Source organism: Phaenicophaeus curvirostris, chromosome 18 (assembly GCF_032191515.1).
Source record: "Phaenicophaeus curvirostris isolate KB17595 chromosome 18, BPBGC_Pcur_1.0, whole genome shotgun sequence".
Lineage (NCBI taxonomy): Eukaryota > Metazoa > Chordata > Aves > Cuculiformes > Cuculidae > Phaenicophaeus > Phaenicophaeus curvirostris.
In genome coordinates this window covers 4,156,712-4,300,398 of record NC_091409.1, presented here as the reverse complement: position 1 = coordinate 4,300,398, position 143,687 = coordinate 4,156,712, and the positions used below count along the sequence as shown (strand labels likewise).

The window sequence follows — 143,687 nt, the reverse complement described above, 5'->3', positions numbered from 1 at the left end:
GGTGGTTTTGTGTGATTTTAAGCCTTTGAATACAGGTTAGACCAGTGCTACAAACAGAAAATCCTCCAAGGGGGTTTAATAGTTCTCTGTTGCCTGTTCTACCTTTCAAACGGAGGTACCTGACCAGAAATTAACCCATGAGGCCCCTGTGCTGGTTCCTTTGCCATGCAGCCTCTCACAGCTCGTCCCTCCCATCCCTCTCAAACGCATTCTGGCACGCAGAGTTTGTTCTGGCTGGGAATTCGGTTTACAAAGATTAAAGAGATGTTGTGTGGTGGGCAGCAAGCCTCAGCCAGCGAGGAGATAAAGGCAGCATTGGAGACAGTATGGGCACGGTTTGGACCTGAGGTGCTGGGGGAATGGGCCAGCTGGGGACACAGGAGGTCATTACACATCCTGAATACACATGAATTAATGATAAACGCACCAACCTTCACTCTTTGAACAAGATGTACTGGCCTGCTTGAAGCCCCCATCCCTTATATTTCAGTGTCTGGCTCTCTCTAGGCTCTGATGTGATACAGTGCAACCGTTATGCTCTGCAAAACTACTTGTCAACTGCCCAACGGCTACACAAACAAGGCAGGAAAACACCCCTTGAATATTTAAAATCATCAACAGGCTCCTTTAAACTGGCTAATGCCTCTGGCTAACATTTAATACTTTGTATTAAGGAAGAAATAGTTAACTGAAACACCACCTCATTTTTACAGTCGGGCAATATCTTGCACTTATTGTCGTGGTTGAAAATTATGTTAGCTTAAACTATGCTACTGCAGCACAGAACACACAAAAAAAGGAAAGGATTTACTGCTGCGTGCTAAGTCATACTTTATTTTGCTATTTAAGGAGCTAATAGTGTAATGTAATACAGAGAACACAGACCCAAATAGAACTTCATAAGCTGCTGCCAACTCCAAGGTTTAGTTTTGTGACTCAAGCAGCACAATTGTGAAATTGGTTTAGAACTCATTACATTGTTTTATTTTTATCTGTTTGTGTGTTTAAATGCATGCTTGAGGTTCATTGCATTTGCCATAAGACCCGAAGGTTCATCTCAGCCACATATTGAAGATTTTCAGTGTAACCGTATGGATTGTGAGGCTATTTTTTTGCTGCTGAGAGCAGATTATTTGAAAGATATGGATTGTAAGTAAAATATTGAATGCACCAAAGCCAATAAAATGAAGAGGACATGGGAACCTTTAACACTGACACTGTCTCTGCCCCATCTAGCCACCCACCTACCCTGTTCACCAACAGTTTGCAGAACATAGAGGGTGAAAGGGATGTGCAAAATATCTTAAATGCATTTCCTGAAATGACACTTAGAATGGATTTGGCTCAATTTGTCTCCGAACCAGAGACAAAATTTACTAAATTTTAAAATATTAATTACAATGGAAAGAACAATAGTTTTGTATCGTGTTGGGGTGCTTTTCGTGAGACAGTCCCTGAGGCTGCGTGTGGGTGATGAGTGTTTTCAAAAGTAAATCTGATCGCAGGCTGCAGCCCATGTGGTAGATAAACAAGCCGTATTTTTAAACGCAGTGTGAAATGTGGGGGCTGACGTGACCATTATCAGAGCCTCATGCATGAGTTATGAGACACCATAAAATATTTTCATATTGCAACAATGAAAACTGAAGCTGCTCTGTGGTAGGCTTGTTTGATCTGATAGCTCACCCAGATCCTTTACTGGGCCTAGCAGGGGGGAGAAAGGTTTCTCAAGAGCCATTCTTCTGAATATTAAGCTATTTTCTCAGAAATGTTTTACAAAGAAAAAAAACTTTTTATGGAATGACTGATGAATAATTGACTATTAAGATAATGCAGGTGACATGAAGCAGCTGAACTAGTTACCTCAGTCAGGCTAAAACAGAGTTGTGACATGAGTGTAAAGAATTAGGTCATGTCTTTTAATCAAATAGTTAATAAATTTATTTTATTCTGAAAATGAGCATTCCTAGGGGTTCTTCAGCCTAGTGGTACATAGCTGGACGGATATAACAAATAAAGTCACTTCATGTCCTTCCAAATAAGCTATCTCCAACTGACTTCAAGACTGATCCCATGAATTCTTAATGCCACAAATTTCCTTTTCCTTTGACAGTCTCTTTCATCTTAATTTATTCTATTACATTCCTTATGTAAGTGATTACTCTTAGTCTCATTTGCATAAGGAGGCTCTATTTTACAGAATATCTGCCAGCTGAGTTTCTATATAGTAGTTGTAAAGTCTGGGTGTATAGATCTTTAAGTGTCAGGTTTCATTCCTCCCAGCGATACTGATTTTGTGAGTGATCTTGAACTAATCTACTGATTTTGCTCTGCTTTACTGCTTCTGTGGCAGTTATTCTGCAAATACAGGAGATGCACATGTCTCTGAATTTAGTGAAAATCCTTCTGCGAAAATCCTAGTCCAGGTAATTCCTCCTACCAGATGTAAATGCTTCTTTTCATAAAGCGAAAAAGGGAGTAAGTGGGGAAGGAAAGCCCAGTGGTGCCATTGGTGCTGAAATGCCTTAACCAACAAAGCAGAGGCAGGGGAGAATGTCTGTACAAGTGTCTCGGGGGCATTTTGCACTCAGACTAGCAGCAACCAGGCCTTGGCTTGCGGATTTGGCTCGCATCCGACTGACTTGGAGCTGTGGCAGCGTGTGGCCGGGTCTGGAAGGGCCGTCGGTGCAGATGTGCCCTTCCAAGCAGTGAGTCCAGCTCTGTGGTTTCTGGCACTGCAGACACGACTTCAATGGCATGAACCCACGGGAAGAGCTGGACCTTGGAGGATATTGCCAACAGTCTAATTTGTCTTCCTGTCATGGGTTTGAAGTTCAATTCCTTTCCCTCCCCCCACTCTATTTATTGAAGATTATGATAAAAATGCCTGTAAGCAGTTAAATATTGTGAACTGTTTTGGCTTGGTGGAATATCCTTCTCTTGTCTTCACAAGATTTTACTTTGGGGGCACACAGGCACACTAAATTAATGTCTGTGGTGCTTTTGCATGGAGCTGATTCCAGTCAGCCTAATCACAAAGCTGGGTGAAGGAAAAACTGAATTTTCAAACTGATGACACATTTATACCAGAATTGTAACTTTATAATATTAATGTATCATTTAACTTACATGTATACTTTGGAATGTTTATAACTACTGTAAATCATAGGCGAGAGCGGCCAAGAGAGTGCCACGCAACATTCCTAGTACAACTCGTAAAATAAATACAACAATCACAGGAGAACAACATTCCCTGTTTCGAAAGGAAAAATGTAGCCTTGCAGCCACAGATGGGAAACGTGTTCAGTTCAATCGTCACAAAGCCCAGGCACATGCAGAGGCAGTGGCAAGGTGTTTTCTCTGCACTGGTCCAGATCATACTTCTGTGATATTCAGTGGGGATTTTAGAGGACAAAAATGCCATCAAGCCAGCCCTGATGAAATATTGTGTCACTGGGAAATGACACCAGACTGTTGCTGGTGATGCTGCGTGGCATCGTTGTTCCCTTCAGCGAGGCAGCCCAGATTTTGTGATGGGATCTTCGCTGTGCCTGTGAGGCGATCACTAAACAACTGTCCCCATGCAGTGCACGCCTCTCTGACCTCTGTCCACCTTGTCTTGCAGGTACCTTGGAAAGAATAAACCCTGCTGTTTCCTGACTCATAAAATTCTGTGGTTGATTTCTGACCTATTAACCTTCAGTTTTTCTTTTAAGGTTTACAGTACTTTCATGACTTGACCAGCGGACTGTAAAATACACATTTAAATGCATTCAACTCTGATAACGATCTCATCATTAAAACGGCCTAGCTTCTTTGTTTTAAGTTAATCACTCTCAAATTCTTCTGGGTTCATCAGCACACTCACCAATACCCACTTTTTCTCCCTGAAGTTGCCAACCTAACGTGACACTAAGGCCTTCAGTTCTTAAAAGATACTAAAAATGAGTGCAAATCTTATTGAAAATTCCCCTCAACGTTAGAGCCAAATCTGCAGAAAAATCAAATCTCAGTTTGAATTCAAGACATCTTCAAACATAAAAAAATGAATCAGCTTCTAAGATCCAGGTGGAAGGATCACTGTTTTTCTAGTTTTATGCTAAAAATACAGTTGAGCAGCAAGCACAATGTGGTAACATTGCACAGGCAGCAAAATACCAAAATAACACCAAGGACAGGAGACTGTTTTAATGTACTTTCTGGTAAGTTATTTAACATGTTTTTGTTGGCAGGGCAGATGGTTTTAGGCTTTGGATCAGGCCTGGATTACTTAGAGCAAAGAGTAGGCAGTGCCTCTCACGTAATGGTTGTTCCCAAATACAGCTGAAAGCCAGTGTAATGGGACACTCAGTTCTGTTTCTCTTCTCTAACACTGACACCATGAGTATCCCAGCATGTCCTTGAGTTTGGAAGAAAAAAAACCCCACCATTTCACTGCAGTTGCAGATGCTGGACTGAGGACCAAGCCTGTGTCCTCAGCTTACCAGGAGGTCCCAACTGATCCTGTCACCGGCAGGAAGGACAGGACCCAGAGCTCTGTCCTGGGTTGCAGAAGCCAAATGAATTGTGTGGAGAGCAAAGCTGATGTCACTAATGGGTTGGCAAAGTCCAGGGCAGGCAGGGTTTTGGCACTGCTGTCTGCCAAGGGCAGGTGGAGAAGAAGGGCCACGTACAGTAGAATCAGCCCCTCTGTCTGCTTGACGTTGCTGCTCAGTAACTTCACCCTGGAAACTTTCTGCCAGGTTAATGAACCCAAAAATGTGTTTCCTTCTCTCCCCAGCTGGATTTTTTTTTTGTTGTGGCTAATAACTGAAGGTTTATTTTAATACTTTGCCTAATTTATAACGGGCTCTGTCCATCATACACTGAAATGCTCATTTTTTGTGTCAAATATAACTGTGCCTGTGCTCTTACACTTTCCCTGTGCAATCCTTGGCTTCTGCGTTTAAGAAACGTGACCCTAGGAGATGTTTATAGAAGGCTAAATATAGGTTTATCTGTACGAGTCTTTCCATGAAAGATCTCTTTCCTTCAACACATGGAGTTTAAATACACGGAGAAATATTAGTTAACACTTAAGTTATGGCACGCTGCGAAAATCGCCAGGAAATTCCGTTTTGAAGTTGATGTTCCAGGCCTAACTCCTGTTGACTTTATATTTCTTTTCTCTCAAAGGCATGAACTGAGGATAGGGTGTTGCTTGAAGCTGAGTGACACTGCTTCAGACAGGCATTTGGAGAGACACCTCACATTAATCTCTTTAGGTGCGCTTTGTGGGTTTGTTCAAGCCATGGAGGAAAGCAAGAGCAAAATTCCCACTGTTCTCGGCAGCCCAGAACAGACTGAGAGCAGTATCTGAGAGTCCAATGTATTAACTCTGAGTTAAACAAAAGAAAATGAACCAAACTTGGGGGAATTTACATCAGAGCAGCTGTTTGCATGCATCTTCTGCTGGTCTTAACTCTCACACTTTGGGCTTTCCTGTTAGCATTTACAATAACATCATTGCATCATGGTCCTAGTGTTTAATATTCCCTCTTTCAAAATATGGAGTTGCAGCTGACTCCCTGTATCCTTCTGGGATAAACGCTGAAAAAGCTTTACTTAATGGCTGCTATATATTATTATTATTGCCTATTACATCATATCTTATTACAGCTCTATTACAAGTTTCCCTTAAAATCTAATCACATTCTGAAATTGTTTACAGCAAAACTAGAAATGGGCTCAAGACATAAAGTTCACATCCCAGCATGGGTCTGAACTTTCTTGCAGTTCAGATTTATTCAGACGCAGCATTTAACTCTCTTGCTCCTGAAAGATCAGATCAGCTGCAAAGCTGGGATATGCATCATGGTACTTGGCTATGAATATATACTGGGGGCACCTGAGATGTGCCTGTTCAGAGGGGACTGGAATGGGTGGCAGCAGAGGCAGGAGTTTACCTTCTGGTTTGTGCTCTAAGACTGAAAAGCAGAGAGATAAGCAGTGAAATTCTGGTCCCATATAAGCCCACAGCAAAATTTCCATTGAATTCAGCATTGCTAGAATTTCACTCAAGCTGAAGAGATGGACAACAGATATTCAGGCAGGGAAGCACCCACACAGCTTCTCTTACAGGAGCAACCGCTGCTACTGTGTGCAGATCGTCACAGGACGGGTCCCTTAGTAGAAGTGCAAGCTCATAAAGGTGGAATAAAAACAATCCAGGTCACTAGCCTTGTCCACACACTAACATTTCTATAGGTCTTTGCTTTACAGCTATGATATTAAGTAGTTTGGCCAACTTTTTAGAAATGTTACTATTTTCTCGACAAAATGTCAAGTAAGTTTTCAGGGGGGAATACTTCATAACTGAAGTATGTTTTCCTAAGGGCAATAAACCACTAAGAAATGTACTTTTTTCCCACCCAGCCTTTGAGCCAAAACTTTCACATATTTTTCAAAGAAATAAAATTATAGGTGTTTTTCTGTAGTAGGGTGAAGTACCACCTGGGTGGCAGTGGTAGAAAGCTGGGCAAACTTTATAAATCTAGAAGGGGGACATTGTTTTGGCATGACTTAGGGTTAGAGCCTGAGTTTCCTATACATAATTTTAAAAGGAATTGCTCAAAGCATCAGGAAACTCTTGCTGGTACACTATAGCCAGTGTACAGATCTTACCTCTCTAGACTCATGGAAGATTGCCATGGTTGAAGAGAGGACTTTTTCGGTGCAGCAAAGTCAAAAGGTAGGTTTTTAATTATTAACTATGGAGTTGAGAGGCAGGCTTTTAATTATTTCTGTATCTGACAAACCCACACTACATGCACATGCTGGTTCAAGAGACCAGAAGAACGTAGAGCCAATTGAAAATAATGAATTGGTCAACATGATATAATTTGGTTCCTATTCTGAGGTTGAGGTGGGTTTCCATCATCTGCGGGGCCATGGGGAGGGTAGCACAGAACCAGTGTCTGGGGCACCTCCAGTCTAATCTTAGCCCTGCAAAACAGTGGGACAGTGTGGGGGATTTTTATAAATACTGGTAAATAGATGAACAGCTGGAAATGCACTTTTACTTTTGTAATTTTTTCCTCTAGCATCACAGTGCTCAGAATTTGAGCAAATACATTTTCTGATTGAAATAATAGAGAAAATGAATATAGGTTCACCCGTGATCGCTTTACATCAGAAGCGGAAGGTGAGCAAAGCTGAAGGACAAAGAAACTTTTGCTAAAATATCTAACTGGTGCAAGACCAGTAAGAGTTAAGAAGTGCCTTGCTGGGCTGCCTGGCACCCTGACTGAGCAAGCCAGGCCCAGGGTATTTTTTTAAATATTAAAAAACAGGCAACATAAAATCTCTTTCCTGGAAATCAAACAGAAGGAAAACTAAAGTAAAGCTACAAAGGAAATCTCGTTCTCTGGCCTGCTCTGCACGCTGGCTTCCTACGTGCTGGGCTGAGGAAACTCTGAATCCTGTGGAAGAAATCCATGGAGAGGAAGCAACAGCCATCGCACAGTTTAAAAGATGGGCCTGGTTTTAATCAGGGCTGACTCTTCAGAAATAACAAATGGGAAAGAGAGGTTAAAACGGGGCATGAGGCTAAGCCAATAAAGCCTTTTTTGAGACAAAATAAGAAGGGCGTATTTCAATATGCCACTGTGGAGGATTGAAGGAACTAACGTGTCTAGGATGCACAAACACTGTCTGACTACAGGCGTGTGAGCTTATTTTGCCTGCCCAGCTCCTGGAGAGCAGAAAGCTCCTAATTTAGGAGCTCTGAGTAGCCCTCGTCGGAAGGCAAAACTCTCATTATGTAACCAGGCCAGATCTTAATTGAATTAGACATTTAAAATTAGGCAGTGTGAACATCCACACCCTCCTATCCTCTCAATATGCACATGCATCATTCGCCTAGGAGCATCCTAGCATTTTCTCAGACTTCATTGTGGAAAAATATGATTTTTGGAATGTCAAATTAGTGAAAAATGTGTGAACAAGAGCAGCGTTTCGCTCTGCCTGCATCTGGAATGAAGAGAGATTTCCTCCAGTGGATCCAGTGCACAGTTTCGAACAGTTCTCCTGCAGCCAGCATCTAACACTACCCCTTAAATTGTCATGCTCCTTTTCCTGAAAATCTGGTGTATTCAGAGACAAGATAACTGTGCTGGCAATGAGGGAGTGCTGGCGACAGAAGGCAAAATTTCAGAAAGAGGACTTGATCTGATGACCATGGGGTGGTTGGCACTAAATAATCTAGCGCTGCAGCACTAAGGCTAAAAAATCATTCCAGTAAGCTGTGTAAATGCATTGGGTATCAGCAGATGTCAGGGTCAAGGGAAAAACAGCTTTTTGGATTCCTCTAACAGATATTGGCAACACCTAGAGCAGCATCTTCCAAGACCACAATAAAATATTCTGTGCTTACTGGATTTTTTTTCAGCATAAAGCTGTGGTCTGTGAGGTTGCTCCTTGGTGTCTTTCAAGTAACTAGCCTGCTGCTATGCAAACATTTGGGGTATGCAGTGGCCTGCGCGGATGCTGTCTTGATTTATAGTAAATCCTGGGAAGGACTCCTGTAGCACCTGAAAGCAATCTTTCAGCAACTCACGGAAGCAGAGTTGACTTTTAATTCCCCAGTGTTCAGTAAGAAAGCAGGAAACCATTATATATATATATATATTTATATATGAGATATAGTAGAGCAATGGAGTTATGAAACCAGAGATATGTAAAATGCAAGCTATTAAAATGCACCTATTACTTACTACTAAAGGGCAGGTGAGATCTTTTCTGGGCATTGTGGCATATTGTTGGAAATTTATTCCACATTTTGTGACACTGGCTGCTCCATTAACTGATCTCACCAGGAAAAAATCATCTCATAAAATAAATATGACCCCATGGTGCGTGCTAGCCTTTCAAAGACTGAAATCAGTTCCTAGAGATCAAAGGGTTTTCATGAGCATGGAACTCTAAGGTATGTAGAGGGTGAATCTCAATGTCAATAATCTTAAACTGGGGTCAAAGTTAGCACAAAATTTAAAAAGATGATAAAAAGAAATCCACATTTGCTTGATAAATTATCTGAAAGTAGTTGAATTCCCCCGGTGTGCAGCGATTTTAATAAAGTGGATGATAGCATTTCCCTGGAAGGAATTATATGCCACACTAAAGCATAGGTGGTTTAACAACAGGAAATTCATAAAGCCAAGCAGAAAGTTAGTGACTGTGCAACTTTATATGATCAGTTTAGTGACTTACTTCTGCGTTGGACCCAATATACTATTGAACATACTTTTCCCAGAGTGACTGAGAATAAAGGGATCCATTTCTCATAAAGCAATTGCCCTTTGCTGAAACTGATTTGGAACAGATCTTCCTAAGTATAAATCTTCTGTTAAAAAAAGAAATCATTTAAAAATGATCAAATACGAGCCAGAACTCTTGCAGTGAAACAGTGTTGCCTGTATTTTCCAGGACACCAGCGATCACCCTGGTCTCCTTCTCCTCAGTGACTCCTCAGTTTGCCAGAGCTCAAAGGATTGACTCAGAGTGCAACAGATGAGGGATGCAAAGTATTCATGCAGAAAAATCACTGGTGTAAGATCGTTTCCTTCAAAGAAAATAACTTTTCCAAGTGTGGCTTTCATGGTTCTTCATTCCTGACGCAAACCTAGTTGGTCTGGAATATAATTTTCATTCCTATGAGTGAAGGATGGACTTGGCCAAAAGAAAAAAGACTAAATCTGTTCTGAAGGTAGGAGGAAAGTGTGTAAGTGACAAAAGCCAGTGCCTCACCTGCTCTCCAACACAGCTGTGCATGTGTTGCTGAGAGAGAAATCACAGATATGCTGTGAACCCACCATGTGGAAGGTGTGTTCCTAGAGCCCTCGAGGACACATCTGAACCTGTGTTTTAGTGCAGCTGGAGCAAGCCGTGTCCTCAGTCTGAGCAACTGCACTGCATTCATTCCTATCATCAATCTTTTTCTGCATCTCATGTCTTAAGTGGTTTCTGAGGAGGTCTGGATTGGGGGCTTTTTTTCTCCCAGAGAATACAGCTTTGCACAGCACTAAGGAAAACATTCATCCAGTAACACCAGTAATTGCAACAGAGGCTCATACAACTCCAACTCTTCCAGCCTCTACCTGCTGCTACACAGAGGGAAGCAATACTTCCTTGGAGGCAGTGGCCCTCCACAGAGTTACAGGTGCTTCTCTTCACCCTGGCTGGGAAATTTGCTGAATGGTTACTGAGACCCAGGCTTTAAATTAAGTTTTTGGGGTTTTGTAAGCCTTGGTGTCCAGCTCACATTTGAGTCCATATCCTGTACTTGAAGTGCTGACTGGGGTTTGGAAGAGGGAGAGCGAGGAAATGCAGAGGCAGAGGAGAGAATTCATGGTTTGAAATACTCCTTTGCTCACCCGGGGACCAAGCGATGCTCCTCACAGATCTGAGGACACACTGTGGTACAAGCAGTGGTTTGGTTAAAGTGTTGTTGAAGGAGGGAGTATATTTACTTTTATACTTTGGGTATTTCTACTAGGACAATTCATTCAAAAAAACATGGAAAATCAGCTAATCTCTACAGCCTGAATAACAAAATCCCTCACATTGCTTCTTCCCTCTATGAAACATGGCATGTGTCCTGGTTATTTGGTTCTTCGGTCAAAACCCCTAACCTCACATTCTATATTCTTAGGTGTGCTTACATTTAAGTAAAAGGAAAATATCAAACATAAATGTAACCCTCTTAGATATGCTGTATCCAGTTCCACCTTAGGCCTGTTCTTGACTTCTCCATGAACAATTTCCTCCAGGATTCCACCCCAAAACTGAGACCCAGTGTGATGCAACACCACTTTCGGCACAGGAGATAGAGCAATGCTGGCTTGACAAGTTAAATTAATTATTGCATTCCATTAATTTTGAGTCATGCGCCCAGCCCATGGAAGCTAGGAGAACCTTGTGAAAAACAAACTCACTACATTGTACTGTAATATTATTCTTGGCCAGAGTTTCAGGAGCCTGCTGGGGTCCTCCTGAGCGGCTGAGATCCACAGTGGTTTCTCCATCAGCATTGGTAGAGCAGCTGCTGTCTTCAGAGAGAGAGAAAGAGGCTCAGTCTTCATCTGGGACTATAATAAGGACAGCAAGGGTCTCCTTGGGATCTTTATAAGCAAGCTTGACTTGGGAGGGTGGTGATATTGGCTCCTGACACTTTTGAGTGCTGAGCTTCGATTACATATTTACTTGAAATTGCTAAGTGACTGCTTTGAGCATTTCCCATGCAAAACTTAAATCCTGGAATCTGCCATAGGAATGGCTGTGGCAGTGAAGGGACTTTGATGCTCCTGAGGACAGAGACACCTCCATAAAAGCCCTGTGACAACCCCGTGAAATCTTCTGCACCGCGGCATTCAGCTGAAACCCCGTGGCAGCATCTTTCCAGTTGTAAAGCGGAATGGCTTAGTGTGACTCAGAGCAAAAACACTGCCCATCCCAAATGTTGTATGAAAATTTTGAGCGTGAGTCAGCCCAGTTCCCTCTGGGGAATACATTTACTGTCAGCAAGTGTCTGCTAAGCAAGGCCTTGCTCAGGGGTCACGTCCATGGCTTCCTCCCATGGGAAGCTGTGCTGGAGAACCTGGGTATGGTGCTGGTCTAGCACCACATCAGTTAGGCCATGACTCATGGCAAAGGCTGTCTTGCAATACTGACTTCATTAAAGAGGGCACTGATGAGGATCTACGAGACTTCTGGGGGCTGGGATGAAGCAGAGCTGCCTGGGCTCACGGGCAGGCTGACCTCATGATGGTTGGATTCCTTCTCCTTCAGTAATGACAATGGCTAAGCGTTGAGGAGACAGAACAAATAAACCTTTTGCACCATCACACCATGTGCATAGCCTGTGGGTCAGGGCAACAGTCCCCATTTCAGTCCTTGCTCTTTTCTCCTCTGCCTTTTTCCTGGCAGACTGAGCTGGGCTTGGCCTTTACATTAACTGACTTCATTTACTCTGGTAAACAAAAAGAAATCTTTCGTCCCAGCTGTACAGCGGCTCACACTTAGCAGTCCTCTGGGTCCTTTCCTTCCACACCTCTGGACTGAGGAGACACAAGCCTTGCCCCTCTCGGAGAGCCAGGACCTGCAACAAGTGGCTGCCCCAAGGCCACCCTGGAGCCTCCTCGCTCACCTCTCCACCACCAATGTCAACACAGTGCTTCCCACCCCACCTCTTTCCCTTATCACCCATTTTCCATCTCTCTCTGACAGATAATGAAGTATATAAGTGCTGTCTTGTCTCAGGTATCTGTCTGGGGCATCAAAAAAAATCTTCCCTGGAGTGAACGGAGGTGCTTTGACACAGTTCAGGCGGTGACTGTTTGCCTGCTCCGGGCTGCTGGCACGCACTGCTCCTGGCTCTCCTCCTGATTAGCTTTCTGCTGTCAGGCTGCTCGTTTTGTGTGGGAAGAGAAATGAGGAGACCGGTGACGGAGATAAAATTAACTGCATAGGCAATCTGAAAAGCCTTTCACTGAGCGCAAGGACAAAGCGAGGAGGATTTATCAGTGGGAAGGCAGCAGCTGCGATGGACGGACGGCAGAGTGATAAAGCACCTCCAGTTGCCCCCGAGCAGCCTCCTTGCGCGTGCCCCTCCTCTGACCTTCCAGGATGAGCAGAGGGGACAAGGAGCAGCTCCATCTCCCCAGCACAGCCTCGAGTGCTTGGCACCCTCAAGGCAGGAAGAAAAGAGGCTCTGACCTGGGGACATGGGAGGCTTGGAAGGGATGTCATCAACATTAATTTTCAGTGGAGAGATTTGCAGTTAGTGGTACTATTTTAAGGAGAAGAAGTCTCTTCTCATCTGAGTCCTACCTTTCTGAGAACTGAAAAGGCTTTAGTCCTGTTTCTTCATTTTCTGAGTATCTTCCACGGAAATCATCAGTGGCTTATGTGCCTGTAGCTGCTTTTATCGATTTGTCCTTTGAAGAAGAGGAAACAGAAGGATGAATTCCAGAAAGACAACTTCCCTTCTGGTGAGCGCAGGAGCATCTTTTTGCTTTCAGTGTCTCAAAACAGGCTCTGCACTTCTGAGGACTGTGGAAGGTGCTACTTTTCCATGCTGGGTCAGACCCTGCTCTTCAGGAGAAGCAAACGTACCACAATAAAGACAGTTCAGTGCACACAGGTGTCAACAACATGCTGGTAGAATGCACAGACAAATGGACACTCACTGAAGTCCGTAGGAATTTAGCATGCAGAGGTCTTATAAGGTCAAGGCTAATGTGGATTTTGATCCATCCTGGTCCCACTTTTTGGGATGGAGAGAACCAGCATCCACATACAGGCACTAATTCACTGAATGGACAGTTTAACATACATGTATGAGGCAGCACCTTACCTCTAAGAGTTCATAGAGGTGCCCACAGTGATATGCTGCTGACTTTTTGTGGGATAAAATCATATTAAACTGTTGTGCAGTTGTAACTGATGGCAGTAAAACAAAGTATTGGGAGGGCAAACAATCTTGCAACAGCCTTTAAGAAACAAATTTTAGAATGATACAAAATTTACCGAACTCTCGGTTCTTGATAAGTCTTGCAGAAGGAAAACAATGGCTATAAAGGCTCTGAAACTGATGGAACGTACTATTTCATTTTAAAAAGAGAGATGATCATAAACTGTACCTTAAAACTTATCAGTTCAACAGCATCTTCAGTGCAAAATGCCGTGTTGTATTCATTAACAGGTGGTTTCCTGGGATCACTTATCCAGGGACTGGGCATTAGGTGCAAATCTTTGAGTGTAACAGACTGTCTCTTAGACATCTTCCTCTTGTATATCAAGCTTGAAAACAGCTAATAAAGGCCAGATGGCTACAGGCTCCTTCTCACACCCATAATGTTGATGGAAACATTCTGGAGGGAGTGGATTCTACCCGAGTCTTTGCCTTGTGCATGACATGATGATAACCACAGTTCAGCCTTTGCACCATTTGGTCCTAACTCAATTCAAATGTTTCCTGGATTTCTAGCAAATGAATGAAGTGCAGCTCAAAAGAAAATATATCCAGCCCTTATTAGAAAAGGTTGCACTCATCACAAATCACCTAAATATCTCATTTCTGACAACAGGGAAATCCTTTTATTACTGAGTTTGTTTGGAAAGATTTTGGATAATTCATTATAAAATTGCATTAATTTCTGCCAGTACATATAGAAACCGGCCAAAGGCCAAAATCTGGCCCCACTCAAGCCTATGGGATTTGGCATCAAATGGCAGAATTACTGGGCAGAATGCTTTGATCTGGAGTACAGTTGTATATCTCATCTGCTAATGTAACCCAGTGAAGTGTGCTCTTCAACATTGCAAAGGCCTTGCAGTTAGGTTCTGTCTGATTAGATTAATTAAGAAGACTAATTAATGCCAAAATATAATTCTCTGGAATGTTGCAGATAATCACAGATATTGCACGATTGCACAGGATATTGCACAGGATTAGATACTGTCTCTGCTAGTAAATTCCTTGTGGTTAGTAATTTCATCTTTTCTATTCAGTTTTTAATAAGGAGCTGCCTTCATTCTGAAGCCAGCTCTGTTTAAAGCTGCAAGGAAAAAGTAATTAAATCTGACAGGACTCACTTTCGTGACATATATTGTAGGCTATCTCATGACACAGAGACCTGGTCATATTTTTGTTATAAGGAGCTGATCTATTTTCATCAAGTATCTCTACTAGAATCAGAGTTTTCCTGAATTCTGTGGTTTTTTGGCTAAACCAGACCTGCTGCCTGTCTCTGGCTTTGTGCTCTGCAGCGCTGCTGGCTGCACACCCCGTGTATGTTGATATGTAATGGTTTGAACATTTGACATTTATATGTAGCTGGCACTCGTTTTGTTGCCTTGCAACCATCTGGTTCCAGAAGAAACTCATAAACTGAGCTTGAATCATGCAACCACCAGACAGCAAACAGATAGAGCTGTAGGACTCTGACAGCACATTTATCACAGTCCTGTGGCGGCTGACACGAATGCTGCTCTGCACTGTCTTCTCCTATCACTGTCATACAGACCAGAGAGGGCTGTATTTTAAAAAGAGGATTTGATTCTTCACAGCAGCAGGAGCTTACAGCTTGCACTGGCTTTGGAATATCCCATTCTTAAGCTCTCTCTTAGGCTGGGAAAGCTCTGCACGAACCAGCGTGTGCAACTGGGTCCCTGCAACCAGCATATGGTAACAAGTCACCTCGCCAACCCGAGCTAGAGGGGACAGCTCCGAAGTTCAGATTTGGAGCTGCATCGTTCAAAATTCTGGGAATATCAGGGGGCAGATTTCGATTCAGAGCATTTCATGCTTGCACATGAAAATAAAATTAAAAATTACTTTCACGGACAGTGCTGGTTCTGGTGGTGTTGGCACACCTGCCCCAGTTGCACCCAGTTAAAAAAAATAGTAGGATACCAGTAATTGACTGGGACATAATTCTGTTATGCATGTTATTCATGTATCTTTACATTTGCTTCGTCTCTTATCCTATAGGCAAGAGTGCTTTAAAAATATTTATTGATAATTTATGTGGTGATCCTTCCAAAAAAGTTATGTTACTGCAGCTGTAACAGTTATTATGGGCGTGTAACTTTAGCATCAGAGCATTTTGTTTTATTGTAGTCTTGCTGCCCAATTAATTCACTATATAAGTTTTCCCTCCTGTATCTTAATTTATTTTCTAATTTTTTTCTGGTTTCATACTGAGGGTAAAACGATCAATGTCTGTTCAATCTCCAGTAGCCTAATAAAATATCTATTGATGCAAACAAAGGAGAAGTTCCAGATTTTTTCCCCACTATCTTTGCAGAAGGAAAGCCTGCAGTAATTTTTAGAAGGGTTTTTTGTTGGTTGTTTTGATTTTTTTTAAATATAACCTAGGCAACACCAAAGTCATTCTTAGGTAACATGTAAGGAGATATTTCACTCAAGTTTTGAGCGGTCTTGGAATGTTTTCAAAGGGAAAAAAATGAAGGAAAATCAACCATTAACGGGCAGTGAGAGAAATTTTCAGATTACTTTCAGCTTCTTACTTATCTTGGCACTCCATTAAAATAATTACATTTGCTGTAGTAGCAGAGAGATTGATTAGACTGAAAACTTTATTGTTAGCATATTTAGCATGATATTTTTCCCACTTAGCAGCTTTTGATTCAGAGTGAGGCAGTATGTTGAGTGCATAACCTTAATAGAAATTGGAAGTAATTGCTATAAGGAAGCTTCAATTTCAGCAGCTCTAGTCTAATCTCTATAAAGGGGAACTCTGGTTTAATCTAATTTTTTCTTGGGATTAGAGGACTTTTAATTATTGCTTGGAATCAAGTTTTCTACACTTGCATGGAGCAACACATTAAAGCTGCTATTATAGAAGAGTCTAAGGAATGCATCTATCATTAAAAATCAATGACACTTGCAGCTTAGCTCCCTGCCTCTTTTGAACATCTCAGGGTTTCCTATTAAAAAAACATCATCTGTGGAATTTAGGAAAAAATATTAATTTTGACCCCTCCTGGATTTTAAGCAGGCAAATTGACCCAGGGCAAGCTCATCCTCCACTCCCACAAGCCCTCCTGCACATTTAACTTTCCTGTGAGTGGTTTTGTTTAGTCTCCACAGTTTTTTATTGCAATCCAATGTTTCTTCAAAGTAGGAAACTTTCAGGACCATAGTGAGTGGATTCTCTGATAATTCCCAGAGACAAAGAGAAATGAGCTTTGGTTAAGGACCACGAGACGGAGCGACTGCAGAGCATCACTTAAATGTTTGATCCAGAATGTGGCCAAGGTGGTAGCACCCAAAGTGAGTCTGGAGGACCTGAACTTAGGTTTGTGCTAAAGTTTTAACTAAGAATGATATTTTTACACTCTAGGTAAGTCACCCTTGTACTCTGACGGGCACTGCCAAGACCAAACCTACACACTCCTCCTGCAGGCAATGCTACTGCCGATCTGGGACCGTCCCTGAGGCTGTGCTCTGCTGGACCTTATGAAATCTGCCTAGACAAAGCTTCTGCGCTAAAAGTGGCATTTATCTTTAATTCTTTCTCCCCCAGAGTTTCCACTGGATTCCCATTACAGACAGAAAATTGGCAACAGTTCAGATTAAACACCAGGGTGAATTTGCTTGGCTCCAAGGAAGACATTTCTGTGTCGAAAGCTAAATTATGTTGCTGTTTTTCCACCTGCTAATGTGTAGATTATATAATAGAGACATTTTTCAATTTATTTTTTTTCTTCTTATGATTGCAATGACGTGGAAGATGTGAACTTCACGGCTTCTTCTTTTCTTCATAGAATAACGCCAATGCTTCTGTCAAAAAGATCAAAAAGTAATATTTGAAACCATGAGGATTTTGTTTGCTGCATACAGAGATGTTTTTAGTGGTAAGTCCTACAGAAATTTTAGTCCAAAGCCGTTTTTTGGGGTTTAAGTATTTGGCAATACAAGAGCTCAATCCTAGAATTTGGATGTTTGTGGGCAGTGCTGTTGGAAATCCAGAAGTGTGGGTCCCAATTTGCGTGTGTTTTGGGATGCCTTGATTTCAGGGTAGCCGGCCTCTAACATCTTTTGAAGCTCCTGACTTCCTGGGGTGGTGTAATCAGAACATTTGAGGGCCAGACCCAATACATAATGAAAGGGCAAGTACAAGCGGTGAGATCCCCAAATCACTGGTCTCGACTTGCAAGTTGATAATAGGTTGTGCTATAACCGATGTCTGATTATTTCCTTCAACGGACTCAAGCTCCACACGCTGCCACAGCACAGATGTCACATACTGAGTCCACTAGTGCAGCTGGGCTTCTTATTTTGAGATTGCTATTGGATATGCAATAGTAATTTCTTGTTACTTTTTAATATCTCTTTAAACAAAGTAATGGTTCTTACACAGTCACCTCTGAGACAGAGAGAGAAATATTTACTTAACAATTACTGCAGTCGGCTTAGCTGGGCATTTGAAACTAACAGACATTTAAAAATATACAATAATAGTAATCTTTAAAAATACTTTATTTTAAAAATATTATTTGGAAAAAAAAGTCCTTTCTCCCTTTATTCGGCAGGAAATGCCACACAATTATCTTTATTTTCTCACTGTTTGTGGCGCGAGTTGAAAATTACTGCTTTAGATGAATTTACCTAGCAGCAATTAACATTTAATTTCCTTTAAAAACACAGAAACAAGATTAAAATGCCCATTGGGGGGTCATTTCTCTTTGATTAGACTTTAGAAGCAACCAAAACCAGTTGACGTTAAATGAATTAATCAAGAAATAAGAGAATGAAAACTTATGTTTGCTATTCCAGAAACGAACTCCGAAGTGGCTCAGAGTCTGTTTGAGCTTTTTCTTTCTTTTTTTATCAGAGAAATACGTGTCTTTCAGGTGTACAGGGGTGACCACAACCCATGGAAGAACAGCAGACTTTCCACTGAACTCAGTGAGGGGCAGAGTTAGAAAGATGGACTAATTGTACACTCATCGTTCTGCATTTCCTCAGATGCTAAAGGAAAGAAGGAATTCAAATGTGGTTACCTGCAATATTCAAATTCTAATACTACTTATGATGGTCTGTATTAATTTATTATTTCTCACTGTGATTATCTGACAGTAACTTCCCCGCGACCCTGCAAGTCCTTGATCTGGAAATGCCTAGAAAAGGTAAATAGTTCTGTGCATACTAGAAACCCTTTATCTCAAAGGCTCTGGGGGTAGATTTATGAAGGCCTTTCTACTCTGTTGTCCTTTATTTAGAAGCTTTGCAAGGAGAAATAATAAAAAACAATCCTGTAACAATTCCAGAAGGAAACATGTCGCTACTGAGCATGATGATGCTTCGAGTAAGGTGGCATTGCCGGAATAAAGAATGGTATTTTTCAAGGGAGTGTATTGCTACACACCCAGCAACATTTATTTATTTAATGAGAAATATGAATTTTACACCTTCCTAGTGACCCAGCTAAAATGATTACACAGTGTTTGCATTTTTCAAGCTTAAAAAGATTTTAAAGGCCGTTAAGGCCTTCCAGTTGCACAGAGACAACTAAGTGTTCTGCAGTAATGCCCCATCAGGGTGCATTTTCAACCACATGTGACCTTGGTGCAGTCCAAGGAGGACCAACTTTCACTCAGGTCATGCCTTTATATCACACACCTTAACTCACTGAGATTCTTCTTCGCTAAACAGGAAAAGGGCTTCATCCATCACCTGTGTTCTCGCATTGTCTTTCATAAATAAAGATGCTTCTGCTGATCATAGTATATCTTGCACATACGGATAGAAAGCACTGTGCTCAATCAGCTCTTTTCCACACTGGTATGCTGTGAACACATTTGGATCACTCTGATTTCTTCCCTGAAAAGTGAATGGATCTGTTTTAGACCTCCCCCTCTCTACAGAAACCTAGAGGCATGCAACCAGTCTCTAATTCTTCTCTGTAGGGATCGGTGCAGCTTTCTGCATGTAGGACTAGGACCTCTGCATACACAGCAATTAATAAGTGGATGTATAAACAGGCAGGAGAATAAAGATGGAGACAGAATCATGGCATTTTTATTACATTTTGACTCTTTGCAGACTGTCTGAATAATTTGGAATCTGGTCCATTAAAAATCATGTTCCAGATTACTCAAAAAGCACATGCAGTTGAACAATCAGTTCATATGTCCAATTATTTGACTCGTGAGTAGGTTGGATAAAACTTGGCATATTTTTTCCAGCATATGGTTGTTCTACTAACTTGTTTGAAAGAAAAAATGACCCAAATTTCACATAAATAACTGTCCTGCAGTTTTTCCTGTCTGCCTAATTTTGTCTATTTTCCCCACTAGCAACCAGAGATCTAATGAACTTTTGAAGGCTAAAGGCTGGTGTAACTTCTTTTTTAGGGCAGTGACTTCAACAACAGCAACTGTGTGTGAAGAGGTTTGGATATGGGTTTCTTTTTAAAAAAAAAAACTAGGGAAGAAGAGCAAACAGCTAGAAAAACAAAATGTAAAGTGCTTATGCAAAAATCTGTCATGGACATCTGGACCACCCTTGTCCAGCTCAGGAAATGTAACACCAGTCATGCCTCTAAATGAAAAAATCAATTACACTTTGTGTTTTCAGAGGATCAAAGGTCCCTTGTCAGCGCTGCATTTCTGGCTGGGCAGTAACTTGCAGAGCTTGGGTCTCGCTGCCGACCTCTCTCTCCTCTCTGCCCTGCAGCACATCCCCAGCAGCGCTGGCATCGCAAGGTAGCTCCAGCATTTGTGTGGCCACGACTTCTTAGCCCCCATGCAGTCAGGCAGCTGTGCACCGTGACACGGTAGTGGCGATGCAGAAAAAAAGAAAGTCATCTCTTTCTGTGAAAGCTTGATTCTTGAGCCCAACGGTATCATTGTTTACAGCACACACACAATTCACTGAGGTACCAAGGTTACTTACTTCTGTAAATGCAAAGGATCTCTGCTTTATCCCTAAGGTTTTGAGACATACGGGTACAGAGCTCAGATTTGTAATCACCTTATTTTTGGAATAGTTAAACTGTTGCTGATGAGATAGACTTTAAAGGACTGGTATAGTTTGATTTAAGATTAGATACTTCTGTAAAAACAAAGCTTTGTAAAGAATAAGATGAGGGGGAAAATGCTGTATTTATAGTTCAAATACCAAGAAATCTCTCTCCCCAGCACTACTGGGTCTAGACATGTTTTTCATGCTTAAAATACAAATGCTGTAACAGCAAACTGGTTCACAACTGCAGGAATTGAAGCTATCTAGAAACAAGAAAAATTACTCGTCCTCCATGGCAAGCAAAAGACAGAATTAAAAAAACCTCTTGCAATTAGTGGTGGAAAATAAACTTAGGTTTTCAAAATTATTACAGCCGTATGTAAAATGGACTCTCTCCACGCTAAAGCCACAGGCAGAACACAGCCTGGAGCGCTCTTCATATACCAATCTCTAAATAGCTGGGAGCGACTGGGACTTTTTGGGTCATAAGGCTCATAACTATCCCATATAACCACATCAGAAAATACCAAGAGAGGTTTTGTTCCCCCAGCAGAAAGCTGTACATCCAGTTGAAAAGCAGTCCCAATCCATCATCATCCGTCTGGGGTTACATCCACCTTCTCCCAAGTCTATTCTTTTTAGAATGAACTATGCTCTCTGCTGACACAATCCTCATGAGACCCATTGATTCACGGTTTCAAATGTAACATGGATAACATGAAAAGAATCATCTACACAAAAATACATATGGCCAAGTTCACTGGCTAACCTGGACAACGTTCCTTTAAGTTTAAAGCCTCTATTGTGCTAAATACCCAGATGTTAACAATCTCTTCTAAAGGCTATTGAACGCAGGAAGGACATGTTTTCAGCAATTAGAAAAATAGTAGTACACTTACACATGGCAATATTTAACTCAGTTTGTTTGGTTAATAGGTCAGCAGTTTGGGACAGTTGGTGGTTGTTATGGGGCAGCAAGGAGGGTTTGTGCAGCGAGATGTACTGGAAAGCATAAGCCACAGCCAGGCGCGCAGGGGCAGTTCCAGATGAAAGTGTTCTATATAATACAAGGCACTCATAAGACATCATTTATTCCATTGTTTCCTTCTACAAAAAGGTTTGATAACATTTTGCGACAGGTTTGAGCAGCAGCAGGGGAAGTGCGTGTATATAAACCAGCAAAAAAGCACATGATGTAATAAAGTTTCAGGCATATAAGGAAAAATGCACGTGTAAGCCTTGAACTAAAGTTGATATCCTTATATACTTTTCAGGTAGAGCAAGAATTAAATAAACGATTAGTGCTTTCCTGATGAGGGCACCAGTCTCGGCTGCTATTTGCAGCCTCCTGTAAAGATTATTCTCATGCTTTACAGGAATATAACATGCAAGGAGCTGCTCTCAAGCCGTGAGCAGGTGCATACGAGCATCGTTTCTGGAGCAGACGTGTCTGCTGCAACGATTTATGATGCGTTCCTCACAGTAGCATGAAATCGCCTGGTGGCCTTTATAATTTATCTTTGCTGATATCATTATGTGCCTTGAGAACATTTATCTTCCTAAATGTAAAGAGTAAATGATTGTTTTAACGACGAGAAAACAAGCCTTATTAAAACAACCCTGGACTAGGGACCACGCAGTCTTGGATTTTTAACACACTCCAATCTGTTTTAACAACTGCTTACGGTTACTATAGTCACTGAACAAACACACAGTTATTTTACCTTTCTTTACTGATGGCCTGAGTTCCCTCTTATTTTCTCTGTCTCTGCAGAATGGCAGAGGCCACGTCTGGAGCCACAGACTTTTGGAGTCAGCCAGATCCGTGCAGTTTTCTGCATGCAGTGCTGCAATTGGCACTTCTTACGCTGAAATCCTACACTGAAAATTGGATTACACATAAGGATGCAAAAAAGGGACCATATCCAATCTAAATAATCCATCCATTGATCTCAGTGGTGGTTTCCAGTCTTTTAGGACTTGTGGATCCCCCATGGAGCCACTGACAATATATCTGCTTTTCTTGGTTATTTTTTGCAGAACCTTATAATCAGTTCACAGTCACCACAAGGTCCATGGAAAACACACATAAAATCATGCATCTAACGTATTCATAACACACTAGCACCTAGATTCCTACAATCCTAATGGGTGAACACTAATAAACATTGAAGAGGGTTTATTATTTGCCCAGCAATCAGCCTAGATATATGATTATGCTTGCTTGTTGTTTCTAAGCCACACACTGCCCTAAAGAAACCAGTCTCAGTACCGATCACGTCTGTACCTATTGTAATTTCTCCTCTAGTGAAAGTCAGAGCTAGTGCTGATTTTGCAACTTATAAGAATAAAAGCAATTTCTTTCTGGATTGTTATTCTTTTCCCTTCCTGGGTATGGGCAGAGACAGAAAAGAACAGGACCTCCCACTAATCTGAAAAATCTAAACCCTAGAGAGGAGCAAAATGAAATTTTAATGAGGAATCAGGGCGTCAGAGGTGTCAGGTGTTGGAGTATGACTGTCCCAGCTCTCATGGCACTAGAAGCGAGAATGGAAATAAAAGCTGGGCTGCTGGGACTGTGAAGGAAGGAGCATAACCACAGAATCAGCACCAATTTTTTGGAATACAGGCCCGGTTTTTGCTTTGGAACAAGATCTTGGACTCACATGAATTGTGTGAGGGCTTGGCCTTGAGAAATCAATGGGTGCTCAGTATCTAGCAGGATCAAGTCCATGGTGAACAAGAAACTTGGCCCAGACGTGAAACAACACTTCTCCTGCTTTCCAACCCCATGGTGTAACCACCAGACCACAAACGTCTTTCCCACTTTTTGCTGTTAAGAAGGAAGCGTCAGTTTTCAGGCTTGGAGAAATGTGGTGGACTGAGGGCAGGAAGGATCTGTCATTCATAAGAAAATGCGGGCTAGAGTTTCAAGATCTATTTAAATTTCAAATTTGCTTAATGCTGATAGAGGCTGAGGGCAGAAGAAGGTTCCACTGCCTGTGGCTCTCACTGCAGCATGCAGTGACATCTCTCCTCGAGCTGCCTTTCAAAGCACATGTAAAAACTAAGGACACATTTAATTCCTTCACACTTCGGTAAACGGTGGCACATTGCACAAGATAGAAAGCTGGCTCATTTCTGATTCTTTCTTCTTCCCCTAACCCCAAAAGGGACCTTGAATTAATGCGCATTCCTGATTAGCATGATGATATAAATCACAGCAAGCTGCTTTCATGTTGAGACGTGAAGCCAGTGCTCCACAGTGCCCTGCAGTGCTCATATTCTCAACAACTTCCAGTGCTATGAAACTAAACAAAGTTTCTTCTGGTATAACGTCCTACACAAACCGTTGCAATTATCTCCAAGGATGTGGGAGCTTTAGCTGCTTCAAACCTTTGCTCTCAGACATTGTAAAGCCTGCCAAAGGGAAGGCAAGGAGGAACCTTGTTAACCTTTTCTTTCTGTGGTTTCCCCCCCGCCTCATTGCATTTACATTGGCCTTGAAGAACTGGGACATTTTGCAGATGGTTTAGGGTCTATAAATTCTTATTTAAATCATCATGAGCCAAGTATAACAGGTAGCAGTCCAGACTTCTCCAGAAAGGACAAACCCCAGCTAAGCATGTAAATAATACTCCAGTGCTTTTTAGCATATAAATACATACACTGAGCCAGGTACCCTGGAAGGTTTACTCACATTTTCCTATTGTTGCTCTGTAAAGTGCACTGGGTTTGCACCATATGACTCTGCAATATTCTTTTAAAACGCTCCTTCTCAGTGAATAGCTCAAAGCGCCAGGCTAAAGCACGGTGATATTTCCTTCCCTGCTCCACTCTCTGAAGGTTCTCATCTCAGGTGGCTGATAAAGAGACACCCAAGCAACCCAAATGAAGGAGCTAGTGATCTTTGTCTATATCCACCAGCCTCAAAGGGCAGAGTCCAGGCTGTTGCCCGTCTTGATAAAGTAAGAGAAAATTGCCAGAGGATAATGTTATCATAGAATCATAGAATAACCAGGTTGGAAGAGACCCACCGGATCACCGAGTCCAACCATTCCATTCGTTATGATTTCTTTACTAATGGTGAAGAAAGCAGCAATAATACAGTATGTTCCACAGTAGGGAAATATTGTTCTGTGCTGAACTGAGAGAAATGGAGTACTCACTATTGCAAGTTAAAGCTGGGAGACGCCTTGAGACAGGCACTGATGACACCATTTACTTGTCTGAGTGAAACATATCATCCCTGGCTCCGATGTCCCTGTGGGGAAGGTAATCTTCCTTTGGCTACGTTATAAAAGTTAATAAATACAGGCTCTGTATATTATACTTCCAATGAAGAATCCTTTGCACCTATTAACTGGTTTTATTTATGACTGAAACAAATAGAATCTGCACCTTGTATTATAGTTTTTCTGAGAAATCCAAGAATCCTTTCCAGGTTTGTTTACTTTGTATAGCTTTTTAATATCTTTTTTTCTGTCCCCACCTGCCAATTCTGCAGCCTGATCCATCTGTTGGTGAGTCAAAGAGTGTTAAATGTATATAGCTCCCTCCAGAGTTTCCCAGTGAGATTCAGTGAAGGTTTGGCCATGAGGGATGCCTAACTCTTCTCCCTCAAGCCCCTCAAAGCAGACGTTTATAACTCAATTTCATCTGCAATTGGCTGAGACCTGACCAAAGAAGCTCGAGACTGGAAGTCATTCACAGGCATTGAGAAAAAATGGGGGTTGCTCCTTTAAATTCTATCTTGATGCAGAACAACATTTTACAGGTGACCATCCACAGCAGTGGAAATTACCAGGGTGAGAACAGAGCCTGAATGTTAGGAGATTTTCTTTTAAGATCTTACTTTCACTAACGTTTTTGCAGTAGCCTTGTGTCTAAACATACAGGCTACCCTAGAACGCTGTTAGGGCATATTAATTGCCACAGACCCATAAAACGCACTCCTGAAATTGAGTGCAAGTAGTTCTACAGCATAAACTTTAGTTGTAAATACACATCCTCAGCATTTTCAGGTCACCCAGTATTTTCAACTCTGCAAACATTATATTCCTTGGTATCACCTTTTGGTGACTGAACTTCAGAAGCAGAGTTGCTATGAATTTGGCTTTTTGGGGGCCCAAGTATCTAGTCAGAGGATCCCTTTCTTCAGACAAACAGTATTTTCAGAGCTGTTGGCTTATTAATCTTTGGTTTCCTGGCCTGCTGCCTTCATGTGTGGTTGCCTATCCTTGCCCATCTGGCAAGGGGAAGAGAAAATATTTGGCCTTCAGGGGCTAAGCAACTCGTTGCCCTGGGTTGCTGACGAGAGTGCACGATTCCGAGTTCAAACATTCTGTACCTGTTTTGCACAGGAATGAATATTACACAAGGTGCCAGGCAAGTGAAGCATAGCTAATGCAAAAACACCTTGGTCTGGTTCCCAGTTACCCTGCAGCTGTGTTAGTATTTACAGCACCGTGAGTAAAGTGCTCCTGAATCAGAATAGGAACAACTTATATTCACTTTGAATGCATAAATCAAGCCACATAGTTCTGCTGGAATTACAGGCTATTTGCAATCATTTGTCTCCCTCCACGTGCTTTGCCCAGCAGGTAGTCTGTAATTATTTGATAATAAAAATTATAGGCATTTTTACATTGCTAGTCCTCTGCAGGAGCTGAAGATTACCCAGCAATTTTTACACGAGTTGAGAATTTAAGCCTGATGTCCTGGCAGACTTCCAGGTTGGGAGGCTCGATGGCCTGTCTAAATCCTCCTGGTATTTCTAACAGGCTGTGGCACTCTTCTCATCCTCCCGGGGTGGCGCGCTGTGAAACAGCTGCACTGCTGTGCTCAGGCAGCTCTGCAGCACAACGAGAGCTGGAGGAATTCTTCCAAAGAAAAAGTGCTTATGACTCGGTTACTTTGATAAGGTCCCTTGGGAGCTGCAGGGATGAAAGAAGCCATAGGAATGAAATCTATCACTCTGTCCTGTTAGCTTCATACATGATAAAAGCTCGTGATAGCTTACATACAATTACTAAAATCTTCAAACATCTGCATAAAAACTGCTCTGCTTTGGTTTTATTCTATCCCTCAAACAAATGCTCTTATATTACTCCAAAAGAAATGCAGCTCTGATTAGCATTAGAGGTTGGAAATGTCATGTGAGAAGTGCATATTACCGGTAGAAGTTTGTTACCAGTAGAAGATTATCCATATCATCATTTTTCTGGGTTTCAGTTGACTATGTCTGAAAAGAACCCTGCTTTTTAAAGGTAACTTCTTACAAAATTATTCCTTTCTCTCTAGCATCACTATAATCGACAGCCCTTTCGCCTATGCATTGGACAATTTATGTATTTGTAAATACAACAAAACTACAGTGGTTCGGTCATTTACCAAGAATGATCAGTCTGGGGAATTTGAGAAACAAAAAGAGATAAAAACATCAGCTAGAAAAAGGAGTGCCTGCATTACAAATGGATTTTGTTATTTTTATTTTGGCGAGTATCATTAAACTTTAATTCTTTATGCACTCATGACAGATAAGTTTGTCCCACTTTGCATTAAAGATGCTATGCATCATTTTTGATGAAACTCGGTGCGCTGAGACCTCACCCCAGCACGCTGGACCCTGCGCTCAGCAACTACGTGAGTGCAGAATCGTGCTCGACTTCTTCTCACCAATCCAATGGGATTACTGATGACAAAGTTTCACAAGGAAAAGTGAGTGTGAGGGTCCTGGGGTTCTGCTGGGGCAGGAGAGGGCATTGCATTCATTTGTACTTATTCCTAAACCCCTAACCTAGTTTTTCAGTTTGGAAAAAGACACTAAACCTCATCCTTTAGTGTTGATGCCAGCATGAGTGTTAGACTATTAAAGCCACCACAGCAAAGGTTCTTCCCCTCCCCACTTCCAAAGGAAACCCACTCCCAGCATTATTGGACACACGTCATTTTACTCTCTTTGAAGTTCCATGAACAGAGCAGCTTCATGTTCAGTCAACCCCTCGTTTCCAGTTCATTGCTAATCATCAATACAGACAAGGAGAAGTGTTGTTGTATCATACAGCCGTCTTAAGCCCAGGTTTGTGCTTCGCTTTGTGCCAAGAGCTGGCTACAAACCCTCCATCAAGCGCGGCTCTGTCCCGCGGGGCTTGTTTGGGTAACAGAAAGGAAAGGGAATTGGCTGCCATGAACACAAGAGCCATGGGTGAGCGCACCTGGGGTAGGTGCTTTGGAGTCACCTGCAAACAGTCCTTTATTTTTTCATTGTGGGATGTTGAGAACATTTCTAAGGGCTTTAGGCCCTGTTCTCCTGATGACCCTGCCAGCCAGCTCCCACAGCGAGCAGGGGGACCGGGGTGTGGGGATGCAGGGATGATCCCCTCACAGCGCTCTGCTGAGAAGCTGTGGTGCCGCACGGTCAGGTCAGAGCAGCCGTCGGGGCTGATCCCTGGGGACAAAGGGCCAGTGCCTGAGGCAGGGGTGCCAGTCTGGTTGGGGATGCTGGTCCCCAAGGGGAAAGTGCCAGTCCCTGTGATGCTGGTCCCAGCTGGGGATGCTGGTCCCTGAGATGCCGGTCCCAGCTGGGGATGCTGGTTCCCGAGATGCCGGTCCCAGTTGGGGATGCTGGTCCCCGAGATGCTGGTCCTAGTCAGGGACGCTGGTCCCCAGGATGCGGGTCCCTAAGAGGATGCTGATCCCAGTCAGGGATGCTGGTCCCCAAGGAGATGTGGGTCCCAGTCAGGGATGCTGGTCCCCGAGATGCTGGTCCCAGTTGGGGATGCTGGTCCCTGAGATGCAGGTCCCTAAGGGGATGTGGGTCCCAATTAGGGATTCAGGTCCCCGAGATGCTGGTCCCCAAGGGGATGCTGGTCCCTGAGATGCGGGTCCCAGCCGAGGATGCCGGCCCGTCGGGGCAGCCTTCCTCCTCCTCCTCCTCCTGCTCCTCCTGCCGCCGTTCCTCCCCCGCGTGTGCGGAGCGCGGCCGCATGTGGGGCGCAGGCAGCGGAGTCTCCACCTCTTCTGGCAACTTGAACCTGTGGCTGCCAAGCTCCATTAGAGCCACCGGCAGCCGGGGGGGGGACGCGCTCTCGGCGGGGCGGCTCGCGGTGGCTTTTTAAGTCTCTCCCTCCGTTCTGAGCGAGGCTCGGGGCCGCTGCCCATGGCCGCTCCGCCCCGCTGAGCCCCGCGGGCACCGGGCGATCGCGCCGCCGCCGCCGAGGAAGCCGAACGGGACCATGGAGCGGGGCTGGTGGCTCGCGGGGCTGCTCCTGGGTAGGTGGCACCGGGGCTGGAGGGGACGGGGAGGGAGTCGCGGTCACCTCATAGCGGGGGGGGTCCTCGCCAGCCTCCTCCCCCCCTCCCGGAGCTGCCGAGGGGCAGGAGGGAGCTGGGTGGGGGTGAGGGGTGTACGGGGAGGGCGAAGAAATAGCGAAGAGAGTGCAGGGAGAGCGCAACGGAGCAGGGTGCGGGGGGACAGCGGGGGGACGCAGGGAGGGTGCAAGGAGGGTGCAGGGAGGGTGCAAGGAGATGGCAATTTGGGTGCAAGGCAGCTCTAAGTGGAGAAGAAGGAGCTCGCAGAGAGGTTGCAAGGAAACGGCAAGGTGGGTGCAAGGCAGCTGCGAGGGAAAGGCACGCAGCTTGCAGAGAGGGTGCAAAGAAAGGGCGAGGAGGGGGCTGTAAGGGGCTGCGAGGAGAGGGAGAGGGAGAGGCAGGGGCCGGTCCGGGTGCCCGGCAGCCCCGGGGCTCCTCTCGCTCTCGGGAGCCGGGACAGGGACTCCCTGCGGGTCCGGGCAGGGGGCAGCTCTCCCTCCCTCCTTCCCGGGAGCGTGGAGGTGCGGGGCTGAGCTGGGGCTGAGCCTCTGCCTCCCCCCCGAGGCTCCCCAAAGCCCTAAAACCCCGCTGGGCTTTGCCCCGCTGCAGCTTTGCTCCCGCTCGGGGAGCGCTCGGGCTGGGAATAGGGATTCCCAGTGGTGTTTTACTGGGAATTGGGGATTATCCCAGGGAGGATGCAGCACCTGTCCCGGCGAGGCACGGCTGCGGGATGCTCCACGGAGCCGCAGCTGCACACGAGCCCTCGGAGCAGGGCGGCTGCACCTTCGCGGCTCCATCTCAGGAAAGCATCTTGCAACCCCCGAGTTCTTGGAGCAGTTTCAGAAGAAAAGGTTCTGGCTTAAAAAGACCATATGGGAGAACAAAGACAACCGGGCCGGGGAAAAAAAAGAAAAAAAAAAAAGGCAAAAAGGCAAAATGATTTCTGTTTACAACAAGGAGCAGAGCCTGAGGGAGGCTCCTCCATCCTTGGACAGATTATTCTCCTAGGAAGTGCAAGGCAGACCCTCGGTTGAGCCTCTGCAGCCCTGAGCAGGTGAGAGGAAGGGTGGGAGGGAGCCCCCGCCCCCCCCTGCAGCCTGGATGCTGCAAATAGAAACACCTGGGTTTCTCGCTTCCCTGCTACCACTTATTTCACTCACTTGAGGTTTTGAGCAGCAAAATCTCACGGTGACTTTCCTCTCCAGCTCGGGGGTGAGTTTAGTGATTGCTGCAAAAGAATCGCTACTGGGGGTTATTTGCATTGGGTGTAAAGGACCAGATTACAGAAAGAAATCTATAAGCAATGTGCTTCTTCAGGGTTACTTTTCTGTTTTCCTTATGTGAGGCCTTTGTCATAGGGTGTTTCCTAAAGATGAGGTTTAACAGGTTAAGAAATACATATTTTCCTTCTCTACATATTTTATTTACTCGGGTTGCTTTGCTCAGTTCTGCGTTATGTAAGATTACTCGCTTAAGTCTAGTTAGAATACTTCTTTCTTATGTCTTCATACCATTTATTTTAGTCTGATTGTATTTAAACCCTGTGCGTCTTCCATCTGATGTCAGCGAGAGAGTTTCCATTGATTTCAGTAAGAACAGAAGGTGGACCTTAAAACATACGTTTAAATAGCTAAGTGAGATCCCGAACTCATTAGAATCAGAGCAAGCTTTGCCAGTGAATTCACTGTGAGCAATTCTGTATTTTGCATAAAACTGAACGTCAGCAGAGCACAACACCAGTGCATAATTAGTTGAAAAAGCACTTTAGTTGGGTAACCAAACCTGATATTGGAGTCTCCTCCAGCAAAGAATCACTTATTCCTAGAACTGTCCCCAGAGACTTGCTGAGTTTTACCTGCACTTTCATTAAAATCTTTACATTCCAATACCACCACACTGATACTTTTCATGTGGAGCTTCTCCTATGCAGCTTAACATAAAAGATCTATTCTTGCTTTCAATGTTTATTTTTAACTGTGAAAATTACAGTGTGGGGTGAGGTAAGATCAGCAGTTGCATTCAATTATGAGATTAGATAGAGAATCCCGTAAATGATAGTAGTACAGTCAATATAGATATACTTGTGTGTATTTACACATGCATATATATGTACTTACTATTAAATTAACATTATTGTCTTTGCCCAAACACGTTTGAATCAATGTTTATTTAGCTAATTTATTTTTGCCAAGTTGGTGGGTTTTATTCTTCATTTCTCAAACTGTCCAAAAAAAAATCAACAACTAATGTATTATGCCGAATGGTGTGATATGACTCTATTCGTTCTTTCCATAATTATAGGTTAGCCATGTTTCAAAGTACATGGATATAGATAAAACCAGGACTGAGATATAAAAAAAACACAAGGGAAAAATGTATCGTGTGGTTTCTATATTTTCCCCACAAGCACAAATTGTCGAGTAAGGAGATTTTCAAAAGCCAAAAATTGCTATGAAGAAAACCAAAGCTGGAATCCAGTGCTAGGGGAGGCTGCATCTGGCAGAACAAAGTTTGGAAAGAGATTTTGCTTTCAATAGGATCCCGTGTTTCCTCGCAACATAGCATAAGTCATCTATAAAGACAGCACTTTCATGCACAAGATACAATCCCTGCTAAAACCAACCTGAAAATTAGGAAGCACCTATAGAACACTGCTCTGCAGTTCCTTTGGTTTTCTTATTATTTAATGCTGAGGAAGACAAAGCTATGCAAAAGAATAGAATTCCTAACTTCGTGATTTTAAGATGGTGCATCTCAATATAATAATACCAAGAAACTGACAGTGAAAATGTGAGAATGTTAACGTGCAACTCTACTTCTGTAGGCTAAGATTTCTGCCAGAAACTGAAAATATGATTCACAGAACAGCTCCATCTCTACCTAGTTTAAATTGTGTGAGATCCGAGGGGTTAGTAATCTGCACTCTGTGGGGTTTTTTCTTTAAGGAGTTAAAAGGTCTCATGCTCTAAAATGCAAAATTAGGAAAGTTCTGTTTCTGTGTGTTAGGCAAGAAGCTCTGATGTCTGTTTGAAATGCCAAATCCCCAGAGTGTTAAGTGATAAGAGGGTTGGAATCCATCATTTCTCTGAGTTTTAGCAGGGTGATGGTGTGATAATCACGTCTTTCATACTGATGTTTTCTCATTTTCAGTGAATAGCTTATTAAGTCATCACAGTTTGAATTCAGCTGAAACTGAGAATGCTGCGATGAAGCTCGGCTCCCATGGCACTGTTAGACAGGCATTTGCATCGTGCAGCAACAGCTCTCAGCTTACAACTGGTGTGGTGGTGCATAAATCAATAGAAGTCTCACCACTGAGTGTTTGAAGAGATTTGCTTGAGTTTAGTTTTTAAAATAATGCTTTAAACTTGAGTGCGTCCCTTCGGCCGATCAGTGAAAAAGGCCTCTATGGTTTCCACTGGGTTAATAAGAAACACTGATGAACGTGTGACATTCTGGCCTTGTCTAAGTAGAAGTCAGAGATCCTTGGAAGTGGGTGTTTGCCCTGCTCTCTGGGATCAACGTATACACCAAGCTCCCCACTGAGCCAATTGGTTTCACCTTGTTCACACTCCTACCAAATCCACAAGTGCTGGACACTGGTAGGTTATGGCTTTTAAGTGTCTCTTTTCCCCTGTTGATACAAAACCACGATATCGCGTTATTTGTAAATCTTTTCAGAGAAACTTTTTCAGAGAGGAAAATCATTTTTGCTAGTTAGACTCCCTAGAAAAGACAGATGAAAATATAAATGACAGCAAAATTTTGCTGCAGAAAAGCTCCTAGGTTCTGTTATTTTTGAGTAGCGCGAGTCCCATTATTAGATTATGCAGCACATAGGTTGAATGTCAACTTTGATTTTAGCATCTGTCGGCAGTGCTTAAGAGAACTGGAACACATCAAAACTTGGCTAATGTTGACAGGCAAAACAGTAGACTGAAATTTCAGGCTATCTAGAAACCACACCCAGACCCCAAAACACATGTTAGAAGTAACTTTAATTCTGTGCTTCAGCCGAACAAGTAACCTTTTTCTGTGGTCACTTGTGATTCTAAGTTAAACGTGTGTGTGTATTTCTGGTGTGGGCTATGTATCAGTTTACCACCTTTCTGCAGAGTGTTATTGCTGAGGATACCTTCCGCTACGGCTGCTTTTGAATGCACTTCTCATCCTTGGCTTTGCTGGAGCCAAGCAGCCTCAGACTGTTAGGTCCTATTAGATCCTATTTTTATTACTATAAACAGTATCCTTGCAGCAGTGCCAAGAATCCTGTTGTGTTAGGTGCTAAACAAGGGGAGAACAAAAGGATTGTTCTTACTTTAGCGGGTTTATAATCTAATTTCCTGGACTTAGATTTCCAGTGGTGAGTACTTGACATTGCAAGGACCTGCTGGGATTCCCAGCTGTGTCCAGCTGTTTAGTACCCACTGCAGTTGCTTATGTCTTTACGTACCTAAACGATTGTGCATCCAGCCCGTGTTTCCAGTCCCACGGAGGCCAGGCAGTGATTTCTATGAGCAGGACAGTGAACAATGTGTTACAGAGGCCAGCAGCTGCCTCCTGTGGGAGCAGGGAGCTGGGACGGCTCCACGGCAGTGGGAGACTGAAAGGCCACTCAGAGCATCCCGCCAACTCCCTGCCGAGAGCGGGTTATTCCCTGCTCTACTAACGCTTTGTTCCATCTCTCAAAATCCTGCCAAGCAAGTGGACTTGCACTGCCTACCAGATCATGCCTCAAAAAGTTCACCCTGATATACAAGCGACATATTTTTCCTCTCTTTATTCACTCCCAACAGAACCTCTTTATTCACTGCAAGGAATTCCTTCCCTTCCTTAGTGTTTATGCTTTGTGAATATTTACAAGCTGTTATCATGTCCATCTTGCCCCAGCCACCAGTCAGCCAGCCTACACGGACTCCGCTCTCTTCATCTTGCTTCATAACTCAACCTCTCCCACCCCCTAATCACTTTTTGTTGTTCTACTCAACTCCCGCCAGTTCCAGTCGCTCATTTTGCTTTGGGTCAATGCTGTATTTATGTTAATATTATGTGGTGGGTGGTCCTCTCTGTGTTCATGGGCCATGTGAGTGATTTAGATGTTCAAAAGGAGGTTGGCATTTCGTAGCCAAGCCATGGTCTGATTACTGGTTCCGCTCTTCAAAGCGCTCCCAGAAAAAAATATGCTTAGCCATCGCTATTAAAAATGGCCACAATAGCCACAAATAAAGTGTCTGTGCAGGGTTCAAGGGAATTGCCAAAACTACATGCGTGTTCTATACATTCTAAATGAGAGCGTGCCATTGATTTCAAAACGATATGAAGTGTTTCTAATGAGTTTCTATCTCATCTAAATTGAGCAAGATAGATGTAATATTTCCCATTTGGTAAGAATATGAATTCCAGTTAGAGTTTTTTCTGAGTCGTGATTATACCCCCAGGGTGTTGTTCAGCCTTGGACTGAGTTGTTTTGCGTTTGGTTTTGAAAACAAATGCTTTCCCCCATGTGTCCTCACCAATCTGTCACTGTCTAGGTACCCAGGATATTATCTAGGTACCCAGGAGATTAGAGATCATCTCACTATGGTCTCCCTTAATGTCACCTTATGGCTGGAGAGGGAAATTTTAAGAAGCCATTTTATTTAAATGTGTTTTATATCTAAGAAGATCTTTGAGGTGCAGGGTAGAATACCTTCTCCATTCTCCCCTTCTTTGCCACAGATCCCATCTATCTTGTCATGTGTCACTGGACGTGAGACTTACAGGAGAAATAAATGACTCCATGATTCCAAGAGCAAAATATTCACTTTCTAGTGTCTTAAAACCCACAGTCGACTCACCACAAGTGCTTCATTATTCGAATTATGGACATGAGACAAATTGGGCAATGATCACAATGTCAGAAACAAAAAATCAGTTAAAACCCATAGAGTACGGTGCCTGAATCTGCTTGTCAATGTGTTGAAAGTATGTGGTGAAAATATGTTTTGAAAATTTCTCTAAAATCCTGAGCTGCTTGGGAATTTTGAGTTGGCTGAGTTCCCTCTTAGGATCTGCAGAATTTCATATGTGATTATGCCACGTTACGCACAGGAAACTCAAGATGATGCTCTACAACGGTAACTAACATGCAATACATTTATTGTGCCGTCCTTGAGAGAAAAACTGAAAACATCTAGTGAATTCAAAGCATTTCAAATAGCATGTACTGAACATCAGAGTGGTGAAACAGCTCTGTGTAATTATACCCATTTTACAGACAAATAAGAGAAGGGATGAATAATAGAAATACTTTTCCAGAAGCCAAACAGGACTCCAGTGAATCCCGGACTCCACTGGCATCCTCCCTCAACCACTTGACCGCATTCTGGCTTCAGTTCAGGGAGGCATTACTAATCAGGAAAAATGCTTATGCACTGGCTTAATTTCAAGCACATGCTTAAGTTTCACTGAAACCAATTACACCTAAGCATGTGCTTAAGTCCTGTCCTGAATCGGGTTCAGTTTGCAGATCGGCAACGTGCGAAGTTCTGCTGTGGGAGGGTTTTCCACCCAGTGGGTTAGAGTTAAGTTTTGTAACTTTGTAATATTATAATATGAGATTTATCTCTTCCCGCAGAATTGTTGCCTTGGGAATGCCTTATTCTGAATGAATTAAAAGTACCACTAACTTAATCTCCACAGAAATGGAAGAAAAATTGATTTACTAAATACAGTTTCTTTGCTTTTAAAAGAATGCTTATCCTTACAGTGGCTAACCTCAAATCCATTCTGTGTGCTCTCAGGAGAGAAAAATGCTAAAGAAACACTGCTTTTTGCTGTGTTAATGAAGTTTGTGTGGATGAGTATAATTTGCTTGTGCAGAATATATTGATATGTTCCTTATCGTCCATTTCATTCCAGTCTAACCATTTCATGGAATATATCAAAGGTTTTATGTCATCTCCAAACGAAGAAATGTGTAATGCTCCATGACTTCAGGCACTGATCTTATCCCAGTGAATAAGTGACTAACTGAAACATTAGAATTATAAATGGGAATAATAAATTCTGGCCATAGGAGGCAATAACATGTAACAGATTAAGCAATCTAGTTCCGGAGAAGAGTTGATTTACAGTAACTAATTTGGTGCAAACTATAATGTATGCATTTTGTCATCCATTTATAAAGAAACAGATGTGTGACTCAAGTTTGCTTTTTTCCAAAGTCAGCGTGCTTGGAAAAACACAAACAAGATTTGTTTCCAACAAGGCATATTACAGTATTTCTGTCCTGGTTGGTATTTTTTTCCTTTAAAAGTGAGAAATGGGTTGGAATGTGGAGCACACAGCAGTGGTGTAGCCCGACGCCAGTGTCAGGCTCTCATTTTCAGGCTTGGCCATTGCCTAGGAATCTTTCATCTGAATTTTAACAGAAGTTTACTTTGCAAAGAATTTCCAGTTCTGCCTTTCTATCGTTTGATGCTGTGGGTCTGATTTTTCTGAAAGTTGCTTATACACATGTGTAGGGAATAGTTGGGTAGCATTTGCTACTGCTCTTGTCTCAAGACTTGATCCAGTTACTGCTGATTGCAGTGATCAGCCACTATTCCTCGTTACTGGTGTTCCTAATTGCCTAAGTGCTTGTGCAGCCCCATTGCTCGGAGACTTTGGGTCAGTACTTGGGATGCAGCACGCACTGGAAAGCTGGAAAAAGATATTGTTTTGTCTAGCTGTGGTACTGAGGAGCTCTCTGCAAATGCTTGCGGTTAATTGATACAGACAGCGGGGATAACGAGGGAAGAGATCATAGCTGACTTTTTCTATGTTTTCCTAGGAATGATTATTTTTGTCTCAAAGATGAATTGTGAATAATTCCTTCCTTGTGCCCAAGAACTCTATAAAGCAGTTAATTTGTGACTCTTTTAAGATGGAGAGAGAAGCTACTCTGATGTGCTTCAGCAGGGGCTGCCTAACAGAAAGACAGATGAGTGACAGTCACTTTATGCTGCTCTTGGAGTAGAGACGTGCCCTAACTACAGATTTTAGGTGTGGAACTGAACTTTTCCAGCTTGAAAGGATGCTCAGAAGTGGCGGGGTTGGGCTGGAGTATTCGAGAGAGAAAAGCAGCCACAAAATTTGGACACAAGCCAATAGCTTTTGGGTTGAGGATGCGTCCAGCTTGGAGTCCTGTGTACAGTTAAGTAAGAAAAAATCCCTAGGAATTCCCATCATGTAAAATATTTATATTCTGGGGGCTTTTTTTTTTTATATATATATTTTTTTCACCCGTGGAGTTTGATCCTGATTATAAAAATTGCCTTTCCTATTGAATGTGTCAAGATGTGGTGCTTGCATTGCCAAAGTGTCTGTGCTCTCCAACGATGTAGACTTTTAGTGTTTCTGCCAAAAGCAGCGGTAAGAGTTCAGGAAATATTGAGGCTTCTGCTGCAATACACACACGCAGAGTGCAGATAGCGAGTTCAGAAAGGGGTTATATTCTGTGCCGGTATTTTGGTGTAGCTATAGACTACACCGATACCTCTAGAGTCTGTGGTGATGAGCAAAAGCAAATCTGACCCTTGCAGTGCATTACTTCTAACACAAATACAGTTATTTTTCAGTTTACTCTATGCTCTAGGAAAATGATTTAATGTTTATTTTAAGCGTAATTCAGCTTGGATTGTCCTTGTACTGAAGGCTCTTCAACAGCATTGCCAGTAATTAGGCGTTTTGATAGGGCAGCCATATGAAAATTGGTGTATTTTGCAGGGGAGTTAAAAAAACCCTGGGAATATGGAGTGTACAGGAGGAAATTTGCCTGAGGCCATAGAGAAAATCATGGCAGAACTGGAATGAGGATGAAGAACCCCAACTCCTAATGGGCTTTACTAAACCAGCACCTATGGGGCAGCCTGCATGGACCCTGCAGCTGCCTAATTAACAGTTTAACTAAGAGCAGTGGGTTTTGTCATCCAATAGTTTCCCATTTTCATATGAAGACTCATAGGAACTGTTTCTAGGAAGCACCAGTGCAAGCAGTTGTGAAGGAGCCGCTATGCTCACCACATCCAGCCCTTAAAGATGATAAAACCAGTACAGTTATGAGTCTGCTCCAAAAAAAAGAGCCCTTAACGCTAATAATGCTTCTTTCCAGCTAGTTTACGCACTCCAGTGCATAGTGAGGTAACAGAAAATCCGAGGCCGGTTTCACTGGCCTTTGGGTAGGTAGCTGTGTCTGTTATGACTCTCCTGCTTCACTGCAGGCTTCACTTTCCATGTGTTTATTCCCTTCGTAGTAGTTTCTTAGGGTTTGTGTGCTTAAATCTACGTGAATTCATTTCGAAGACCGTGTTCCTGTGACCTGTAAAACCTTTGCAAATGACAGCGCCATAGTGGAGTGACTCTGGATTTGTCCATCGGGTGTAGATCTTAAGATACACATTCCTAGATCAGTAATTAGATACTATTTGAGTGGAAATCTCTCTGCTTTCCCACACGTTCAGGGCCCTCTGACTTGCACAGCAGATGTTTAATTACTGAGTTCCCATTTGACTTGGTCTAGGGCTTATATTTGTGGCAAACTTGGATACTGAGGATTTTTAAGAGGAATTTAACCCTGTGTGTGTAGGATGTGTTGCTCCCAGGGCTGAGAGGCTCCTGACCCTGAATAAATTGGCTGTTGACTGTGGGAATCGAGGGAGCTTCCCTGTTAGACCTCAGCTGTGGGGGTCACCCAGCCTGTTTATATTTGTGTTATATCCTGAGCTTGCGAGCCCAGGAATTCTGCTGACGGCGCTTAGCCGCTCATCGTCTTGCTTTGATAGGAATGGTTGGACTTGATGATCCGGTGGGTCTCTTCCAACCTGGTTATTCTACAATTCTCTGATTCTATGTGATTTGCAGGAGTTCCGTAGGCGCTAACTTCTCACACAAGCACTTCTTGTTGGGAAGGCGATGGCACTCTCCAAGCCTGGCTTGGACCCTTCGCAAGCTCGGCTGTTGCTTCTCTTATCTGCAGGGAGATGGTTTGGATCTCTCTTCCCGATGAAGGATCTGCCTGTAAAGATCTCAGGATGGTTCAGGTTGTGTAGAAGTACGGATGTGGCATCTGGGGATGGAGAGCAGCAGTGGAGACTCTGTGATCTCCTGGAGGGAGTCCTGATCTCCTGGAGGGAGTCCTGATCTCCTAAGGGAGTCCTGATCTCCTAGAGAGACTCTTGATCTCCTAGACCGAGTTGCTGAGTGTGCAAGCGTTTAGCATCCTCACTCCATGGGAATGTTATAGACATATATTAGATCTTTCTTTCCAGCTAAAAGGCAGGCTGGAAAGCAACCTGTGTCCTAACCATTGGTACGTTGTGAATAAAAGTTGCCTTGAAACTTCCCAGCACGCTAGGAAGCGAATCGCACGGTACGGCCAGAGCGAGTGACCCCGGCCGGGCTCGTAAGCGCCGGGCAGCCCTGGGGCTGGGCTGAGAGGGACCGAGCTCTGCCAGGCAGGGTTCCCGGTGGGGTTTCAGGAGGAGCTTCGCTGAAAATTCATTTTGCGGTGTTATAAAGAGTCAAATTGCGCGTTTCTAGCCGAAGCAGAGTCGGGATGAGCGCGACAGAACGTTGCTTAAGTCAAGAGCGAATAACGTATAGAAATAGATGTACATATGCTTGCGTGCGTGCAAAGGTCTTCAGGATTTCGCTGAGTGTTCACACGTTCCCTAAGCCAATAACATCCGTTGTTATGGGAAATGAGGTAAGTGACAGAATTACTGTCCTTATGGCAGGCGACAGGCGAGGCCGGCGTTCCCGCGCTGGAATTCCGCTGCGGTTACCGCTTCGACAATAGCGAGAGAGAGGGAGAAAACGCAGACAAAGAGCGCTGGGCTTTATTTGAAGATTTCCTATAATAATAATAATAATAATAATAATAATAATAATAATAATAATAATAATAATAATAATACAGTTGGGTTCAGATGAGACCAGGATTGGAAAACAGTGAATAACCCGCGTCTCCGAGTCGGAGCTGCCCCCCAGGCGGCTCCGCGCTGCGCGGGTGGCGCAAACACGGGCGTTTCTTTGCGCGGGGGCGTTTCTTTGCGCAGGGAGGCGGCTCCCGGGGTGCCGGGAGGCCGGGGCAGCCCCGCGGGGCGGTGATGGGCGCTGCCCGGGCCCCGGGGGGGGTGGGGGGGCACAGGGGGTGACCCCGCGCTCTCCGCCCGCAGCCTGCGCGGCCGCGGAGCCGCTGCGCTGGGAGCCGCGGTGCCGGCAGCGACTGCGCCACCTGCAGGACGGAGCCGGAATCGCCGCGCGGCTGCCGCCCCGCCTGGACGGGAGATGGGTCTCCAGCGGGTAAGGAGAGCGGAGCCGGGGGAGAAACCCCGACCGGGGGAACTCACCCCAACCCCAGGGATGCACCCCCAACCCTGGGGATAAACCCCAACCCTGGGAACTCACCCCAACCCCAGGGATGCCCCCCCAACCCTGAGAAGTCACCCCAACCCCGGGAATAAACCCTAACCCTGGGGATGCACCCCGAATCCCTGGAACATACCCCAACCCTGGGAGCGCACCCCAACTGTAGGAATAAACCCCAACCCCAGGAGTGCATCCCAAGCCTGGGAATGCACCCTAACCCTGGGAATGCACCCCGAATCCCTGGGGAGTACTCCAGCCCTGGGAACGCACCCCAACCCTGGGAATAAACTCCAACCCTGGGGATGCACCTCAGCCCTGGAAACTCACCCCAACCCCGGGGATGCACCCCAAGGCTGAGAATAAACCCCAACACCAGGAGTGCACCCTAACCCTAGGAATGCACCCCAACCCCAGGAATAAACCCCAAACCCCAACCCTGGGAATGCATCCTAACCCCAGGAATGCACCCCAAATCCCTGGAGCGTACCCTAACCCCTGGAATGCACCCTAGCCCTAGGAATGCACCCCAACCCTGGGGATGAACCCTGAATCCCTGAAACGTACCTCGACTGTAGGAATGCACCCCAAACCCCAGGACTGCACCCCAAATCCCCAAATCCTTGGAATGTACCCCAAACCTGGGGATGCACCCCAACCCCAGGAGTGCACCCCGACCCCAGGAATGCACCCCAAAATCCCTGGGGTGCACCCCAACCCCTGAAACGTACCTCAAACCCTGGGAGCGCACCCCAAATCCCTGGAACACACCCCAGCCCTGGGAATGCACCCCATTCCCAGTAACACGCCCCAGCCCTCGGAGAGCCGCTGCCCCAGCAGACACCCCAGCACGCTGGGAGCCTCTTGCCTCTCTCCCCGACTGGGGAGCAGCTGCTGAGACCCCCGGCTCCCGTGGCAGAACAGCCCCTGCCCCCTGCCCTCTTCCATGGGGACGTGGCACAAAGCACAAGGTTCTCTGCCCGGCGCTGTCGCGGTTTGTTCGCAGGTGCCCAGATCGTAACATCACCCAAGGGTGGCCACCAGGCTTCTGCCCCCCAAGCTGTGCTCGCCCCTCTCCTCCGGCATCCCGGGTGCCCCTGGGGAGGGATTTCACCCCGCGAGCCCCTGGCCGCGCGCTGCAAGCGGCTCCGAATTGCCTTCTTCCCAGGTGCGAGGTGCGGCCAGGACCCGAGTTCCTCACCCGCTCCTACTTCTTCTACTCCAACCGCCTCTTCAAGGCTTACCAGTTCTACTACTGGGATCCCTCCTGCCGCGACCCCTCCTACTCCCTGGTCATCAAGGGCAAGCTCCGGCTGCGCCAGGCCTCCTGGATCACCCGCGGGGCCACCGAGGCCGACTACCACCTCCACAAAGTCGGCATCGTTTTCCACAGCCAGAAGGCCATGCGGGAGGTGGCCGCCTGGATCAACCAGACCTCGGGCGAGGGCTGCAGCGGGTTCCTGCCCCCGGGGCGCACCTGGGCTCCCGGGGCGCTCTACGAAGTGCTGAGCGCCAAGACCGAGCGAGACTGCACCGCCGCCTTGGGCTTTGCCATGCACGAGCTCAGCCTGGTGCGCGTGGAGAAGCGTCACCAGCCCCTGCTGCAGCCGCAGCAGAGCGGGAGCCGGCTGGTGGAGGAGCTGTACCTGGGGGACGTTCACACCGAGTGGGGCGAGAGGCTCCACTACCGACCGACCGGTTACCAGCAGCCTATGCAGAGCGCGGTGGTAAGGACGATGTCTTTGTGCGGTGCCCTCGTCGGTTCATAGGATTTCCCAAACAGGTGTTATTTCCTTCATGTTAAAATATGTCCTGCCTGCACTTAGCCTCCTTCTAAGGCGATGAGGAAAGATTTCTTCACCGAAAGGGTTATCGGACGCTGGAACAGGCTGCCCAGGGAGGGGGTTGAGTCACCTTCCCTGGAGGTGTTTAAGGCACGGGTGGACGAGGTGCTGAGGGACATGGTTTGGTGTTTGATAGGAATGGTTGGACTCGATGATCTGGTGGGTCTCTTCCAACCTGGTTATTCTATGATTCTATGATTCTAAGGTGATGAGGAAAGATTTCTTCACCGAAAGGGTTATCGGGCGCTGGAACGGCTGCCCAGGGAGGTGTTTGAGTCCCCATCGCTGGAGGTGTTTAAATGACTGGGAGATGGAGTGCTTAGGGACATGGTTTAGTAGTGGACAGGTATGGTTGGGCTTGATGATCTCAAAGATCTTTTCCCACCTAGTGATTCTATGATTCTTTGATTCTCTTGGAAGGACACGGGGACGAGGAGGTGTGGAGCCGCAGGCGTAGGTTCCCAGGGTGCTGCGGGGGCTCTCTCTCCCTCACCAAGCAGGACTGGGGTGGGTGAAAGCACAGCAAACCCAACATCAGAAACAAGCCTGTGTTGCCATGGGCCTGGAGTTAGTGGCTTTCCTTTGGCTCTGTATTTTCCTAGGAAATGCCGTTTCCTAGCTTCCCGCGCCAAAGGCAGTGAAAGCTTCAGGCTGCACATCATTAGACGCTGCCTGCTCTGTCGTTTGTCTTCCTCCCTTCTCTCTCGCTCTTTGTTGTGCCCTCCAGGCTGAGAGAGGAGCGAGGAAGCAACATCTGCCATTAAATCGTTGCTCCTCGGTGTAATGCCCTTAGCAGAGGAAGTCACCCTGAATACAATTAGCTTATTACACAGAAATCAGACTTTCACTTTGATATGAATAAAACTGAGCAGGAGACTGGGTTGCATTTTATTTCATTTATTTATTTGATTTTACTTTACAGCTAGTTAGTTTTCCAAGAAAGCACACTTCTATCTGAATCATAGCTAATCAGTTCAGAAATGATCAAGCAGTGAGATGGCGTGAAAAAATCTCCCTGAACTTTACCAGATGGAATTGAATTAACTGAAAAAAATTATTTTGGGGGCAGTATTTCCCCACACCCCAAACTCCACCAACTGAACTCTTAAAAATGCAGAGTGACAGCCCTCTCTCCCTCAAAAGAAACATTCTTAAATTGGTTAAACTTGTGTTATCTTGGGCCAAAAGTCTATATATGAGCAAAACCAGATGGTAAACATAAACACTTCTAAAAGTTAATTTAAAGCCAAACCTAAAGATACTGAAATGCACTCTCGGAATATAGCACTGTAATTAATCAGCTAACAACTCTCCAATGGACCGGCACATGATGTCACCACTTGGCGATAATTAGAAGCTGCCATACATTAGAAATAACTTCATATGACTGGCTTAAGCGAGTAAGATTTTTGGCTCCGTGTCTACAGTGATAATTTTATTGGACACAGGACTTTTTTTTTCTCCCCCCTCCCCCTAAACTACCATTCATTTGCTTGCGCTAGTGAGAGTCACACAGCTATGTTAGGAATTATTTTTTAACCCTCTTTATGAAAATATCACTCTTTTTCCCCTTAAATTTATATCTGTTTTAAAGAAACCCATTCTCCCCAAATTACCTTTCATTATCAAAGAATTTCCTGTCTAAGGAGAGCACATATATTTGCCAGCTTCTGGGATTATTTAGCCATAATGTACTGTGTACTGTCAGCACTCATTAAGGTGACAGTAGCAGTAAAGCAAGCTGAAAATGACTAAATTACAGTAGACTCCAATCAACTTGCATGTAAATTACCCACCCTACAGTTAACTACCGAGTTATTTAACCTTGTTGCGTATGACAGTTCAGTAAAGATTAGCTCGTGTTCTAGAAAACGATATAATGTTCAAACCCTGGTTATTTAAAAATAAATCGGTTGTGATATGTGAAGTAGAAGAAAAGAGTTCCAAGCTGAACAAAAAAAAAAATCTGGCAGTGGATCAGCGGCAGGGCTGGTTTGGCTCAGAGCTCGGCGCGGTCAGGTCCTCGTTTTGCAGTGGGTCCTGTTCTTCTCTGTTCATCGCGGCAGGTTGGTGCCCGGCGGGATGGCAAACGCCGCTGCAGATGCAGCTCCCAAGGGGACAGGAGCTTTGGGCTGCCCTGGCAAAGCCACCGTCAGCCACAGGAGCCTCCCCACGGGAAGGTGGCTGAAAAGAAGGCAGTGGATTTCCTGGGCAGAAATGCCCTGGGGTGGCTGATGCCTCCCAGCATCCTCACCCGTGGGTACGCGCAGCAGCTTCCAGTGGAAATAAAAAATTTGTAGGGGAGCAGCCTGGATGGCCCTAGGGAGCGTTCCCTGCCCTCGCAGCGGCTCTGCGTGCCCTGTCCTCCCGTCCTTAGTGGCCCTGGCACAGGGCAGAGCACAGCCTCGCGGCGCAGCCCTCTCTGCCCTTCCCTGCGAACCACAATAGCGAAGAGCCAGGGCAGCGCTTTATCCCACTTCATCTGCTTGGATGTCTTGGAGCAAGTTCATTGCGGCTGAACAACCTGGTGCGGAAGGGAGTTGGAGCTTTTTAAGTATTCTAAAATGGTGAGACCGCTCCTCGAGTACTGGGCCCAGTTCTGGGCCCCTCACCACAAGGAGGATGTTGAGGCTCTGGAGCGAGTCCAGAGAAGAGCAACGAAGCTGGTGAAGGGGCTGGAGAACAGGCCTTATGAGGAACGGCTGAGAGAGCTGGGGGTGTTTAGCCTGGAGAAGAGGAGGCTGAGGGGAGACCTCATTGCTCTCTACAACTACCTGAAAGGAGGTTGTGGAGAGGAGGGAGCTGGGCTCTTCTCCCAAGTGACAGGGGACAGGATGAGAGGGAATGGTCTCAAGCTCCGCCAGGGGAGGTTCAGGCTGGACATTAGGAAAAAATTCTTCACAGAAAGGGTCATTGGGCACTGGAACAGGCTGCCCAGGGAGGGGGTTGAGTCACCTTCCCTGGAGGGGTTTAAGGCACGGGTGGACGAGGTGCTGAGGGACACGGTTTAGTGTTTGATAGGAACGGTTGGACTTGATGATCCAGTGGGTCTCTTCCAACCTCGTGATTCTATGATTCTAAAAGGGTTTGTTTTGCTTATCAGTTTACAAAACCTGGTGTGTTGTTTGGTTTTTCTGTCGTTTCCTGCAGCACCATGAGCATCCTTGCCCAGCCTGCGGGATTATTTACCGAGCTGACGAACACCACCCGCCCATCCTGCCCGTCAGAGCTCAGCTGCCCGTCCAGCTCGGCGGCAGCTGGGTGAGCACCCACTGCGAGGTCCGCCCCGCCGTGCTGTTCCTCACCAGGTACTTCATCTTCCACGGCAACAACCACACCTGGGAAGGTTATTACTATCACTACTCCGACCCGCTCTGCACGCAGCCGACTTTCACCATCTACGCGTCTGGGCACTACACGCACGGCGTCCCCTCCTCCAAAGTGAGAGGTGGCACAGAGCTGGCTTTTAAAGTCACGCAGGCTCGGGTGACACCGATGGACCAGGTGACGGTGACGATGCTGAACTCCTCAGAACCTGGAAGCTGTGGGCTGGCGAGCTCCTGGAGCGCTGGGGTGGAGCAGGATATAACCCCCACCAATGGATGTTTGGCTCTGGGCATCAAGCTGCCGCACACGGAGTATGAACTTTTCAAAATGGAGCAAGACTCGAGAGATCGCAGCCTGCTCTACGTTGGTGAGAGGCCCACGGACGGATCCAGTCCCGACAGCCCGGACAAGCGACCCACATCCTATCAGGCACCTCTGATTCAGTGTGCTGGAGCATCGGAAGAATTCTCTAACTATGTTAGTCTAAAATACTTGGGAAAAAAGGATGCTAATGGGAATGAAGCACTAAAACCTCTGCCCGTGGCCTTGTTATTGTTTATAGCACTTCTGTTTTTAAGATGGGACTAGTTATCTATTCGGGTACAGCACAGAATTCAGATAGTCTTGGTGCTAATGTGATTTTTATAGCCTTCAAATGAGCACATCTGGAATCAGTTTTACTCAGTTTTGGAAACGCTTTTTAAGAACACCCAACAACAGCGAGCGAAGCCAAGAAGATGTGCCTGGCTACACACTGTTTGTCCTGTGGCTTTACTGCCTAATCTCCTCTCTTCTTTGTGTACAAATTTAATGTAGTGACATGGATGTGCTGCACATCGCAATAGAAAATCCAGCAATACCAGGGGGGGCAAAAAAGCAACATCAGTTACAATTGCTGCTTTGAGCTTTTGACATTGCTAAGATTTATTCAAGAGCTTGATTCAGATGTAATTCAAACATCCGAAGTGTCGGCTGCTGAGTTTCTTTGAGGTTAAGTTCCCTCTCATCACACTCCTTATTGCTGTTCTTGCAAATTTAATCTGCAGAGTCAGTCAGCAATAACTAAACAGTCAGCAAGGGCTCTTGAGAAGGGCACGGGCAGTCACGCCTTTCTCAGTTTACAGACAGTTTCTGCAGCTTTTGTGTGTACATACGCACACAAAGATGCAACACACAGTCTTCCACTTCTGGACACAGAAAAGCAGCCCTCGCAGAGCATTACCTCCACAGCCCGTCCTGCCTGACGCTGCTCATCAAAGATACAGTAAATGGAAAAGGTTTCTGTGCACAACTGCTCCAACCTTCAGCGTTTCCCAGCTGCAGACGCTGCATCCTTGCTGCATTATCCTGGCTTTTCCAGTTCAGTGCTGTCCAGCGGGCAAAGGCACTGCCAGGCAATCACAACTCCCCCTCACCACGTGCCATGCGAAGCAAAAGGTTGCTTACAAGTCTTCCCAGACCATATCTTTTCCCTCTTTAGTAAGTGTACCGGCGTCCCGGTCGTTAATCCAGCTCTCCTGTCAATCGAAATGTCACTTCCAGCCCCGTTCTCTAAAGATGTTTTATAAATCTGCCTCTGGTGACTGATGAGCTGAGGAGATGCTCGAATCAGACAGCACAGTCAGGTCAGACTGATTTCTACTGACAAGAAGGACAAACATGAAATTATCTTCCCTGTCTGCTGCAGCAAAGAAGCATATAACTTACTTGGAGAAGACCTCCTCCAAGTAGCTAAATCCTCTCCAAATAAGCCTATATATCTTACTCACAAAGGACATTTTGTTAAACCAGCTATGCAGTAGCTACCTTCTTAATGCTGTATTTACAAACTTGCAGCTTGTATTTAGATAAATTATGGGGTTTATAACATAAAAATACTTTTGGGGGATCTGTACATTAATAATTCAAATGAGATGCTTATTAAATGCATACAATTGTGACATAAATATTGTCAGCACGTTCGCGTGATCCTATATTAATCATGCACATAAATGCTTAAACTTCTAAGACTCTACCCAAAAAGGCCAAGCTTGGCTACCCCGTTTTGGGTTCCCTCTGCAGTCAGTGGAGAAGTTGACTTCTCATCTGCATATGCAAGATAGGGAACAAATGCTTGAGGAAGCTCCCACTGCTTTCCCACTCGGCTCCAGCAGCCCTGGATGCTCAGACAGCTCCACAACTCTGCCCTTCCCTATGAAAGCCTCATCAGAAGCCTCTTTGTCCTCTGTTTCTCCCCTCTTAAATTATATTTCTGTAAGAAAGAAAAGCCATGAAAAAGCTATTTGCATAAATATCATAACTTTTATTGTTCTGTTCACAGTTTTTTGAGAAACATTCCTAAATTACATAGTTGTTCTCTCTTAAGAATTTGTGCCTTTCTCCAATTTGAATTTGCCTGGCTCTGATTGCCAGTCAGTGATTGTGTTGCTTTTTAAGATCAGAGTGCTGCAGTGTTCAGTATTTTCTCCCTGTGAAGGTACTTGTGCACTGTAATCAAGACATTCTCAATTTTAGCCAGTGGAGTTTTCTCTCTCACCCTTTCTAAGGCATTTTCATGCTCCACAAGAAATTTTTGTTTTGGTTTGGTTTTTTTGCCTCCCTTCCAGTTACTCAGCTTCTCTTTTAAAATGTAAATATCCAAATTGCATCCAAAATCCCCACCTCTCACAGCTGAGACATACAGATGAATAATCACTTACTTCTAACAGTTATTAAAAATAAGAACAGTCTTACTCACTAGTCCTTCACCCTGGGACTGCCCTGGGAACACGTGTGGAGCTCTTACTCTGGTCCTGACTGTGACATGAGCGTTTTATCAGGAGAGATTTCGTATTTACTTTCACCAGTGGTCTGGAACCACTGAATCCTATCGGGTCCCAGCAGAACCCTCCTATGAGCATCCCAATTCCATTCTGGCTCTCTCTGAACGACCCTCTCAAAGGTGCGAGTGTCAGAACACACCACGTTGTGCAGGGGCCCAGACAGACTCAGCTCACTCTAATCCAAAAGAAAACTGAAAAACAGAGACAAAATGAAGTGACTGACATCACACTCCTTCATTAACATTCATCTCCTTTTCCATCCTTCCCCTGGGGGTGTCACGCCTGTCCTGTCCTGGTTCTCATCCTCATCCGCAGCTCAGAGACTGCCCCAGGCATCGCCCCTAGAAATACTGATACAGGGTTTTGACACCTACTGAATTTAAAAATGTCAGTTTTTAATATTAAGCATTGCTGATGAACGACCTCACCTTTCCAGCTCCCTTACATCATCACGAGCAGTTCTACCACCTGCATCTCGTAATGGTCCTTATCCTACCACAAAGATTTCCTCTGAACTTCCACTCTTTATCGCCCTTGCCAAGCACTCCAACCCATACATTTTTCTTTTCCTTTGGCTGTTGGTTTTCTTATTAATTTTCTACACTCCATAACTCTCGTTTTGAGTTGATTGCTGTCTGCTTCCCTTTTTCTTATTTGTTTTATATTACTTTACATATAATTTTTCCCTTCATTTCATCACTGAAACAGGATGGGCCGTTAGCCAAAGTTGTCCCACTTGATTGCAAAATTGTTGGAGTTTTGGCCATTTAATAGCTTTCACTTAAAAACCTGCCAATTCTAATTCAGTTTTCCATTTAGTTTCTTCTTCACTACCAGATTTAAGATGAAATGTGCTCAGCTATGCCCTTTTGAAGCACCAATTAGATTTATTAGCAGTTCGCATGGCTGTGTGCCTAGCCTGAGCGTAATCAGGATTCTATGGTAAGCACCAGCTTCCAGTCCTGCGATTCATTTATCTTTATCTGACATAAACACGACAAACCCGAATAACTTCATGTTTCATGTCTAACACTGCATTAAAAAATGGGTCTAGGACACAGACAACAAACAGTAGTCCTGACTACTGGGTTCCTTTCAGCTGTAAAGAAATAAATACCTTTTTGTTGTGCCCAGCAATTAAAAACAGGCTAATGGACACAGGTTAGTGCTAGCTCAGAGTCAATGGGAACAGGCACATATGTGCTCGAAAACTCTTCCCCTCTCACTTTTGTACTTCAAAAGTTTAATCATTTCTTTACCCACTCCAAAAAGCAGAAAAAAATAAGTTTCCAAGCACCCTGAATACATTCACTTCCTTCCTGCACTAAGTCTGAGCATGAAAGTCTTCCCATCTTCTTTAATATCATAAGCTGCTCAGACAAGTTGCCTTTGCAGTCTTCTGCTTCTCCAGTAGGAACTAAAATTTAAAGCATGAGCTGAGTTTGCAGGTCAAACCTAAGTGATGGGTCTGTTCTCTTCACACCTCAGTTAACAGCAACCTGTTTTTCCAATTAGCCACCTTCATGCCCCTCTGTTTAAAATACTTTAGAATGTATTTTGCGTTCTAGGTTTCCCAAACAATTCTTAAACTGAAACAAAACACACAAGCAAAAGTTTTACACCACTTTGGATATATTAACAGCATCGAGCTAGTGCTTAATTTGCTAAACAGTCTACACTGACTAGAAAAGCATGCAATTCACTATAAATAAATGAGCAGCACTGAAATAGCACAAAAAAAGCACAAGAATGGTTGACTAGACTCATTGCTCCAAACACAGAGCAAAGAGGGAGAAGGAACAAATTTGTTCAAAGAGGAAGCAGAAAGGTAAGCGGTTCCTTAGGATGGGAAAAGGCATCTGGGACCAGTTGGACACGTCCAGGGAGCCCAGGGGCAGCCACAAAGCGCTCCCGTGGGCAGGGGAAGAGCCAGGTGGGAAGGGCGAAGGGAAGAATGAGACCGAGGTGGAAATAGAGAGGCAGCAGAGAAGAAAAGCCATTTAAAGATGCCAAGCTGAACGTTGGCCTCTTTGCCAAGGAGCAGTGAAGGAACAAGGATGATTAAATCAAACCAAAGGGCTGTGGAAGGAAACGGAGTGAGATGTGACAGCTCAGGCGGAGCAGATCAGGAAAGGAACTGGGCTGGAGAGGCTGCAGCCTTCACAGAAACGCTCGTTTGGGCTCAGAACTGAAGCAAACATTCCTGGCTGCAGCCACGCCGTGTGTGGCCTGCCAGGGAAACGTGAACACAAACCCTGCTGCTTCGGCAGCTGCTGCTCGGGGCAGGAACGCGTGTCCCTGAGCACTCGATCCCGCTGCACGCGTGGGTCACATGCCATACCACGATGCCACCTGTGAAGCTCAACTTTAAAAAACCTTATTATATATAAGAGAAGATCCTCTAAGGCCAGGCAGTTCCAGACACCCCTGGGCAGCCTTTGTCACCTTCTGACCAGGTGCTGGGGGGGATCCGAGGCTGCGATGAGCTCACAAGTGGTCAAACTAACAGAGCAGAGACGTGGCTTTGCCAGCCCCCAACTCCCGAGTGCCTGACTTTGAGCGGCCTCAATAAAGGTCTTTTAGAAGTCATTGTGTGTGGATAATCGTGTGTGGGAGTTTTGCCAAATCAAACATGAGGGAGTTCAAGAGGCTTTTCTAATCTTGTGAGTTTATCCACTGAAGACAAAGATTTGATTAAAAAAATGAAGTACAGCTGAACTGGGAACAATACGTTACTGGGGGCTGTGCTTCAGCTCTTCATAGGCACTTCGAAATCTTGAGAAAAACCCCACAAAATTAGGACCTTATTAAATAAGAATGAAATGTGCCGGTGCAGAAACATAAACAGAAATACCAGATGTACAATGTCAGCTTGTAACATGCAGCTTCAAGTAGTACTTATTAATTCATTTGTTTTCTTAGTTTCTTTTGTTTTGCCATCTGGAAAAGGCCATTTTCTAAAGACAGAACATAGGAGACAAGATCCAAAGTTCAAGTTCACTTGAAGGAAAAGCGGCTTTGTTTCTGTACTCACACACTCGAGTTCCTTTTTGCAGCCTGCACTCACACAGAAGCTTCAGGACAAACTTAGGCCTGGACTGGGAGGCAAAAGAAGATCTACATGGCAGTTCAGTGACGTTTTCAAAAGTTTTACTCCTCAAAGTACAAATGTGAAAGCAGTTCTGTACAAGGAAATGGAGCTGCAGTAAACAGAGGAGTAAATGACAGGCATACACTCGAGTCATTCTGGGAGCGTGCAAGTGCACGGTTATTAGAGTATTACATGGAAGAGATTTCTGGCTGGCTCTTATGTTATTTTAAAATATAATCTACATTTATCCAGTAAAAAAAAAAAATCAACCCATTAATAAAACAAACAGATTTCATAGCTCAGCAGATTGAAGTAGTAAAAACACACAATTACTTTGTTCTTGATGCTAATAAAAATAGAAGTCAGTAACAGCACAATGAGTAATGTCCCTTCTGCACTGATACCCACTAGACAAAGCAATTCAGTACACGTGAAGCTGTCTGCTTAATATAAAGAAATCTTAATTGGACATGGTCAAAGCATCTGCGCGGTCCTGCTTCAGCAATAAATCCCATTATTTCTCTGACTGCAGCAGGTGATTTATACCACCAGTGTATCCCATGGTATCTTCTAATCGAGCATATCTAGAGAACACCTAAGTTTTACTATGCGAGCAAGCAGCCTTGCTTAGTAGTAGCTTTTCCTCCTAATTCTCAAATGTTGGTTTATACAAATACTTTCTAATTAGTAAATTAAATTTGTAGACACCTATCTGATTACAAAGAATAGGGACTTCCACGCGGGGTACTGAGCCTGTCTCCCTCCTGTACAGCTAACTTTCCTCTTACACTGGGATCCCTCACCACCTGCCTCTTCTCAACTCGCTCACTCTGGATTTGAGTCATGGACACCAGCCCGTTTTCAAACAACGAAAAAGCAGCTCTCCACCTCCAGGCTGCTCGAGTGCAGTGGGAAGCAGTCCTGCAGCTGTAGCACAGAAACCACAAACACAAAGTTCAGAGTGCTTCTTTTATGTGTTCTTTAATTTCGAACGGAGGGATTTTTGGTTGTGCCTTTTTCTCGGTTACTTTATAAAGAAAACAGAATTCAGGATACGGCATTTCAGAACATCATGTAGAGCAAGGAAAGTATTGTTTCAAAAACTGAAAATAAAACCATTAAGTCACTATTTTGCCCAAGAATTCAAGAAGTGTTCCAACTGAGAGAAAGAAGCCTCACACATTTTAAAGGAAAGGGATGATATAGTTTTCTTGCATTAAGCAACTGCAACAAGTATCCAAAGATATCAAAAATCCATTTTTGCGTGCACGCTGCTATGTAAATATGCTGACTGCTAAATCAAGATTATAATAAGAATTGCACGTTGACATGTGCAGCTAATAGAAACCCTTTATAGTTAATTGGTGAGAAGAAACTCCAGCGATTTGCAAAGTCAGGTTCTAACTTTATCCCACTAATAGAATTTCAGGACAAAAAGGTAACATAGACTACCACCACCAAGCTATTACAATGCTGTGTTTTTAGAAAATTACATTATGGTATACGAGTCCCTCTCAATGTGTCACACGTGGTGTCACCTGGCCCTTCAATCTCTAATGCTGCTCAACAGGAACTTGAAACTAGGTGCCCAGCTTGCACGTGCGATTGTTCCAGTTGTGCGTTCACCGCTGATAACTGCCAATGCAGAGCAATAGTTATGGTCATTCATGCATGGACTATTTGCTTTAAATTGAGAATAACTACGTGAAAATAGTAGAAACCATTTTCTATTTATTTCCCTGTAATAGGCTTTGAGACATTTTAGATATCTATTTATAGCAAATTTGCCCAGAGTGCAGCCAGCAGTGTAAAGCTCCACTAAACGAAGACTATCTGAGCAGCATCGACTGGCTCTTATAAAAATTAACAGTAATCATACCTGCAAGTGGACATCCTAAAATGACAGTAAGGACAATAATTAGATTAAGTAGTAACTTGATTTCTATTATCATCAATTGCAGTTTTCTAATATCTGGTGTTGTGCAAGGACACCTTATTTAGAAACTCTGTTTCACATTTAACTTCCCAAGATACACAGTGCCCTCCAGAATAACGCACTTTCTATGAATAATTCACAAAAACATTTGCTCTGGTGTTACCATGTAAGGAACAACTTACAAAAGATCCAGTTGGCTTAAGAACACCCATCCACTGTAATTTTGCAACGTATCTACAGATTGGCCTTCTAGGAACCTTGGAAGAAAAAGCACCTTTAGTTTTCTTTTCACCTCACGTGAAAGCAAAGTCCAGTCAGACAGACAGGTAATAAGGATTCCACTGATCAGGCATTTTATTTGAAGCTCAGCAAAAGCAAGGCATCCCCCGAACAGTTTGGTGCTGCTGTCTGTTCAGGCTGTCGTCAGAAATGGGTAGGAAAGACCTCACCATTTCGTTACGTTCCAAAACATAAGCAGTTATTTTAACAGCCTCATTTAGGACTGACAGTACAGGTTACCGTTATTACTAATGGATCCTTACCTAAGGATTTCTGCTGGTAGCTCGCCTCAATCAGGCATTTGTAAGGCATCTAGCAAAGCACAAGGATGTTTTCTGGGACCTCTTTGTAATCCTGGAGAGCAAACACCAGCAATAACTTTGCTCACAAGTGATTCAAAGTTCCAAGTTGCCACAGACCCCTAAGCAGTGACTACCGAACACTGGAAGGACAGACATCGTGCTGGCTCTCCCTTCATCTGGGAGCTGCCGGTGCCAGCAAAGTCAAGTGTGGTGCCTAATAGTGTGTGTAAAATTTGCCTGGAACATCATTACAGATGTACTCACAAGAGACCAGTTTAAAGCTCTGATTTCCCCCCTTTACCCTGCAAAGACAGCAACTTTTAAGCTGTTTTTCAGCAAAAAAAAAAAGGCTCAAAAAAGTTAATATTACTCTTTTTTAAAGCAAATTAGGAATTCAGCTCTTCTGACAAACCACTTCTAGTGCAATCAAGATGTTTACAGCCTCTTAAAAAAAACCACTGCACAGCCCAGTCTCCCTTCAGTACAGGTTTTCTCAAATACATTCTTCAAAGCCACGAAAACTAATTTTGCAACCACAATTACAAACCTGTCTTTCTGAAAAGATTCCTTCAAAATGGTTCATGTAGAAGTTTTCATTAGCTTCTGCTGCCTGGAGAGTATTTTGTTGTTGGTCAGTTCTGCCCACTTCATCACACCAAACTCACTGCTTCGTTCTTTTCAGCTCATTTCCCACCTCCCCTGCCCTTGACAGGCACACTTCAATAGCTTTGTCACTTCCACCCCGAGCAGACAAGGCACTAGCATTTTAAAATGCTGGAGAGAAACCTCTCATTTCTGTCAAGCCTTCTAGAAGCACCTCCAGAGTTGTGTTCATAAGCTGAACACACTAGTTAAAACCTTTTTCCTCCTGTTTTCTTATTAAACGTCACATAAAATTTCGCGTATTCGCACTTGCAAAGCAGGAAACTCTTGAGACAGAAGTAGAACAATTACAAAGGTCAACGAATGTACTAGAGAGGCTGTGGCCCCAACAGCTTTCTCAAGAATAATAAAAGGAATGAAAGAAGTTGCTTTTAAAAGATGTATTTTAATCCTGAAAGGTGTTCAAAAAACTTTTGTCACCAATGGTTTTTGGATCTACCACCTAAAAGTCTGTGGGAATTTCATCGACCTATTTCATCGACTGAAGTTCAGCGTGTTAAACCATATCAAATTTATGTGTTTTGTACTAAAAGTATGTTTAGAAACAAAATTACCTTAATTTAACTCTCAAGATGCTGTCAAGCATCTTAACTACTGAACACAGATAAACTGAAAACCAGGAATTTACCTTGCAGCTCAGCAGTCAGCGTGGTGACTCTGAGCAACACTTACATACGTCAGGCTCACGACGGGGTTGTTTGATTTTAAAGTTAGGCTAGAAAAAAAAAAATCCATCCTGAAACAAGGCTGCAAGCCGCCTTATGCCATAAATAAACCAAGTTGACAGAGAATGCTGTTTCTTCCCCCCTCTAAAACTGTGAGAACATGACAAAAGTAACAAAGGAAACGTTAATTTGGGGGCTTTATTTAATTTTTCTTTTCTTTTTTTTTTTTTTTTTCCTTTTTTAAGATGCTACATAGTCAAACAGGATTGGTCTTTTACGGCATAGGACTAGTTTACTACTAATATTTTTTTCCCCTAGACAGACTTATTTACATACAAAAACAGTTTCCTGACCACTGTTTCTCCAACGCTCAGATGATCAAAACTCCCAACAATTATGTAGTGCCCAAAACACCAGGAGGCCGAAGAATCTTGCATCACTACAGCAGCAAATTTTTAGTTCTAGTCACTGGCTTTAAACAGGCGCCTTTTCATACCGTATAGTATTAGTCAATTTTGTGACAAGGAGGAAACATGAGATGAAATACATTAAATAAGTTAAATATGCATTAAACATCTCTGAATAACATCTTAATTCAACTAAATGAACCACCAGCACTGTAGCTTGGTCCCTTTATGAGAACAAGGCATTGACCTTTATTCCAAATGAGCGTCATACCAGTCAATATATGCCTCTTAATGATGCCTAGCACATTCAGCATTGCCACATACAATTCTTTTCAGCTTCTCACTATTCACTTAAGTGCCAAGAAATTGGTAACTTGCACAGAGTTGAAGACACTGACAGAAACTGTTAAATTTATGAGCAGAATGGTGGATTGACGTATTTTACAGAAGTTATCAACACCTCCTGCCTAACCCAGCTCCAAACATCCAATCGGGCCAGCTCCAGCAGTGGAGAAATAGGGTGTTTTCTGACATTTTTTTTTTCTTTTTTAAAAAGAAGTAATCCAGCAACATATACCAGGGTCTAAGAATGTTTAAAATGACATATACAATATTCCATTGTAGTGTTACATCATGATTTTCTCCCCTCCTTCATCACTGAAGCATATTCTCTTTCATTCATTCACTCCTTGTACATTTTAAACTTTCTAGATTATGTTACAGAGTATTTGTGCAGGGGTAATTTAAAGGCAAGACCTGTGAGATGTCATACATTAATTTTTTTTTAAACATTGTTATGAATAAATTTAATCCAATGATATGGCAGAACCATCAAACCAATTTACAATTTCCAGCATGCTGCCTCTACAAGGCTATTTTTCCTATAATTACACCAAAGACAAAGAACAAAACCACCAAAGCAAGTAGTCTGGAGTTGAGCCCTTCATCCTTGACAGCAGCTGCAGAAGCAGATATTGGGTTGTTTGTTTGGGGCGCCTTCCTCATCCGCAGTCCATCTTCTTCCTACAGGAAGATATATTCATTATTTCTAATGAAAAAATGCTTCAAATATTAACTCTTATCATATTTATTTTAGGTGGGCATAGTAAAATACGCGAAAGCTAACTTACCGCTGATTTAGAGCCCTATTTCCTAGATCATTCTGAAAAGGAAAGAGTAGTGAGGTAGAAGAAGAATTCTGTATCTACCTGACTAGCAGTGCAACAACCACAAGCTCTTGGAAGTCTTCTCCTTCTGACTATGGTAATGGGGGAAGCAATGAGGAAGCCTGCAAGAACACTAGTCCAAAGTCTGGAGTCAGCTCCAGAACTTAGAGTGATGGAGTGAATGGCATGAAGATGTTTCTAATTGCTCTGTAGGCAAATACAGTGCTGTCAGGGAAAATACTCTTCAAGATACAAAGATAGGTTGTGAAAAATATGCAACTTAAAAGCAATTAGACTCATTATTCCCCTAGTTAGGTGACACAAACAAATTTTACCAGCCTTTGAAAGGAAATCTATTTCCCCCATCATATTAATGCTGACACTTTGACACAAAACTGAAGGCAATAATTAGGATATTTTCTTGGTGTGAGTTTGACAGCTCTCTTGATTCAATGAGGTATGAGACAACAGATAAAACAACATCACAACACCAGGTATTATAATTTCAATTGGAAATGATGTTCCCCACATCTTGATCTAAACTTCTGTGCAGCACAGGTGTGTGTTAGCCACTCCATTCCATCCATATACAGCACCTCGAGATGCCAAAGTGAGCATTGTGCATCTAACTTGTGCAAAGCTGAAGCAACAGTGTTAGACTTTATATGATACAGTGTTATCTACTTACTGAAGAAAAAGCCTACACTCTCTATATAAAAAATACCCCAAAAATAAATTGTAATAAAAGTTACAGCAGCCTTAATTGTCAGGTAAGTGGAATTCAAAAGGTTCAGTGTACATCAGCATTTCTCACTTCTGAGTTTAAAGGGGCACTTAATGTTCTAGAGTAAAAATTTTTTCTATTATTACCTGATTCCTCGCTACAGCTATAAGTCCCTGGATGGGGACAACTGACTTACATAAACAATGAAATGCTCTTTAACTATACAGTAATTTTACTGCTAGAAACAACACATTTTCATATTAAGCATTTTAACTTCCTTTTGATGGTGACTCTAGCCTGACACTGACAGCACCTGGTGGCTGGCAGTATTTTAATGTTGTTTTCTGATGTTTTACAGATGTTTCTAACACTCGACAATGGACACAAAATAGCTCATTGTTTTAAGACATTGCTGTAAGACATTAGCTCAATTCTACAGATCTCCTGTAGAGTGCTTACTCAAGACTCATTTGCAAAAATCGCCATAAAATCATGTTTCTATTACTACTGTGAGGTGCTGAGAAAAACAAGAACACAACGTGAGGCTATGGTTGTGTCTCAGCTATATATATATAAAACAAAACTGATTTACAGATGTTTAAAGAATTTCTTCATGCATCAGCCAGCAACAGCATCGGAGCTGACAGAACAGAGTTCCTTTCATTTGGCTCTAATAGCCACCACATTTTCACTGGTGCTGTTATCTATGAAACTATACATTTACAAGAAATGAAACTACTGTAAAAAGTGTTTGTCAGCACAGTGATAAAGGCTTCTCAATTACTTGATTTCACAGCAACGTGCTGGATATGACAGGAGCTGTATTTCCTATTACTGTCTTACTTTGGTCATTTCAACTGCATTTATAGGTGCAATTACTAAACCACTCGGTATCTGCACAACACTGCCCTCAAGCTCCCAGCAGCTGGAGAGAACAGGGCCAAGCCAACACTGAAAGCTTAATTCAGTATGAGAAAATTAGGAGGTGGGAAAAGAAAGAGAGAGGGAATTCATTACTTCGGGTTGCTCTTCAATCAGTTTCTCTGACTGCATGACTTCTATGCTCCTTCCAAAGCAAGCATTGATTTCAACACTTTTTATCACTTTATAGACAGAAACAAATTATCTTTTAACTTATGGACAATATCAAAATACTGTGCCAAGGTCAGGTAACCAAATCTTTAAGTCAGAAGCTTCTTTTTCAGAAAAGGATTAAATCTGAAAAAAACCCCCAACCCCAAAGCATCTTTACCTTAAACTGTTTATTCTCCTCCCGTAACCTCTGAACTTCTACTTGAAGCCTCTTATAGTCTTCCATTACTTTCTTAACTTCAGTGTCATCCAAAGAAGAACTTATTGATTTAGACATTACAGAGGAATCTGTCTTTGTTGCAGTTGTGGATACAATTTTATTTATTTCTACGTCATGCTGTTAAAAAAAGGATAGAGTGATTTTTTTGGTTAGTTATTAACACCGCACACCTGATACTTAGGTGGAGAATCAGGTAAAATCATCTGTGCACACCTGAAGCATGCCTGTATTAAAAGAAATAAACAACATTTTTTTCCCATAGCCTTTAATTCCCCTTTCTGTTTCACAGAAAACATCAGATCAGCAGCAATAAGTGTAGACAGAATGACCTCAAGTTTTCAGTCCCTGCATGAATGGAAAAGGAAGCATCCTTAGACCATGTCCCACAGCATGAATGGAATCTTGAGTTACTTGCTCACAGTCTGCTTATGGAGTGTTAGTGCTTTCTTCACCTCTTCCTCCCCCCGCACAACACAAGCAGCTACTCCAGGAACCAGGGTATTGCTAGAACTACCCACCCGCTCTGCTGCAGTTCCCCCTCTTCACTCCCCACCCCTGGCTACCACCTCTCCATCCTTCTGCATTTCTGTGGGGATGGAGGAACTTGCAAACCAAGTTAGGAAACAAGCTGCAGGCCTCCAAAACCTCCTCCTCCTGCCTTTGGATCCTTCTCATGTTCTGCACTTCAGAACGCTAAAGGCCTGGCTCTCACTAAAACCAAACCACTCCCTCCTGACCCAAGCTGTCACCAGAATCTTAACATGGAAAGTTTATTTACATGAATGAAGTAATAAGTTCTTGTTACTGTTTGTGCTTTGTTTTGCCATAAAGAATTTTAGGGATTATAGAAAAAATTACAAGTAAACACAACAGCAATTAAGTTTCACTTAATCTGGATTTTCTCCTTCCTCTCATGACATCCCTAAACTGAAAACATAGAAAGCACCCTGGCCTTTTAGAGCAATGTTCACTCTCTGGAGCGAGTGGAGCAGACACAGTAAGACTACAATAGTAATACTATACACATTATGATAATTACAAGCTGTTCAGTGCAAGCTAGAACAACTGCACCTCAGTACCTGCACACAGAGAAACACTTTTCAATTAATTACCAGTTCTACATTTGGTGCTACAATACTTCCATTAGAAATTAATGCATTCACTACCTTAATAAAGCAGGTTGCCACAATATTAGAAGCTACTAATTGCAATATAATCCCTGCCTGCATTTGTGTCTTTCTTACTAGCTTTCTACCAATTTACTTGCTAAAATCATCATTGTACAAGGAAGCAAAAGGGAGCATTGAACAGGCAACTTCATATTGCTGATGGCTGTAACGGCTTCAGCATAAGCTTTATGACCATCAGCAGCATCTCTCAATTTTTTTTGAAATACTCTTTATCCTGTGATCTTTCACAAAATGAGAACAGATCAACTCAAAGATTTCTTTGTGCTGGTGTTGCATTTACATTGTTCAAATTAGCTGTAGTTCACCTTACACATCACTACCATTTAAAATAGTTTCTATTGTATTTTCAAAAGGTGATGCCACCCAGGCAGTGGAACAAGGCTTCTGTCTTACACTTATATAGCTGTCTGTATAAACATCCCATTTTACATAATTTACTGGGGTATTAAGTCCAATCACTCAATATGCATCTGAAAATACTCACAGGCTTATCATTTTCCGCTGGTAGCTCAAACACACACCTAAGTTTCGAATCCATGAGTTCTTCCGGTTTTGCTTCTTTCCACTGGAATAATTTAATATTAATTTACTATTAAACATATTCATACAGTAATGCAGATGGAAAATGCTGTGTATTATGTAAACAAATCACATCATCTTGCTCAAGAAAAACCCCAGAGCTGATTATCAAGTTGCTTTTAACCACATATGATGAAAAATCAAACTCAAATACAAAACTGAGTGCTATGGGAAAGAAAGACAACATGCTACGAGAGAAATCATTCTAAGCAGTCTGAAACCTACACACGTAATTCATGAGAGAACTGGGAACTGTGCAAGAGTGATTGGCATAGACACAGGGAGCTACAGTCCTGATTGAAACAAACAAAAAAGAGACAGCAGGCGTGCATCCAAAGGAAGGGAAAGATAACAAACCCCCAAGCTCATAACACTAGTTCTGATGCCTTTGTTCACAGAGTTCCTATTCAAGCTTTTCAAATTTCTGGGGAGGTTTTCTTCCTAAATGGTATGGACTACAGGACTGTTCTTCCCTTCCTTGTTTTCCACTTTCTTATTTTTCAGCATCAATGTCTGAACAATAACAGATGTCCCTTCTCATCCTTCTTACCCCTTCAACTAAGGACTCTACCACAATCAAGTTTCCCTCTAGTATTTTTAATAGGGATTAACAGCTATAAATCATTGCTCAGTATCAGCTGCAACCCTGAACCGATAAGATGGATTTGTGGCATGATACACAGCAAGAACTGTCTGCGTTTATGTCCTCGAGTTCTCACACGCTTCTCTTCACTCTGCCCACTCTCCTGGCAGTGTGGTATTGCTCAGCATACCTCAAGTAGGTGTCAAATTATGGCTAACCCCTCTGCAACCTGAAGCAGTATTTGACTCATCCTAAACAGCTGAATCGTACTTCAGCTCTTCCGAGGCTGAAGTCAGAATTCTATTTTGAGCTTACTGGGTGCTTGTGAAGTGTTGAAAGCTTTATAGTTCTCCAGTAATTTGTCTCACCTGTTTATCCAGAATGGGAAAAGATTTGGAGAGTGGTAACGAAAACTGAGAACTGATCAAGTGTTATAGGAAAAGAAATTGTATTAGTCTGTGTAGCTCTGGAAAACAGAAATGGCCATCTAGATCTAAAAAACATTCTTTGCTAGCAGAGTAACATATTTCATGGTATAAAGTAACTCATAAAGATTAAAGAGTTAGAAAGAAAGACAGACTGGCTTATCTTTCTAGTGATGCAGACATGTTATTACTACTGCTGTTTCTCCCACTGGATCTTATTTTGAGGCCATTAAAAAAAAGTAATTCCATAAATCCCTTTCAGAAGGAAAATTCTTAACCCTGCAGAGTGCCACAGCTTTAAAAAGCTACTCAGAAGGTGTGTGTTGCTAAGACTGCTGTAAAAAAGGCATGACATGTACTCCGAAGTTTTTGGGGGTTGGCTTTTTTGAGTTTAAGTAATATGTATACATACACATGTATGCCCCGCACTTTAGAGTGACAGCCTTTTTTTCTTATTTTATTGTGTCCTCAGCAGCTAAGTCTTCTCTCAAGCTAACAAAAGCTAGTCTAGAGAAAGCTTCCTCGTGCCTTCTTGCAGTAGCAAGTCTTGCTGTTATAGGAAAACTACTAGTTGATATACTGGTTTGTTCCTTTCCAAGTTGCCTTAATGTAGCCTGACATCTCATTTCTACATCTTTTGTCCTTCTTTGCCTCAGCACCTACATGCTTGTGTTATTCTCATTTGTAATCCACAGGACAAAATCTATGAGGGCCTTCATGTACCTGAGCCACAACAGACACAGGCAGGGATAAAAAAAATACAATACTTTTAACACATCCTCCTTGTTCTTGCTGGGAAAAGGAGCTGCTGAAGGGGAGACTCAAGGCAGAGTAGAGGCATAAACCATAAAAGATGACACAGACTTAGAATATATAGTACATATTCTTAGTACAGAAAGTTCAAGTTGGCCCTTCTAAAAAATAACATATTGAAAAAATATCAACTACTTAACATTTGATTCATGACTTGGTATCCCATTACTGACAGCAGTGTCCTTAAGCAATGGAGTAAAAGGTCTTATAAAATTATACAATCAGAAAGAAATCCATTTTAATTAATTTCAATACTTACTACTGCTTCCATATCTGAAGTATCAGCTGGAGCGAACATAGACTGAACCATAAACTTGTGTTTACTTTTCTCGTTAGGGTCATAGTCAAAAGGCTGCAGCATCACTGCAAGATAAAACCCAAAACACATTATGTCAGCATTGCTGTGACGCACAGTCATGCACTGATGATACAGCTACCAGAGCTGAGAAACGCAAACATTAAAATGATGTTGCATGTCCGTTATGACCAAAGCAACAGCTGAGATCAGGAACCTCACTTTAAAGCAAAATTTAAATAAAGAAATCAGACATCTTCAGTCTGTCTAGAATTTTATCTGAGAATACTCAAAATGCAGCTCACTCTACAATATTCCACACACATGTATGGCAAGATAATAACAGTAATTTATAGTAAACAGGAGAATTTACATATCTTCTGGGACAGAGGGAAAAAATCTCAGATAAAGCATCTTTTTCTTCCTCCATCCTTGGGGCAGAAATAACAAGCTGGCATTTTGATGAGTTGTACACACAGTACTTGCTGATGGTGCCTCTGCAGCTTTTCTCAGGAAAAGCCAAACATTTTAAACCCTGGGGTTCAAGTCTCAGGATGAAAATTTCCTCTACAAAGTTTAAGAGTCTTCTGGTATTCATCTTATCAAGTACAAGCATTTCTTTTCCAAAAATAAGTTGCTGTAGGTTTGTTACCAATTTACAGCTGGAAGTTTATGGTTAAATGTTATGTAAACCCCACCTCTGAAAGGTAAACAAGAAAATTGCAAGAAACAACAGCGCTGGGGAAAAAAATGTCATTTCTTTTTGGGCAAACAACTAACCTGTTAGAGTAGCTTGGAGAGGGAGAGTTATGTATTTCATTTACATGGAATATTTTTTAATCACAGTGGTCACTTAGAAACCCTACAATTTGCAAGTGACATCTGGATGTTCAGCTGCTCTGACACTAAAAACCACCAGTTCGGCTTCAACATGAGACATAATATATGTGAAAATAAGCAGAGAAGTTTACACAAACTTGTTATTAGATACTGTAAAAATCTACGAGCCCCACAAACTTAAAAGGAAGCTTGCATATACTGCAATTACTGCTAACATAAAAAATAGTGCAAGATTTAAACATTCACATTTCATGACTTAAGAGGCTACTTCAGTCCCTCAATTCAATCACTACAAAGAGAAGCTGTTCAAGAATTAGGTTTACTTTCAAGTACTAGAGCTATTAACATTACATGTCTAAATTCATATGCACTAATTGCAAGGGTTTGTTGTATAATAGTGATATACAAAGGTCCCATTTACTGCAAATGAAGGCAAGTCGAACCAATCTGCCTCCTTCAATGAGCAGAATATTATGGCTGTGCCATCTTTATTACACACACAACCTGTGGCTCTCAACAACCGTGTGTTAAAGCCAGAAGACAGCAAATTCTCTCAGATGAGTTGCTGAGTAAGTTATAAGACATTTTTAACTCATCTTGCAGCAATCAAAAATTAATTAAAAATAAATGTTTGCAAATTAATGGCCTACTTTTAAAACTTAGTTTTTTCCAAACAGAAGTGACTACACAGTGAAAGCACATACATGTCAGCATTGCAGGACACATCACTGAGAGGCAGCAGGGTAATTTTTCCTCTCACTGTAGCAGTCACCTTCTTCCAAATCCACATAATGTGCAAGATGCAACTGGGTAGTCAAAACTGTCCACTGGTACCAGAACTACTCCAGGTCTGCAGTTGCAGCAGTTTGGTTTGCTGAGTGCAACAAGAAGCTCACTTGAAAATCATCATTACCCAAGTGATAGTGCTGAAGCCATTCTTGAACACCACACGGCTGCTGCTCTGAATTCCATTCACTGAATCATAAGAGCAAGCAGCTAGAGAGGGCTCGACAGTACAAACCTTGTTAGCACTTGTATTTTTAGATCAATACATGAAAGTCACATTGACACAAATTATTCAGCAAGCGGCTTGTAAGCCAGATGGGAAGCTTAAAAATACGTACTTTATTCAAGAGGAAACCAAACCATTTCAACATTTATTCACATACTATTGGGGGTTTCTGTGAAAGATCAGTTCCTGTAACTGCCCTAATTGCTGGAGAATTTGCTACTGTGAATGTGGCTCCTTTGTTTTGACTGCAAATTCCAAACTTTATGCAAGAACTATGTGAAAGGCTCAAGTTCCTACAAAAAGCCTTATCAAGTCAGTCATCTGGTCAGAAGTTTCTGATCAGCTTTCATCCGAACCCAGAGTTCTAAGAAACTAAATGGTTAACGCGAGCTTCAAGTTCACTGGCACCAGCATCCATTAGGCAGGGATCTGTACTTCAAAAGAAGGATCACCCTACAGAAGTATTGTTCCACAAGCAAAAACTGCAAAGTCATTGAGAAATCAATGGAATAAGGAGCAACACAATTTATATTTATTAGTCCACTCGTCTCTCTCAAAATTGAAACACAAAAGACAGACCTCATGCACATCCTGAAGTGTTTCTAAAGAATGGATCCCAGTTTTCTCACACATTCCTGCTCTACTTGCCTGTTATGCAAGGTCCTCTGCAGATAGTGAAGAAGAGGCACTGAGCACCTAATATTCACTTTCTTTTTTCCTAAAACAGCTCACTGGCAAAGTTCGTAACAATATATGAAGCATTAAACTCTTTGGGTTTTCACTAGAGTAAGCCTGCTTTCTCAAGGAACACGGGAATTTGAAGCAAGGAACAAGGAAGGAGGCAAAACTTCACCTGCTCTGCCTGCTAGGATCTAGCACTGTGTTCCAAGAGCAGAAGGCACAGAAAGGTCTCCCTGCTCAGATAGTCAGCAATCTTCCTCTAGTTTCCATCTAAATTTATTGATGGCCTACACACTTGGTGCTCGACCAGTACTGCCCTTATGCTTAAATACCAAGCAGGGGAAGAGTAATTCACTTCTGAAGCACTCCAAGACATCAATCACAGCAACTCTTGGCCTTTGGTAAAATAAACAAAACAAGCCAGGCTGGGCCAGGCTCCCCATTCACTCTCTGCACCTGCCTGGGCTTCACCTCGTCTGCGTGAGCCACCCTAGCGACACATCTAGGAAACTGGACTATGCCCTGGGCAACAGCACCTACACTCTCCTCTCTCTGCTGTCACCCAGCCTTCTTGCACATAAAACATTTGCCTTATTCACAGCCACGTGATGTCAGCATCTTGGTCACTCTATCCAGTCCCCTTCATTTAACAAGCATGCAATTGTAGCAGGAGTATTTTATTCTCCAAGTATGTGATTTTGCAGTTTTTCTGATGAAACTCATCCTCTGTTTCTCTTACTGTAACCTTCAAGGACACCCAGTTCTCCTGTGTATCTTCAGTCTCCCAACTTACATCATCATCAGGGTTTTTAGTGTACTATTTGTGCCAGAATTGCTGATAAAAGCATTAAACAAGATTAGTACTAAGAATCGTTCTCAAGAAATGTCACTAGTAACTTCCTGCTATTACATTTCCATCCACCATATGACTGTTTACTCTTACGCAGCCCATTCAATAGTCTGTCAATCGATTTATCTTTTTGAGCTTTATTGATGATTTTTCCAAATAGCACTGTATGAAATTCTTCACTGTCTGCACAGATCAGATCTACCACACTTGTGTCAGCTTTACATAAAATACCCCAATCAGGTTCAGGGGCAAGTCACATCGCTGTGCAACTTCATCAGCTCTGCTAGAGGTGAGCAAAGAACACACGACTACAAAAAGAGGCAGAAGGCACTGCACCGCTTCACATCTGTTCTACATTTATGAAGTTCTTTCTGTAAATAGTTCAATAATTCTGAAAAATCTTGGATTTCTAAAGATTAAGATGGACTCTTCTAAAGCAAGCAGAATGAAACCAACACCCCAAGTGTGGCGGTTGCTGCAGAGCCCTGGGATGCCGGGGGGACAGCTCGTAGCAGCGATGCTGCCCCGGGAAGAGCTGGGGGCTGCAGCAGCCGATGGGACACGGTGCATGGCTTAGCAAAAGGGACAAACCCACTGCAACTGAAGACAACAGCAGCTGCAGGAGCTCCCTTCTGACGGCAACGCAAACTGACCTTTCAAAGTCAGGCGAGTTCACAAAAAACTAAAAATCTCCCCCGAAGATATCTGATAGAAACCTAAGGATAACATCAGTTTCTCCACATTTTTAGGAAGCATCTTCCAACTGCTCTCTTCAGCGGGACACCGTGCACAGATGGTACCTTCTGTACTACACTGATCTGCAGACTCATCAGCATGTGCTTATGATCTTTCACTTTTCCTCTGTAATCCATTCATGCCTTTCATTTAGATTTCAACCTCTTGGAAACCACAAAATCTGATGTCTTTGTTGAAATACGACACATTTAACAAAAACAGAATGTGTGCAAATACACTCCTTTTCCAAGTATTTCAGACCCAGTGCAATGAAATTGGATGACAGCGCACACACAGTTACATAAACCCGGCTGTTAAAATTACATGTCATTATATAACAGGTGAAAACAGGGGCTACAAACCTGACATCGCAGCAGGCAGCACATGCTGACAGGGCCTTAAACGCAGATATTTAGTTAAAGCTATAATATGGCATAAGAAGCCAGTATCTGACACTCCACTAGAATTAAGGCTTTACTATTCTAGCATTTTATATGTTTTAAATAAGCCATTATACCAGAGCGAAATTAAGCAGAATAATGTGCCGCCTCTCTCTTAGGGCAGAACATCTCCTCAAAATCTTACATCAAAATAGCAAAGACTGTTTCATAGGAGTTTCAGGAACTACAGCCTGAGGAAGGCAAGGCTGCCCCAAATTTAGCTTCAGTCTGTAAAATTCTGAGAAACTTATAAATTGTTTGTGAGCTTCATGCCACTGCACTCAGGGGCTGATTTCTGGAGAGACAAGCGCAGCACCAGTGCAGTGGTACCGAAAGGCTGTGTAAAAGCCAGTCAGCAATTCTCAAGAGAACAGAGTCCACTGTTCTTAAACAACATTACTCCAAAGCAAAGATTTAAAACATTTCTCCTCACTTTCTGTGAATGTGAAAACAATTCTGTTCTGATTAAAGTACTCCCTGTCCAAAAGATCCTTCAGCTTATCAGAACCAAAACCACTGTCACCTTTAATTCCAAAATTAGGTCCCACACACAGTTTAAAGGAGCTACCAGGAGTGCAACATATACAGCTCTATTAAAGAGAAATTCAATCTCAGTACACGACAAAGACAGGTTTGGTTTTGAGTGCTTTAGAAAACAAAGAATTAACATTTATAACACCAAAATTCTGTAACATACCTACCTATAAATTTACCTAACTACTACCCCAAGAACAATGAATGTGTACTGCTTGCATCTTAAAACCTGATGTTTATATAAGGACTGGCAATGTAAAATCGTTATTTCTATTACTAAGTTGTCATCTGCCTGAAAAAACATAGAAACAAACGCGAGCAAAGGTAGAGTGAAGGGTCCTGAAAGCTGAAGTTTAGGAAAATACTCCATATTGAGACCAATACAATATTTAAAAAAGCATGGTATGTGCCAGTAAAGGAAACAGGCTTTTAATTCTGAAAGTTCATCAGAAAGATGAAAAGAATCCACATCTTTATAGCATGAAGATAATTTGTAGCTAGAAACCATGCTAATTTTCATTATCACTTCATTGATTTCTATGCATTTAATATGCTTGCCTGCAGCTAGTATAGATGACAGACAGCTTTACTTTGGAATTGTCCCGAGCTTTAAAAAAAAATCTCAATTTCTCTCTGGAGAGCGCTTTAATTTACATATTAGTCATTGCAGAGCTTACTGGATATGTGCAAGCCTTCTCCTGAAGCACGAGTGCTCTGCCTGCCCCATCTGTAGCTACCACACTGCACCGGTTACCTCCTCACTGGGACATTCCCCAGAGCTCAACTGCAGCCGAGGCACGATTCTGCAATCACATTCATGCTCAATTTGACACAATAGAAATCCCAAAGACAACAGATCAATGAGTGTGCAAATGCAGCCATGCACAAGGAGACTGACAGGATTAGAGTCCGTTCATGTTACAGTTCAAAGTATTTTGGGGATCAATTTTTATTTTGTTGAAGCAAGCTCCTCAAGGGCGATGTGTTTAAATATTTTACATTTTATTAAGTAAAAAAGTGAAGCCTTGATTTTTACATTTTGATTTTTTTGTTTCAAGTAAAACGCAGTAGGCTTTAGGTCTCAATTACTTTTTTTTGTTCCAGGCCAGAAAAGATGAGTGACAAACCATATAACCTATCGGTAATTAGTTTTTCTTGTGCCATTATTAAAATTTATTACAAGTAGTAAAACAAATCTGCTTGTTCATAGAACTCATTTTCTTAACTAAAGTGTCAGATTTCATTCATGCAGTCTCCCACTACTACATGCTTTGATAGAATTATTTATTAAAAACACAGACTGGAGAAGTCATTGAGGAAATACATTACTTTTAATCGTGTATCATCAGCAAGTTAATCATGAACAGACATTCTGTTTAGCGGAAACACCCAGCTCTTTATGCTTTCCAAGTAAGACTCTTCTTTGCTCTTCCATTAGCAAATTTAGGCAAGTTAAGAGCTACTGACTGATTAGAGAAAATCACTTATTTTTCCCATGGAACAGAAAAGATTTAGTTGCTGGACATTTCTAACACCAAAACATTGCATCTTCAACACAAAACAAGCACGGCTTGGAAGTAAATGTTTTCATTACTGGTTAATATCAGGAAGTTCAGCAACAGCCTAACCCAGTGTGACTGCAGTCCACTCAGTTTTATTGTTACCTCAACAAGCCTGTCCAAGCACTAGTTTGACCCTGCAGTGAGCTAGTTCAGGGCGTTAAGCTGGCAAAAAACTAACCATACAAAAATAATCCCACAGGGAGGGCAAGGCTGGTTTGGACAGGCTGGTCAAGACTGTTCTCAAACCATATAAATAATTTATGCATTCCCCTTCCTCTCCAAACAAGATGCAAAGCCAAATCTATTGCTGTTACACCAGGAACAAGTGAAATAAAAAAACATACAAAATAGCTATTTCTCCATGAAATCACAACCTCTGGCTTTTACAAAAACTCAACACAATACTTTCAGATTGCAAAGCATTCCAAGAAATAATTGATTAGAGGAAGCTATTTTCAATCACCCAAAACTGCTTGAATGACTTACCAGAAACATTGATTGATGTTCCTGCATCAATAATTCCGCTGTTAGGCCTTACACAGTATCTACGTGGTGCTGTGGTCTTAACTTTGAAGCACACATTTCTGTCTGTAGGATTGCCGAGTTTCAGGTTTGTAGTGACCACATCTGTGAAAGGACCTGAGGAGGAAAGCAAAAGCCGTTTAAAAATCACACAGAAAATGCTTCCAAGCAGAGGCTAAAAGCAGGCTCTAAATCTCTGCTCGCAAATCTTATAAAGTAATTAGATGTTCATTTCCCATCTACGGCACATACAGATAATGGTGCGCACAGAGCTGAGGATGCTGTGAGGCCTCTGTGTGTTCTGACATCCAGCATGCTCCGACACTCCCAGCGCAACAGCTGAAGTTGATCATTAACAGCAAAACAAAGAGGGGGAAATAATTTACACACGGTGCCAACATAACAACATGGCATTCACGCGGTGCCAAGTCCTCTGCTGTACGATAGCTGCTCCCTTCTAACTGCTGAATCCCAGTAAGCCCAGCCTTACGGAGAGACACCATATGCACCTGTGTTATAGATGATAAATAGGGGAGTAGAGCGCGTTAATTAGAAAGGGGATGATAGCCAAGTGGCTGCTACAGATCCATCTGCACATGCAAGCTGGGAGGATCCCACCAGGCAGTCAGAAATGCCACACCAGAACCAGCAAGATAAGCACTGTGCATCCCATTTTCCTCTCCAAGACTAATTTTTTTTCCCCCCCGAAATAATTCTTTTGGCTACTAGAAAAGATAAACCAGCAGAAATCTTCATAAAATAGCCAACCGCACCCAAGACAGGAAATAACCATATGGAAATAGGAAAATTCTTGGACGCTGAGAGCAGTGGCAAAGATCAGCAAAGCAACACCAAGGGCAGGCCAACCAGCGCCTCACAGGCTCACTACCTCACTGAAACTGCTAAAATCCCTTAGGTCAGAGAAAAGGCAGTTACTGATTTTCTAAAAGAGCTGATAAATCGAACAGGTAGCACACAATTGCAGCGCTTGCTCAGACAGCAAAGAAGTAAAATTAAAAGAAATATAATCACACATTGATCAACTGTCTTTTGCATAAAAGTAATTAATTTGATAGCTAAGTATCTTCATCTGTCCTCAGAAGTAAAAGCAAATCGATCAAAGAAACAGCATTCAACATTTACTTGGAGAAATGATAGCCCTAAAATCTAGGAAGGGTTAATGATGATGATAAAAATAGTAGGAGACAACATTCCACCATCCTGCCCCTGCATCATGGTTGGCTTTAAATAATTTGTTTGCTTCCTTTTCTACTTAATTATCAGGCAAATTTGTCTCTTAAGATGATATTTAATACAGTTGTAAAAGTATTACAGTCCTGCAACCTTTATCCTTGATCCAATTTGTTTTAAGTAATTAGAAGAGGAAAAAAACCCCAAACCAATCACGCACACAAAGCCCCCAAGCAGACAACAATGCAGCATCAGCCCTGCCTGCGCGGGGAACAAGCCCAGCTTCCATTTACAACACAACCTAGAATCATAGAATCATAGAATAACCAGGTTGGAAGAGACCCACCGGATCATCGAGTCCAACCGTTCCTATCAAAACGTGGTAGCAAAAAAATTGAAGCAATAGAATTTTCAGATCCTACGACCACCATTTCTCTAAACTGGTGCCCGGTCAAACACTGAGATGTGAAGGAGAATGAAACACAGCTGTCAAGTTTCTTCTCTCTTCTGCACGCAGAGAGACTAAGTCTAATGGAAAATAACTGTGCAAGAAGCAGCCACGAGTTGTTAAAGAAGTTAAATGAGCCCAACTATCAGAAAAATCCAGCAGACATCTAGACACAAAGACAGCAGCACATCTTCAAGAAAGCTCTAACTGGGAGACGTCTAACATTTCAGGAGAAATTACTTGATGCCTAAGCATGAAGGATGCGCCTTTACTAAAAACTCAGAGCTTGAGCTATTCCTGCATAGAAGGAGGGTCGTCTGCACAAAGCCCTAAAGCTGCAGCTGCATCCTCAGTAGCGTTTTACTTGTCTGCACGCTGGGACAGATTTCCTGTGGGAAATACCATGTTTTTACTTGGCTGATCCAAGAATGCATGTGGATTTGTGCGGCCCAGCACGGAGCTGCTGTTTGTAACAGTAATACGACAATAATTCTGTGCGTACAATAATTTCCAAATGGAGTTACTTACTGCTAACATAGATCATACCAAACTATTCGGCAGCAAAACCTGTCAGCAGAGCAAATTCATTCCTTCTTGTCTGCTTGACATTTCCTCTTCTTTTCTGTCTGCCAAACATTAAACAGTTTCTTTTGATGCATCTTCCCCAGATTCCAGGTTCTGCACATCAGCCAGCACAACTGTACTAGAAGGCTGATGTCTTCTGCAAACTTGTGTGCAAGCATCCTCCTTATGGCACTGCCACTAAGATACCAAAGCAAAGCATAACACAGCAGACAAATGCAGGGTTAAAATGCCATTAAAGGTGTTTTGAAGCGTATAAAAAAAGAAATAAACAACCGAGTATTAGTTGGGGGTAATTAGGGCACGGCAGTGCAGTATCATCAGCTTGGTTAACCTGCCTTTTAAAATCAAGGCCATGAAACCTTGACAGCCTGTTGCCAGATTACTACAGCCCAGGTTAGACGTTTTTGAGGGAGGCTGGGGTATGTGCAGGAACTGATCCCAGGATAAACACAAGCTAATTCTGTATTGGAGACACACCTTTGCTTTCCAACATCCATACCTGTGCACTGCAGGTAAGGTTGGCTTGGCTATGAGCAGTCGTATGAGACACCTACCCTGGAGCTTCATTTTTCAACACAAGGCAGTAAGAATTCTGGAATCACACCAACAGATATGGAAAGATAAAATGCTCTACATTTCTTTAGCCCTTCCTGCAAGTGGATGGACTATCGATACAAGTATATGTGACACCTGGATAACACCTACGCTCCTAAGGTGGGCAGTAAGAACTACTGGTGTGCCTGGATGGTACTTGGGCTAAAAACAACAAGCAGAGTCTGCAGTGCAGACAGACTCTTACTGCGTGTCTAAACAGAAACCACACTCTTAAAAACCACAACACTTATTTCATAACGCTCAAAACAAACTAATGTATTTTTGATTGCTCTTTACATTTCTTGGTAAGTGAAACATATTAAGGCAGGTTGCTTTCCAAATCACAATTCACACTTGTTAAAGAAGCCAAAAAGGAACTATTTTTCCTCCCATGTTTTAAAAGATCATGAGAAAAATGCCACTGGTGTCATCCTGAGGACAAAGTTACGGGAAAGTCAGGGTCTGTACATGCCTCATGTGATATAGGGTTGTAATGGGAGCGAGCTGTCTAGAAGGAAGACTGTAGTAAACTGAATTTGGTGGTGAACATTTGGAATATTCCACAAGAGCTTGATGACTTTTTCCTACCAGTTGGAACAAAGTCTACTCATGTTAATGCAACCTGGGCATCTAGAGACATGTAAACTACCAGTACTACTCAAAGAATAGAAAAGATCACCTCCTATACTCATGCAACAACAAACAGCAAGAGGTATCACGGTTTTTTTGTAGGATCACTTTTCAGCAGGGTTAGTTTCAAACTACAGCTGTGCCTTTCCACCCAGGAGCAACACATACAACCCTTCCCATTTGAAGATCACCGCATTATCTTAGAATTTGCCACGCTCCATTTCCTATTCAAACACCAGCACTGTATCAATCTTTCCTGAGCATCCCATTCTGCAGTGCACTGCATTACAATATCCCAGATCATTTTAGTAACAACACAAAAGGCTGAGAATTAGGTCAAAAGAACATTATGTCAATTCCATTTAAATTTTAAATAACTCTCATTGCAATAAAAATTGCCCATAATTGCACCAGCAAATCCAGGCTGATAACTTTTTGATCAGCCCATCACTTGCTTTAAGATTCTTGCCGCTCCCTACTCACAGTAAGGGTGTTATACAGCTACATCATTTGTAACGAATCTTAATACAATTATTCTCACCTTAACCAAACCAAACAATCCTCACACACGTGTATGTTCAGAGCAGCAAGACCACTGTTGTAGCACAGTTTGTATCTGAAAGAAGCTAGAGCAAGTATCAGCAGAGGTACCGCAGGAACGCTCAAACCATACGGGCGCAGACCTTTGCAGATTTTTAAGTGCAAATACTACTATAGCTTTATAATTAACTACATGCATTAATTGGACCACAGCCCCAGGGATGCTTTATTCCTGTATCAGTCTGTCCCACTGCTGAAAGGGGAGGTGGTCTGACCCCTCATCTCCCCCAAATGCTTGTGATAGCTGCAGAGAGTTCATCTGGTTGCACTTAAAGCTGAGCAAGGGAACTACCGGGACTGAAAATTAATCCACTTATGAGACAGGCAGTGAGGGAAGGGGCAGCGGGGATGAGGAAAAAGGAGAACTGGCTCCCCGCCAGATCAAGCTGTACTCAGACACCAGGGAAGCTGCATCTTTCTGCACAGCATTCTGCCAAATTATGGCAACAAGGTCCTATATTTAGCAGGTTCAAGCTAGCACAGGTAAGCATCCACACTGCAGTCAAACTTGTACTGTTGGCATAGTTGTTAGTAATTACAGCACATGCCTATTTTTTTGTGCTTAAAACTAATGCAAATTCTTGTCTGTTTAAATCCAGGCATCCCCTAAAAAAATTTAAAAAAATAGTGAACCGGTGCTTTCAGAGCAAAAGCATTGCAGGAGCAATTGATAAAATCACAGTTACGTTAAACTGGTAACCACTGATCAACAAGACTAAGAATAAATTCTCATGAAGCTGCCTGGGTTATTCCTAGAATGTCTGAGATGCACTTTCATCAGCTTTCCATAAACAATTTTTACCACTCCAGCTCGGCATCACAGACACGTCTGAAGACAAGGTAATTAGAAACAGGCAGAAATACAAGCACAACTTCTAGGGAGACAGCACCTCTTGTACTTCCCTTATGGAAAGCAGCAATATGCAACAATGGGAGGGGAAGGACATATTTCACCATGGTTTAATCCCATCTATGTGTCAGATGAAAGTCATTAATCACTTGACTTATTAATCAGCCATGGAAAGGTAACCAAGGAATCTTTAATAAGGGAGATGGTGGAAAGCAGCAGCAAAGAAACTTGAACTGTTTTGTGGCTATTCTCAAGAGCCCAAATCCTACACAGCGATGTGCCCTGACTAGCAGATGTCACACGAACAGTGACTCACCCAGTCAAAGAGCCACACTGACCCTGAACGTGACACTTCAGGCTCCCTTCTCCATCACACACAACACGCTGGCTCCTGTCCCATGGCATGAAACACTTCCCCATCAACTTGGTCAGCCCCTCACACAGAGGATGTACCTTGTCCTGCTCTGGCACACATAAACCTAGCACAGAGCCCTAAGTGTGAGCGTATTAACATCACTGACAATAAAAAACCCACCCCCAAGAACACAGTTATGTCTCCATCTGACTATTTCAGCCTTTCTACTTACAACTTTTCTTATCATCCTACCCGAGCTGTGTCTCAGCTCCTTCACTATGCCTCTGACAGTATCAAGTGATTTCATCTTAATTCTACAATTTCTCCCATGCCACTTTCGGAGGGAGGTCTTATCAGCATTAGAGAGACCATCAACATAAAAACACTAGCAATGAGCAAGAGGGCTCAATAACAGGTGTAGAACTTGACTTACTGTACACTTCTTTTTAATGTTATATATTAAGATGATGACCTTTGAAGATAAACACCAAAATGAAAAAAGCTGAAATGTCAAGCAAGATATCTTGAGCTATCAGCCAGGTGCCAGTGAATCAAGAACACCCGAGATCCAATCAAACTCTCCCACCATCTTACTCTTCTTCAGACAAATCACTTCAGCGCCTGATCTTCTGCTATTAAGAGCCTTAAGAGTCGACAGCAACTCCAAAACAGAAGCAGGTTTGGACCCTTACAGTTTTCCTCACTGTGAAGTCATGAGAACACTTATCTAATTACAGAGCATCTTGTGAGGATTAGTGTTTTTAAAAGTACTGTAAGCCAAGTTTTAATCATCATCTGGCTTTGGAGACATTCATAATTAAGTGAGCATCCTCAACTTTTGAAATCAAAGAAGTCGAAGAATGAGAAACAAGAAGTGCCTGTGTTGCATAAACATCTGATTTCACAAGGAACTCACAGAGAGGATCCAACAACCCCAAATTTGGTAATTATTTTTAAGAAAAGCTTTGGCTTCTCTTAGTCCTCACATAAACTACTCGCAAGCCTTTCAAACTCAGCTCTGATTGAAAATACACATAGTTAGAAAACACCACCCCGTGGAATGGATTTCTTTACTCTTACCACGACTGTCCTCACCTGAAAGAGCCGCCCCCGAAGCAAAGTGACAGGAGGGAAGTGGTCATTTCCACTCCTGCCGTGTCAAGCAGTAGAAGCCTTGATGAAAACCTATTACAAAACCAGCCATCCAAATCGTCCCATGCAACAGCTGACGCAGTGGAGTAATATTTTTAAAAGAGAGGATCTTAAGAACCCAACAAAACTACGAGATCCAGATGCCAAAGTTAAAACAAGGTTTGCAGTAAATTATCCCATTTGGATGGATTAATCAGTGACCTTCCCTGGCCTATCTTGGCAAAAACTATTTTAGCTACGGTATGCCTCAGGCTTAATGGGGGAAAAAAAGAGAAAAAACAAATATGAGACCGAAGGCATATATTTCAAGGTTTCTATTAGCATGCCTTTTTTGTCACCTTTCATTCCTCAGAGGATCATTAACAGTTTGACTTCACAGTTGTAGGAACTGTGAGGCCACACATAAGGCTGCCAAGAGGAATGTAAGAACACGTCCTTCAAATAATTTTGGGACCAGTGAGATTTGTTTTTTCCAACTCTCCTCTTCAGAGTTTTATTAGACTCAAACATTACTTACACCATTATTCAGCAACAAAACTGCACAACATTTTCTCTACATCCTAAACTTAAAGCCGTTTTCTACACACAACTGTATAAACAAGAGGCTGATAGCAGAGCTGGCTAGCTTCTAGAGGTAGATCTCTGTTTCAACTGTGCTTTCATATCCTTTTAGAACCAAGTGCCAAGTATATCCTATTTCTTTGTTCGTTCCACTCTCAAATATCACACATACCAACTCTTTCCAGATATGAAAACAACTCATCGTGGCGCGGCCTCTTTTCATAGTGGAATAGTTGCTACATCTCCTTCAATAAGCAGGACATAGCAAGACCTACTTGTAATAAGACACTTATTCTACACAGCCAGAGCCTCAGTCATGGGGGCTGCTGGGTGGGCATTGACAGGGCTCTGAAACACCAGCCCCCAGGGAGAAGCGAGGATGCAGCAGCAGAGAGATGATGCCCTGATGTACCAGCTTCCCTGGCAAAACCACAGCTAAAGGCTGAAGTCAGTCCCCTAGAAGAAGGATCGTGATTTATATCATCATCTCAAACCATGCCTTTACCTGTAGTCTTGTGAAGTCATTTTTCACGGTCTAATTTCACCACTAATTTCCATTTCAGATGCACACTAAAATAGTAGGGAAGCAGCAGCCCAACTACTCTAATTTTATGCTCATATATATATCCCTCAAATAGACAAATTCAACGTGTAACTTAAATAGCAACTGAGAAAACATTTTAAGTACAAAACTATGCATAAAATGCAAATACCAGAAGAAATGAGCAAAATCAGAGATTTTGCGATGCACAATCAGCAGCTGCTTTTCTAGTAAGTTAAAAAAGAAGTTAAATAGGCAGAAAGAAGCTAATTATAGCTACAAATAAGGAAGGAATGCTGAATTTAGCAAGATACAATTCTGGGAATCACTTGAAAACTAGCCTTTTAACTGTGCTTTCAGAATCAAAGAAAAAAGAAAAAAAATACCAAACCAAAACCAAATCAGAAATTTAGTCAGAGGCAGTGAGACAACTTAATTAGGAAATAAAAACATGACAGCTTAAACTGTCAGGTATAGAACAATACAGAAATGTGAGGCTGCATTCTCCAAACCGAAGCTCCTCCAAGCGTTACCTGCACCACCGTACGATGCTGTAAGCACAGGGTAAAACCAGTCATTAAAAAAAAAAAAGGAAAAAACAATCTTACTGCCATTAAACCCTTGTTTCTAGCCAGGTACAAATGTAGGACAGTGAGAAAAGGAGACAGTGCAAACCAGAGGAAATTGTGCACACAAATATTTTGCGAAGATGCAAAATACATCGTTAATTCACGTATCACAAGAAGCTGCAGTTGCAAATGTAAACAGGCAACAGCACCACCAAACATGAACCTGCACAGGGAGGGCTGGACTCCCGCTTGTGAGAAACATTAGAAGCACCAGTGAGGATGAAGTAACTGGTTAGATGAAAAGGAGCATTCATGGGAAAAACAAAACAGTGCCATTTTTTTAATTAAAGAATTACAGAGTCATTTGCCATGCCTTCTACAAGCACAACTAACTTGAATTAGGTCTTTAAACGTGTTTGCAGAAACATAAGATTTGGCTCCACAGCGAGCAGCACACCTACAGGATTTTAGAATTTGCATTGTAACTAGATCACCAGGCAAACCTCCCCCTTCTCTATTTTTTCCACCTCTCACGGTAACCAACCAAGAAAACAGGATTAAATTTAGAACGATAAAATCTTTAATCCATAACACCATGGTATGAGTGACTTCGTTTCCAGCTCAGAGAACCAGACACTAAAGTAGTTTAGCAAAGAGATTATTTTCATAAAGTATTTATAATAATGTGGGATAAAGCACTGCAGGCAGCAGCAGTACCCAGGCTGTACAGATGCTTTTGGGGCCAGAAGAATTACAGTTGAAGTAAGCAATTTTCAGAACAGCCACACTTCAGAAAGGACGGACTCAGTCACCTCTCAGTCTGGACTGTCTTGCTAGTGTAAACGCTCAATCACTTCAACCCGTGTGCATTTTAGTCCCACGCTGAATTAAACATGGCAATGGTGATTCACTTTGCATACATCTTCAATGACAGCAAGAGTGTAACAGCTGTTCCAGGCTGGGGACACAAATCCCTCTGCAGGAGAGGTTGCCGAGCAGGCCAAGTTTTACATTCAACAGCATCCCAGACACATCAGAAAGCATCCAATACGTCTCTACAGCCACATCAGTCTACAAAGCATGGATGGATGGATCTATATATTAAATAAATGTTGGGTCAAACACCAGAGGAAGACACTTGGTATGAGTAGCCCCTAGTTTACATAAACTGGTATTTAAATATTGATACACATATGTAAAATAGGCTTCCTTTCTGCCTAGGGTCATCAGATGGGAAGACAATGAAAGGAAGCATCAATGTTATTTGTGGCAGAACCACCACACCAGTGTCAGTCCCCAAATGACAGGAAAGAGGTCTAACTGGAAAATAGTTCCTCATCTAACCAGATTCTCACTGAAATCGGCAAGCATTTACTTGAAGGAAAAAAAAAAAGGCTTTCAGGAGCACAGTGGAAATGTTAAAGGTCACATCCACTACAAATAAAATGATTAAATTCAAGTCTGAAACAACAGCTGTTACCACAAACAAAACTGTTACAAATATCATCAACAAAGCTTTCAAAGCCAAGCAACTACACTGACAGAAGAAGGAAAAAGGCTGTTATTGTACCAACTATGAAATGCATTCAGTAGTTATTAGTTGTTCCCTGCAGGGAGCAAACATAAGTCCAATATGGTAACAAGATAGTAGAAAATGAGTGTGACTGCAAGATGTGGGCAGAATTAGCAAGGGTCATTTGATTCCTGCATTGTCTCCAGCTTGGCAGGATGCTATGTTTAGAGGCACTCAAAAAGCAAGAAACAAGACAAACCCTCAGTCATCCAGTTTTGTTAAAAAAAAAAAATGCATTACAGCACATGTAGAAGTTTCTTATTTGATTCAAAACTCCTTTGATGTGATGGATACCTTCCAGAGCTGGGTGCATACAACATATTAAGCTTCTTTTAAAACTGTTCGTTCATAGATGTAAGCTGACCTTAGCTCATAAAGTTGGATCATTTGCTATGGTGATGATGCCTTTTTTTCCAGTTGAGTTTCAAAACAGATCCAGCAATCTATTTAAAGGTTTGTACTCTTAAGTTTTACAAACCTGATTCCAAATTAGAGCCCAATTAAACAAAATTCAGCCTTGTATTCAAAGGTAGCTAAACTATTTTATCTATTTTAAAAGAAATAAAACACTGCATGACTACTGATAAGTTTTTAATTTATAAAACCTGTGAAGTGAGGGAAAAAAGGCAACAATTTCATTTCTAATGAGAAGAGAATACCAGAAACTCCTGTGCAAATTTTAACTCCCTGTCCCTTTCATGGGTGATAAGACATTGCACATGGCATTCAGGGTAGCAGCTGGTAACTACAATTTACTGTTAAGCACCTGTGTGAACCTGCACCCACTATGATACATTATCTGTCTTCATTTTGACGTGACAGCCGTGCTCCTAGGACTGAGGGCAGCCCCCCTTACCTTATGTTTACGAGTGTGTTTTCAATATATTTTATCAGACATTTTCTGAAGTGATGAATAGCAGACACATCCCATCAACCAAATCAGACAGGTGTCAGTCCACCCTGATGAGTCTTAAATAACAAACTTAGTTTCTCACCTCTCTTTGCAATGGTTCTACAGCTCAAAGGTAGCTGAAAATGGTGCTCAAACAAGAGATTCCCAGGGAATGGAAAGAAATGAATGTATGTGTCCCATCCCTTACAATAAAAGCAAGCAGTTGATCCCATTAAAACTGCAAGACCCCACAGAACGAAGAGAAGTAACGGCAAACAGCAGTTGATGATGCTGATTTTATCACTGCATTAGGACCTGCCTTGAAATAGTAACGCTTCGATCCCATTAATGCTTATTACTCAACCGCAATTCTTAAAATCTATGCAGTACAAAATTACTCAAAAGCCCTTAACCCATAAATCCCATTGGCCAACGCCTTGAAGCAGACTGCAAGACTTTTGGGAATAGTCTTGGGAGACATAAATACATTAATTAAATTTAACAGAAAATGCAGCTAAACCTCCTTGACTGCTTCACACATCTCAACCAGTTGTTATTTGGCTTTCTAACCATCTGAGTCAAAGTCCCCAATTTCTGTTAGCCCTGTCCTCTGTTTAAGCATACAACTCAATAATCTAATTCAAACACATAGAGAGTTGTGAAGGTTTACTTGTATCTAATGCAGCAATTTTACTAGGAAACAGGCTAGACAAAGGGAGGCACGGACTGGTACATTTTCCTGCAGAAAAGTAGATGGCTACTGACACAGTGCACTTCAAACGGTAAAGAAATCCCAGTAATGACTGCCATGAAGCCGTGAACACCAGCAGGGCTCTAACAGTGTAAAGAAAACAGCATGTAAATTTTCAGCTTAAAAGATGCAGATTAATTATACTAAATAGGCAACTGCTCACAACTCTGTCAGTATTTTACATTCCAAAACGCAGCCTTTTCCAGTGGCAATGAGTAGAAATCCCTATTTATTCAATACAGAACAGAATGAGCACAGAGTCAAATTGCTCTGAACACCCTCTCCGCAGGAGCGCTTTGGTCCTTACAGACAGATCACAACAGGGATGGAGATAGAATTACACAGTTTAGTGCCAATGTCCAACTAAGTCCTTTAACCTTTCTTCCGAGACTCGACAACTGCAGGTTCAGTAAAGACTGATCCCATGTCCCTGACGCTACTGAACTGTTGGAGTGAAGAGTCTCAGCCTGGTGTCTGAGCAGAATGGGATGCTCACCTTGGATACAGGTGGTTTTGTTGCACGTCTACGCTGCAATGCACAGATCTGGCTATGGTTTAACACAGACTGACCTGACAGAGCTCAAACCACCTTATTTGTGAGCAGCACCCACCTACCCACGGTAACGCAGGTTATACGAGCTGCACGGGACTGCGGCTAAATAACAAAACACTTCTCTCGCAGCACTGGAGATCCTGTTGGACTAAACACATACAGAGGAGCAGAGCCACGCCTGGGACCGCAGCTCTGATGCACCCACGGGACTCGCTTGAGCCAGTGGCAGGCGACAGCTTGGAAACAACACTGCTAGAGCTCAGGCCAGGGCTGAATCACAACTACCAGGACTGGAGAGCGTCGGCTGTGCTGGTTTAACCCCATCCCCTTTGCAGAAGGCAAAGCTACATGTTGACATTGCATACGTGCAGGTGCAAAAATCACCCAGCGGGAAGAGGAAACAGCATTTCCCGTTGGCAGGAACTTGCAGGGTTGGGGAGGAATTCCTCCTGCGCTGGGCAGTGCGGCTGTTTGCCACTTGGGGAGCACTGACAGTGCTGAGTCATAAGTCCATCATAAGTCCAGCCTAACCTGTAGCAAACCTCCCAAACCCCTGCTGAAATGTTCCCCAGCCTACGCCACCTCTGTCTGCGCGTCCCCTACTAATCCCCATTCCCCTGGCATGCTGCATCGCAAGGAACGCACAAGCGATTCAAATTCAAACATCCCAAAACCTAGGCAAGCTCTGAAATAACTTCTATTCCAACTAAAGCTAAACAAATGATCTCTATTCCAGATAAGGCACATCCGCTTCACCGGGTAAGCCAGCCCGTGGAGCACAGGAGGCAGAGCCCTGGAGCAGGAGTGGGGCGCGGCAATCAACCGCTGCATCAAAACACACCAAAAGGGGCCCAGAATTACATAGCCACGTGTAAATTTAAGTTTCATACTTCCTAATGTTGGGCCCTTGAATATTTCAATCTAACTACTCCTTGGCAGATTGTTGGATGTTACCTTCTACCAAAAAAAAAAACAAAAAAAAAACAAAGAAACAAAAATCCCCCCAAAACCAAAAAAAAAAAAACCAAGGAGGAAAAAGGAAACAAACGGAAAGGTTGGGAAAGGTTGTCAAGTGTAACAACTGTCTTTTTCACCATTTACTACCCATGAAGTTTGAACAATACATTCAATGATTTCTCACCTAGGCTACAAGTCTAACACCAACCCAGAAGCAGAAGCCACCAATAAGGCAGTAAAACTCCTATTTCAGATGGCACCAAAGCCCAGGGCACAGAAACAGGCACCTCCAGCCCCACAGGGGTGGGCAGAGGAGCTCGTTGTGCCTCCCACTATTCACAGCTGCATTTCAGCCCAGCACACGCTGATGCTATTTTGGAGCATGTGCTATAGTGTAGGAGATGTGCGGCAGCGAGGAAAGACAACCCCTGCTCATGTTCACATGCTGTGAAAAAAAATTCTAGCACGAAAAACTCCTTTGATATTTTTGCAAACAAATCACAATCACCGTATTTTGAAATGGAGAGCAAAACGAATTTCTGAGATGCGCTGGAAACCAAGAGGCTGCAAAAGCTTTTTAGAAGAGGTCTTCCCAGCCTTTAAAAGTGAAAGTGCTGGCTAAGAGAGAGAAGCCTGCAACCCCACAGCGACTGGAACACATTATACAAATCCTCACTTCAGTATCTTACTCCCTGTATCTTTTTGAAAACATCATACATCCTTCTAGATTTTATATTTAAGAGCTATATAGAGCACTTCCACAGCACCAGAGCTATTTTCTGCTTTTTCTACCTGTCCTTTGTGGAACTCAGTTTACAGTCCTACCTCACTGACACCGCTGCCCTACGTTAAGCATCAGATCTTTCCGCGCGCACCAGCGAGGAAGCAGGACGGTGCCAGTCAGCAGCACCACTGACCTCTGCCAGTTCACATCTACCCTCGCGCTGCAAAGCGACGCTCTGGAAATAAATGAAAACTCATTTGCAAAGGTGAGAAAATCATTACTGCCGTATTACCAGGCAACATGCCATCACAAAACCAGCAGGACAAGAAACGCTGAGAGCGGAATTCACCTCATGAATGCTTCAAATTGGCCCTTCCTGAATGAAGGGCAGCAGTCAGCACGGCGCGTTAGGAAGGACTGGAAGACAGGATTTATTGCCAAGGCATGTGAACGCCAGCCACAGCATTAAGTCTGTTTGAACATTAATATTTAAGCATACATTTAAACTAAGCCATTTATTACCTGCAGTTAGCCAAGCAGCGTTTTACATTGTAAGGAGCAAACGTTACTGGCTAAAGGTTTGGCAACCAAAATCTACACGGTTAGTTGATTTAACTTCAACGGTTACTCCTTATCTAGCTCAGAACTTCAGCTGAAGGACAAGCAGCCTGACAAGGTATCTTTATTTAAATAAAAAAACAGAGTTTGGCTGGGTCTGAACCTACCTGCAATGAAGTAGGGAAAAAAACCCAACCCTGAATGACAATTATGCCTTTTCAGCACCAATTAAGGCCCCACTTTTTGTCCACCTAAGTTTGGACTGGCTTCCTTGTTGAAAGCAGCATTATTCAAAACAAGAGCTAATTTTCATCAAATCATATTTAACATAAAGAATCTTAAAACAATAGTTTCCCTCTTAAGCACATTTGATACTGCTGCCATAACAACATGCAAATACTCCAGCTTGCAACAAAGATACATTCATTCTAGCCAGTGTTTATCACCATGCTTTGTGATCAACCCACTTTTTATTATTACTTCTTATATATTCACTAATAAAAACAGCTGAAGACTTTCCCTACATTTGAAAACGTACATGGAAGCTTTTTAAAGGAGTATTATTATTACCAGAAGCCAATAAATCACTATTTTTTTAAAAAAGGCCTATTTGCCAGATATTTAAATGAAGCTATAAAGCACCTCTGACTCCGGTAGCATAAATAAACTTGCTGAATGCTTATTTGTAATCCCAGAATATTGTATTACAGCCGTGCTATCTGTCAGGCTACAAGACAGGAATTTCAACGTGAGGAAAAACCCAAAGCCGTTCAAGACTGTTCTTTAAGGGATGGATTTTCACACAGGCAGAGCCCTGACGATTAATTTATCCAAACGGCTTGTCAAATTAGAACAATAACAGGGAAGAGCCAGGAAGGGCTGAGCCCCCTGCCCCAGCTGCAAACACCCCGGGACCAGGGGGTGGCAACTGTCAGTCCTGCAGCAGCTGAACCTGCCTGACACCCCAGGGGTTTTGGTGCCTCCATCACCCAAACAACCCTCCTTGGGGGGCTTGGAGCCTGCATCAAACCAACGCTCCACCCTCCCCGGCTGCCCGACACCTCGTGGGGCTTGGAGATGGGGGTTTTGGTGCCTGCAGCACCTCAACAACCCCAATTTGGGGGTCTTGGAGCCTCCATCACCTGAACCCTCCATCACCTGAAGCCCCCTGGCTGCTTGACACCCTGGAGGCCGCGGGGCTGGGGGGTCCCGGTACCTGCACCCTCTGAAATCTCCCTGCCTGCCTCAACACCTGGGGGTTTCGATGCCCGTGTCACCTGAAGGGCCCAAAACACCTTGGGGATTTTGGTGCCCGCATCACAACCCCTCCTGGGGGGGTCTCGGTGGCCACATCACCTGAACCCCCCCTGCCCCGGCTGCCTGACACCTCGGGGGGCTCCCAGCCGGGGATTTTGGGGCCTGCATCACCTGAACCCCGCCCCCCCTTAAGGGTCTCGGTGTCTGCATCACCTGAATCCCCCCCTCTTCCTCACTGCCTTGAGCCCTGGGGGCTTCGATGCCCGAACCCTTCCCCCCCCAGCTACCTGATAGCTCGAGGCCGGGGGTCTCAGTGCCTGCATCAGCTCAACCCCCCCCCGCCTGGCTGCCCCACCTCGGGGCCCTGCGAGCCGGGGTCCCGGGGCCTCAGCCGCACCGCCCCCTCTCCCCCCCGGTTCCTGCAGCGGCCGCGGTGCCGGTGAGGGGGGGAGGGACCCGGCCCCACCGCGGCCCCAGCGCTGGAGGGGGGGGGGGGCGGGTGTGCGGGGGGGTGTCCGGCCCCGCGGCGGCGCTGAAGGACATTTTAGCGGGTGGTGTCCGCGGAAAATGGCGGCGCGGGGAGGCGGCGGCAGCCCCCGTACCTTTGAATTTGAGCTCGTGCTGCGGTTCGAGGCTGAGGACCTGCTCCGCTTTCGCCATGTTCCTCCTCCTCCTCCTCCTCCTCGGCGGCAGCGGGCGGAGAGAGGGTGGGAGGAAGGGCGGGAGGGGAGGGAGGGGGAGGCGGGGGGGGGGAGAGAGGCAGGCGGGGCGGGGGTTGGGGGGCGCGTTGCGGGGAGCGCGGCCGGTTCGGGCGGCCCCGGGGCGGCGGGAGGCGGCGGCCGGCGGGGCGGAGGGCGCGGGGCGGCGCGCGCGCGGGGAACGCGGGAAACGGGGCGGGGCGCGCGCGCGCGCGGGAAACGGGGCGGAGCGGGGCGCGCGCGCGCTCCCGTGCAGGGGAGAGAGGGAGGGAGGGGCGGTGACCGTAACGGTGACGGGGATTAATCGTCGCGGGAAGTCACCGAGTTCCAGAAGGGCCTGTGCGAACCGCGTGGGGTTCAGCCGGGCTAGGGAGAAGGTCCTGCACGCGGACAAGGCCAAGGACAAACACGGGCTGGGGGGAGCGTGGGTTGGGAGAGGCCCCCAGGAGAAGGACTGGGGGGTCTTGGTGGGTGAGAAGCTCAACACGAGTCAACGACGTGCGCTCGCAGTCCAGAAACCAACCGTGTCCTGGGCTGCGTCCAAAGAAGCGGGTAGTTGGAGGGAAAGGAGGGGATTCTGCCCCTCTGGTCTGCTCTGGTGAGGCCCCACCTGGAGCCCTGAGTTCAGTTGTGGAGCCCTCAGCACAGGGAGGATATGGAGCTGCTGGAGCGAGTCCAGAGGAGGCCGCGGAGATTATCCGAGAGCTGGAACACCTCCCGTACGAGGCCAGGCTGAGAGTTGGGGTTGTTCAGCCTGGAGAAGAGAAGGCTCCAAGACCTTACAGCGACCTTCCAGTACTGAAAGAAGCTCCAGGAAAGCTCGGAGGGATTCTTCAGGGAGTGCAGGGATAGGATGAGAGGGTAATGGCTTTAAGCTGCAAGAGGGGAGATTTACATGGGATATTGGGAAGAAATTTTTTACTGTGAGAGTGCTGAGGCCCTGGCCTGGGTTGCCCAGAGCAGGGGTGGCTGCCCTGTCCCTGGAGGGGTTCCAGGCCAGGTTGGATGGGGCTGGGAGCAACTGATCCAGTGGGAGGTGACCCTGCCCGTGGCAGGGGTGGGACTGGATGGGCTTTTATGGTCCCTTCCAACCCAAACCATTCTATGATTCAAGAATGCCCGGCAGCCTGTTATTTCAGACCCAAGTTCCACACACCGTGGGGAAGGGGCCGGCTGGGCACGGGGATCCAGGAAGAGCCACAGGGCAAGGGACGGGGAACACTGGGCCAGAAAATCCCAGTGACAGCAAACTGCAGGAATAACAAACTTTAAAAATATAAAACCACTTTCAGGTAATTTTGATGATTGCAAGACATCCCTCCCGTTCATTAAGTAAACTGTAACCAAACTTTTGTACTGTGTGCTTGGCTTGTTTTTCTTTAGGGATGGTTTGGGGTTTTTTAAACTCCCAAGCAGCATGATTTAAAATATTTTTATAACATACAGGTTGGCCTAACACAAAGCACTGCTTTGTTGATGGCCTTAGGCCGGTGTAGTTACAATAGCACTGCAATTTTTTCCCCTCCCCTCTCTCCTCAGCTTAAACATTCTGAAAGTTCATAAGAATTTATAAAGCATGGCTGTAACTGTCAAATTCAGCAGGGGGTAACAATGAAACAGGAGTTTGAGACACCCACCTTACCAGCAGAAAGATATCGGTCTTAAAAACTGGCAATTTTTCACCATGAGAACAGTTAAACATTGCAATAATCTCCCCAGGGAAGGAGTGGATTCCTCTACACTGGACACTTTTAAGGCTCAGCTTGACAGGGTACTGGGCCATCTCATTTAAAATACATATCACCACCAGATAATCCTTGAGGTCCCTTCCAACCTGGCATTCTATGCCTCAATTTATATACATAAAAAACTATTTATTAGGCAACAGGAACGCAGCCATGCAGGAGTTCAGGAGGAGATACTGTTTGCAGAGATAAAAAGCAAGTGTACTGGCATCAATTAACACCCAAAGAACAGCAACTCTCAGATTGCAGGTATGTTCAATCCTCATTAGGACTGATAAACAAACAGGTAAGAGATGAATGAAAACACAGTAAAACATTGTGGAAATTCATTTTGTCACACCAATACAATGTGAGTGGCGCAGCGCACTTCGCCCTCACGCAGGCTCTTTGTACAATGAATGTTTTACTTCATCATTGTTAAAACGTGTACAGTAGCTACAAAGATCTGGAATTTGTAAGAACAGGGTTGTAGCCATTTCTGGCAATAAAGGCAACGGCAAATGACTGATGTCTATGTTAAAATTAACCCTGCTAAATGATGATGACATTCTATGTTGTAAGCACATCTGCAGCTTTTATACCACATCTCAACACTTGTCAAGCTGCTCTTGTCCGTGGTAATCTGCATTTTTCAGTTCATCTGCTTAACCACATACAATCCTGTTTCGTCTTTTGTTTTTATTGTCTTTCGTTCCATGCCAAACCCAACCCAACCCATACACGTTTAGTGTAACACTTAGTTTTGCATAACGCAAGTGAAATCTGCCAACTCCTTCTAGCCAATACCTCAGGACTAATGTTTAGAGGCTTCAGCAATGTACCGCAACACAAATAAGGTACTACTGTTCTTCCTTAAATTCCTGCTCTGTTGGAGAAAAGCTGGTCATGAAATGTCATAAAAGGGGTTCTTCCCCCTCCCCAGCATCTTGCTATTCCACTTTGCTCAGTTAATTAGATTTGGAGCCTAGGATGTTCTTGGCATATTATTTTTGCTACTTGTGGGGATTCTAATTTATAGCATAAACTATGGATTATGTCATAACATTTTTCAAGGGTCATGCAAGACAAGTAAAGTAACTGCAGCCAACTCCATATTTTTGTGCTCTACATAACCACCACAGCAGTGGTTTAAAAAAAGCAAGCTATCAACCAGCTGGCTGTATTAACAAATAAGAAAGGATCCCTTCCCAGCATGACAGACCCCCACAACACTATGCAGATATTAAAAGTTCTTTACAGTTTTGACTGACAGAAACCTGGCCTAAGAGTCAAGATTTTTACATTTCATGCAGTCTACACTAAAAGCAATGTATTAAATAACCTGACCCTGGCAGAATTTGTCAGGCCTTGCACTGGCTGACAGGACTGTGTGTGGCCTGCAGTTTCTCAGACATCACGCTGCAAAGGAAGGAAGCATTACACAAAAGTGGCATTCTCTCTGCTCTTTTTTCCCCATCCTTTCTTTATACAAGTTTGTCTTCTGCCTTTGTCTGTGTATACATCAACCAGGGAAAAACTTCAGTTTCTCAATGACCAACTGTGAGTACTTTTGGAAAACAGCGATTCGAATAATCACTTAGATTCACTTCTGCCATAGTACTGCTTACATTCTTCTATAATTCTATTGCTATAGAAACTACATTTAAAGATGTTGAGAGTTTTGGAAGCATTTATAAATGAAGCCAGCACATTTATAAACAAAGCCTTTTATTAATAAAATGTTTACACCTTTTTTTTTTGCACAATACATCAGACTGGTAGTGATTTAGCTTGTTATTACACTATAAAAGTTTATTATGAATGCTTAAGCTGAAAAGGCTGTTTACATTATGCCAAATCAACAGTTCATTTTTTTTTGTATTCTATGCACTATATGGGACTGTAACAACTCAAACAAAAAGGAGAGAACAAAAGCCTGGTTTTCCTCATTAGCATCTACAAACCAACAATACAGACAAACCTGTACACGCTCTCGGGACCAGCCCAAGAGAAGACTAAAAAAAGTCTCAAAACATTCATAAACTTGGGAACTTATCACTACAATATTTCATCACTAGTAATCTGACTACATTTCATGCAGTGAAGCAATGGTTGTGAATTTGTGCAGTTTACAGTGCTGCAAATGCTCTGTAACTTTGAGCGGCTTAAGTTTGTTTTAATAAGAGTTTCTGCAGTAAGAAGGCACAGACCTTTCAACCTTTGTAACAGGTTAATCCAATCCTACAATGAAAAGGCAGAATGTTCTTGAGAGGAACAAGAATTGCTGATACAAAGGTTAACCTTCATGCTTAATTTTACAGGCAAACATTTATTACACTGCAAGAGCTATATGCATATCAGGTTATTTTTGTGCCCTGAATACACAAATGCAAAGTTTCATTTTTAGAAGAAACCTTCAACATGTTTTTTTTTTTTTTTTAATTGCACTGGGGATGGGGGATACAATGGGGGAGATTGCCTGGAAGTCTTAAGAGTCTTATAGCTATGGAAGTGTGATCCATTTCTGTGTCTTAAACCAATTCACTGTGTCACAATTGCAACATTGGATACGTAACGTTCGGAAATAGGAAGTACAAAAAAGAAAGTTAAAATATAGAATTTAAGTCATGTTATTGGTGCCTTACATTAAACTGCTCCCCAAGGCGAGTGTGCTTTTAGCCTTCGTCATCCAGTATAATACAGCAGTGGTACTTGTCTCAGCTGCTATGTTTTCATAACAGTTTTGTAAGGCAGTACTAAGGAATTGCCTTTTTGTTTACAAATATTTGCTGCTGTGACAGATACTTCTGGAATCTTTAAGAAGAAAAAAAGACACTTGCCACCCATTCTTGGCTAAGTCCCCTACAGAAACAAAGAACAAAATTGTCAAGGAAACATAATGGATTTAATAGGAAATACACACTGTAACATGAGTAAAAGTGAGGCAAGGAAGTAGGAGTAAATCTTTCTAGGTGTCAGAGTTACAGCATATCCAAGTGCAACAACTGGATGGAATATCACACACAGTGTCATACTGGCAAAGAGTGGTCCATATCCTTCAACATTTGAAAAAGAAGTAGCAGTTGGTTTGTTCAGTAATACGCATGTGAAAACATTAACAGGAAGGAAGCAAAGAAAACCCCAGCCTTCTTAGAAGAGTACCTTTAAGGTAATTAGCTCCTTGAATAGAATTCATTGTTAGTGTTTAAGAAACAACTTAAGAACCCTAACTTACAGGATGATGTAATGGGGAAACCAAAAATGTTTCTTCTAGGTCTTTATTCTAGAATCGGAGCAGTTTCAGCAAATGCTGTCCCAATTTTTAGGGAGGCATGTCAACCTACCGCCTTAATTTTCCATGTAAAATAGGAAGCACCAAATAACTGTAAGCCACTAGAACTTTTCTGAGTACTTTTAAATTGCAGATTATAGCATGTACACACTGATGACACTATTAAAAATTCAGAGTCAGGTGGGGTGGAGAGAAAATGGGAGGGGGAAGGAGGAAAAAGCTGACCCTAGGATCATTTGGACATGTCAGAGACTAAGCCTATCAGTACTCTTGGGTTTCAGGATAGTTTTATATCCCTTGAAAGATTTGCTGCCTGTGACACTTTATAGATCAAGTATGGTAACGCTTGTTTGATTTTTCCGAGTCATGTGTTTTTGATCCTAGCTGACCAAGAAGAGGTTTGCTTTCAAGGTTTTGAGATCTCCAAAATACAGGAAGGGATTTTTCAGAAACAAGCATTGGTGTCAGAAGACCTAATAATTTTAGGGAAATATGTTTTGGCACATGAATTCTTGTATCAGAAACAAAGACGTTATGGCAAGCATATTTCTTTTGGCAAGCTGGAGCCATTGACTCTGAAAAGCACAGCTGACATGACTTTTTTTATTCCAAAACCTATATTTCTATCTTAGATTATTAATTCGCACTAACATCTTATTTCTACAAATCTTCTATCAGCTACCAACACTAGGGCTGCGATCTATAACTAGGAATGCGATCTGAACATAAAATTTTAACAGCTTTCTTTAGAGAATTTTTTAGAAGCTTAGTTCCAAACACGCAATTCTCCTGTTCCAAGCAACTGGCTCCTGGCATAAAAACACTCTCAGGTCACTGTAGAACAACTTCCTGCTAAAAAAAAAAAAAAGTTTGTCCTTCTCTCTTTTCCATGAAGAGAAGAGCCTCGTTATTTTAAAGATCTAAATTGTTTAAGAGAGATAGATGAAGCTTTTAAGGAAATCAATAGGCAACATAGAAGTTTAAGTCAGTGAATTATACACATTCTCATTGTGTTTGTAATTATTTTTTCTACTTCTATGTAGCTATTGCTGCTTACAAGCAAGGTTTGCGACAGGGTGACAAGCCACACAGCTCAGCCAGCTTCTGTCCTGTAAATCATCGATTCCCAAGATAGTCTTTGCAGATCGCTGACATAGCACACCACAAATAGACTACACCATCCTTAATGAACACTGAAGTCTGTTTCACAAGAAAGTCATTCAAATATCACTGATAAAGGGTCCTTTTCCAATTAATACTCAATATGTTATATTGGAAATTAACAGTAACATTAAGGAATAATTTAAGATTAACATTGTGACAAAAATCTTGAGGCCAGATTTTAAACCATTCAAGATATTCAACCTGAATTATTTTTTGATAATTAAAATGAAGCTTTAACCATGAATGTAGATAGCTCCCAATCACTCCCACACCTCTCGACCAGGTTAAAGGATTAGACTTCAGAAACAGTAGGTAGGCATTGTCTACTCTCCTCTTACTCTCTTCCCAAGCATGTAAATAATCTTTCTGAAGCAGGCTGGTAGCTTTAAATTGATGTTAAGAATATCAACACAAAGACCCAAGTCTGCATAAAACACCTCTCTACACTATTAACTGTCTGATCCTGTAGCACTTAGAGGAAGGGTCTTACTGATGTCAGTAAGGTTGACTTGTTTTGTTTCAACATGGACCTAGTAACATAAAAGAAGTCTTTACCTTCTTGGCAACAGCAAAAGTTGTCAGAACTGCCACAGAACTTTTTAAAGCACCTATTATACCTTTCAGTAGTTTGACCACCAGATGCTTCTGTCACTAAACATAACCTTCCAGATTTCACTTCTTTAGACATTTAGAATGCCAGCTTTCAGTATATAAAATACACTACAAAACTACCTACGGCATGGATCAAGAGCCTGGGAAGTCAGCTACAAGACTGTCGTAATTCAGAGGGCTGGATGAAGCCACCAACCTCCAAAAATTGTGGAGGACATTTAAGTTGCTCCAAAGCTTAAGAACTAAACATTTATCAAATGATATTTTTATACAAATCTTTAACTTTCATGAGAATGACCCAATGTAGTTTAGAAGTTGAAACAGTCATATTTTGTCAGCTAAAAACTGCTCTGGACCACTGATATGACATAAACCTTATTACATCTTTACATACATGATACTTCCAAACTTGCTCAGCAGCAATTAATTCCCTAGGAGAGAATCTGCAAGTCTAGTCTCTATGACAAGCTCCATTCATTAAATAGAAAAGCGTAGGGGAATAAAACCTCAGTCCTGAGCCTTTTCAAGAACTTCTTAATGGGGAAAAGAAGTTATTAAAAATTTAACTGGAACGGTTGATATGATGACTCCAAACACTCAGAGGCTACCATGTCTCCAAATAGAGAAGCTATGTTAGGACAAAATATAATCAATTCCAGCAAGCCTAGTATGAGATGAAAGCAGATGGTCTGGCAAATCATTAATACAGAAGAAGTCATTTTTCTCAAACAAAAATGAAACAATGAACACGTGTGTCTCATCCAGGGAAGATTGCATTCTGGCTTTCAGCTAGGGCCAACTGATCAATAAACAGTTATCTTGGCTCAAAAGAACTTGCATCAACAGTCTGTCATTTTAAATAGCCATGTGTTAAAAAGCAGCCTCACTTCACTGTTTGTAGTTTGGACAATCTGAAGCACTGTCTATTCACATGTTTTCACTAACTGCAGCATTTAAGATCAGAACTGAGGAAAGGATATGATGTATGCTGGTATTCTACTCTGGTAACAAAACAGGAGTCTCAGGCATTAGGACTTGGTAACATTTGAGAAGGGTCAGATTGTTGCTGCTGCTTTAGTGTTTTGGGGGGGATTTTTTCATGTTTTTAAAGTCTAATTTTGGTGTATAGCAAATAATTGAAGATAGACAAGAAAGTAGTTCATAAAGATGTGATAAAATATATGGATCTCTCCTCTCACTGGAGGGAACTACAATAATCTCAATACTAGCTTCGCTTTCCATCTTGCCTGGAGTCCAATATTTTCTTCTCAAGTCAATAAATCTTGGATAAATGCTATTAAATAATTTTCTTTTTTTACTGAGAAATGGATTTAAACCCCATTTTTACCACATGCTAACAGGTAATAACAATAATTTAGAAGGTATGAAATTCCTTTTTCTACTCATCTACGTGAAAGATGTTCCCAATATCCGAGACTTTCCTTCTCCTACTATGATCTTTCAAAGTTCAAGAATTTCCAGATTTATTACTAGCCAACTTTAATAAAAGCAGTAATTTCTGTATTACAGTTAAGATACTAAAGCACCTGATAGCTTGGTCTAGAAGAGACTCCTGAAGCACTGTGAACACAACATGTTTTAAAAACCTAGCTGAATCAGACAACCAGAAAATAAGCCAGGAGTAAGAATTGAGATATTTCAAAGAAATTAGGGATTTCCATGACTGCCAGCGTGAAAGCTGTACATTAATTGCTAACCTGCTTTTTACAATTAAAAATACGTCTAAGAACAGGCTTAATCTGTTGTTTCTTTCTTAATTATAATTCCCTCAAGCATTTGTAGGGGTACTGAAGTTTTCTGTTCAAAATTTGCTTTGCGTGACAGAAAAATGTATCATACATGAGGCTGAACAGCAATCGCAAATCTGTCTCTACAGAGATGCTTTGTTAAGGACCAATGTTTTAAAGGGGCTTCAAACAGCCTGTTTGACGAAGATACACTTCTTGGGCTCTCTGTAAGCATATAGCCTGTACAGCTGTGGCTAAGACCACCTAATGGATGACATGGGGTAAGGGGCATGATAAACATGTAGTCACCAAATTCCATTAAAACATACTAACTCATTCAAAATCTCACTGTAAGAGATCACCTGTTCTGCTCTAAATAGCTCTACAAACTAACCTGAAATACATTTCTTACAAATTTTTCCACATTTCCTTTGCAAAAAGTAGTTGAGATGATGGAAAACCAGATAACAAGCAAAGAATAAGTATCATCATGACCTCATTTTGATACTAAAGCTAAACAGCATATTTCAGTATATACTCAAGTCTATTAAGCTCTTTTTCTTCAAAAGTATAGTTTCTCACTAGTGCTGGTAAGAAACAAAGTAAAAATAAATAAAATAGCATGAATGGGTATAGTCAACCTATAGTTTAATTAAAAGCGTACTAAAACCAACACGGTATAAGCTATAACACTGATGTGCTAAAAACCCTCACAGATGAAAAAGCCCAGGAACCAAGAGGTAATGATCTACATTACCACGTCTTAATGTTACTTCCTACTTGTATATTTTTGTGCCCAAACCAGGAAATACTGGGTGCACCACAGATGAAAAGTTGTTCAACAGGCAGACCTCAAGCTGCACCAACAGCATTATTCTCTGTTGGCTCTTTCAAACAAGATTGAAAGAGAAAGAATTTCAGTCTGCCTCTGAATGAACTCACAGTGACAATACCTAAAATACAGGGAAAGAAACCCTGATGGTGATTCCTCAGGAGTTTATCCAAAGATGTGGAATGGAAGGAGTGTAAAAGATTGTACTATTTTTCACCATTTTTACGTAATTTATAATACTTTAAACACTGGTCTCATAAATATAATATGAACACTTTACACATGCCAAGCAATTAAAAGCTTTCCCCCAAACCTTTTAAGTCTTATCAGAAATATTGGCAGCATCTGTTTACAGCATCTGTTTTTAGTCAGTAACCACTTTAGTCAGAACTACGACTAGGTTTACTTCACCCAACAACTTAATATTAAAAAACTTGTAGGAACAAGAAGATGCCTCTAAGTGTATCAGTTTGCCTTAAAGTGATTAAAGTCAGCATGAATAAGAGATTGTCTGTGGTTTAAGATACGTTGCATGTGTCCCCACCCCCAGCGCATATCATCTTTAAATAAAAAGTGCAAGTGGGATTTGGGGACTGGATGGATTGATTTGCCTATTATTTGTCTTCAGTTGCTTATTCTGTAGCCACCTCACATCAACTGTCCCATTGTACTTTGGATTAGCTACAATTACATTTAAAATAAGGCTCACTGAAGAAAAGGAAGAAATGACATCCAACTTCCAGACTCCTCCCAATCGTAAATCCCATGAAAGTGCTCATTTCCCTTTATACAAAAAACCCCTCCCAAAATCTTGATTACAAAACTACTAGACATTTCAGTTCTACCATCCATATAGTCACCTTCCTTTCAAGCAAGGCCAAAAAAGTGATGATGGATTCCCTTTGAATGCAAGACATACTACACTTTTTGTAAGTAAACAGGCTGACATTACGATTGCAGTCTTTTCTGCAAGTGTACAGATGTCAGATCAACTGGCCCATTTTTGTGGGACCTCGGGTGTAAGAACACCAGCAGATAAAGATCTAAGACTGATAATATAAACCCAACGTGAACTCTTAGCTTCCAAGACCACCTACTGTATAACAAGTCTTATTTTCTAATGGATCAGTCAACAGCAGCTGCGCTTTGTCACCGAGGGTTGTCTCCTAAGTTTGAAGCCCTTACCACTACACGGGGGGTTGGTGTCAGTTGATGGAATTCTGCGACCTACAAGGAGGCAGAAAAAAGAAATTTATAGCAAACATTGTACTTGAAACTAATTCTAAGCATTCAGTGTATGTTTCATAAATAAAAACATGTCTTAAACTAGTCATAGTCATCATTAATGACAACATTTCTGCATAACAGAAGGAGAGCAGTTAGTCTATACTACGTCTGCAATAGGTATGGTTCCGTAAAAGCATACAGGCATTTTTAAGCTAATTTTGCAGTGTTTACACTTCAGGCTAATATAGACTTGGAGAGCTAAGCTACAAAAGCACCCAGAAAACATATTTCTGCCAGACCCAATACCATCTGGAGTATCTTAAATGCTATCTTGACCTGTATTTTAACAGCAGATCACCTCCATCAGGCTTAGCACAGAAGTGCTTGTAAAGACAGCTGCTTTAGTCATCTACTCAGTCTTTAAAATCGATTCTTCCAGACTGAGTATTCTTTTCTGAGGAAGATTTATGATATTTTTTTCCATAGATTATTCAAGATCAATTTTAAAGAGCAACTCTTAAGACAGTAAATCAAGAAGCTAATCTACAGCATGCACTTTTTACATTAGCTTCAATGTATTCAACTGCTCATAAGGACTCCATTTTCTTTTCTTCAGCCCAATGTTTCCGCAGTTATTCAAAGCTAAACTGCACTGCACACACACAAAAACAGATCTCTCTTGGTCTTCTTTTCACAAACAGGCTGCCTTTTCCTTTCCCTTCCATAACCTTGGAAGTACTAATTAAAACATTCAATAACAGGTAAAGTAAGATGACACTGACTGACATGAGTGCCTTGCTTGCTACTTATCCAGGAGCATCACAGTAGGCTTAAAATCTGAAGCAGGAATACTTAGAGCGCATTAGACGACCAAAAATTCATACAGCTCATTTTGCAGTTTGTATTCCTGTCTGTCTGTAACAAATTTAAGCCAATATACTCTCACCCAAGTAGCACAAACTCTAATACAGTAATCAAATTTTTACTTGAAAGCACATTGTTTAAATACTTACTAATTTCTATAAAGAGTTCATTAATGTTTATTGCATTTTTCGCACTTGTCTCTACAAATATTGCATGAATGGAATCTGCATAGTCTTTAGCATCTTTTTCCATGACTTCTCTGGAGAAACAAAGCAAAGAAAAATTGTGAATGCAAAAAACCCCACATTATTCAAAATCTTAAGGGACACAATAAGCTTTTAAGTGTCTCATTAAATGAGTATTTTGTTTTACCTGTTTGGCATCACAGTGCACCCTCATCCTGAAGTTGATGCTCATTCTTTATGCTGCCTCCCTGCCTTAAAGTATTAGCATCATGGAAGCACAATCATAAACTAAACAAGGCCTGAATCCATCTGACAACATTACAGTGGAGTTTGTTTCTTGAGCGCTCTAAGCGGAGGTCTGCAATCAATTAGGGGTGCTTTATTCTTCACACACTGAACAGTTTTAGATGCATTGAAGAGGTCCTAAAGCATTAGCTTACTAGTCCAGTGGATTTCCTGTAGCTGTTTACCAACTCAAGTATCTTGCAACACTGAAAAGATCATTAGTATAGCATTTACTTCACATGAAGCACAAAGATGTAGCTATAAACTGAAACATATTTAGACTGAGCACACAATAACAGACCCCAAAAGTGAAAAAGTTATTCTGCCCCTAAGCAGGCAAGTTGATAAATGAGGTATATTTCCTCAAACATGAAATAAACAAACTCCAGTAAGCGAAGACAGGACTGGACTATACATTCTATCACTTTATGTAGTTTTTTTCTAGACAACATAGGCCACTTTCAGTAACAAGGCACTCAGGATATCAAAAGCACAGACTTGGATCAGCAACTCAAATATTACTTCTGACTAGATGAAACTAGATGATCTTTAAGGTCCCTTCCAACCCAAACTATTCTATGATTCTATGAGTAACAAGGCATCTTGCTCATTAGCTTGAATAGCAATATTTACATAATTTATGATGCCATCTAAGCACCGAGAAATAAGCGTGAGACTTCACACGGCATGCCTTCTATTTGTCTTCTAAGTAATTTTATGTCATATTTTCTGCAAGAGACATGCTACCTCTAACAAAAGCTATTACAGATCACTAGAAAACTGCTAGTTACATATATACATTAACAGTTTCCAAAACCATACTAAGAATCAGCTTTGCAACGGTTCTTTAAACACATAACCATCTGTCTCCTTTAAGACACCAGCTGTGGTAGCTTTCCAATGAAATCTGAAAACCAAGAAGTTTGCACACACATTCTTTTTGAATTTTGGCTTATTTAACCAGGACACCAGTTAAGAAAAGGCTTCTTTTGTTTTTAGTGCATGCCTTCTTGAAGGTTTGGCTGTTCATAAAGCTTCTCAAGAACTCTTCCCACCCCTTGTGACTATTTTGACCACAGCCAATTCCACCCCAATATTTAAGCAGGCAAGAAAGACACCTGAACAAGCAAGTCAGAAAAACCTACACAATGCTTTCCAACAGGCTTGATGTTTTTCCTAACAAAATGAGGTGCTACAGACTGACAGAGGTATTTCTTATAAAGTGAGGTAAACAGCTTGTATTACGCTGCAGTTTCACAGGCAGTTTAGGCTTGTGTAACTTGGCATCACCACTAGAAAAGGTAATCCTGTCCCCCTGTAAACTGCTCATTCCTAACCCTGCTATCCCAACTCTGTTATGCCAGCAAGTGTTCATGGTGTGAGAAAGATAAATACACTTGGATCAGTTTTCCTTTTTAAATAGTTAGTTTTTATCTGGATCCATTTCACAGCCTGATTTATTGCCCAATCACACAAGTACTTACACCAACACAGGGGAGGAAGCGGGCAAGACTATCCAGGGACAGGCTAACCAAATCTTCTGATGGTAGAAAGCAGCTCAGACCCCTTGTGAAACTACAATGCTAGTGCAAGCCAGCTTACATTGCTCTGTACCTTTCACCTGCTTTGAAATCTTAAAATATGTAGCACTATGAGTTTAAGAGAAAAGCTCCAAATGCCCAATGGTTATTTACCTTACATCATTAAGATCACATTTATTTCCTGCAATAGCTACAACAATGTTCGGAGGCCCATGCTGTCGAAGCTCTTTAACCCAGTTCTTTAATGTTGAGAAAGTCTCCTGATATGGAAAAAAAGGGCAAAAAATAGTCAGAACTGGCCCACGACAAAAAACCCCTTAAATTCTAATGATGGGTCAAGATCAAATTTCTTACCTCTTTTGTGATGTCATACACTATAATGGCTGCTGCTGACCCTCGGTAATACATCGGAGCTAAAGCACGGAACTGAAAGAAAGACAGCATGCATCATGAACCTGAACTTTCACTGACATCCATGATTTCATTATTATTATTATTATTATTATTATTGAAGAAAGTGAAAACTAGCTTTAAAGTTCACACTTGCCCAAAACTTTGCTTTACAATTACAGAGTCTGTGCAGTAGAGTACACATACTTCCATGAAAGTACTGTTTTATCAAGGCCAAGCTATAAATAGTTAGGCCATCAGCAGCTCACCCACTGCAAAAAGCAGGAAGCCAAACATGACCTTATTTTGACTAGATTAGAATCTGTCATTTAAAAGACTGTAGCTTATACACACACACAAACCCACGGGATACACGCTCAACTTCAAACACTGAGCAAGGGGAAAACAGTAAAAATGAAAATCACTTCTTTCTCTCTATGATACTCATGCTTTTGGACAAAAAGTAATTTCAAGAAAACTAGCATATATTACTTCTGATCTGAAACGTTCAGAAGTTGGTAACAACCTCTGGCTCCATGGACCAGTCATGGCGCTCTTAAATGCTAGAAATGTTGGGTTCTTCACAATCTAACTTACAGCTTTATGGATTTCACTTAAGTTTTTCTTTAGAATCCAAAAATTAGGTGCACATTTAAAACTAAAAACTGCAAAAGCCAAGAACTATGTGACTTGTTGCAAATGTAGCTTCAAGGAACACGCTAGATAGTAAAGGCTACAGTATGTTTATTGTAATTTTCAGAGTTAAATCTACAGCAGGCACAACTGGTTAGTAGTGCATTCCCTGTCCCTCTGCATTGGGAGCATTATGAATCCAGGACTGAGAAAAGCGACAAGGCACACAATTAAGTTGCATCAAAAATATAAATCAAGCATTGTTTAAAATTGTGATGCTCTGCCAATTTAAAAAGAATCAGACAACCAACCTAGCAACCAAAACTCTCAGTCACGCTGCATGTACTGCTTCAATGAAAGCATATGTGATTTAGAGCATTTGTGCATCCTATTAGTCAGGGCAAAAATCATGAATATACTTTTTCATAAAGGCTTATTTAGCTCTAATAAAATACCAATTTCCTTTTGCTTAGTACAGTTCAACTGAGAGCAATGTTATAAATCATAAAAATCTTGCTATAAAGCAGAATTCCAGACCATTTACATTTGGCTCTCAAATTCTGTTTTGAAAATAGGATTTTGAACACAAAGTTCAGAATATAAAAATATTTAATAGTCAGAAAGGGAAACATGGGCAGGCATTCAGTTCATGTTGGGACATAATCCCTCTCTTCCTACTAAGTAGTAAAATGTAAAGGGAAATATAATTTGGTAAACCACCACTTGGACGGTTTGCAACCTGGCTTTTTGATTATTTGACTGTTTACATTGGGAGTAAACCAACTTTCACTTGCTGATTTTGTATTACTTTCATTTCCTGCCTGCTAACACTTAGATACTTTTTTCCAACTAAGAGCAGTCAGCAGACAAAATACATTAACAAAACAGATGTTACCAGGAACACCGAATTTTCCTTTTGCTATTTTTCCAAAGACTTCAGCTTGCCCTTCAGCCTCCGCTTTGTGTTTTGACAGAATTATTAAGAAGACATAATGTAATTATCTGGAGAAACTGTTAAAATTATTATGTAAGAAGGCAAAAATTCTAATCACTGTAAGTAATCTATCAACTTTTACTCAGTGTAGAAAAAATGAGAGAAGAAATAAGGAGTGTGCGTAGGGAAGTGAGCTGTGCGAGGTGAATTGGCACACACTTCCACCCTTGCAGTGAAGCCAGCCAGTCACCATCTGAAGCCATTCAGAAGGAGGGCTTGCCCAGTGTAACGTAGAACTATTCACTGCTGGGCTTTTGAAGTGGAAAATAGCAAATGCTTCTCAAGAGGCCAGGACTACAGCTTCTGTGCATTACGCATCACAGCTCAGCAAAGACATTTTGGTTCCAAGAATGGTGTGGGCATTTTTGGTATTCCCGATCACAGTGGAAGGGATTCCTTCCGTAACTCATTGTCTGCTGTGCTGCACAACCAGAAATCTGTGCTACAAATTTCAGGGCGAGGCAGGTATACAGACCATTTGTGACCAGCAATAAGTGATAGTGCTGTTCTGTTTTGGAGAAAGAAACATCTATGAGGATACTAGCACAGTATCCTTGCTCCCATTTCACTGTTTTGCTTGGATGTACCGGGGCCTCACGGCAACTTCTCTCAGGTGTGGAACATAAGCTTCACAGATACCACATGGGTCAAAGCCCAGGTAAGATATCCTTCCTTTTCTGATTTCAATAAAGATACCATCTAACTTGTATGGAAGAAAATTAAAGAGGTATCACTCAGGCAACAAAAATGCCAGTCGTGTACAAACATGCTTCCTCAAATTGTAGTGTGCCGAGTCCAAATTACATCTTTCTCCTACTGCTTGCAAACACAGTCAAAGTGCTAATATGTAATGGATGTTTTCTGCCAAGTTGTGGCAGGCATGTTTATAAAGCTTTCCATTTAAGAGTACCAGCCTCTCTAAATTCATACTCTACCTCTCAGAAGACTCACATTCCAACACTAACATTTCAGAATGGGCTGGATGTTCGCTTAGGACAAACTATTTACAATAAATGCTGACTGACTACAAGTAATGGAAATACCTGGATATTTCTGATAGCACAGATACATTTGGACATATCCCTGGGACACATCCCTGACAACACAACTTTGCTTTATATGGTACTGCTGGAAGGAAATAAATTGTCATTCAAAATCTAGAGCAGTGAAATGCCATATAAATATACTTGAGTTACTCTCTAGCCATCAAGGCTGTAATAAAGCTAAAACGCTAGCAAGTCAGTTCGTCTAGGACTTGAAAAGGTCAAGCGACTCGGAACAAGGATCACAGAATCATAGAATGGCTTGGCTTGGAAAGGGACCTTAGAGAACATCCAGTTCCACTGGATCAGGCTCCTCAAAGCCCCATCCAAACTGGTCTTGAACAACTCCAGGTGGGGCATCCATGACTTCGCGGGACAAGCTGTGCCAGTGCCTCACCACCCTCACAGTACAAAATTTCTTCACAATATCTAAACCAATCTCCCCTCTTTCAGTTTAAAACCATTATCCTTTGTACAAAGTTAACTGCAAGATTAGCTTTGTACTTGAACCATGATAACAAAGAAAACCAAAAACATATATCAAGCACCTATAGCTTGATAGAAACCTGCATAAAAGGAGATGACATTGTGACTTTCAGGGGCAGGGCTGAAAATCAACCCAAACACAGTATGATCACCAAATATATTGATTCTACTTACCCGCTCCTGTCCGGCTGTATCCCAAATTAGGAATTTATGCAGCTCATTTTGATACTGTACAGTCTTGGTCATAAATGAGGCTCTGGAAGAAAGTTACAGCTTATGCTTTTTCAGAATATAAACAGCTTCTTAGAACATTAGCACTATGAAATTTTAAAAAGGTTTACATTCCAATAAAAGTGCTTTCCTCCCATTCACACGCACAAAACCAATGAAGATTTTCATACACAAAGGCTGAAATTAATGAGGCAAAGGGACTTAAAAGGATAATACTTCCTTTCAGAAGATGAAATTCAGCTAACAAAACAGAAGACACCGATGTCAATAAGCTTTTATTGTTCATAGCTTTTAATAAAAATAAAGGATGTATGGTCAAAAAGAATCAGAAAGGTCAGCCTTTTTAACAATGTTCTTCCTAATAAATGGAGGAATTATCACAGCAAATCACTCAATTCCATAGTGGAAACTTCTGGAGGGAAAGACATCAAATCCTTCCCCTTTGAATCAGATTTTTTTTAATCTCTGTACTAACAATTCAGTTAAACGCTGTTAAGTCCATACTCAAGAATAAAATATGGGAGATTTGTATCACTATTGGTAGGTGTTAAGAGGACAAAGAAATCAATAACAAGTAACTTGCTCATTGTCTGCACTCTGTACAGCTCCCAAATCCATTACACACTTGAGCCTGCAGCGGCTCTTGCACTTCCAGAAGACAAACATGACAAAACAAAAAAAAATCTCTCCCTGTGCTCCATCTGCTCCCACCCATCCAAATCCTAAATCTTTGAGAAGATATGGCAAAATATAGAAGTACTTTTGGGTTTTACTTGTTCTGCCTTACATGAATCTGTTTATTTCCCACAAGAACAGGAATTCAGAGACCTAATCTTTTTACAAGAGGGAGTTCTTTGCTACATTTATTACCTGTAGGCACAGTTTTTACTAGAAAAGCCACCTGCCGAATTAAATAGTTGTAGAAAGGAACTATAGACACCATAATTATTTTAAGCATATGAGATCCGACATTATGATCTCAAACACCTTTTGTATGCTTAACTCCTGTCACCTGAACATACTGCAGACTTCTGAACTTGTTCTACTGTCAGTTTTGGACAGGATGCAGGATAGGATCCTGGAGGTGGCCTGTACTGGCACTTGTCACAGTACATTAAGCTTGCAGTAGATTCCAAGTCAGAGAACAAAAGTCTTTCAGCATTTTCAGTAGCATTAAATACCAGAGTCCAAGCCTCTAAACATCAGTTTTTCTCAAGTAGCACCAGAGCATAGATTTTAATGATGTCCATGAGGCTTTTGTAGCTAATACAACTGGAGTCTTTGCACAAGTTTTCATGTTACAGGAAGACAAAACAGCTACCTACACTTAAAATAAAGGAAGGGAGCAATTACACAACATTTTAGATTGTTAAAAGATAACCTTCTCCCCATTGTTAAAAGATAACCTTCTCCCCATTCCTTAAGCTCAAATAGTTTGCCAAATAGTACATTCTTCTCCGAAGTTGATTACTCTTGTAAGAAGCCAAACACAAGGTTGCAGCATCCTTGAACAGAAAGAGTCAAATGGCGATGCATTTCAAAACAATAAACCAGGCAATGTATTTCAGCAAAAAGTAACAGAAAATAAAGCGATAGGAATATCTGTTTTATAGCACAGCAAAAACTTCCACTTCCTTAAGCCTTCTGCAAATTAAGCATCAATTCTGAATTCTCTGGCCAATAGGGAAACAACTCCCCAAGTCATAGATTCTCACTGAAAATTTACCTTCCTTGGTTCTATAAACCAAAACACTCCCTTACAGCCAATTTCAATGGAACAGCTGTGTTGCTCTAGTTCAGTTCAAAAGTAAACATAGCAGACAGCAGCTCACAATAGAGGTTAAATGCTACTTGAAATTCTTTGACAAGTCGAAGCTTTCATTGTGACAGATGTCAATAAAAAAAATAAAAACAAACCCAAAAGAGAACAAAGTCAAACCACTTCTGTGTCAACAAAAGCCTCCAACTAGAGCTATGTTTTCCACAGAAATCTGAAAGCAGAGGTCACATGTGACTGGAGACAATGCAAGTTTCATACTAGGTTACTGGAATGTTTAATTTTTCTAGTCTAGATGAGTTCTGACATGATGTGAAACAAAGCATCCTCGCCAAACAAATATGCACCTCTCATGTTTGCAAAACTTAAGTCTGTGTTACCATATCTCCTCACCTACTAGTTAAGCAGACTTTAACCTCTCTCCCCCTGAAGTGCATGCATGAACACAATGGCTCTTGTCACTGTGTTCATGAACACTTTGGGCCGCTGTAGATATTAACCATATTAGACAACTATTTATCAGACTCTGTTTTTAAAAGTATCTAGATGAATGGGAGTGAGTGGATAACCAATAATTAGAACTTTCAACAGTGTCTACCTGAGGAACGAGTTTTTGCTTGCAGTCGATATCACTACAGGCAAAAGATCTGAACTTTCTATACAACCCAAATATAAGAGTTCAAGACAGTCTGCTCCCCTACTTAAGCCAACAGCAATATGACTGCTATCCACACATCAGTTTTGCGGTCCTCCAAAAAAAGAACCTTTAACATTGCTAATCTGGCAACAACTAAGAAAGTTCAAACCTTGACGATCTGAGAAAACTACTTAGCAATCTCTCAAAGGCTACCTTTGTTAACAGGGAAATTTAAACAAAAGCATACTTCCTACAGAATATCTTGCAATTTGATATCAGTATTTACACTCAAAGAAAGAGGTGGGATGTGGAGGGGGTAGAGAGAACTATCTCATGGGAACCACAATTTTTCAGAAGGACAGGATGAGACACAGTTAATTTTTAATCAGCAGGATCTTTTCTGGTCAAAGCTGTAGCAGAGCCTGAGAGACACCTGAGACAGGAAGTTGCACTGACAACCCCCCACACTTCTGAGCATCAAGTAAAGCCATATCCTCCTGTTAATAAAGGGCTGTTTCTGAGCAAAACAGCCCAAAAGAAACTTGCAGCAAAAGACATCACAAGATCCAGTCACTCCAAGAATTCCTTATGCTCGCTCTTCCTTCTATCTGTTTGAAGATCTGAGCTCTGTAACATTGTTACTGAGGCTCAACTCTCAAATATCCCAATCTGTGAGATCAATTGCATTAACAATTTCAGGAGTAAGTCACAAGTGTATTGCACATGGGTGTATAACACTAGAACTACTTAATGAAGAGAACTACAACCTGAATTCATATGTTAACTACCTTCAAAACCATAGACTTCTTATTGCACTTGATTCTTAAAAGAGTAATGCATAAGGAAAAAAAGTTGTTCCTTCAACTGAAGCATCTGTGCTGTAATTTATTCATAACCCAGGTCTCTAGCAGAATTTTGTTAGCTCAGCTTAACAACACAAAACTGGCAGAGATCTTACAAGTGAAAACGGAAGCTGCAGGAGTGCCGAACACATTCCTACATTGTCTAAAGTAGCTCTTCAGCTAATTAAGTCTGTGGTCACATTATTACCACGTTTAGCTGCCACGCAAGGAGAATTCTCAATCTATTCAGGAGGTACAGATTTATATCCATACAATTTGGTTTTATTCTTGAATAAATCAGATTTACTTTATTTAGCTTCTTACCCTATTGTTGGGTTAATGTTGGGATCAAAGCTATCTTCTACGAACCTCCACACGATACTCGATTTGCCTACACCAGTGTCCTAAAAAAACACAGAAACGGTTGAAAGACACATTAGTTACTATAAACAGACGATTCTTTTTGTCCTCAAATCTTGAAATAGACTGTGCACGAATACGATATTCCTGCAGAGAACCTCAGAGAACGTAGATTCTGAAATACTTCAGGTATAATCTGTTAGTAGAAAATGAAAGGTCTGTGAGATAGGTTACTACTTTCTAAACAAAATTCTGAAGATGTTGTTATGAAGGACCACAAAAATCTGCATTCATGCTTACTATCATTACTCAAACTGTTTCCTTGTCAAAGATATGAACGAATTGCATTTGAACTGCAGCAGAGAAAGATGTCTACCACTTTTAGTAAAATAGACAGCAACTGAGTACAATACTCCATCACTGGAAGTCAATGTAGCACACTGAATTATACAAGTGTGACACATGCATTTCAACCTCTGACTAATGTGTCCCACCCTGCTTAATGAAAGACTTGAAATTTCTTCTGTGACACACCTGAAACATGTTTCGAATGCAACTTTACAAAGCTATAAATGGTAAAAGAGGAAATATGACAGTAAAATTCTGGGTCATGTGTGCATCTACACCACTGTCTCCACAGTTAAAAGATATAAATGAGATAGGTACATTTAGGAGTGAAATAACTCAAACTATCAGCAGTAAAACTGTCCTCAATAGCAGATGGACATTTTAAGCAGTCATGTAATTAAGCCAGGTGAAGACACATTTTGCTTTACATCTCAAGAGTCATTAAAATTACAAGGAAAAAAATTCTGAGAAACCACTGCATTGAAAATGAAGTTTTATGCTATTCATACATTTTCCTGAATCATTTGAATGCTGTTGTAAATGTGGGTACAGTATATATATTCGTGTTTAACTTTCCAAGCTGTTTTCCTCTTAAGGAAAAATGTATTATCTCAGTTTTGTATGTTATAACATTTAGAGTCACAATAAACAGAGCAAACATTAGAAAGGGAAACACACAGTTCCTGGCTCTGGGAGTTCAAGAACCAGTTTTCATGGCTGCTAACTTTCCTCTTCTTACACCACAAAAGGTTTCTCAGGTTGGGTGAATGCAAACAGTACCTAGCAGTTACCCCAAATGCCTCCATAACATAAAAAGCACAGAAACACATAAATTCCCCTCTGAAGGACAATGTGACCATCCAGTGTTCAGCCCACTCTGCCTGTCACCCCCCGCACAGCACAGGACACAGATGGAGACCACTCCACCTCTTCCACCTGAGGTTCTCCAGCGAAGCCCTCAGATCAAGCCATGCCAACACACAGATTTAAAACCTTGATTTTTTTTTTTTAAACGCCTCCTTCGGTTTACTTGCTGTCTCCTTCCCGCACCTGCAATACTTGGGGCACTTCCAGAGCCCACATGTGTTGTTGAAATAAAGTTCAGGTCCCTCCTCTTTCCCCACAAATGTGCTTTCAGGTGGTTTTATTTATTTGTTTTGCGATCTCCAAGAGCAAACAGCCTACGAGGGAGAAGACAACATACACTAGATGCTCGCCCCCCCGTTTATAAAGGGAAAAAGGGGCGATATCTGCCTCGGGAAGCCACCCCCCAAGAGAAAAGGCCCCCCGGCCCCGCTCCGCTCGCAGCCGGCAGCCCCGGCGGGGCGAGGCCCACGCTGCCCCCGGGGACGCGGCGCTCAGAGCCCCGCGCAGCCCCCCTCGGCCGCCCCGCTCCCCCGCGCCGCGCAGCACTCACCCCTAGCAGGCAAACTTTCAGCTCCCTCAACGCCATCGCCGGGCAAGCCTGCGGCTTTTAAGGAGCGCCTGAGGAGCAGCGGGAAATGCTCATAGCCAGGGCCTGCGGGGCGCCCGCCCCGCCGCTACCAGCCGGCCTCGCCCCCTACGCTCCGCGGACGCGCCGCCATCTTGGGCGGCGTCACGTGACCGCCCCCCCTTCCGCCCCCAGCCGCCGGCTCCGTTCCCCGCGCCGCTGTTTCAGGCCGCAGCCTCGCTGCCCGCTGTTGCCAGACACAATCTCGCACAGCCTCACGGCTACCGGGTGGCCTATCGCCCCGCAGTGACCAGCCACAAGCCTCACACCTTCCCCACCTCCTCGCGGTTACCAGCGGCTACCACCCGACCGCGCCCCCTACGCTTCGCGGACGCGTCGCCATCTTGGGCGGCGTCACGTGACCGCCCCCCCGCCCCGCCCCGTTTCCCGCGCCTTCGTCCCGGCCCCAGCCTCGCGCCCCGCGCGTGCCGCGGTTGCCGCCACAGCCCCGCGCGCGCGCGCGCCCCCTCCTCCCTCCCCCCGCCCCGCGGTCACTAGGTAGCCGCGCCCCTCGCGCGCGCCGCCATCTTGGGTGGGGTCACATGACCGCCCCCCCCCACACACCCCGCCGCTCCTTCCCCCGGCGGAGGCCGCTGAGCGGGGGCCTCGCCCCGTCCCGGCCGCCGCTGCGCCTTAAACCCGCGGCCTTCGGGCTGGGCCGTGGGTAGGAAGCACCGGCGGCTCCTCCCTGTGTTCCCTCTCCGCCTTTATTCCAAGATGGCTGGTGAGTGAGGCGGGCGGGGGGCGCCTCCACCTCCTTCTTCACCCCGCGGCCGCTCTGAAACCAACGCCCCGGTGTCTCTCTTCTGTTTTTGTTTGTAGGGATCCCTTTGTATTTTGTGGATTTGCAGGATGACTTAGATGATTGTGAGTAACTGTTTTTTGTTTTTCCTCTCCCTGCCCGGGCCCTCCCCGCTCGTTCCCCCCGGGCCCGTGTGCTGCCCCCTTCTCTCTCTGCGCTGCTGCTCCGCGTGGGGCTAAGGGAGGATTTTGAGGCAGCTTGAAGGCTCACGGGGTGCTCGGACTCGGCAGTTCAGAGCGTGCCTCACAGGGTCCTTGAGGCTTAGAACCGAGCTTGGCGCCGTGGCAGCTGCACCGAGAGCAGCGGGGCGAGGGGGGGTCTCTGCCCCTCTGCATTCGTGAGACCCCGCCTGGAGCCCTGTGTCCGCTTCTGGAATCCCCAATATAAGGATATGGAGCTGTTGAAGCGGGTCTAGAGGAGGTTATGGAGTTGATGTCAGGGCTGGAGTCCCTCTGCTGTGAAGACAGGTTGAGAGAGTTGGGCTTGCTCAGCCTGGAGAAGCAGCTTAGAGCAGTTTCCAGTATTGAAAGGAGCTACAGGAAAGCTGAGGAGGGGATTTTACGAGGGCATGGAGTGATAGGACGGGGGGGAATGGCTTTAAACTGTAAGGGGGAAGGTAAAGATTGAGTATTAGGAAGAAGTTCTTCACGATGAGAGTTGTGAAGCAGTGGCATAGATTGCCCTGAGAAGTCGTGGCTGCCTCATCCCTGGAGGTGTTCAAGGCCAGGTTGCATGGGGCTTGGAGCAGCCTGGTCCGGTGGGAGGTGTCCCTGCCCGTAGCAGGGGGACACAGACTGGAGGAGCCCCCGGGTGTAGAGGCAGTGAGGTTGATACTGCGGCCGCCGCCTGTTTGCTGTTCCCACATCCCGGAATGAATGGACCGGTGCCCATGTCCTGTGAGTGGCTCGCAGTGGGGGGTGAGTTTGAGGGAGGTCTTGGAGTGGGCAGCCTGGAGATGAAGAGCTCTCAGCTGGTTTGGCTGGAGCTGGTTCGAAGGTCTTTGATGGTAAGGTGAGCTTGTGTCGCTATAGGAAGCAGTTGTGTATGTGGGGTGGTTTCAGTGGCACTTCGGATGCTGGGTTGGCCTCTGTATTAAGAAAATAAAAACTAAGGCTTGAATTTGCTTCCTCTGGGAAGACTATTTGTTTTCCACAAGACCATTATTGTTTACTAGTATTTGAAAATGCGTAACAGATGGATTCATCCTCAATTATTATGAATGAGCTAATTTAGGAAGAAGGTGGTCTTTGGGAACATCAGAGGAAATGTTAGAACACAAGTGAGATACTCTTTGGAAAGATGTACAGGGACATGGCCTTAGTGATAAGCAGGTCGTTCTGTGACATTTTGTGAGTTGCTATTCCTAAGTGGTGTTGATCTCAGTCTTTGAGGGTTTTGCTAGTAGGTAGCAGAAAAAAGATGTGTTGTTTGTATTTTGATTAAGTTTTAGAAAGAAAAGTTTGGGATCGTTTGTGATGTGTAAATGATGAGAATGTGTATGGATGAATACTTGGAGTGGTTGATATTTGTATTTTTGTGTATTTGAAAATACGTTTAATCCTTCTCATCATACAGATTAATTGTAACTCGGTCGTAATGAATTTCAAACTATAGTTAAAAAGTATACCTCAATACAGTTATCTATTTGAAAAGCTGGAACTATAAAAAAAGTAATGTCTGGAATGTAGTACTTGAAATACATTTTTTTTTAATAAAAAGGGATTTAAAACTTTGACACTAAGGATTTACTTAAAAAGAGGTTTTAAAGGTGATTGCTTGCTGTAGTAAGTAAATGTAAGAAGTCATCACATTAGATGACAAAAACGTTGCATGTGTTGAACAGCGTTCCAGTGAGAAGGAAGCTTGCTGATACTTTCCATGTGCTTATGCAAGACTGTTTTGAAAGAGCGTTTTGCAGTCAGTCTTCCTCGAGAATCATTGCACTCCGCACTAGTATTTCCTGGTTTGTATTGGCTGAAGTCAGCAGTGATACTAGCTAATGATGTTGAATTCCATAATTAAATCCTGTGACCCTGCAGGTGTTCCTTGTAGACTCTAAGCAGCTTTGGAGTCTGGGTCAAACTAAAGCATGGTTAACTCCAGTTCACCTGTAAATACTGTCAACATTTACTTTGGTTTAGAGGTGGACAGATCTCAAGCTTGCTTGCTCAACATCGTTAGAGGAAAAAACACTGAATGCTTGATTCATCCAGGAAAGAACCTTGGATAAGTTAAGAAATAATAGTTCATTATTTTTGTGTAGTTTACTTTGTAGTACTCTGGTATGTTCTGAAATTTTTAAGTACTTATCTTATGGGAAAAAAAATTAAAATACCTGAGAGAAGACAAAATAGATTTTGCCACGGCTATTCATTACGAGTCTGTGGAAAAAATCTCAGGTATTTAACTCTCTTGATCCTGAGCATAGGTAGTTTGCTCTGTTCTCCTCCTGGTTCTAGAAGAACTTCTGTGTGCTTAGCTAATTTAAATGAATAACAGAACTCCTCCAAGTAGTAGCATTAAGCTTGTTCATCAGGTTTACAAATTTAGTCCCAGACAGTATTCTAGTAAAACTTAGAATGAAAGTTTACTTCAGTGCCATTTGAATTGGTAGGAATTCTGAAATAACTTGAAGAGAACTGTTAAGAGTCTTCATTTTTAAATGATTTTAGTTCAAGAACAGGTGGGCAGTAGATAAAGTTAATGGCAAGTATATTGATTTTTAATATTTTTAAGCCCTAGTGAATCTTTCTTTGTGTAACAGGTGGCTTTACCTCGAAAATTAGCCGCTGAAAGTGTCTTATCTGTGTGGATCTGGTGCAGGGGCTGGAGAACAGGCCTCATGAGGAACGGCTGAGAGAGCTGGGGGTGTTTAGCCTTGAGAAGAGGAGGCTGAGGGGAGACCTCATTGCTCTCTACAACTACCTGAGAGGAGGGTGTTGGCCTCTTCTCCCAAGTGGCAGGGGACAGGAGGACAAGAGGTAATGGCCTCAAGCTCCGCCAGGGGAGGTTTAGGCTGAACATTAGGAAAAAACTTTTCACAGAAAGGGTCATTGGGCACTGGCAGAGGCTGCCCAGGGAGGTGGTTGAGTCACCTTCCCCAGAGGTGTTTAAGGGACGGGTGGATGAGGTGCTGAGGGACATGGTTTAGTGTTTGATAGGAATGGTTGGACTCGATGATCTAGTGGGTCTCTTCCAACCTGGTGATTCTATGATTCTATGATATGTATGTATAATAATTGCATAGATAGAGGGATGGTCAGAGGTGGGTTTGGGTATGGAGTTTGTTGCAACCTCAGAAAGGAAACCTGCAATCCCACTTATGCGATGTAACTTCCTGTGAGCTTGCAGGGATATTGTGGGGTTTGGTTTTGGTTGTTTTTTTTTGTTTTGGGAGCTGCCACGTAATGGATGCTGCATCTTTGGGTGCTGTGCTCAGTGGGAAAGCCAGTCCTAGAGCACGTGGGCAGATCAATTGCAGATATATTTGTGCAATGTAAATCGTATGTGCTTGTGTAGATAAATGTTTTGAACCTGACAGGACTTAAAAATATTTAAAGAGCAGGCACTAGAAATAAGAGTGACCAGTTGAGTGGAGATAAGAGTGTCGGTACAATATGTGGTCATTATAAAAAGCCATGAATGATTAGCAGATGTTTCATGTGACTGGGGTTAGTCCACTCATATTGTGAAGTAAAATGTGTTAAAAGCCAGGGATTTTGTGGCAGTTGAAATAATTAAATTTCAAAACTTGACTTTACAGATCTGTATGCAAGTGCTGCTCTTTATTTCATTAGGAACAACTTAAGATGTTTTTGTAAGCCATGTCCAGTGGTCTACAGATACTTTTCCTTTGAAGAGTAGTTGTAAAAATAATTATTTGTCATGGTATTTTATAGTGTAACATCTCTTGCTGACTCTTGGATATTTTTATTTTTTTTTGGCAACTGTTCTTGTCTTTCAAGTTGGGTTTGAAGATTATGGACCAGACTGTGATAGCATGAGGATAACGGCATTCTTGGATATTCCTGGACAGGATAATTTAAGTCCACTAGCTCGTCTAGAAAAATATGCCTTCAGTGATAACATATTTAACAGGTAAGGGTACAACAGCTACACTTGATGCTATCAGTCAGTTTATCATTGTAGATGTTAAGGTGTTGTAACTTCTTTTGTCATTCTCCTAAGTGCATGCCTAATACTATTCTGTTTGAGTAACTTACATATAACATTTCCATAAAAAGAGGGTTTCATTCTTGGTCATCTGAATAAGATTTCTCAGCTCCATCTTTGTTGTGTTGGGATGTGGAGAAGCTGTGTAACATTTGGATCTAAACTTTAAAAGAAGAACTTGATATGTTTTAAGGTGCCTGTTTACCCATGTCCTTGGCAGGATGGTAAGGGAATTAGTGTTTTTCATTCTGCAGGCAAATTATTGCCAGAGGTCTTCTGGATGTCTTTCGAGATTTCAGTAATAATGAAGAAGACTTCCTGACAGTGATGGAAATGGTGGTCAGACTCTCTGAAGATGCAGGTTTGAAGGTTTTGTTGTTTTGTGTTGTTGAGCTTGTTATTTTTTTATAAAAATGTTTATAAATTATTTTACATAAACTGCAATATAGAAGGCAATAAATTTTGATTTTGAGAAGGCAATAAGTGAACTAAAGAAACAAAAACACTGGGAAGCCATCTCTGTCAGTGATCTGTCAGCAATATCTGTCAGTTTTTCTCTGGTTTTTGACTATTTTGTATGATAGATGTTTAAATGAAAGCCTGTTCCTTAGCATGAGGCTCAAAGTAATATTTTCAAGAAGTTCATTACATATGAATTTGTGGCCTATGTGTCATGGAACAGTTGCACACTTTAATACTTCATGTGCATATGTTGATGATGGTTGGATTTTCTAGCTAGCGGTCTCGTTTTATCTGATTTGGGAACTGATCCCAGATCTCTGAACTGTGGTGATGTTTGTGAGGCTGTTCTATTTTATTCAGCTTTGCTTTAAGAACAGGCAATCTCAGTGGTGATATTTCTTGTATATTGAGTCCTTTCATTTTCCTCTGTTGCCAAACATTAAACAAAAATGCTACTTTAAGGTACTTGAACTTAATTTCATATTTACTGATGTAGTTTTGACTTTATTACTAGAACCAACTGTACGTACAGAGCTGATGGAACAAATACCTCCTATTGCCATTTTTCTGCAAGAAAGTCGACCAAAATTCCCAACAGCATTTGTTGAATACCTTATGCCCATAGTAGTGAGATACCTCACAGATGTTAACAATCAGGTAGGAAAAACAGACCACATGAGTTGAATCATTGGGAAATTCTATGTGGCTCAGTAAATTTAAGGCATGAGGAAACCATAATAGGAAACTCCATGTTGGTTGATACCTGGCATTTATGTAGTTCTTTGTTTATTGATTTCAGTATGCTTTTCTAGGGAGGTCTGAATATATATATTATTTAAATACTATCTTTAGCAGGTAATGAGAAACTTGCAGGATTTGTATAGTGGTGTATTGACACAGTATTGTTACAGGAGTCGTGACTTAGAAGTCATCTTCTGCTTCAGCTTTTGGCTTTTCCTCAGAATTTGATGAAAAGGCATCTAATGATTACATTAAACTTAAGTATTTATTATTAATATTTTATGTTGTTAAAATGAGTGATTTTTCCTGTTTTGTGTGTTTTGGTTTTTTAACTGGCACCTGGGTATTCATTGAAAATACAGCTTTTGGGGTTCGTGTATCAGTAAATGTTGTTTTTAGTGATGTAGTTTTTGTTTGTTCATATTAATAGGTTAGAAAGGCAGGTCAAGAAGCACTGCTTATACTGCTGGAACAAGGTCTTATTGCTCAGAGTGACATTGAGAATAAGGTGTGTCCAATTCTGTTGGACCTATCTGCTCCTGACAGTGATGATGAATACAAGGTGGAAGCTGTCAATGTAAGTATATTTGGAATAAAACTTATTTTTTCTTCTTCAGTTGCTTTTGTTCTTTATCTTTTAGCAGTGCTACTCTAAAGCTCTTGCAGAATGTAACAACTCTGGGGGAGATTTTCATGAGCATAAACCCCATAAAATAAAATTTATACTTGCATTTTCAGTGTCCCGAGAGCTTTACATTAATCACTGAAATTAAACTTTATACTGTTACTATTTCAATTTCTTTTGTTCCTTCTCTGTTTGTGAGTCGCTCTGTTGTGGATCAAGAAATGACTGTTGTGATGCGGTAGAAGTTAAGCTCTTAAGCCTTGAATCTGTAGGTTTTAGTCATGTCTAGTGTTGAGCACTGTTGAAGCGAGGCAAATTCTCAAATAATTTGGACAGAGTCAGGACTTGATGCACCATAAAAAATTATTTAACCTTGTGTTCTTCTAGAATACAGTTAATCTTGAGTGCTGTTGTAACGAGTAGAATTTATTTGTGCCTTTGTCTAAGTGTAGAGGTACTTCAGGTAGGTTTTCTTTAGGTCCTATAACTTTAGTGTGATGAACTGGTCTGGGATTCTACATTAATGAAGTTCTTAAGGAATCTTAAGGTAATGCTTCTCGGGGATTGACCAATACAGTACAGTTATTGATAACAAGAAAGTTATCGTATACTTAAAAATGTAAAGCTTCAGGTTGGTCTTCAAACTCAGTTGAAAGGGGCTTTTTCCTACAGGTGGTTATGTATTGAGTGCTGCAATTGATATTTGCAAGAACAACCACTTGTTTTCATTTATAATTGTAATTAAGATGAGGTCCAGGAAGAGTGCTGACATTAAAATAAGCAATCAAGCCTTTTTTGTTTATTCATTAACTTATTAACCATTTTTTTACTTCAGGATGCTAAATGCTTGTCAAAATAGTAGCCAAACAACTTCAAAATGCAGTTAGTTCTTGGCAGTCTTGTTCGAATTCCTGTTAAGATTATGATCCTCAACAGCTTCTTTACATTTGCTCTACTAGGTTTTACAGCAATGCTGTAAAACTGTGAAGGATGACCTGATCTTGATTCTTGAGCATCTTGGGGAAAAAAAAACCCAAACATTCTCTGTTCACTTTCAAGAAATTAGTTGACTCCACAGAAAAGCACTGGTGTGTGATTACATTTCAGTATGGATATCTGACACTTGAGCTGTAAAATAGTTCTATCAGCTAGATTTTCCTCTTCCTTACTTGGGAGTTGAGTGTTGCTTAAGCAATTTTCCAAGGTGACATCTGAGCACCAGATGCCTTTAGGAGTCAATTTGTAGGAAGGTCTTGGAATGGTGTTTTCCTTACTTGTTACTTAGCATTCTGTTGCAAAGGCAAACATTTTCAGCAATGAAGCTTTTTTTTGTGGAGATGGAAAGCTCGAATAGTTTTGGAAACACAGAAATACGAGTCCTGTTAATGTGACAACACTTAGACAAGTGTTAAAATCCTGCTGCTGTGGGCAGAACAGTTGTGTAGAAAGGTGCATAGGAACTCCTTCATTTTTACTGTTGCGAATGTAAGAATTACAGCAACTCATCCCATAAAGTGGGAGCTGAAAGGAAGTGCACAACTCAAAGCACCTGATTTTCACAGCAGGAACATGATTTGTAGTGATAGTTGAATTGGCAGTTCCTCAGGAAGGTAAATGAGCATGTTAGTAATGTTCTTTATACTCAATGCTAACTGCTAAAATTTGATGATGATACCTGTGAAGTGTGCATTAGCTCACATAAATAGCTAGCTTGTCTTGCTCCTTTTTCTCCACTGTCATTTGTTTCACATGAAACAGGTGTTTGAAAATAGGAATAATATATAGCAATTAAACCTATTTGGTAGTTGCTCTTGGAAGTAATTTTTAGCAGTATTTGGCTGTGCTTAAGAGCATTGTATAATTTCCTTTTTCTTACGCATATTCCCTTCTTGATTTTTAGATAATCTGTAAAATGGCTTCTATGTTGAGTAGAACAACAGTTGAGCACATGCTGCTTCCTCGTTTTTGTGAACTGTGCAGTGATGGAAAGTTGTTTCAAGTTCGAAAGGTGGGTGTGTTTTCAACCCTAAGCCACTTAAAAATGAATTTGTATGTTACTGTTCACGTGCCTTCATGAGTAATTTGTCATAGCTTTGACTGATGAACTTTGAAAGACTCGGAGTGCAGTATTCATTTACTGACATGGTTATAGTTTCTGTTGCTCAGTAAAGAGATGGGTAACAATGGTGAATAGCTTTGTAGCAGTCAAATTGATCTTGCATACTTAGTAGCCGTGCACAACAGCTTTTTTAAGCCACTGTGCTTGGTTATAGGATGAAAACAAGTTACCTGGTCTCCGCTGTCTTATTTCAAAATGAGAAATTCAAAAGATATTTGAGATGCCCTTCCTTTAAAAAAAAAAAAAAAAAAGAGAAAATAGGGTACTATTGAAAGGAGAAATCTCCAAAATGTAAGGTTTGTTTTAATTCATGGTCAAGTATGAAAGGAAAGAAGCCTTAAAATATTTGAGTAGATTTAAGGGTTGTGCAGAGCTTCAGCTTGGTCCTTAATATAAGCTGCACTCATTGGAATTTGAGTTGTGTTATTGCCTTCCACTTAAGTATACAGAATGAATAAATTGTATGTTAATACAGTTCTATCTTCATTGATTTCAGATTTTTTTAATATCTTTTTCCAATGTGAGGGAGTGTCCCTCTTGCTTTAATTATAGCATTTGTAATGTACTGTGAATGACATTAACCTGAGACCTTGATTAAACTTTGCTTCAGCAAAGTCCTTAAGCCAGTCTTGGCCATAGCAAAGATAGTTCTGTCAGGACAGCTAAGTCCTGACCCTCGGATCATGTTTTGGTCTACTTCGGTTTTGACAGCTGCTGTGCAAAGTAGGTTAGACTTTCAAGTAGGCTTATTGTCCCTTTTAGTGATTAATGAAGTTGATGATGCTCTTCATGCAGAAATCTCTATTATTAATGCTATTGATTACAAAGGCATGTGGCTTATGGAGGCTTGCTCTAATGAGTCCCTTTTGGGGATGCGTTAATATTACAGGATGCAGTTATATGGTTGAAATTTGCATAGTCAAATGTGCAGTTATGTGGGGTAAATAATGCATAGTGAAGCTGCTAATAAAACCAATGCACTTGGAAGAGCCAGAATATTGTTCACCATTTTTTTTTTTTAATTCTTAGATTTGTGCAGCTAATTTTGGTGACATTTGTAATGCAGTTGGGCAAGAAGCCACAGAAAGACTGCTGGTATGTAAAGAGCAAAATCGAGTTACAGGACTTGTATTTCTTATTTCAAAATGCTTAATAATGAGTACTGTTATCTTGTCTGTAAATTAATCGCTTTTATAAATGTAATTGACAGCATATATATAAAAATATATACCCATGCTTTAGAATTACTGACAGTAATCAGTCAAATTATAATTTCAGAAAAAAACAGGCCATTAAAAATTCTTCCTATTCTTTCCTAATGCCTATAGTTATACATAAAATTCTAATGAAGTGAGTGGGAGACAGTTTTTCCAATTTCTTAAACTAATACATATTTTTATGGCCTGTCCCTGTTCCACTGTTCTTCGCTTATTTTATTCTCTTGAGTTATAATTGCCTCTAGTTTCCAAACAAATATCTTGGTCGTGAGTTGCTGCAGTCTTTGTTTACTCTTTAACGAGTCTTGGTTTTGCTTATTTTTGGCAGATTCCCAAGTTCTTTGAACTCTGTTCTGATAGTGTGTGGGGAATGAGAAAAGCTTGTGCTGAATGCTTTATGGCAGTGTCTTACACCACGTCCCCAGAAGTTCGCAGAAGCGAACTATCCCCACTGTTTATCAGTCTTATTAGTGACACTTGCAGATGGGTAAGTAACTCAGTAATTAATGCATAGTCACAGGCAGATCATGCACAAATAATGGTAAGGCGGAAGTGTGCTTTAAAAGTTCTCAAAACTGAATTCGCTGAGATTAGTCCACTCTACTAAAAGTTAATATCCTCTAATAAGGAAGTATCTTATTTTTCCTATCTTTTTTTTTCTACTTAAAAAAACCTGTTGACAGAAAGTGTAAATGCTCTTCTGAGAATAGGTTGCTTGTGTTGAGAGCATTCCTTGAAGTAAAAATTTCAAGGATGTCACTGTCTAACTCCTAAAAAAATTCTCTTACTCTGATTGTAGATATGTGCTTACTAATCTAACATCCTTTGCTTAGGTGTCACTTGATAATTGGTTATATTTGGTATTAAATGAAGATGTTGCTGCAAGAATCAGTTGGTTCTTAGTAAAAAATGGAACCAAGTTATTGTTTTTCAGCATTAACTCTGTAGAAGTTGCATGAATCCTGACTGTCTTTATATACTATCACAGGTTCGTCAGGCTGCTTTTCAGTCCCTTGGCCCATTTATTTCTACCTTTGCAAACCCTTCAAGTGCTGGTCTTTACATTCGAGAAGATGGGACACTGAGTATCCGACCATCAGCACAAGATGTGAATTCCAACTCCTGTCAGCCAAGCAACAGTATAACTTTAATGTCCTCCAATACAAATACTACATCATCCAGGTAAAATCATGGGAAGGATGTGGGGCAATTGAAGGGAGGGAAGAAGATAATTCTTCTACTTGCTCTTCGGGGCTAAATATCTCAACTTGATAGTTCCAGAAAATGTATGGAGAGTGAGCTCACACATGTCTATTTGAGTGTAGCCACATTGTTGAAAAAATCACTTTGATGGCTGCAGGGGGGCTGAAGGGAAAACTGGTGAAGTGGAGCATCATGGGAAATTCTGTCTTTCTACAGTGAAAATAAGGTTCTGTAGTCGATGTTGCCTTTTATGAAGTATTTCACTGAAAGCTCTAAAATACTCTGTAACAATGCTTTTATTTGGATAACTCTGTGTGTGTATCTGTTACCAGTTCAGAACAGCCAATGGAAATCAAGCTGGAATCCTCAACTGAAGAGACTTCAGCTGAAGTCAGTACCAAGCACTCTGAGAACCTAAACAAAGATGCACGGGAAGAAAGTTCAGGTTTTTGCACTAACTCTGAAGATGTATCTCGATTGCCTCAGGGTGACGGAGTCACTGCTGGTGTCACAGAAGTCACTAAGGACAATAGTTTTCCTGGAATGAACTCAAGGCTACAGTCAGAGGATGTGTTTAATACTTTTCTATACTGGCGCCCTCCTCTGCCTGATATAAGTCAGGATCTGGAGTTACTTCAGTTCAAGACTGAAAAGCACAAAGATAGCTGCTCTGTGCCTTGTAATAACTGTGTTGCTAGTAGTGAAATAAAAAGAGTTCTAGAAAGCTTACAGGAGCACATGGATGATCCAGATGTTCAAGGTGAGACTCTTAACGGTAATATGTTTTCTCTGAGCAGATTTTCTCTTAGCCTTTACAAACTCATTGACTTCTAATTGATGTTTTGCTTATATACCATTTCTGTGCACAAGACTGGGCATCTTATCTTTTCAGGTTAAGTACAAGTTTAATGCTTCTGAGTGCAGAAGGGAGACTAAATAATTGTCTTTTACTTCATACAGCTCAGGTCCAAGTGTTGTCTGCGGCTCTTAGAGCTGCTCAGTTTGATTCCGTGGGTGACTGTGAGACCAAAAAACCAGAAGAAGGCAGGGGCAAACTTAAGAAAATTATTTTGGATGAAATGCCTGTTTCATGTGCTACCTGCAGCCAGATGGAGGAAGACACTCTTTCATCCCTTGCCTGCCAGGATAACATCAGTGACCAGTCCACCACTACTAAACTGAAAAGCACAGTAAGTATGCGTGGTGCTCCATGTCTGAAATGAATTCTTGCCAGCTGAAGTGCCGTGCGTGTTTATGTAGTCCTTGGTATAATTGACCCACTTCTGATCTAAAGCGTTTGAACATTACTATACTAACTATTGTATGCTACATATTTTAATTAAACATGAAAAGTAAAAGCTACTAAGAGCTATTATTTGTTTGCACACAAATTAGCTAAGAGTTAAAGTTTTGCAGTCCTCTTGGGTTTTTCGTTTGTTTTTTTTTTTTCTGATGAAACGCACCAATTATGGTTTCGCCTCTTCCTGTAATCAATCTAAAATTAGTCTTATCTCTAGACAGGAGGATGAATCAGGTGGTGACACATACACAGTTCCTTGTTACTATTTCTTGATTATAATGTACAAATGAGAGTAAAAAAAATTGTTGGCACAGTGTTAAATGTTGCTGGCAATAACTGTGGAATCTAAAGCAAAACTCTCCTTCTTTATCAGAAAAAGTTGCACATAGAACCTGCATGGACAAAAATGGAAAATGCTGTGTGAGCTTTTGAACTTTTGTCTTTGGTCTTTTAAACCTTTCTATTACTTTGATTGTGAATTGGTACATGCTTCATAATGTGATAGGCTTGGGACCTTCAAGCAATCTGTTCTAAAATAAGGAAAATTTTATCGTGGTATTGACTGACTTGGAGCAACTGCTAAGCTGTCTTGTTTAATATAATTTAAATTCATGCCAAGGGCAAAAACTATTTAAGAGTATAGCAAAAAAAAGTAACCACCTGGAATCTCTGAATGCTGTTTATTGCACTAAATTAGATTGCTTTTTTTAGTAGTAAACCTAACTACTGTTCCCTTTGCTGCTTCAGTCTTAATAGTGTTTGCCTTAGCGCACAACTCTGTCTTTTTATACTTGTATGAATGCACTGAATAAGGCTTTGTCCGTGCAAGGCTATTCTGTATCTGAATTGTGTTCTTCAGTGTGGTGCTTTGAAATACCTCAAACAGCAGCAAGTCTAATTCATTTCACTAGCTAGTATGTCCTTTTTGCAGGCCTCGGAGGAACAACACAGAGAAACCAGTGTATTTTTAAAGAAGGAGCAAGAAAATGATCCACCGTTTGAAGATAACAAACCAAAATTACAGGTGATTTAAAATAGCACCCAACTGCTGTAGTAGAGTAGTGGATACATTTCATCTTACCTTTATCACAGTGACAGCTTCTGCAGTTGGTCAGTTGCAGAATGAGAAGAAATGCTCTGGGCATTTGAGGAGAACCCTGTCTTAAACTGGAGAGCTAAAAAGTTCTCTTGCCTTTTAGGGCACCTTAGAGGTGATCTGTGCAACCAAGGGCAGACACTGACTATGTTGTTTTGTCACTGGATTTACTGTTTGTCTTCAGCAAAGAAGAAATTCTCAGTTTGGCTTGAAGCCACATTTTTATAAAGTATTAACTACTATTCATCGCTGATTGCTCTGTCCTACTGAAAGGACAAATAACTGTAGGGGTTGTTTACACTTTAAAGTTAGCCCACAAAAGGGGCATCGTGCCACTGTTTGTGTTTTGCTGCCAGCTGGTTGGTAGCCAGAGAATACTGTAGCACAAGAAGTTTGTTTTCTTTCTGATCTTAAAATGTGTGTGACTGATGTACTGTCTGTCTCTGCAGGATATCATACCCCAACCTTTGTTAGACCAGTACTTGTCGATGACTGACCCAGCACGAGCTCAGACTGTTGATACAGAAATAGCCAAACACTGTGCCTATAGTCTTCCTGGGGTGGCCTTAACGCTGGGCAGGCAGAACTGGCACTGCCTGAAAGATACATATGAGACGCTGGCCTCAGATGTACAGGTAAAGAAAAAAACAAAGTGTTTTAATAATTAATCAGAATTGTGAATAATTCTTTTGTTCCATTTGTTGCACTGAAGTTATAATGATTAAACATGTGCTAAACTACAAAATTCAAGATTTAAATTAGACTTCATAAATATAATTAAGATTTTCTGCTATGAGAAAATGAGCCCTGTTTCTTATGTGCTTGGTCCTCACACAGGTGTAGTTCAAAAGCTTCTGTTTCAATTACGGTTCCTAACCTGGGTTGCTTCTTAAACTGTTTGCAGTGGAAGGTACGTCGGACGCTGGCTTTCTCCATACATGAACTAGCAGTTATTCTGGGGGATCAGCTAACAGCTGCTGATCTGGTGCCAATTTTCAATGGATTCTTGAAAGATCTGGATGAAGTGCGTATTGGTGTCCTTAAACATCTGTATGACTTCCTGAAGGTAAGAAAGTGTCATTTAATTTCTCAAGATAATTTTTTTTCCTGACGCCATTATATTAAGAGTTTTTTTTTAGAGAAGTGCCGGTATCAAAATCTAATGATGCCATCTCATGTGTCTGTTGCTCTTTTTTTAAGGTCTCTCTCTTCTCTGATTTCCCAACAAAATATCAAAATTGATACCCTTTGTAAACATGGTTGTAAATGCTCCTAGCTGTTGTAGAGGAATGTTAGTATTTTGTGCAGTCCAGCTGGCAAGTTTGGCCATTAGCAATTTGTATGCGGGGCTGGGAAAGAAAGAAGAGATCCTGGTGGGCTGCTGTGTGACAAACACAAAACTTTAGTTTTGGGTTGCTTGGTCTTAGGCCCAGAGATGTCAATTCTGCGTGTCTAGGCGTTCAGCTGACTGTGCACAATATTTAGTGAGCATCTTGTTAATAATCCCTTGCTTTTGAGCTGGAAAATGCACACGGATGTGAATAGAGGAATACACCAGAGAACTGCAAGTGTTGAATTTTATGCTAGTAATGTTTTTCCTTTAGTTACTTCATGCAGACAAAAGGCGAGAGTATCTTTACCAACTTCAAGAATTTGTGGTGACTGATAACAGCAGGAACTGGAGGTTTCGTTACGAGCTGGCAGAGTATGTAATTTTTGTTAACTTCTGATCTTAATCTACATTACTATCTTGGAAACAGATGATTACATTCAGAAGCTAGCACACCCTAATTGGGAGCTAAAAGATAACCATTCTTTATTAAGAAACTGAATGTAAAAGCCATTGGCAGTTGGGGTTCCTTATGGGGGTTTGGGGTGGAGATTTTGATGAGTTTTGTACTTAAATTTCTGATTATACTAAAACCTGGTTTGCTTGCAGCTTATGAAATCTGCCAATCTGATAGTGAGGTTTCAGACTTTATTCACTTCCAGGTTGCCTTGTAAAAATCAGTGAAATGGATGTACTCAGTCATTTTTCAAATGAGTTAAAAAATAAAAACAGTTCTTGAATTAGTTTTTATTTGGTATTTCCTTATGACTGGGTGTGTAATGGAGATAGAAAAAGAATTGTGGGACTTTACTTGACAAGCCTTGTTGATATCTGAAGCATCCAAAGAATGTTTGCAGGCATAGTTTGCAACTAAGATTTGACCTTCCTGTTTATCTCATCACTTTGTTTGGGCTATTGAGGATTTACCCTCCCGTTGTATTTTGGCACAAGCTGCATCTCTCTAGCACAGGATGTACAGGAGTTCCCTGACACCTAGTGGAGAGCTGTTGTGTTAGTGGTTGGCTTGTGTGCGGCAGCTGGTCATGCACAGGCAGTGGTGTGGCTGGAAGGAGTTTGGTGCAGTACCAAGACACAAACTGTTTTCTGCAATGTAGATTTCTACACTGAAGTAAATCTTTCATTTTTACTTTGCAAGAATCTACAAGAGATTGGTCTGAAATTGCAAAGAAACTTTTCTATGTACTACTGTTTGTAGCTTTTGTTACTGTTCGGAGTAATGTTGGTTCATTGGTGCATCTAGTTTAGATAAAAGTTCCTCTTGGACTCCTTGATGGATTAAGTTGTGTACATCTCGAATGTGCATGCATCTTTAAAGTAGAGAAAAACAAACTGTTCACGTGCTTTGTAATAAGCATGATACATTTGAGGCTCCAAATGGTCCTTCCCTACATTTAAATGATGGTATAATTGGAGCATGTTAGTGTTGCACTTCCTAGAGTTAATCTCTTTCTTTGTGTTTCAGGCAGCTGATCCTGATACTGGAACTCTACAACCCCAATGATGTCTATGACTACTTAAGACATATTGCATTGACTCTCTGCTCCGATAAAGTTTCAGAAGTTCGGTGGATCTCCTTCAAGCTGGTAGGGGATTTAGTTCACTTCCTGCTAGGGGAGGAGGAAAAAGAGCATTGGGAGGAATAACTGAAATTACTGTGATTTCTTTCAGACAAGCAGAGTGCATACAGGCGTGTTTTGATAAATATGGAAAAAAATGTGATGAACTTTATAACACATTTTGAGTTGTCAGACTTGCACAGTTACTAAAATCTCCCTCTTTTGGTTCTTGTGAATAAGTGCGTTTTCAACTGGATGAAAACCAGGATACAGAAAACTTGGGAGACCTTTCCCCAGTTCTGGGAGAGGAAAAAACGTTACTCTGTAGGGTTCAAATGAAATGATGCCCTTAACCGTCTAAGGGCTAGATGTAAAGTTTTATTTCTTCTTTTTTTCCCTTCTGTTTCCCCTTCCTTTGTTTCACAGGTTGTAGCAATATTACAGAAGTTCTATGGAAACAATGCAAGTGCACTGGGATTAAATTTCATTAATGAACTTGTAGTGCGATTTCGTCACTGCTCCAAGTGGGTTGGAAGACAAGCTTTTGCCTTCATTTGTCAGGTTGGAATGTGCTCTCTCTGTTTCTATGTGCATATTTAATTTGGAGCCAGTTTGATGCTTCCCAGCAATATGGATAGAAGTGAAATTTGGGCTCCAGAATTGTTGTCATTCTTTGAGTTCTGTGCATTGAGAAAAGACAGTGGCTGAGTTGGTCTGGTCTCAGTAGCAGCATGTGGCTATCCAGTCTTGAAGTTGTGGTCCTTGTTTTGTTCTGTGACTCCAGCTGAAATAGGTGATCCTTCTGCTTTCCAGTATCCCAGTAGGAGTCAAGTGTTGAGTCCTAAACAGAGATGCATTTCATAATGCTTTAACATGCTGGGATAAAGGTTCACAAGACCTCTTCAAACCACAAGTGGTGGGTGCCAGATGCCACTATCTATTTCCATCTTTATTTCCATTTACCTATCTCCCTCCAAACCAAAAATGCTTGCCTCACTGGTGAAGAGGATCAAGGGTTGAATGTTGAAAGGCGAAAGGATGATGACAGGCAAGAGAGTTGAAACTCTGCTTTTGTTGGGTCATCTTCAGGTGACTTCAGAATGGCAAGGCGTGTTTTCATAGCAGTATTTCAAAGGTTGTACTTACTTCACCAATATGGGGTGTTCTTCAGAGTTAAAAAGTGTCTTTTTTTTTTTTTAATAGGCCAAATTAAAGGCAGGATGGAAAGGAGTGGCAAGTGGTATATCTTTAACGTAAAACTTATGTTCTGTGTTTATCCTGTAGGCCGTAGTAGAAGAAGAATGTATGCCTGTGGACCAGTTTGTTGAACACTTGCTCCCTAGTCTTTTAAGTCTTGCTTCAGATCCTGTGCCAAACGTGAGGGTTCTACTTGCCAAGGCCCTGAGGCAGACGTTGCTGGAGAAAGGTCTGGTCATTACTTTCCTTTGAAAGAATGAAGGTCTCCTGAATGCTGTCTTTCCCCTGCCTGTGCAGGTCTCTCTAAATTAGCTCAACTTGTACAAGGCTCTTTGGTTCTTTTTATACCAAAACCAGAGCTGTACACTGTAGTTTGGTATACTGCATTTAAATTCAGATTTAGAAATGGGTATTGCAATGTTTTTCCTGTCTGTGAGGATTTGATCTTCTTCCCTGAAAGATCCTGCGCTGGGGCGCTGCCGTGAGCTGCCGCTCGAGGGCAGCAGGCTCTCAGCAATGAGATGTTCTGCTGCCTGTGGGTTTGGCATTTCTGCTCTGTATGGCACAACAGTTTTGCTTGAACATCCCATTACTTTGTATTTTAAACCTTTATGTTAACGAAGTAATTGTCTTTGGGTTCATTCAGGTGAAGTGTTGCACCTTTTCCTGGAATGGTTTGCTTTGTCGTTTGAGTCTTAGGCTGACAGTTACACCAGGAAATAACGTAGTTTTCTGTGCTGCTGCAGTTTGCTGTATTGCAATTCCTTAAAAACAATACAGTCAGCCGATCTCTGGTTATTTGAAGGAAGATGTGCAGGAATCTCCTCTTTTGTCTTTTTCAGAATAAAGTATAGTGAATGTTTTGTAAAACAGTGTATAGTGGTAGCTTCCTGAGCTTGCTTTTACTTGTTGATGTGTTTCTGCTTAGGGCTTAGCAAAAAGAGTTTATTTTAGGAATACCTAAGTAACTAATAAGATGAGTTAGAGACCGCATATTTCTTTCTCTGTTGGCTTCCTTAGCTTGCTGTAGTTTCTCTTAGGAGCCTGTAAGCTGGATGAGCTGCCCCAGATGTTTTGACTTTGCTCTACTTGTGCCCTAGGGTTTATTCCTTTGGCTTTGATTAAAATTGCCTTTTTTCCCCTTTTTCTAGCTTACTTTAAAAGTGTTGGCAATCCTCATCTGGAAGCTGCAGAACAGACCATTCTAGCCCTGCAGTCTGACAGAGATCAAGATGTCTCTTTCTTTGCCACCATAAAACTAAAACAGGGTAACATGGACAGTACAACCATTGAACAACAAAACTGATGTGTTCTTCTGCAGTAAACACTGAACATCAAAATGGTTCACAGTTAGTATGAATAATGTGGACAAGTAAGGGTTTTCTTACCTACTTGAGCTGGAAAGTGTCTGTTGAAAAATGTTATGGTCTTCATTTCATGATGTCCTTTATCTGCAGCTGTGTATCTGATAAGGATGAGTAATTCCTTCTCTTTTTCTCTTTGTAAATGTGGGTGATAACTCTGCTCTCGCCTGCATTCAAGTATTGTGTGTACAGTCTTAGAGTTACTTAGTGTTTCAGTCTAATTGGAATTGATGTTTCAGTTTGTAACAGAACATTTCCACTAGTAGAGCAGTCTGCTATAAGCATAAAATGGTTTCTAAACCTTAAAACTTTATTATAGCAAACTTACACGAAGATATTCTTTCCTCGCTTTTATTGTAGTTTTTGAATTGTTTCCAGTATTACATTTTAACTGAAAACAGTGTATATATGTGAATAGTTTTAACAAAAGACAATTAAGAACTTAATTCTGCATTAGTGGAAAATGCTCAAAAATTACTTCATTTTATAAATTTATTCCTCTGTTAGAGTTGAGGCATGGCTCATTTTTACTTAGTAAAACGTGATATTTTTCACACCACAGAGCTCAAGATTTTTTGGGTATTGTTGCTTTTCTATTAATTTGTTATTTGTGAGCTAGACTCTTACAGGTGTTAGTGCCTCTGCTTTTTACTGCTGGCTCATACTCTCTTGTAGAGAGTGAATTTCCCAAATGGAAAATAAACTGTACTGCCCTAGCAATGTTCCCTTCATTTCAGGGAATCAGTTCCTGTAACAGGTGCTGTATCTGTAGAAGGGCATTACCAAAACTTACAGGCTTAAGTTTGTTTTACCTATGCTTTGTTTAAAAACACTTTTTAACCATATCCCAAACAATCTGCTACTTTGTTGCTAAGAAATGAAGGAACTCTAAATTCTGGAAAACCCCAAATAACAGATGTTTTGGGTACAGGCAGAGATGCAGTTTGGTGTGCAACTTCTGTTGATTGTGTGGTTAGGTTTGGGGCAGACAACAAATGAAAGTTACAGAGATACTGAAGCTTAAGTTGGGCATTTTCTGTGTATTTAATCGGGTTTTTTGGAAGAAAGAAAGAATATACAGGTCAAACATGGTTCTGTTAATAAAATTGGAGAGCTTCTGATAAGTTTGAGAAATGGAAGGTAAACGTGTTTTGGTGGATCCTGTCCTCTGTGTGTCAAATCTGCAGATAACGTGGCGCCTGGAAAACAAGCTGTCTCTGTTTTGGATTGTGGTTTGGAACTTTCTCCTGTTCAAAAACTAATGCTTAAATAGTAAAGAAATGGTTTCATGTAATAAGTTACTTCCTCTGTACACAACAATTTGTCGTAAATAGACCTGTGTAAATATTTCCTCCTATTTCACTGCTCTACTAGTAAGTAGCTCACATGAATGAAGGTATTTATAGAAATTAAGTGTTTCTTTTCTTGTTTTGTTTTAAATCTGGCCTCTCCACAGTAGAGCGAGTAGGTTCCTCAGCCTGGTTCTGTATTTTTGGAAGGCTTGGTTTTTGTATAAGTTTAAAAAGTCTTGTATTATATGTACAGTATTTGTAACTATTTGCTTTCTTGTGAGATCACAAAATGCGTTTTGGAAGTTGCGGGCAGACACATAGCACTGCTGTTACAGCTCACAGCGTGAACTCTGTAACCTCTGCAACATTCTACATTAATTTTGTACAAATTTTTTTTATAATTTAAAACAAATGCTTCTTCAGTACAGACTTTTTATGATTGCAATTTCTTAACAAAGAGACCTCTCAAGTTAATTTTTTCTAGTTCTAATATCTTTTTCTAATGCTGGCATTATACTGGTATTTTGTAATGGTTCAGATTTTCTAAGGCCTTTCCGACAAGGTTTTACTTCTGGTTTTTTTTTTATCAGTTCATTAAATTTCTCAGCACCGAACAAATTTTGTGTATATGTAAGTATGTTTGAAATGTACTGTATATAAATTAAATACTTTGAACATTAGTGTAACCCAGGTTTGTTTGTCAGATAATCTTAAATAGTTACCTTTATTGCAATAATCCCCTGGAAAACACAAGCTTCTGTTTGTTTTAGCATGTTTGGTTAGTGTTCACTAAGAGTTTTTGATTAGAATACACGTAAGCAGTAAGCCACCAGCTATAGAAGTTCACTAAAAGGCTAGGCCAAGTTCTTTGGTTTTAACAGTATTTTGGTACCTCTCTGGCTCCAGTAATCATGGCTGTTTTAGATGATACAATTTCAGTTGTGTTTAAAACTCTTGATAAAACTCTCCAGTTGCATGCACTAATGGGGGACATCGTAGTTTTTGAGTGGATTTTTTTTTTTAGACAATATACAGGTCTTTAAAACAGATTTACCCTCAACAATGTTTGTCTTTTGTTTTAGTTTTAAACTAGAAGTGACTCCAGCATGACTAAAGACTGCACTTCACATCTTGTACTAGACATTTGTATGCAACGTGGAGTGAAGCAGTGTGCTCACGTACAGTTCTCTGGGTTGTTTAAATTATACACAAATTCATCTTTAAAAAGCAGATGGAGCCAAGTTAAGTAGTTGTTCCACTTTCACAGCAGCAGCAAGAATATCACTTCTAAACATTTCTATCTAAGGAACAGGAGAATGACTTAGTGGGTGCAATATTGCCTGGATGCCATAGGAAACGGACAAGCACTTGTAATCCAAGGAGTGTTTGTCATGTTGCTTAGAACTGGACTCGTTGGAGTCTTGTGTGTGATGCACACTTGGCATGGGTCAGGATGCTGCCCTAGTGGCGGCTGCGCAGTACGTAGCGGTGTTCAGAATCAGACTGTGGGGACACTCTGGAAGTGTCACTTGTATGTCAGAGTATAGAGAATCTATGTAAGTTTGTATTTATCTCAATAAATCCTCTGACTGTTTTATAATCCAACTTGTGGTAATGGACTTTGTCACGTGGGATGTGAGTGCATTCTTTGGTTAATGAGCCACCTTCCCAGCATCACTGTCATCCCCCAAACCAGGGTAAGTATGGAATTCATTATATTGTCTGTGTTTTTTCTTAGTTATCTTAAAACATCGTTGGAAGATTGAGTTTATCAGTTCTTGGGTGTTTTGGTGAGGCTGAGTGACTTGTTTTATGACGAGAATTTGAGGCAAAAACGTTGTTTCAGAGTCCATCCTCCTCTGGCCACAGTGACTCCAGAGTAAGAATGGGACTTGATACATGGCAGTACTGAAATCAAGAGTCGGAAGACATTTCCTGATTCACTCACTTTATCTTGTGCTAGCCGACAGATTACCTTGAGCTTGCAATCATTTTGTGTCTCATTAGTAAGAAAGCTTTGATTTGAATAGGACAAATTGTTTCTGTGGTGTATTGATAAGAGGATATGCTGCTTGCTTGATTTAGGACCGATGCGTTGTCTCAGCAGAAGCACAAGGTACTCCAGCTGATTTGTACTGTAAACCTCCAGGCCTGAACAGGTGTGGTCATGAAATATCCTTTGGCACCTCTCGTAAAGAACCATTATCTCCATCGCCCTGGCCAAATTCCAGGCTGGCTAATCACGTTTTGTTCCTCTGCGTTTCCCCAGCCAGTGTGAGCAGATACTGCAGGGTTCTTCACTTCCTTTCATCATTAACTGTTGTCATGTTGCAGTTCACCGACAAGCAGCTGTTCTGCCTCGTGCCACAAATGGCTTGCATTTTACTATTGGGCAAATTAGGATTTTTGTCTTGTTTCCCATCATGTTTTGTTCTTTGTGTGTTAAAGTTTCTTTCTCGGGTGTAGTGCAGGAACCAGAAGGATGTGCCATGAAGACAAATGAAAGGTGCATTGGCATAAGAGCCCTACAGAAAGCTTGTTGGCACTGATTTCCAAATGAAAAAACTTCTTTTCAGGACTTAACTATATAGCTGTTCTAATAATGTGTTTCCGCTATGAGATGAGAAAACCATGGTGCACTGTGGAAGACGTAGCCCGACACAAAAATGGTTTCTCAGGAAGAACAGCAGCATGAGGCAACTGAAGATTGTTCCTCAGAGGCCTCTTGGCAACACTTTAGAACTAATGTGTTTGGCTTTATTACCAAAAAAAAAAAGCTCCTTCTGGAAAAGGATGGGGTACAGGACTGTTTCCTGTGGCAGCTTAGGTTTGAGTTGTCTGCTGCAATTAAGGCCCAAAGTCTCGCCTGCCTCCTATGGAACTTGGGCTTATGTGGCCCACGCCATCTGTCCCCTTCCCCAAAAACTCCAGCCACTGGCTGGTTTCCAACACATTTAAGAGAAGGACAAGGTCTGCAAAAAGAAAAGTATTCGGCACTCTAAGGTAGACTTGCTGTGCTTCCTGAGTGTAAGGACTTTCTGTGTTGGAGACATTCGTGTTGCAAGACAAGGTTTCTCATGTTTTCCATCCCTCTTTGAGTCCCAGTTACTTATTGCTACTTTATTATCTACAAATGCACTAGTTCTGTGGCTCTGGTGTTTGGGCTTTTTTATTGTTTTGCAGCTTAATAAACTAACTTTTCCCCAGAAATCTGGTTTGCACAATGGACAGGCCTTTGGGTGGCTGAGATCATTTGGTTGTCTTGAATGAAAGGATGTTTATTAATCACTTTGTTTATCATTGAAACTGGGTGATGATGAGGAAATCCTACCTTGTCTGCAGCCTGGCCTTCTCAAAGTTTGTCCCCGTTAAAGGACATTGTCCTTTCCCAGTAATGAGAGCTCCCAGTACAACAGTAACGCAGCACCTGGCTGCAGCAGAGCTGGCAATGTTCCCCTGAATGGAACAGAGAATATTCGGTTGTGTGAGCTGAGGGCAGAAGTTGTTCGCTGGGCAGGCTTGTTAATTCCGCTGAGTAGAAGTGAACATGCTAAAACCCTGCGTCTGCCTTCAGAAAGCATGGTGCACTGTGGCCCGCAGGTGGCATTGCCTCCTTTCGTGTGCCTTGTTGTGCTCAAATTATATGTTGGTGGTTTTTTTTTTTTGGCAGTTGCAGATTTGCATTCTCAGACCCTGGGCTGCTGTTGGGCTGTTGCTGTCACAGGCCAGTGTGACCGCACGGAGCTGCTCTGGGGCACAGACAGTGAGGGACTCTTCCCGCTTGCTTCCAGCGGAGGAAGAAGTCCCCTGGCCCTGGGCCACCCTCCCGTGCTGCAAACTGGGCCTTGCAGCAGATGTCTAGTCCTGTGGCATAAAATACACACGGACTAATTTGGTTCTGGCAAATTTCAGGGGACAGCGAGAAACTTCTCCAGAGATCCACGCTTCATATATAGGTCATTGGGTGGGTTTTGCAGGTTTTAGCTATGAAATAAGCTCATGTACTGGTGATGCTGCAGCTGAGATGACAACTAACTTGACAGCACAGATCTCAAACACACTCTTAATTTATAGCTTAAATATTTATAGCATTGTTTCCTTGCCAAACTGGCCATTTGGTTAATACAGCTTGTAGGAGAGCTCGAGCCTGTCTGCAAGTTCTCTTTGGAATGCTCCTTGCTAGGGTAATTTCCTAATAGTTGGCAACAGACCAAGGTGATATAGTTTAATGGGTATTTCAGGGGACTGGAAATCCCTAGATCTTTAATCTAGTTCTGGCCCTGACTGGCTTTATTGCCTCTGGCAGATCAGTTAAGGGTTATTTTATATGTAGGACAGCTTGTCTGCCACGGGAGGGTGTGGGCGGAGTTGATGTGCATCGAAGTGGCTAACTGTGATTGCCCAGTGCTTGCTTAGTGTCTCTGACATTTTAAGCTTTGGAAGTTGAGGGTTCCTGAAGCCAGCAATGGGATGAAGGGACTTACCCATCTGTTTCCAAAGTTTCTTAGCAATCTTGACCAGTTTCTCTTACTTTGATTAGAGACATTTTTCTAAAGAGCCTAACACTTAACTTGCAATTAAACATAGAAGAAGTGGTTCTCAGTGGAAACAGAACACTGCTGAGAACTTGGCCTACTGCCTTTTTGTGTTGGAAGACCCGTGCGTAATCAGGAGACTACAAATAGCTAACATGAGTTGTTCTGGTTTCATGTTAGAGTGTGTCCAGGTAATTAGTGAATTTTGCTCTCAATATTTCAGTTTGTGTTCCACACCAGTGCTTGGGAGTAGCCAAATCCAGAATGTGATCAAAATTAGTGTCTTGTGGTGCAGCATTGTCTTTCGTGTATAGGCAAAACAGGGATCAGAAAGGTGCTGGCTTTGAACTTGGATACATTCAGTTTATATCCCTTAGGGGAGAGATTGCAGCTAATGATTTGGACTAAGAATTGACTTGCATGCTCTGCTCCCAGCTTTCCTTTGTGTGCATGGAATGAATGTAAGCAAGTTACAAAGACCTGGTCCTGTAGGAAAGGCTGCAAAGCAAGACAGCACATTCCCAAGCAAAGGTGCCCTGTATTCCAGGAAAAAAAGTAAAAAAGTGGGATCAGAATAATGTTTCCATGTATGTTTCTTGTCAGTCCCAGACAGAAATGCAGAGTGTTGCTCAGGGGAAGCACAGTAAGCGTGACATGGCAGGGATCCAGGCATGTGGCTGCATAGCTCGGAGACAGATAGTTTAGTCTGTTCTGGGAATTGTTTCCCTGTGCTCACAATCCTCAGCTTCCTGCAAGTTAGTCCCTAAGCCTAGCTTTCATGTTAAAGTACTACCATGGAATGCTTTAAAGATGCAGCTGTATCCCCTAAACTTGCCTGCCTCATCTGGGGTGGTGGGTTGGATGGATGCCTGTCTGAAAGCAGGACTTGGTGCCTTGCTTGGGTGCTCCCTGCCACTGCATGATGTGCTCTGAGAACAGCTTGCGTGAACCAAGAATGGACACTAACAAACAAAAAACACAGACTCAGTCTCTAGAGCGATCTAAAAAATATCCCCTTACTTTAGCTTCTTTGTACATGGAAAGGTCTTTGGGATGATTGTTTTAATCCTTTGTTGCTGCTGCTTTCCTTTCCTTGAGTTTAAGAGGTTGCAAGCTAAAAGGAAATTCCTTCACTGCTGTTTGGATACACCTGAAGTTACCCAGCCTGCAGCCGTCGAGGCGCTCTGTGGGACACTGTTACCATTCTGGTATGAAAAATCCCTCTTCGTTTTTCCTGAGCCACCTCTTCCCAGCTGCATCCAGTTGTGAAGATAATCTACCCAGCCTTTCAAAGGCAGCAGCCCTGGATTCCTTTGGAATTGATACTTAGACTTAGTCTCTCACATCTAAGACTATAAATACCCCTTGTCATTCAATTCCCTGTTTTAATCAAGTAATAAAGCAAGGTCCAGAACTACAGGAGGTGCCACTTCTTAAGCCAGTTACTGTGATTCCATTGGACACAGAGCAATGATTACGTGTGCCAACATCAGTCTCAACAAGTGAACACAGAATTCTTTTTGTTTGAGAGGATGCATTCATGCTGTCATTTAAGCTAAATTTCCTCGAACAGGTTTTAGTCTGATGATTAATTGTGTGAATTATATATATAGTTCTTAAATAACTTAAGATCACAAATTTTATCAAAGTGATCAGTAGACAAGTATAAAGGATGTGCTCCTGGCATTTTGCTGAGCAGTTGAATATCGCAAGCAGGATTATACAGGAAAGTCCTTTACAGAAACCCTTTATTCTTTCTTCCTATTATCTGTCTAGACTGTCTAATCTGTACGCAGGCTTCTGGAAACGAGGAGAGGATTTGTAGTTGCTTTTAGACAGCATGCTGGGTAGCTCTGGGAAAGAACAGCAAATGTCCTGGAGAGAAATGGGACATCCTTAGGGCAAGGATGCCAGAATGGCAGAAAATTATGTCCTACGTGATTATGTAGTTGGAGACAAATACCAATTATTTTTTGCTGGCAGCTGGAGACTTATCCTTTGGATAGAACAGAGCAGCAGTCACGGATGTGTTGTAACTGGGAAACGGATCGGTGTGCATCAATCCAAAATTTTATTGGGACAAATTAGAGGAGAACTAATGTCTGGGTGAGACAAGCCCTGTGCCCTTCTGGTTTGGTAAGAAAGGCAAATTCAACCTAGAAGAGACTCCTAAATTAAACAGAGGAAAGGAGAGAAGGGCACAGCTGATAAAGGACCTTGCAAGGATAGTATTGCTCTTTATCCAAGTTCATAAATGTCAGAGAGGCAAATAAACTATTTACACTGCTGGGGTAAGATGACCAGAAATCAGAATATGTTTTGCAGGCCTTGCTGGGGAGGAGCAGCAGGGCAAAGAAACCTAAACAAAAGTGTGTGCCTTTAAGAGTACAACAGTCTGGAACACTGTTTGGATTGGATGGCAGCATTGCTGGATACTGGTTTTATTTGTTGCAGTGTTATATTTGTTGCTTAAAGTTTCTATTCCTGGGAATAAATATTGGATGTAGACAAAGCAGACACTATTGCCTGTCTTAAGGTAACCAGCTGTGCTGTAACATGCGCCAGGAATAAACATCGGGGGAGACAGCAGGCTGAAAGGCAGAGCCTAGACAAAATGTGGCTATTGAAGAGACTGAGGCTTTGGATCACCAAAATCCACGCTCAGCTCTGCCAGGCTTCATACGTGATCTTGAGAGCTTGATTTCTGTCTTTTATAGGATCGTGAATCCCTCTGAATGTTTTTTCTCTCCCACAGTGGTGTGCAAAAACCTGTTTCTAGAATGGAAACTGTAATAACCTTATTAAAGAAGAGAAACACAAGCAAGTAAAAGATTTTTGGTTTTGCATTGCAACCATTACTTCCTTTTGTCTGTGCTACAGCACAGGGAAAGGACCCATCTCCAGCAGACTTTAGTGAGGCCTTGTTAATAAGCTTTGGGATCCTCAGATAAAGAAATGAGATCATTATGAAGAAGAAAATGCACTAAAAATGCCTTGAGTTTAATTATTCTCAGGGCACGATGAACGTCCCAACTGTCTCCTAATATTAAGAAACCCAAAGCAACTCTTTTGGAAGGACTGTAGTTCCCCTGGATGCAAAAGGCAGTAACTTAAATAATGATGACAAGTGCAGGAATAATTCATCACGCTTTCTTGTTATCAGCTCACCCCCTTTCCTTGCCTGGGCCGAGTCCCAGTATTGCTCACAGCCATCGTGCTGACTGCTGGTCCCCCAGAGCCTTGAGAAAGCCGAGGCTCGGCGAGCCCAGAACAGTCACTGTAGCCAGGGAGTGCCTTGAATGTCTCGGAACTGTCACCTTTGATACTTTCAAACATTACTGAAATGTTTGCCAAACATTTCCTCTTTCTCTAGAAATGTTTCTCGTTTCACCTGCGTTACACCCCAAACTCACTTATGTTTTCTTTGTCCCTCTGAGCTCCTCCCATATGGATGGAGCAGAAGAGAGAGGTTTGGTGCTGTTGCCAAAGAGGAGATGGTGTGAGGATGTGCCCCATGGTGAATGGATCCATCTATAAAGGAGCGGAGGTGCAGCAGTGCCTGTGCTGCAGCGTTCCATTTGGGTATCGTGCTGCTCCGTGCCAAGCCCTGCAGGTGAACAACGCATCCCCCCTACGATGTGTGGCTCCCACCCACGGGACCAAGAGCTGTGCTTTGCTTTAGGCAGCAGACAAGCCTTTCCCTCTGCTCCTAATTTATTTACTTCTTCGGTGGTGTTTTTTTTCCAAAGATATGGAAGTAATTTCTTTTAAAATGTGCTGCTCACTGATGGAACTTTGGTACCTGTGTGGATATGGGTCCCTCCAGACTCGGGCAACACCTGAGCAGTTTTGTGTTTCTGTGTTTTATCAACACTTCAGGAAGCCTGACACCACTGATCTCTCTTACCTGTGAAATATAGCCTGCAGCAGACACCCCTGTGGAAACTAAATATTGGAACTCGAGAGCAAAGACCTGTGATTACTTTGGCAGTGCACAAGTAACTTGTTAGCTCAGTGAATTTTTAAATAGAAAAAAAGAGCAAGCTTGTCGTTACACCTGTTCCATTTTTACCAATAGTAGTTCAGAACACTGTGGCAATTGTTACATTTGTTTCTTGAAATGAGTCAAATTAACAGAAATGGTTAAATGCCAGAATACGATATAGCTTATAAAACCCAACAGGCATCAGGAAACTTGTACTGATCGGGCTCTTAGATGTTGTTTTCCTCTTGCCTTAGGAAAGAGAATTGTAGTCAGCTTGCAATCTCCCCGACATTGTTCGTGAAGGAAGCAGACAAAACGAACCAATGAAACAGAAGGGCTGCAATTTAGTTAATTTTATGCAAAACACAATCAGCATCCAAACTGGGAGTTACCAGGCAGAAATGTATTGATAGAGAAGCCAAAATATTCTCTGTGCTTAAATGGTGAAATAATAAAACAATCTCTGAGACTCCTGAGCCTCATGTAGCTTTAGGCCAGAGAAGATGCACAGGCATCTACACCACTACAGTTAAGATGAGCTTGGAGAGGTGTGATTGAATCCCTGGCATCTTGGCCACGTCTCTATATGGTACCAACCAGTGCAGCTCTGGGGTGATACAAGGCCTTGTATCAGTAAGGAAAAATGGAAATTACTTTCTTTTCATGATGAGTGGTTAGAAGAAAGGGTAATTTCTTATAAAAGATAGTTGAAAAGGATCTATGCTAGGGAAAGGATGGAGAAGGAGCATAGTAAAAGACAGAGAGAAAAGGAAAGAAATGCAGCTCAGCTGGGGAATGTAATTGTGAAGGTGGCAGCTATGCAGAGCTTTGCTTTCTAATCCCCCACCTGATGATGGTGGGTATTGATGTCCTGATTTGTATCTTACTTGGCATTGCAGGCTCCTGTTAGTGTTAAAGTTAACTAAGCAGACACAAAATATTTTTGTATGGAAGAATTTGCACTTCTCTTTTCCAGACTTTGTGCACCCCACTGTAATTTTTTGACTAATCAGTCTTTGTGTCTTGAATCCCTGAAGGCTCCAGCCTGTCCCTGCCTACAGCAGTACCTGTGTGTGCGTGCTTTCTCTGCCTTCCTTTTTTGAATTTTCAGTGATTCTTAAGTTGTAACCAGTAATTGTGTTCAAAGACAACCAGAAGTCGGTTGTGAACTGTTTGAGGATCATGCTGACCATTAGCATTTAGAAAGGAGAGCAGTTTGCAGAGGGAAGCCAAAAGCTATTAACTTTCTAGTATGCTTCCAGCATCCCGTTTAGGTTGGTTTAATGCCTAACCTAGGCTGCAATTGAGGTTAGTGCTTTGGTTTTTCCTTCAAGTTCCAGTTCTCCATACGCTGTTCTATTTGCAATGTTTGCTTGACATGACTGTCTAGTATGGTTTGATGGTGTTTTGCTAGGATTCCTGTGTGTACAGGAGCTAATAAAGGAACTGTCAACTCAGAAAGCCCGTCTTAAAATATGGTCCTACTGGCTTGGGGTAAGAAACACAGAGATTCTTTGTCCAGGCCTCCTCTGTGGAATTTGTGATCCTATTTCAATTCCTTTGGTTTCCAGTAACCAAACAACCACTGGGGTCAACCAGAAGTCAAGGTATAAAAATTCATCCCTATGAGCCTCCTTACCTATAAGCTGGCCGTATGTTAGAGGAATGGTCTGGACTATAGCTGTTGTCTTGTATCTCCTGATGAGTGTTTGTATGCATAATTCAAATGTGTGTGTGTGTGTTTGAATTCCAGCTTGTATTGATTGAATTGGCCTCTGATAATAAATAGTATAAATAAATCAGATGGGAGTTAAAGCGCTGATGTGCTTGATGGGGAGGGGGAATTAAATTCAGTGCAGTGACCTTGAGCAGAATGTAATTTCAAAAGTGCCTTAAATATGCTGATGATATAAAATAAGGCTGAGGAAGTTAGAGGGGCCAGGAGGGTTGGGGACAGAGGAACAAAACAAACTCATTCGAAATGATTTGGATTTATCAGGATTACAGGCAGATAAGTGGCTTATGCAGTTTATTGTAGGGAACTGTGAGGTAATGAGGCCAGGGACCAAAAGTAATCAGGCTCCAGTCAGAGTGAGAGCAGTGTGGAATACAGATCAGAGCATGGTGAAAAGGGCACATGCAGCACTGGGGCATGTCTCATCTAAGGCCAATAGCTGTCTCGATGCTTCTCTTCTTACAGAGCTCTACGGCTGAGCTCACTGCGTGGCTGAGAAGTGGCCGGTCCTGCTAACAAGGTTCCTGCTCAGCCTGTCGTTCTGCGGGTTGGCTTGTAAATAAGCGATGGGTTTTAAATGACCTTTCTCATTGAAGATCTCCAAATACTGTACTGCTTTCTGGGGCCAAACCAAGTAAAACAAAGAGGAAGATGGAGGGAATAGAGCTGTGCCAGCGCGAATTAGAGGGACGGAGTCATGCTTTGTCTATTGGTATAAAAACACGCAGGAATCCTTTCATGCTGGTTTGATGAGGCAAAAATCCTTCAGGGTCTACAAGATGCGTGTCTGTTAGTTGCAGACGAGTAGAGGAGAATCCAGCTTTTGATGTTACAGGAAACAGGAACTGTAACTGAGCTGCCTAATAGCCCATCACACTGACTTTAGACTCGAAAAATAAGAAAAAGTATTGCTTTGGACTAACGAGCACCCTGCTGAGCCACAGTAAAGCAAAGAGAAACTGGTGAATCTTTCCAGCTGGCTAATCTGGAGGTAGATTCCATGGTTTTAACAGTACTTGTTTTCTTCTGGTTTTCTTTCCTTTTTAGTTCTAACATCTATTTTCATTTTTAAAATGTTTGATTTATCCCCTAAATTGTAAGCTTTAGATTTTCTTCAGTTGTGGCCAAGTAGCTTTTGAAACCAAATCAAAGGCAGAAATAATAAAAGGAACAGTCTCTGTATTGTAGTCTGTTGATGTTTTCCTAGCTTTTTTCATTGTCAGATAACTTTAACCACTCCTGTTTAAAAGCGCTTTCTCAAGCTTGACCCATCTCTAAACATAATTTTTATACTTATTTTTCACAGAACAAATTAGATATTTGAAAATATAATCTTCCTGTCTTATCTTTTAGTGCCCTCATTTAATTTATATCCAGAAAGAGTCTCAATAGTTGATAATTTCCAGTATTTTAATATCTAAAGCACATCAAGAACAGTTTTTCTTTGACTCCTCCTTGCTTGGTGCTGTATTATTGTCTAGAAGACATAGCTACGTGTGTCATTTTTCCCATAGCTGAGGAAGGCAGCGAGGAGCTACAGGGAAAACTCAAATGGGAATGACAGAAGCTAAGGCAAGTCACAAACAATAACTCGATCTCATACTCTAATCCTTATGTCATATCAGAACTGAGCCATGACTGGGGAGTGATGAAAGAATCCTTGGGGAAATAAGAGATGCACTTGGATCTTCTCCTTTTCTAAGTCTCTTCAGGCTTTTTTGGCCTCTGATTCACGCTGCCCAGTTCAATGTCCCTGCCTGGCATACTGGGAGCCTGCTGGATGCACTTTGAGATGTGCTTTACTCTCATCCAGAGACTCTTATCTTCCTGCGATTGCTTATGTTGTTGCACTAATAATAATGAAAGAAAAATGACATCTGTATTCTTGTACCCCATGTTTCTGTTATCCCCTGGTTCACCATTCTGGCAAACGGTCAGTGTTAGTTAGAACCTGTATCCTGGCAGCTCTGTTATCAGTTTGGGCTGTTGTCACATACTTAGCTAATACCCTCTAGTAATTTTATTTCTTACTCACATGCACACTTAATGTCCTTATTCATTAGACTGAAAAATGTTAACCTTGTCATAGTTGGTGACTGGAAGCAGAAATAGTCCATTTAATTCTCAGGGCAATGAATTCTAATTTTCTGCTTGTCAGAAAGTGACATTTTACATATTTTTTCTCTTTTTTTTTTTCCACCACTTTAGTGCTAAATTTAAACGTATGTGTCACAGGAATAGACCTTTTGTCTGTGCTAAACACCCCAAAAGCCTTGGCGGGTATCCAACATATGAGACTCTTGACCAATAGCTGCTGCTAGAGCTCATTTCATTCTCTTCACTGAAGAGAATAAGAGGTGAGAGTGAAAAGTTAGAGATAAGAGGTCATTGCAGAGGGCACATTAGCGTTGCACATCAGAATGCATCTTTTCCCCCTTAGAAAACAGAGATGAAAAGCAGCTCATCTGGAATAAAATATCAAATGAAGAAACAAATTACGTTAATCAAGCAGCCTAGTACTAGTATTTGTCATTAAGATGTGACACCTTTTACTTAATGTCAAAAACTACTGGGAGCTTTTGAAAAATGTGCTGGTTGGAAGGCAAGTTGTCTGCAGGCATTGAGTTCCCTGTTTTATGAAAGAGAATTACTTGTGTCTGGAAAAATAGATGGCATTTGTGGCAAAGAGAAATAGTCCTCCCACGGATTACAGCTGTTCACTGCATTGTTGTGCTGGTGGTCTTATCTCATCAGTGGATATTTTATAAGATTCTTTTTATTTATTTCCATAAGGCTTTTCTGGGGGGGACATTGTGTGCTGGGAGCTGGATGTTTTTTGAGAAAGAGAGACCACTACAAAGCATTCTGAGTCTAAACTGCAAAGATGGATGAAGTAAAAATGAGAGATGGTTATTTTGCTTTTTACAGATGGGAGATGAAGCAGGAGAGAGTGACTGTTGTGGCCAAAGCCACGCTGGGAGTCTGTGGATACTGCATCCTGATCTTTGAAGTGCAATTCCACTATCTTTACCATGTATTGTCTTTCTGTTCCTTTGCTACTGATTGTAGATTTAATATGCACGTGTGTAATGAGCCAAACACGTTCTGCATGTGTTTAGCCAAATTCTGACCTTAGGGACATGAGGCAAGCTCCCCCTGATCGCGTTAGGAGCGCTTTCGTGGCTGGGCTCAACCCAAGGAGCGCAAACTAACTTTGGCATTTCTTTGATGAAACATCCCCTTCCTGGGCCTGAAGTTCAATTCATCTGCCTGTTTGGTGTTTTGACAAATGTGAGCTTCTCTCTGAGTTCTAGAGAGGAGATGGTGGCAGGTCAGTGGGTAACGCTGCGTGGCTGATTGTCTGATCTCTTGTATTGTCTGCACACCTGATGCTGATTAATGATTAGCACATGATGAATTAATAAACCAAGACCACAAATGAATAAACCATCCATTAGAGTGTCCTGTCGAGTCTCTCTCTTCTGGGAGAGGAGACAGAGTTGTAGGCATTGCATTCTTCACTGTGCATAAATGTCTCTGGACCATGTGCCATCTGGACAATTTGCAGATATCACAATGAGATTAATTATATTCTATAGGCAGTTCGATATTTGCTGAAGAAAACATTTGAAATTTTTGCTTTGTTTTGTTCTATGTAAATGTTCTTGAAGGGGAGGGTGAGTGGTCAGTAGTCAGCACAGTAACCGTGGGCTCAGGAGGAATGAGTTCACAGCCCTGGCATCTCGCTGGGTTATCCACACAGACTAATTACCTTTAAGGTTAAGGTAAGACCTTACTGCCCAAGCTCCCCCTGTAACTTTGTGGAGAAAGCAAGGATCGTGTCACGTATCATTTAAAGGTCTGAATTTGCAGCCCAGTCCTGAATCATTATCACAGAAGTCTAAAATTAATCTACGTGAATTATCAGTCTCCACTGACTTTAGTCTCTCTGAGCCAGAACCAAGCAACAAACTGAGTTACCGTATTGTTATCAATAGACTGTTAGAAGCAAGAAAACTTTTGTGCATGTGGCCTTACTTTTCAGAAATGGAAACCGTTTAAAGGTGCTGTGATACGTTATGGAATATAGCTAATTACTTTCCTTTTAGCAATCAAAGAGAGACTCAGAATTCAGAGGTTGTTTCTAAATCTGTCTGAACAGTTCCAAATCCATAATGGGACAGGGGAGTAAATAGAGAGACTGGCCTGACTTTTTCTATTCTCCTTACGTAGGAAATGTGTATGTACTTCTGTGTAGTTCTTTGGGTGTGATTTATATAGTCTAATAAATGACAAGTATGTGTATGTGTAATTAGAAGGGACAATAAAGAAAAGCAGTTGATAGAATTGAATTA

General features: G+C 42.1%; 4 protein-coding genes across 7 annotated transcripts; 2 read left to right on the top strand and 2 right to left on the bottom strand.

Annotated features, from left to right (window-relative positions):
* Positions 1–28,672: 28,672 nt before the first annotated feature.
* On the top strand, positions 28,673–47,461 carry APCDD1L (APC down-regulated 1 like). Its single transcript, XM_069871682.1, has 4 exons — positions 28,673–28,807; positions 40,045–40,171; positions 41,403–41,961; positions 45,229–47,461. The coding sequence occupies exons 1-4, from the start codon at positions 28,771–28,773 to the stop codon at positions 45,991–45,993; spliced, it is 1,488 nt and encodes a 495-aa protein (XP_069727783.1). The 5' UTR covers positions 28,673–28,770; the 3' UTR covers positions 45,994–47,461.
* A 4,298-nt stretch (positions 47,462–51,759) lies between these two features.
* On the bottom strand, positions 51,760–85,947 carry VAPB (VAMP associated protein B and C). 2 transcript variants are annotated; one of them, XM_069871931.1, is made up of 6 exons: positions 85,777–85,919; positions 69,798–69,950; positions 62,622–62,725; positions 60,447–60,527; positions 58,713–58,889; positions 51,760–56,593 (listed from the first exon to the last, which is right to left on the bottom strand). In XM_069871931.1, exons 1-6 carry the CDS (start codon positions 85,832–85,834, stop codon positions 56,435–56,437), a joined length of 732 nt encoding a protein of 243 aa, XP_069728032.1. In that variant the 5' UTR covers positions 85,835–85,919; the 3' UTR covers positions 51,760–56,434. The 2 variants fall into 2 exon arrangements, with proteins under 2 accessions (XP_069728032.1, XP_069728033.1); XM_069871932.1 differs by lacking the exon at positions 58,713–58,889 and having other exon boundaries at positions 85,777–85,947.
* A 3,360-nt stretch (positions 85,948–89,307) lies between these two features.
* Positions 89,308–108,700, bottom strand: RAB22A (RAB22A, member RAS oncogene family). The gene is made up of 7 exons (XM_069871933.1): positions 108,505–108,700; positions 106,704–106,783; positions 103,067–103,148; positions 99,701–99,772; positions 99,500–99,606; positions 97,485–97,594; positions 89,308–96,471 (listed from the first exon to the last, which is right to left on the bottom strand). Exons 1-7 carry the CDS (start codon positions 108,538–108,540, stop codon positions 96,374–96,376), a joined length of 585 nt encoding a protein of 194 aa, XP_069728034.1. The 5' UTR covers positions 108,541–108,700; the 3' UTR covers positions 89,308–96,373.
* A 477-nt stretch (positions 108,701–109,177) lies between these two features.
* On the top strand, positions 109,178–129,763 carry LOC138728513 (serine/threonine-protein phosphatase 4 regulatory subunit 1-like). Of its 3 annotated transcripts, XM_069871928.1 has the most exons (20): positions 109,178–109,303; positions 109,402–109,446; positions 113,347–113,479; positions 113,809–113,915; positions 114,531–114,673; positions 115,188–115,334; positions 117,283–117,390; positions 118,531–118,596; positions 119,047–119,205; positions 119,707–119,900; positions 120,254–120,681; positions 120,882–121,111; positions 122,153–122,245; positions 122,767–122,952; positions 123,222–123,383; positions 123,922–124,022; positions 125,131–125,251; positions 125,651–125,785; positions 126,509–126,650; positions 127,573–129,763. In XM_069871928.1, the coding sequence occupies exons 1-20, from the start codon at positions 109,297–109,299 to the stop codon at positions 127,725–127,727; spliced, it is 2,862 nt and encodes a 953-aa protein (XP_069728029.1). In that variant the 5' UTR covers positions 109,178–109,296; the 3' UTR covers positions 127,728–129,763. The 3 variants fall into 3 exon arrangements, with proteins under 3 accessions (XP_069728029.1, XP_069728030.1, XP_069728031.1); XM_069871929.1 differs by lacking the exon at positions 109,402–109,446 and having other exon boundaries at positions 109,180–109,303; XM_069871930.1 differs by lacking the exons at positions 109,178–109,303; positions 109,402–109,446; positions 113,347–113,479 and having other exon boundaries at positions 113,809–113,923.
* Positions 129,764–143,687: the final 13,924 nt, after the last annotated feature.

What these genes read in the sequence shown, in the direction of transcription:
- APCDD1L (XM_069871682.1), top strand. Translation starts at nt 28,771, where the DNA reads ATGGAGCGGGGCTGGTGGCTCGCGGGGCTGCTCCTGG. An exon ending in GCTCGCGGGGCTGCTCCTGG is followed by an intron (nt 28,808 to 40,044) that starts GTAGGTGGCACC and finishes CTCCGCCCGCAG; the next exon opens with CCTGCGCGGCCGCGGAGCCG. An exon ending in AGCCTATGCAGAGCGCGGTG is followed by an intron (nt 41,962 to 45,228) that starts GTAAGGACGATG and finishes CGTTTCCTGCAG; the next exon opens with CACCATGAGCATCCTTGCCC.
- VAPB (XM_069871931.1), bottom strand. Translation starts at nt 85,834, where the DNA reads ATGGCGAAAGCGGAGCAGGTCCTCAGCCTCGAACCGCAGCACGAGCTC. An exon ending in GCACGAGCTCAAATTCAAAG is followed by an intron (nt 69,951 to 85,776) that starts GTACGGGGGCTG and finishes TTTCCTCCTCAG; the next exon opens with GTCCTTTCACAGATGTGGTC. An exon ending in AGGAGAATAAACAGTTTAAG is followed by an intron (nt 56,594 to 58,712) that starts GTAAAGATGCTT and finishes ATCTTCCTGTAG; the next exon opens with GAAGAAGATGGACTGCGGAT.
- RAB22A (XM_069871933.1), bottom strand. Translation starts at nt 108,540, where the DNA reads ATGGCGTTGAGGGAGCTGAAAGTTTGCCTGCTAGGG. An exon ending in TGTATGACATCACAAAAGAG is followed by an intron (nt 99,607 to 99,700) that starts GTAAGAAATTTG and finishes TTTCCATATCAG; the next exon opens with GAGACTTTCTCAACATTAAA. An exon ending in TGAACTCTTTATAGAAATTA is followed by an intron (nt 96,472 to 97,484) that starts GTAAGTATTTAA and finishes GCCTCCTTGTAG; the next exon opens with GTCGCAGAATTCCATCAACT.
- LOC138728513 (XM_069871928.1), top strand. An exon ending in CAGACTCTCTGAAGATGCAG is followed by an intron (nt 113,916 to 114,530) that starts GTTTGAAGGTTT and finishes CTTTATTACTAG; the next exon opens with AACCAACTGTACGTACAGAG. An exon ending in GGTGGATCTCCTTCAAGCTG is followed by an intron (nt 125,252 to 125,650) that starts GTAGGGGATTTA and finishes TTTGTTTCACAG; the next exon opens with GTTGTAGCAATATTACAGAA.